Source organism: Rattus norvegicus, chromosome 11 (genome assembly GCF_021556685.1).
Source record: "Rattus norvegicus strain SHRSP/BbbUtx chromosome 11, alternate assembly SHRSP_T2T, whole genome shotgun sequence".
Classification (NCBI taxonomy): Eukaryota; Metazoa; Chordata; class Mammalia; order Rodentia; family Muridae; genus Rattus; species Rattus norvegicus.
Genome location: NC_141544.1, coordinates 41989571 through 42110381, shown reverse-complemented (window position 1 = coordinate 42110381; position 120811 = coordinate 41989571). Strand labels below are relative to the sequence as shown.

Here is a 120811-nt window from a genome sequence, read left to right as displayed (position 1 = left end):
AAGAACAAGATGAGATTGCAGTTTATAGCTGTTAGACAATTAATATTGGAATGAAGAGAGATTAATGACACAAACCTTGTGGAGAAAAGGGCACCCTTCTCCACTGTGAGAGGAAATGTGAGTTGGTACAGCCATGGCAGATACTAGCGTACCATGTATCATCCCCTGAAACACATATAATAGATATATATAAATTATATATAAGTACATATACTTATATGTAACATATTTTATATATACTAAGTATATAATATATACTTATAACAAAATATACATATTAATATATATACACATATATAATTGTGTGTGTGTGTGTGTGTGTGTGTGTGTGTGTGTGTGTATGCCTAGGTGTATGTGATAGGAAATAGAGGTCATGCTACTGCATTTACCTAAAGGAAATCCAATTCACCTCAAAGTATTGCTCACACTAAATAGTTTATAGTTCCATTGTTCACAATAGCAAAGGTATGGAGCTAATGTGTATCAGCAGATATGTTTTTCTTTATTTCTATCATTTCATTTCCCTCCCCCTCCTTTCTTTCCTCACCATTTTCCTCTTTTTATCAAGCTCTAAGTCCTTTTACCCATCCTTTTATGCCTCACCCTCTTTTCCTCTGTGAACATACAATGTGGCCCAACAGATACAAATGGACAGACATATGAAAACAGATGAAATACATTTAATAAAGTACAAGAAAGCAATATTCTCAGTGGAAAGTTTATTTTTTGGAAAGTTTATTTGATAATACTTATATTTTTATATCCAGGTTGAAAGTCATGTTTGATCATATGGAAAAGGTGTTTTAAAGATGATGCCAAACTGCAAGTGCTCAGGCAATCCAGTTGAAAGTGAGGGCATAAATTGAAGACACTACATTTCATGTTTTTTTTATCAGATATTATTTTATAAAGTTAGAATATTTGAAATTATTTAAGAGTTCCTGACGTGATGAAGTTTTTGAAATTATTTAAGAGTTCCTGATGTGATGAAGTTTGTAAGCACTTCAATAAGACCAACATTCTGGCCAGCTGCAGAAACTCCTCAGTAGAAACCATAGGACCAGTACCTTCTACAGCAGAGTGGGCGGCAGCAGCCAAAACCATAGGCACCGCAGCCACAGCCATAGCCACCATAGCTACAGCCACAGCCATAGCCGCAGCCATAGCCATAGCCACAGCAATAGCCCTGGCCTCCATAGTAGCTGCTGTAGTAACACATGATGTCAGGAGTGGTCAGTTCAACTGAGGATTAGTAGTGTGTTTCTTTAGTTTGGATGTCACCATCTGTCAAGGGTCTTTTATATGGCAGGGTTATTGTTGGGGAAATCACAGGCATTGCAGCTCCACATATCTCACTGCCATGCATCATAAAACATTGAGCGTTGTGAGGTGCTGGACACACAAGGCTGCATAACTGAGATAATTGTGCTCCTATGTGACTCCACAGTCAAATCGTGGGATCTGATTTATTTTTCAACTCTTCACACCATTCTTTATAGTAGATTAGTGAATACAAAATGTGATTCTGTCAGATGATATATGTCACCACAGTTTTCTCCATTTTACATTTTTTTAAAAATTTAATTGTACTAGAGAGAGAAGAAGATTGATTTTTTTCCTCCATTTTGTCTTGTTATTTCAGAATGAAATTTTACATTGAAGCGTAAGTTTCTTGAGCCTTCCTCAAGAACAATTGGTTAAGTTATTTGTTAACTTGGTGGGCATTTCATATCTTATATTGATATATTTGGCTTTTTTTCTTAAGCATTTTTGATTATACATTGCTTTAAAATCAGCAGAAAATAACATTTTACATACACATACAGAATTTGTTACATGCTATCTTTTGGGAGCACATGTGAAGGTCTTGTAGGTGAAACTGTAAAAGGCATCATGGGTGAACCAAGGTAAATATTTATAAACTTTTTTTAAATCATGGTCATGAAAGCTTCACAGAGAAATCATAGCCATGTAACTTTATGAGTTTATCCAACAGCTTGAGTGGATTAGTACTTGCTGCGCAAGCATAAAGGCTCAGCTAAATCCCCACAACCCATATAAAACATTGGGTGTATTCATATTCAATACCTAAGGGCTACACAGGTACAGAGACAATTTCATGGGAATAAAGTTGTTAGACAGAGCAGAGAACAAAACAGTGTTTTCATGTGGCAACTACACACATCCATTCATCTACACAAACACATCTGTACTTACACCATACACATACATGACACAAAATTCACAGACACACACAGACACACACAGACACACACACACACACACACACACACACACACACACACCACACACACATGAAGAAAGGGCCCATCTCTGAAATCATACATAAAAAAATTAAAGAAAAAGGACAGTTCTTAAAGTTAAATCTACAAAACTACTATAGCATTGCATGAGGTATTGCAAGCAGGATGCATATTTGAGAATTCAAATCTAACATCCAAAAATTATGTGGCATTTCACTTTTAGGTTTCATTTAGCTCATTCTTTGTCTCCATTCTTTCTGCTGCAATTTTAAAAATTTCATCCACCCTAAAAGTTACATTATGTTTCATTGCATAAAACAGCATAGATTTATTATACACTTATCTGTAGATGGACGTCAAAGCAGTCTGTTTTCTGGAAACATTGAATAGATCATTGACAGTGACTGATAACAAGATTAGAGACGTTTGTGTAAATTGTCAATCTTGATAAACCTGGATCAGGCAGTAGATCTATTTCTAGGATCATTTTTTTTTCTTTGAGGAATGTTCACATAGGTTTTCACAGTGGCTGTACAAATTTGAACTCCCAACAACTGAAAATAAATGTTTCCCCTTCTCTAAATCCACACCAGCATTTTGTAGCCAATTGTGCTTTTCTTTCATTGTTTTATTTATTTACATTTCAAATGTTTTACTTTTCATTCTGACTGAGGTAATGAGAAATCTCAAGGTAGTTTTGGGTGTTTGATGATATTCTTTATGTGAATGATGGTGTTCTTCACTGTACAGAGATTTTTAGTTTTATGACATCATATTCATATGTTGATGGCTTAAGTCTTGAATTACTGTTGTCCTTTAACTGAAATCCTTTTCTGTATCACTAAGGTCATGTGCTATACTTTCAGATTCCGTTTTCAGTGTGTCTATTTTAACATCAGCACATGCAGTTTAAATTACTATATCTCGTTAGAGGTCAAGATATCAATGGGTCAATGTATATATGTACATGGTAAGTGCTCTCCATGGGGTTGAGATAGAATGCAGTAGTATCAATGGTTAAACGTTATAATGGAACAAGAGGTTTAAGTAGTCTGGATGGGGAAATGCAGAAAAGCATCATAAATAACACTAGAACCTTACAAGAATGTTGTATGGAAATCTGCTGGTCACTGTAGAAACTTGCATTCCAAATTTATTTCAAATGAAGTAACACTATAATAGGGCAACAACACCTATACTGGATAGAGCAGGATGACAAGTAAAAATGCTAGAGACAGAAATATGACATCCATTTAGGAATTCTTGACTAGCGTAGGCCCATATACCTCTAAGAAATTGCAGGCTACAACCAATGCTATTTGTTTATTCTTGAGAATCTGCCCATGAGACCTTGTTGATGAAAACATAGTTGAGTCACAAAACATGGGGAACTCAAGCTGGACCTGGCCTCGAAGCTTCACCACCATTGTGAAGCTTTCACAGTACTGAATGGTAGTATGCTCACTGCTGGAAGATAAATTACATGATCATTTTTTTAACTACATCTGAATTCTGTGAGCTGGAAAAAAATGACTGGACATGTATACAGCTGTAATAGAAACATGAACAGCTTGGCAGTAACCTTGCCCTTTCTAATTGAATTTAAGTTTACCTGACAGATATGTAGTCAACCAGGAGCCATTATTTGGACAAGAACCTGCAAATTGACCCCAAGGAAAATCCTACTTGTAGTATTCTGATAAATAGACCCAGTTTTAGAAAATACTCCTAAGAATATTGTTATAGATGGTGATTATCACAGAGTTCCAAATGATAGAGGACACAGAATAAGAATGAGATATGCTACTGGAGGAAACAACTGGTAACTACAAGGAAACAGTGTTTTCCCAACACAATAGGTGGTTTTGTTTGAGAAGTCACACAGGATGTGACAGCACACAAAAACCCCTATTCAAGTTCAAGTCAGAAAAATTCCAACATGGTATGGGCAGTGGTCATGCATTCCTACTTGTAGTGAAGGAGCAGTAGTCATTTGGTATCTATTAGAATATTGAGAGACAGCTACTTTAGCAGTGTGGTCCTAGATAGGCCAACTATACTTCAATTGACCTCTACGCATCCTAGAAAATATAAGGATCATAAATTGGACCTGGTGTGTTTAAGGGGAACAAGAAGAGGATATAAAGTTTGGATATAATGGGTAAGTCTGAGAAGAGAAGGGAAAACATGAGTTTTATTCAAAAATGTTTCATGACATTCTCTAAGAAAAAATAGTGTAAAAGGCATTTTGTTTATTCTCTGATAACATTGATGTGGATTCAAAGGCTTGAGCAACTGAAAGAATATAGAAAACACCTGATTGTACTCATGTAAAAGGTTCTGGATAGTAGGACAAACAGACTATTCTATACAAAGAATAATGACTCAAAAACCAAAATTCATGTGAAATAGTCACAGATAAACAGCGTGAAGAAAAGTAATTGGTATTAGAATGAGTAGAGAGTCATCATATTAAGTTTCCTAAAAAAAAAGAACCCAGATGACCAATGGTGAATTTTCAAAATTTTAATTCAAAGTCACAATGATATGGTCCCATACAGTTATTAATAAACTGAATACTAGAAAGAAAACGTGTGTTAGAGATCATGTGAAGTAAAGTCTGTACACAGTGAGATTGTATATGGTGATGCTCATGGTAGAGGATACTGTGGAGATTTAGAGAACTAACTTATGTTAGTTTTTAACATTTAAGTTGTAGGCAAAAGGATTTGCTCTCAGAGAAATACCTGTACTCCCAAATTCATAATGACATCATAATAACAGAAATATAAAGATACTAAAACTGTCTACCGATAGAATGTTTAAAGTGCAAGTTCTCTGCCCCATCTTTCTCTCTTTCCTTCTCCATTTAATATTCACATTTGTTCACAAACAATCACACATTTACTACCAGATATAAATTCACAAACATACAACTCATGTTTAGTAAAACAATAAAAGCAAAGTATTTTCAAGGAAATAGTTTATTTTAAAGCATATGCATATAAGTACATGAGTAGATCACATTTTACAAGGCATTCTGCTGTCAGTAAAGAGCTTTGCTGTAACTATCATGCAATCAAATTAAAGAAGGGGAATTGGGTAGGCATGTTGTGTTTTATGTATTATTCTTCAGATAATATAAATTAAGATTGGAATTTATGAAGATATTTAAGAACATCTAAAGTGAAGAATGTTGAAGTGAGCAGCTGCTGAATCGCCTCAGTAGAAGCCACAGGACCAGTACCTTCTACAGCACAGTGGGCGGCAGCATCCATAACCATAGCCACCATAGCCACAGCCATAGCCACCATAGCCACAGCCATAGCCACAGCCATAGCCACAGCCTAGGCCACCATAGCCATAGCCCAGGCCTCCGTAGTAGCTGCCGTAGTAGCACATGGTGTCAGGAGTGGAATGTTCCGAGGAAGACAAGAAGTAATTTCCTTGAGTCTGGGTGTCACCATCTGCCAAGGGCCTTTTATACACCTGGGTTGTTGTTCAGGGAAACCACAGGCATCATAGGGTCACATGTCTCTGCACTGTACTACAGAATACTTCATGAGCATTGTGATTTACTGGGCACACAATGCTGCATAGCTGAGATTCTTGTGCTCCTACTTCAGGATCTCATGGTCAAAAAGGATCTGATAGCATTTTCAGATCTGTAGGTCATTCTTCATACAGTTTACAGAGTGCCAGGCATTAATCATTGCATAGTTATCTTCTTTTTACATATGTTACCAATGAAAGGTCAGTTTTTTCCTTCATTTTTTTATTTTGAGTGAATCTTATCTTGAGGTTTATGCTTTTTGAGTCTTTCTCATAATCAATAACTTAATTTTTAGTTATGTTATTTGTTTATTGTGTGCAGTTGGTCTCATAATAATCAGTAGAAAATATAAGACAATTTGTGTTCACCAGCTATATGTGTTATAATCCCTTTTAAAACCCATCTGAAGTTCTTATATGTGAAACTGTGATGGACATTATGGTTGAGTGAGTGAACCAGTGTAAGTATTGATGCACTTCACTTTAAATCATGGTCAAGCTAGCTCTGCAGAAAAATCATGGATATAAAACTTTTTGAGTTTAACTAATAGCCAGGCAGATGACTGCTTGCTATGCAAGCATGAGAATTAGTTAAAATTGGTTAAAAATGGATCTCAAGAATCCATTTTAAAATCTGTGTGTATTCAAATTCCTACACTGCACTGTGATTTGTGTTAGATACTAGAGGGTTGCAATAATTACTAATTGTCAATCTAGCTTCATGTTTCACGAAAGAGCCATTTCATTTTAACAAAATTAGTTCATAGAGCAAAGAACAAGGCACAATATATCTATTTGGCTTCTACACACATCTATCATCTACTATAATACATTTGTGTTTATTCTACACACATATATAACACTAAATACATGCATTCATACATACATATACACATACTGACATATATATTCACATATATTTTATTTTATACACATACACAAATTCCATGGAAAATTCCTAGGATATGCATATATAGCAATCACAAATGTTTACATGAGAGTCCCACTAAAGTCATATAGGAAAGAAAAACAGGGCCTAGGGAGATGGATCTGTGGATAAGAGCGTTGGCTGCTCTTCCAGAAGTCTTGACTTCAAGTCCCAGAAACTATATGGTCGGGCTTACCACCAGCTGTAATAGGATCTGATACCCTCTTCTGATGTACATGAAGATACAGCTAACATATACATAAAACAGAAATAAATTAATCTAATAAAACACAATTTAAGACATCCTTAAGAGAGACAAACATATATGTCAATCCATAAACTTCTACATTATATATGGTATTCTAAAGGGAATACAGATTTGAAGATTTCAAGTTCACATCCACATAATCTGTGACATTTGATTTTTAGGTCAATTAACTCACTGACCCAGCTCCATCCATTCAGCTGCAATTTACACAATTTCACTTTTCTTATAAATTATGTTCAATTGTGTAAATGGAACATGACTTTGATATACATTTATCTGTAGCTGCACATCAAGGCTATCTGCATGGCATAGCTGACCATATCTTTTTTTCTAATTCTTCTTCAGAAATCTGTGGTATGCCTGTCAGCTGTGGTATGTGTGTTGGAGATCAGCTGTGTTCTTTGTTCTCCATTTTCTTCCTCTTTGTACACCAGGCTGGAAGGATGAAGAGGAATAACGAATTGGTGGGGTTTGCAGGATCCCAGTCAGCCTGGGAATGAGTGCAGGAGCTAGTAGTCTTCTGTTGGAAATTGGTTCTACTGCTATGTCTTAATTTAGATCCCCAAAATCCATGCTTCTGGACTCGAGGGTCTCTGCCCCATTTGGCTTCGATTGGTAATGAAGAATTGCCATATAATCAATGGCTGGGCAGGGAGATGGAGGCGGGACTTTTAGATTGCTCAGGCAAGGGAGAGGGAGGTGGAGAGGAGGGAGGGTAATGGGGGAGAGGGAAATGGAGAGAAGGAGAGCGGGAAGAGGGGGGAGAGAGAATTATCATGATGATGGGAAAGCAGAAGTATGAAACGTAAAGGCTCACCAGCATATAAGAATTGTCTGAGATAGCAGAGATGAAAGATAGATTTTAAAAGATGTTAACTCAGAAATACTGGGGGGGGGGAGTGTTTGCTAGCTATGGGGAAATGTAAAAGCGCCCAGTCATCGAGCTATTCAAAGCATATCAAAATTAGCTGGTGTATGTCTTTCATTCTTGAATCCAGAGCTGTTGGGCAAGTACAGCCCATGTAACCTGCCTGGAGCTGAAGTGGATTAACTAATTCACAGCTATGGACTTCTCTGAGGATTTTCATGAAAGAACTCTCTAACAGGATCTTAGCTTGTGTGCATACCTTTATTTGGGGCAAACCAGGGCTATATTTAAACTATATATTTGGAGAGTGTGAAGGAGTTTTCAAGGTGCATGTAGAAATCATTGGCTGGAGTGCAAAGTACGGTGCATGCCTCATTTGTGTGGAGAGTTCTAGGAATCCCAGCTACAAAGAGTTCTTATGAGGAAAAGAGGTTGAATTTTATAGGTTATTCAACTGTCCAAGCATTTCCAGGGGGAAGGTGTTGGGGGTTGGGCCTCTATTCAAGGTTAGAGAATGGGAAGCCCTGCTGATAAAGAGATTCCTCTCTTCATTTTGCACTAAACTCAGAGGAGCTATACAGATATGGTAGATGGAGACCTTAATTACAGGAGTTTCCCTACAGGAATCTTGTCACCAATTTCTGCAGTGGTATACTAGTTTATAATCCAACAAACTATAAATAAATATTTCCCCTTCTGCAAGTCAAAAGCATCATTATAGTCAATTGTATTTTTCATTTTATCCATTATGACTAAAGTAAGAAGTTTTGAAGGCATTTAATTCATAAATTTTGAAGATACCCAGTCATACTGCACAATTTCAATGTGTTTCTCTATCATTTATATTTCCATCTTTGGGAGAATCCTGTTCTATATTCTATTTAATATTTAGGTAGTTTGTTTGCTTGGTCTTAGGTTTCTGAGTTCTTTGTGTGCTCTAGATACTATCGCTCTCTTTGATCTATAGATGTTAAAGCTTTACCATGTACTTCATAGCCCACTTTATTTGAATGATGGTGTTCTTTGCTGTACAGAGATATTGAGTTTCAGGAAGTCACATTTATAAGTTGTTGCTCTTAAGTCCTTAGTTATTTTTCTAAAGTTCATTCTCGTGGCAGGTAGGTAGTTAATATATTTCTTCAGAATTCATTGACCAATGCATCTATTTTTATTGTTAGGTATCATGCTGTTTACTACTGTGGCTTTGTAGATTTTAACATATTATTATGTGTGCCTGAGTGGACTGCTCTTGGAGGAGTTGAGGTGGAATGCAGTGATTTCAAAGGGTAAAAGTTATAATGGAACAGGAAGGATTAAGTAGGTTATTGGATGGAAATGCAGGAAATGAGGTATAATTAACACTAAGGCCCTTAGAAGAACGTTGCATGAAAATCTGCTTGCCATTGTAGAAGCTTCCATATATATTATATATTATATTTCTGTAATATGCACACGGCCTATTACTACTATCTTGATTTCTGTGAGTTAACAAATACCATAATATACCATCTATTGAAAATAGATGCATTGGTCAATTGAATTTTGTATATACAAAATAGAGTTACCCTCTATTGGACCAATAATACCCATAGAAGACACCACAGGCTAACACATAAAAGTCGTGTTTCAGGGATAGGTTACCTCTTTAGGAATTCTTGACCAGTGGGGTCCCATAGACCTACAAATATTATAGGCCACTGCCAATGCAATTGTTTACTTGCAGAATCTGACCACAAAACCCTGTCGACAAAGACTTAGTTGAGCTACAGGATATGGAAAACTCAAGCTTGTCCTGACCTCACAGCTTCACCTCTGTAGTATGACTTTCATCATGCTGAATGGCAGTATGCACGTTAATGGAAGATAAAATACATGATTATTTTCAACTACCTGCGAACTCTGTGAGGTAAATAGATGACCAGATCATAAATACACATGCATAGCTGGAATAGTAACACGAAGAATTTGGCAATGTTCTACCACTTTCTGACGGAATTTAAGCTCACCCGACACAAGTGACCCAACCTGGAGTCATAATTTGAATAAGATCCTGCACATAGACCTTAAGAGAGATCCTACTATGGCTACTATGATAAATAGAAGAGAAATAGTTTATCTTTGGATTGGAGAACCTCTTGACTTTGACCAGTGGTATGCTAATTACAAAATGACAAAGATGCATAGAATAAGACTTGTTGTGTTAGCTCTATTTGAGGAAAACAACAGATGACTAAAAGGAAGTAGTTTTCTGTACATGGCAGGGAGCTGCTCTTATGAAATCACAGAGATTGTGAAAGAATGTATAAGACCTGTGCAAGCTCAAGCCATAAAAATTTAACATGATGTCAATAGATAAGCCCACATTCCTAATTTTAGATGGGAAACTACTGGCACTTGAAAGCTGTTAAGATGTGGAGAGTCAGTATCTTTTGGGGTATAGCCTTAGGTAGGACAGCTCGACTTCAGGTGATAGCTACCCATTGCAGAAAATATAGGTATCTTAATTCGTCAGATGAGATTAAAGAAAAATAAACAGCACATAAAGCATGTTGGACATAAAATGTTTGAGTCATACAAAAGAAGGGGGAAAACTATGAAATTTATTCAAATATATTGTATGGAATTTTCTAAGAACTAATAAAAAAGAATGCACAATTAAAAGATGCTTTGCTAATTCCGATAAATGATTGGATGGTATTTCTAAAGCTCAAGAATCAGAAAGAAAGTAGAAAAGTCTGATTGCACCCATCTGTCAGGTTCTTTATAGCAGACTTTTTTTTTTACAAAGAAGTGGAAGCCCAACCTCAAAATTCATGTGAAATATCTACAAATAAACAGAATGAAGAAAGATGATTGATGCTAAGATAAAGAATTCTCATAAGTTTTCCTAAGTATAATCTTCAGATAACCAAAGTTAAAAAAGTCACAATGATATTATTCCATATAGTAATTAACAAAATGAATATTAGGAGAAAAATGGGTATTAGAGAACACATGTATTAAAGGAAACTACCACACTGTGAGAATATGTATGGTGACACTCATTATAAAAGGCTTTGTAGAGAGTGCAAAGCAAACTTTGTTATTGTGCCAAATGTAACTTGCAGACAAAAGGATTTGAAATGTCAAGAGCCATGTAGGAGAAGCTAAAATCTAGTAAGTAATCTTCCTGGGATTGTTCTGCATGGACTGTAAATCTATTGTGGATTTGCTCTTTTTGACAAGTCTGGGGAGATTATATTTGAAGAACAATTCCTGCTATTAATATGCTTTTCCTGTTATTATTAAATATATAATAATCACTAGGTATTGACCACCCTTTTGAGCAGATTTCTGCAGATCTATGAAGATGTACTGTTTTGTATTGATTTTATATAGACAAATAGATAATAATTCTATAGGATTTCTGATTTGATTAAAATAATTTCAGGAAAAGAGTTTTTAGAGATGATCTTAGTTGCTAGGAAGATTAATAAAGTTAGAATCAAGAATAAATGTGTCCACTCCCCAAAATAGTAAGTAAAGCCTGAATGACAAGAGATATGATGAGTTTTCATAATTACAATAACAGAGAAATTGACTTAGGGACAAATTTTTGTTCAAGGAAAAACATTTAGGTCCAAGGATAAAGTCACAGGCATGATAAGGTAACGCCATGAAAAAATGATTGCTTTGAACTTACAATGAGCATATAGAATGAAACACTGCTTTGAAAATAATATCAATATCCTTTTGTAACTCCATTTTACATAACATTTTACCTCTGATGTAATCTTCTAAAGAACTTCTTTTTGTCTAAGAAGTTATAAAAAGAAATAAAGAAGAAAGGAAATGAAAGAGAAATAAAGAAAAGAAATAAAGTTGTTTGTTGGGTGGCTTGCTTGGGGGGCTCTGCCCCATCCATCCATCCACCCACCCACCCACCCACCCATCCACCCACCCACCCATCCATCCATCCACCCATCCATCCATCCATCCATCCATCCATCCATCCATCCATCCACCCACCTATCCATCCATCCACCCATCCATCCACCCATCCATCCATCCACCCATCCATCCAAATGTATATGTCTGTTTGACTATATGTATGTGTGTAGGTATATGTATCTATGTAAGCATGCATGGATAATGGAGTTGATTGTGACAGGTGGTTGGACCGGCCAGAGTGTGTGTGTATGAATATATATGTGCCTGTATATATCTGCTTGTACAAAGCAGCTTAATTCTTTTCCTTTTCATCCTCTCTGATTCACAAAAAGTTAAACAGCTTAACTAGCCAGGCTTCTGGCTAACTAAACAAAAGAAGGAGCACTAGCAATAAATTCTTTTACTTAAACCTCTGCTGTTTTACTATGAGGTGCTAAAACACCAGAGACTATACTCTTTGACCTCAGAAACACTCAGATAGGTCAGCCACCACTGCAAAGTAAGAGACTTAAGACAGGAAAATGCTTTATTATAGAAAATGAAACCCTAAATATCTCTTAAGACCAAATCTTGCCCGGTCAACATTCTTTCCCCTTGGCTAACTTAAAGAGAAAATTTGAAAGAACCAACCACTGGAGTTGGCATCTAGCATGAAATATCTTCATTTGCAAATTCATAGTAATACCACAATAGCAGAAATATGAAGATATCAAAATTATCAACTAATAAAAAATGTTTAAATAGAATGTTTTCTTCTTTCTCCCACTTTCTCTCTTTCCTTCTCCCTTTAATATTGTTACATTTGTCCACAAAATTAAAAATCACATGTTTACAATCAAGTTGATATAACTTCAAAAATATACACCTCCCATTTAGGAAAAAATGAGAAAAGAGTATTTTCTACAAATTACTTTATTTGAAATGTATTTATGGAATGGGCAAAACCAGATCATATTCTAAAAGGCATAATGACAATGAAGAGTTTTGTTGTAAATATTTGTGCAATCAAAGTTGGAGAAGAGCAATAGGATGGACATGCTGTGTTTCACTTATTCATCACAGAGTTTAAATTAAGGTTGAAATTTATGAGTATATTTAAGGTCATCTGAAGTGAAGAAAGTTGGAGTTAGCAGCTGCTGAATCTCCTCAGTAGAAGCCACAGGACCAGTACCTTCTATAGCACAGGGGGCGGCAGCAGCCATAACCATAGCCACCATAGCCACAGCCATAGCCACAGCCATAGCCACAGCCTAGGCCACCATAGCCACAGCCTAGGCTACCATAGTAGCTGCCATAGTAACACATGTTGTCAGGAGTGGAGTGTTCAGAGGAAGACAGGCAATGGGTTCCTTGATTCTGGGTGTTGCCAAGGGTCTCTTATACACTTGGGTTGTTGTTGGAGAAACCACAGGCATTGTATTGTCACATGTCTCTGCCCTGTGCTGCAGAATACATCATGAGTGTTGTGAGTTGCTGGACAGGCAATGCTGCATAGCTGAGATACCTGTGCTTCTATCTCAGGATCTCATGGTCAAATAATGGATCTGACATAATTTTCAGGTCTCTGGGAAATTCTTCATGTAGTTTACTGAATACAGCTCATGATTATCTCAGATCATATAAATCACTACATCATTTTCTTCTTTTTATATATACTGTGTTTTCATTACCCCAATGAAAAAAGTCCAGTGTTTTTCCCTTCTTTTTACTTCTGATACTTTAAATGAATCTTATCTTGAGGATTATGTTTATTGAGTCTTTCTCGTGAAAAATAAGCTAATCATTCATTGTGTTATTTGTCCTTGGTGGATAATTGTTGTCTTAGGTTAATGTGTTTGTATTTGTTTCTAAGAACTGTGTTTTATTACACCTTGATTTTGAAATCAACTGAAAATATAAGACCATTTATATGTATAAAGTCTACATGCCATGTATTCCCCTTTGAAAGACCATTTGAATGTCTTGTAGGTGTAACTTTCAAAGGCATTATGGTTGTATGGTTGAATCAAATCAAGTATTTATAACCTGTTAAAATGGTGGCCAAGTTAGCTTTGCAGAGAAATGACAAACATGAAATTTTATGAGTTCATATAACAACAGGGGAAATAGGTCAGTGGACAAGATTACTTGCTGCACATGCATGTGGACATAGTTAAAAGTCACTAGAACCCAAGTAATATTTTGGTTGTATTTCCTTTATATATCCCAATACTATATGTTAGAATAGAAGAGGATCACTGTGACTTACTTAATGTCTTCCTAGCAGACTGTTCCCTGATATAGACAATCTCATGGAGATAAAATAAGTAGATCATGCAAAGAACATGACCCAAGGTGTTCATTCAGCAAGTGTACATATCCATTCATTTATTCAAACACATGTGTGCTTATACCATGCACATATATTACACAGAAATACATACATATATACACATACATATATACATATGCACATGCACATAAACATACAAAATACATGTACATATGTAATCACAGAAATTCTATAGACAATGGCCATAATATGCTTCAGTATATGCATACATAGAATGCACAAAACTTGGATGGAATCACCAGCATACTCCCCTAAAAAACAAAAACAAAAGCAAAATATAACCAAAACCAATTTTACAGACTCTTTATAAAGGACCAAGCCAAGCAAATGAACTGTTTCTCAGTGTGTGGCTGATGGATAGAGTATTACTATGGAAGGTGAAAAGCATCACTGACAAATTTAAACTTTGAGATTTTTGCCAATTTATCAAAATATATGTTGTATAACAAAATATTTGTAGTTCAGCATTTAGTTTGGAATTTTACAAAATGACAATTATATATAAATGAGGTGACATTATGGTAAAAACACATTTTGGACAACTCCATGAAAAGACTTCCTTCTGATTTTGCAGTGTCCATTCTGAAATTGTATGGGCCCACAAGTACTGTCAGTGGTTTGATTGTGATTATTAGCTAATAAACCAGTCACTTCTCTTTTCCTCTGTTTTTCTGACTGTCTATCCCAATTGATGTCCTCCTCCCAATCTCTCCTAACCCTTTAGCCCCTCCTCTTTTCCTCTGAAAAGTAGAGCTCCCCCTATACCACCCCAAACTCTGGCAAATCAAGTCTCTGTAGGGCTAGGTGCTTCTCCTAATTAGGCCATACAAGACAGCCAAGTTAGGGGAACAGATTCCACAGTCAGGCAACAGCTTTAGGGACAGCCCCTTCTCCAGGTTTTTGGAACCTACATGAAGACTGAGCTTCACTTCTGCTTCATATGTGTGGGGAGCCTAAGTCCAGTTTATATATGCACTTTGGTTGGTAGTTAAGTCTCTGAGAGCCCCCAAGGGTCGAGGTTAGTTGACTCTGTTGGTCTTTCTGTGGAGTTCCTTCCCCCTTCAGGGCTCTCATTTCTTTTCCCATAAGAGTCCCCAAGCTCCATCCAATGTTTGGCTGTGGGTCCTTGAATTTTTCTGATTCAGCTTCTGGGTAGAGTCTCCCAGAGGACAGCCACGCTAGGCTCCTGTATCATTAACAGCATATTATCATTAACAGAGTATCATTAACAGTTTCAGGGATTGATGCTTGCCCATATGATAAATCTCAAATTGTGCTGGCTATTGGTTAGCCATTTTTTCAGCCTCTGTTACATCTCCTGTTTCTTGTAGGCATGATAAATTTTAGGTCACAAATTTTGTGGGTGGATGAATATCCCTATTGATTCAAAGGGTTTCCTACAGGATGTGGCCTCTTCAGGTTGTATATCCCCAGTGCTATGAGCTAAGGTCAACCCCATTGATTCTTGTGAGTCTCTCACATCCCAGGTCTCTGTCATGTCCTCAAAATGTCTCCAAACCCACAGCCCCACCAGCTGTAGATTTCCATTCATTCTCATGACTCTCTAGCCATTTTCCCCGACTCTCCTAACACCTGATCCTGAGATGCCCCCATTCCCCTTCCCATCCCTTCTCATACTAATTAGCCCACTCCATCTGCATCCTATGACTATTTTTCTTTCTAAGTAAAATTCAAGCATCTTTGCTTGTGCCTTCCTTCTTGTTTAGCTTCTTTAGATCTGTGTGATGTAGCTTGGGTGTCCTGTATTTTATAGTTAATATCCTCTAGCTGCTTAGTATTCCATTTCTTGATCCATTCTTCAAATGAGGAACATCTTAGATTGTTTGCAGTTTCCAGCTTTTATGAAAAGAGCTCGTTGAGCTCTTTTGAAAAGACCATAGTTGAGCAAGCGTTTCTTTGGTATAGTATGACATGTTTTGGGAATACACCCAGAAGTGGTATAGCTGGGTCTTGAGGTAGAACTATCCCCAGTTTTCTGAGAAAACACCAAATTGATTTCCAAAGTGGTTATACAAGATTGCACTCTGACCAGCAATGGAGGAGTGTCCTTCTTGCTTGACATCCTCGCCAGCATGTGCTATTACTTGAGTTTTTGATCTTAGCTATTCTGACCAGTGTAAGATTGAATTTCATAGTGATTTTATTTGTATTTTCCTGATGACTAAGGATGTTGAACACTTCTTTGAGTGCTTTTCAGCCATTTGAGATTCCTCTGTTGAGAATTCTGTTAGCTCTGTACTCCATTTTTAGATTGGGTTATTTGGGTTATTGTCTAACTTCTTGAGTTCTTTATAAATTTAGATATTAGCTGTCTCAGGCTTTCCATTTCTGTGAAGAGACACCATGACCAAAGCCACTGTCAGAAAGAGGTTCCTGTTTGTTCTTGAACAGCGGTCCATAAACTTCTAAATATTACAGACTTTTGCCATACCATTGTGTAGTTCTGGAACAAGACTGCAAGATCCTGTTGATAAAGAATTAGTTGAGTCACAGAACAAGGAGAACTCAAGCTTGTCATAACCTAGAAGCTTCATTCCCATTGTGTAGCTTTCAAAGTACTGAATTGTAGTATGGGCAATACTGGAAGATAAAATGCCTGATTTTTAAGTATCTGTGAACTCTGTAAGCAAAAATGTTGACTGGACTGTTCATACACGTGCATAGCTATAATAGGCCCCTGAACACTTTTTAGTAGTCTACCCATTTCTTATTTAATTTCCATTCACAAGTCTGATGTAAACCAAGCTGGAGCCAAATTTGGACAAGAACATGCAAATAGACCCTAAGATAGATCTTACTACTGGTATTCTACTAAATAGACCCATTTTAGATGAATTCTTAAAAATATTGTCATATCCTTAGATTAGTCTTATTGTAGTAGATGGTAATTATTACAGAGAACCAAAACTGATCAAAATATAGAGAATTAAGAATATGGTATTCTCAGCTCTACTTCAGGAAAGAACCGATGATTCAGAGGAAACAATGTTTTCCCAATACAGCCAGCTGCCCTTATGAACTCACAGAGGTTGTGACAGCACATATAAGACCTGTGCAAGCTCATATCAGAAATTTTCCAGCATGGTGTCCAGAAGTGTGGGCACACATTCTTATTTTAAGCTAAGTAGCTATTGGCACTTGATAGCTATTCAGATGTGCAGAGTAGTTTCTTTAGGGGATTGGCTCTGGGTAGGTCAACTATATTTTAGATGATAACTGATCATTATAGAGAATGTAGGCATTATAAATTGCATGTTATGAGTTTCAGGACAAACAAAGGACATGGCTTATGGTGGGTGCATCTGAGAAAAAAAGGTAAAATATATTGATTTTATTTAAATACATCGCATGAGATTCTCTAATAAATAACAAGAAAAAGTATTACTAGTACAATTATTTTGCACATTCTCATAAATAATAGGATGTGAATTCAAAATCTCAAGCAACAGAATGAAAGTAGAAACGTCTGTTGTATCTATCTAAAGGGTTCTACATAGAGAGCAATATACATAGTATTTTATATAAAGAATAGGAAGTTAAAAGCCAGAGTTTATATGAAATATCTTCAAATAAACTGCATAAAAATTAACTGAATATGAAATAGAGATTCATCAAATATTACCCTAAAGAAAATCTGCAGATGACTAAAAGTGAATTTCCAAAATTGTAAGTCAATGAGACTGTCCTATGTATAAATAAAATGGATATTAGGAAGAAAATGGGTGTTAGAGAACACATAAAGTAAAGGGAAACCTGTACACAGTGAGATTGTGTATGGTGACACTCATTACAGGTGGTACTGTGGAGATTGCAAGATATTTAGAGAACTAACTTGTATTATTTCTCCTAAATTAAGTTTCAGTCAAAAAGATGTGATCTCCATGAAAAATTTGCACTTTGAAAGTTTTTATGACATCACAATAGCAAGCATATGAAGATAATAAAAATGTCTACCACCAGAAATTTAACAGAAAGTTTCCTTCTCTCCAACATCTTGCTCTTATTCCTTCCCCCTTTCATAATGCAACATTTGTTCACAAGCACACATTTGTACCCAAAAATATATAAAGTCAGACACATGCGTATCACATTTAGTAAAACAATAAGATAAAGTATATTTGAGGAAACACTTTATTTTAAAGCATACATATGTATTCACAATATGGGGATGAATGCAAGTAGATCATATTTTACAGTTCATTATAGTGACAATAAAGAGCTTTGCAGGAAGTAGTCATACAATTAAGTTAAAGAAGAGGAATTGGGTGGCCAGGTTGTGTTTCATGTATAAATATAAATTAAGATTGGAATTTATAAAGATGTTTAAGAGCATCTGAAGTGAAGGAAGTTGGAGTGAGCAGCTGCTGAATCTCCTCAGTAGAAGCCACAGGACCAGTACCTTCTACAGCACAGTGGGCGACAGCAGCCATAACCATAGCTACCATAGCCACAGCCATAGCCACAACCATAGCCACAGCCATAGCCACAGCCTAGGCCACCATAGCCATAGCCCAGGCCTCCGTAGTAGCTGCCGTAGTAGCACATGTTGTCAGGAGTGGAGTGTTCAGAGGAAGATAAGCAGTAGTTTACTTGAGTCTGGGTGTCACCATCTGCCAAAGGCCTTTTATACAGCTGGGTTGTTGTTGGGGAAACCACAGGCATCATAGGGTCACATGTCTCTGCGCTGTACTACAGAATATATCATGAGCATTGTGATTTCCTGGAAACACAATACTGCATAGCTGAGATACTTGTGCTACTACCTCAGGATCTCATGGTCAAATAATGGATCTCATATGATTTTAAGGTCTCTAGGTCATTCTTCATGTAGTTTATTGAATAAATCACATAACTTTTGTCAGATGATATAAATCATTGCATACTTTTCTTCCTTTTACATATTTGTGTTTTGATTACATCTGTGAAGGAAGGTCATTTTTTATCCTCTTTTTGTTGCTATTTTTAATGAGTCTTATCTTGAGTATTATGTTACTTTGGTCCTTCTCATGAAAATTAAATTAATTATTGGTTATGATATTTGTTCCTTGGTGTGTAGTAGGCATCTTACAGTAATGTATTTGTTTATTCCTAAGCACTTTTGTATTACGTCTTATTTTAAAAATTAGTAGAAAATAAAAAAAAAACTATTTATGTGCATAAACTATGTGTCATGTGTTTCCCTTTGAAAACTTATGTGAACATCTTGTAGATGATACTCTGGCATTATGGTTGAGTGGACAAAGCAAGGTAGATATTCACACATTTCCTTTTAAATGGTCTGTGGAAAAATGATAGATATATTACTTTGTGAGTTTAACTAAAAGTAGTGTTTATGACTACTTGCTGCGCAAGTATGTGGATTAGGAAAAATCTTAAGAAACTATTAAAAAGTGCGGGTGTTACCCTAGATGCATAGAACACATGAAACTCAAGACGGATGATCAAAATGTGAATGCTTCACTCCTTCTTTAAAAGGGGGAACAAGAATACCCTTGGCAGGGAAGAGAGAGGGAAAGATTAAAACAGACACAGAAGGAACACCCATTCAGAGCCTGCCCCACATGTGGCCCATACATATACAGCCATCCAATTAGACAAGATGGATGAAGCAAAGAAGTGCAGGCCGACAGGAGCCGGATGTAGATCGCTCCTGAGAGACACAGCCAGAATACAGCAAATACAGAGGCGAATGCCAGCAGCAAACCACTGAACTGAGAATAGGACCCCCGTTGAAGGAATCAGAGAAAGAACTGGAAGAGCTTGAAGGGGCTCGAGACCCCATATGTACAACAATGCCAAGCAACCAGAGCTTCCAGGGACTAAGCCACTACCTAAAGACTATACATGGACTGACCCTGGACTCTGACCCCATAGGTAGCAATGAATATCCTAGTAAGAGCACCAGTGGAAGGGGAAGCCCTGGGTCCTGCTAAGACTGAACCCCCAGTGAAGTAAATTGTTGGGGGGAGGGCGACAATGGGGGGAGGATGGGGAGGGGAACACCCATAAAGAAGGGGAGGGGGAGGGATTAGGGGGATGTTTGCCTGGAAACCAGGAAAGGGAATAGCATTCGAAATGTAAATAAGAAATACTCAAGTTAATTAAAAAAAAATGGGTACACCTCCTTGCCAAAAAAAAAAATTGCGGGTGTATTCAAATTCTTACACTCCATTGTTGTCAGAGCCTCCTGGGTCCCTTGCAATGTTTCACCCCTCCTTGTCAGACCCTTCTGGGTCTCTTGCAGGGTTCGACCCCTGCTGAGCCCTGCTGATGCATGTGGAAGCCTTTTGTTCCTAACAAAGGAGCAGTCTGGCCAGGAACCTACACACCTGGGTCACATCTGGGTGGTGGTCAATTTGTTCCTGGCTTTTGTCTTCTGGGCCTTTGTCCTGGAGATTTAGGCTGGTCTTCCTGGATTTCTCCCTAGTTAATTCAGGTCACATAGTCATAGTCAGTCTTTTGTTACTGAAGTCTCCAGCCAGAATTTCCCACTGTGCTTCCCAGATATATTCTACCTGGTGAACTTGGATATATAAGTGGTGAATAAAGCTACAGAAGCCTCTTCCTCTCCTGGCTTGACACGAATAACCTGTGTGTGTGTGTGTGTGTGTGTGTGTGTGTGTGTGTGTGTGTGTGTGTGTGTTTCTTTAATCCCGCAGGCTTTCACCCGTGTCGGTGCAGGCATGGGGCACCGACACATTGTAAATTTGACTCAGATACAAGGGAAGTACAATGACTTACTGATTGTCAGTCTATGTTCTATGAGATAACCAATCTAATAGGGACCTCATTGTGAAAGATCCCACGCAGAGAGACCCTTACTCAAGTCTTGGGAAATCGCGGACCCCAGACACAGAGAGACCATTTTGGATGTAATAAGCAAAGACGAGGTTTATTACGGAGACCTACTACAGAGATCTCAGGGCCGACACGTTTCTCATGCCGAAGACAGAGGTGTAGACCCCAAGAGGCTGGGAGAAAGAGTATTTAAAGGCAGAGGCTGTGAGCCCAGGGGATGGGGGATGTCAAAGGGGAAGGCACCATAAGTTACAGGATTGTTTTATGTCTCCAGGAGATAAGGGGATGGACGCCAAAAGGTTTTATGGCCCCCTGGTTCCTGGAACAGAGCTACTAAATCAGGAGAAGGGTAGGGTCTTCAGGTCCTCATTATTTTTAAAAGTTTGTCAGAATTGATGAAGCATCTGTATTTGAAACACCTCTGGTTAGGCTTGGCTCGCTGGTTTCTTGGGGTGCTCTCTGCAGGATGCAATGGCTGGAAAGCACAAGTAGGGGCTTAAATAAACATCACAGGGGCAGAACAGAGAACAGTTACTCACACCGGGTGATAAGCAAAGTAGTTCTCTTGTATTCCTTTTCTTTATCTTTATGGCCTGTTATTCCTGGCCACAGGGCTTAGCCCTGAGTCTGTGGCTTTTGGGGCTTACTCTTTTAGTTTTATATTTTTAAACCTTAAATTCGTGTAATTTTCCTTTTAATTGATTCACAGAAAAAAAAGGCATGATATAATGTGTTCATTTGGCGACTACACACATCCGTCATCTACTGAAATTTATTTATGCTTACACAACATATATCCATGACAACACACACACACACACACACACACACATAGATTTATATATACATACACAGCTGTGTATACATATTATCATATTAACACTCCAGTATTCTTTTTAGCCCAGAGACCTCTAAATATTACAGGGTATTGCCAATGCTATTGTGTATTTCAGTACATGACCACAAAACATTACTGATGAAAACTCGGCTGAGTCATGGAACATGGAGAACTCAAGCTTGCCCTGACTTCAAAGCTTTACCCCCATTGTGTAACTTTCATTGTGCTGAATGTTAGTATGCACACTATTGCAAGATAAAATACATGATCATTTTTAAGAACCTGTGAACTCTCTGAGCTAAAAAGATGACTGAAGTGTTAATAAATGTGCAGATCTGTAACAGGAACCTGAGTAGCTTAGGGGTAATCTACCTCTTTCTGATTGCGTTTAATTCCACAAGGCAGATGCAATCCAACATGGAGTCATTATTTGGACAAGAAACTGTAAATAGTCCTTCAGGGTGGTCCTACTACTAGTATTCTTATAAATAGACCAGGTTTTAGAGAAACTTTTAAGGATACTGCTATGCTCTTAGATCAGAGAACCTCTCAATTTTGTGCAGAGGCATGCCTTTTTGGAGTGTATTGTGATTGTTGCAGAGATCTCAAACTAGACAAAGTGCACAGAAAAAGACTGGTTACTCTCAGCTTTACTTGAGGAAACAACAGGTGATTACAAGGAAACTGTTTCCTAGAAGCAATGGGGGGCTGCTCTTATGAACTCACAGAGACTGTGGAAGTGGAAATATTCACTAGAACTGTGCAATCTCAAGGCAGGAAAATTCCATCATGGTATCAGGAGATGGGAACACATTCCTACTTTAGATAAGTGACTGTTGCCATTTGATGGCTGCTAGGAGATGGAGAGTCAGTTTGTTTAGGGGTGTGGACCCGGGTAACTAGATGTTTACGATGGTTATCCATCTTAGAGTATCTAGGTATATTAATTGGACTTGAGGAATTTGAAGAAAAATAAAGAGGACAGAAATTTGTTTGGAATACAGTAGGCAAATCTGAGAAGATAAGGGGAAAAAAAAACCTATGGAATTTCTTGGACTAAGAACTAACAAGAAAAAGAATACAAAATTAAAAGACTCTATGCTTATTCTCATATGTGATGTAATATGAATTCAAAGCGAGCATCAAAAAGAAAAAAGTCTAAACGCACCCATCTCATAGGTTCTCCAATATACACACTATATTTTTAACAAAGAAATAGACATCAAAAACATAAGTTCATTGAAATAATTAAAAATAAACAATACAAAGAAAATTAATGTTAAAATAGAGAATCTTCATAAAAATATTTTTAGAGGGAACCTAAAGATGACTAAAGGTGAATTTTAAAAAATTTAAGTCAAAGTCTCAATATTGATACAGTTATTAGTAAAATGGATATTATGCAGAAGTGGGTGTTAGAGAGCATGTGAAGGAAAGGAAAGCCTGAACAGGGTGAGGTTGTGTATGGTGACACTCATTGTAGAAGTTTTTGAAGAAATTTTAGATTGAAAAATATTTAGAGAACCTATACGTGTTAGTTCCCCAAATGTAAGTTGCAAACAAAAGAATGTGATGTCAGAGAAATAACTTCCCTCACAAATTCATTGTGATATCATAATAGCAGAAATATGAATATATTAAAATTGCCTACCAATTGAAGGAAATTTGAAGAGAAAATTTCCTTCTCTTTTTCATTTTGCTCCTATTCATTGCCTCTTTAATCCATTCATATTTGTCCACAAAAAATCACACATCTACAATTGAATTCACAATTTCAGAAACATACATCTCACATTTAGTAAAACAATGAGAATAAAATATTTTCCACAAAATTCTTTATTTAAAGCACATACATATGGGAAAGAATGCAAGCAGACCGCATTTTACAAGGCACTCATGAGAATGAAGAACTTTGCTGCAAATATTTCTGAAATCAAATTAGAGAAGAACAGGGTGGACATGTTGTGTTTCATGTATTATTCCTCAGGGGTTTTAAATTGATGAAGATATTTAAGAACATCTGAAGTGAACAAAGTTGGACTGAGCAGCTGCTGAATCTCCTCAGTAGAAGCCACAGGACCAGTACCTTCTACAGCACAGTGGATGGCAGCACCCATAACCATAGCTACCATAGCCACCATAGCCACAGCCATAGCCACAGCCATAGCCACAGCCTAGGCCACCATAGCCATAGCCCAGGCCTCCATAGTAGCTGCCGTAGTAGCACATGGTGTCAGGAGTGGAGTGTTCAGAGGAAGGCAGTCAGTAGGTTCCTTGAGTCTGGGTGTCTCCATCTGCCAAGGGCCTTTTATACAGCTGGGTTGTTGTTGGGGAAACCACAGGCATCATAGGGTCACATGTCTCTGCCGTGTGCTGCAAACAACATCACATGTGTTGCGATTTACTGGGCACACAATGCTGCATAACTGAGATACCTGTGCTTCTACCTCGGGATCTCATGGTCAAATAATGGTTCAGATACAGTTTTTAGGTCTCGAGGTCATTCTTTGTGTAGTTTATATAATACAAAACCGGATTCTCTCCCTTGATTTAAATCATTACATATTTGTTTGCTTTTAACACATGTTGATTTTATTAACCTACAAAAGAATGTCTTTATTTTTAACTTTCTTTTTGTTATTTTAAATGAGTCTTATCTTGAGGGTTATGCATTTTGAGTCTTTCTCATCAACAGTAAGGTAATTATGGTTATGTTATTTGTTACTTTGTGAGTAGTTGCTGTCTTATGTTTGGATTTATTCCTAATAACTTGTTTTATTACATCTTGCTTTTAAAATCAACAGGAAACCTAAGACCATTTATATGCATAAATGATATGTGTAATACATTTTCCTTTAGGAGCTCATGTGAAGATTTGTAGGTGAATCTATGAAGGGCATTCTGATTTGGTGGGTGATGAAAGGTAAGTCTTTACACACTTCCTTTTAAATCATGGTCAAATTAGCTCTTCAGAGGAAGTATAGATATAACTTTAGGAATTTAATTTAATTTTTATTTTATTTAATTTGGATGGATGACTTCTTGCTGTGTAAGCACGAGGATTAGTTAAAAATTCCCAGAATCCATGTAAAAATCTGGGTGTATTCACAGTCCTTTATTCAGAGCTACAGTAAGATATAGAGCATTAGTATGACTTACTGTCAGTCTAACTCCGTGTTCCATGAGAGACCTAACCTTATGGGCATCAAATTGGTAGATAAAGCAAAGACCATGAAAAATTATCTTGATTTTTAACCTACACACATCGACCATCTACTGAAACATATCTGTACTTACACTACACACATATATGACACAGAAATGGAAATGTACACACATATTTACATATATACATTCACATACGCATACCTACTCAGAGAATTGTTATGGACAATTGCCAGAATATTCTTCAGGCTATTCATACACAGCAATCACAAACATTAGATAACCAATGAAGTCCTATAAAAAAAAACAAAAAAACAAAAGCAAAAACAAAGAAAGAAACAAAAGAAACTCTATAGACTCCTTAAGAGAAACCAGAGAAGCCATAAGCACTTCATCTCAGTTTGTAGCTGACAGAGGGATCACTGTTTTGTTTATAGGATATTTTTTTATTTACATTTCAAATGTTATCCACTTTCCCTGTTTCTTGTCCCCTTATCCCGTCCTCCTTATTGTTTTGAAGGGCGAAGAAGCATGTTTGAAAGATTAAAATCCTTAACTTTTCATAAACTTACCAAAATATATCTTGTATCAAAAGATACATATAGTTAAGCATTTAGTCAGCTAGATTTGTCACAGAGAATAATCTATACGATTGAGATAACATCATGGTAAACAGCTATTGAACAGTTTTCTAAGATTTTCTTTTAATTTTACAGTGTTCAATGTGAAATTCTATTGAGGCTGCAAATACTTCCACTTCAGTTGTGATCATTATATAAGAAAAAACAATTGTATGTGTGGTGGTGCAAGGAAGGTACCTATATCTAAAACCATACATGAAATTTTCTATGAAAAGACTAAATGTGTTTGTCAGTCCAGGAAACTTCTTAACAGTATATAGGGTATTCTAAATGGAATACATATTTGAAGATTCTAAGCTTACATCAACAAAATCTGTGACATTTGTCTTTTAGGTCAACTATGTTCAATTATGTAAATGGAACATTTTTCTTTTAACTTTATTTTTCTTGGATATTTTATGTATTTACACTTAAAATGTTATCTCTTTTCTCCCTCCCCTAAATCCGCTCCTTTCTCCCCTTGCTTCTATGAGGATACTACCACTCCCACTTACCCACCCCTATCTTAACACTCTGGCATTCCCCCTACATTGGGAAAAGAAGACTTCATAGGACCAAGGGCTTTTCCTTTTGTTGATGCTGGGCAATGACATCTTCTGCTACATATGTGGCTGGAACCATGGGTCCCTTCATGCGTACTTATTGGTTGGTGGTTTAGTCCCTGGGTGCTCTGGTGGGGTCTGGTTGGTTGATATTGTTCTTCTTATGGGATTACAAACCCCTTCAGCTCCTTCAGTCTTTTCTCCAACTCCTCCACTGGCGTCCCTGTGCTCCATCCATTGGTTAGCTGCAAGTATCCTCATCTTTATCAGTAGAGCTCTGAATATACATTTATCTGTAATGAAAATCAAGGCTTTTTTGTTTCCTGAATATATTGAATCAAACAGCAATGATCATGGATAAACAGTTATAAGTATATGGCCAAGTATGGCATAGCTCGATCATTTAAGAGATGTATATTTTTAGATTTGTTCTTGTTGTACTTGGCTTTGTTATTTTCCATTCAGGAACCTGTGGTATACTTGTCAGGTGTGTGCATGCTGGGGAGGCTGTTTTTCTGTGTCTTACATTTCTTCCCTCATGGTGTACAAGAGCCTCTGCTCAGAGAAGGGAAGCCCTTCTGGTAAATGGAGTCCTCCACTCATTTTGCACAATGCTCAGATGAGCTATCTGAACTTGGTAGGCTGAGATCTTAATTGACAGGATTTACCCAGAGCAAGCTTCAAATCAAACCAATTTCTACAAGGCTGTACCACTTTGTCTACCCAACAACTGTAATACATATTACCAGTCCACTGTGTTTTCCATTTTAGCCATTATGACTGAAGTAAGAAGACATTTCAAGGTAGTTTGATATGTAATTCTCTGATGACCGATCATACTGAAAGAATTTTAATAGGTTCCTCTATCATTTATATTTCATTATTTGAGAGAAACATTTTCAGTGACAAACTATTTAATATTCTGAGTCCTATGTTTTCTTGATTTTAGATCTTTGAGTTCTAAATGCTAACTGTTATTTGATGTGTAGAAGCTAAAGCTTCCTGCTGTACTTTACCCCCTCCCTCCTTGAATGATGGGTGTGTATTACTCTGCAGAGATTTCTAGTATCATGAGGTCACATTTGCATGCTGTTGCTCTTTTTTTTTCAGTTTTTTTATTTATTTAATACTTAATAATAATTCTTTGGTTTCCGGGCAAACATCCCCCTCCCCCCTCCCCTTCCTTATAGGTGTTCCCCTCCCAACCCTCCCCCCATTGTCGCCCTCGCCCCAACAATTTACTTCACTGGGGGTTCAGTCTTAGCAGGACCCAGGGCTTCCCCTTCCACTGGTGCTCTTACTAGGATAGTCATTGCTACCTATGAGGTCAGAGTCCAGGGTCAGTCCATGTATAGTCTTTAGGTAGTGGCTTAGTTCCTGGAAGCTCTGGTTGCTTGGCATTGTTGTACATATGGGGTCTCGAGCCCCTTCAAGCTCTTCCAGTTCTTTCTCTGATTCCTTCAACGGGGGTCCTATTCTCAGTTCAGTGGTTTGCTGCTGGCATTCGCCTCTGTATTTGCTGTATTCTGGCTGTGTCTCTCAGGAGCGATCTACATCCGGCTCCTGTCGGTCTGCACTTCTTTGCTTCATCCATCTTGTCTAATTGGGTGGCTGTATATGTATGGGCCACATGTGGGGCAGGCTCTGAATGGGTGTTCCTTCAGTCTCTGTTTTAATCTTTGCCTCTCTCTTCCATGCCAAGGGTATTCTTGTTCCCCTTTTAGAGAAGGAGTGAAGCAATCACATTTTGATCATCCGTCTTGAGTTTCATTTGTTCTAGGCATCTAGGGTAATTCAAGCATTTGGGCTAATAGCCACTTATCAGTGAGTGCATACCATGTATGTCTTTCTGTGATTAGCTTAGCTCACTCAGGATGATATTTTCCATTCCAACCATTTGCTTACGAATTTCATAAAGCCGTTGTTTTTGATAACTGAGTAATATTCCATTGTGTAGATGTACCACATTTTCTGTATCCATTCCTCTGTTGAAGGGCATCTGGGTTCTTTCCAGCTTCTGGCTATTATAAATAAGGCTGCGATGAACATAGTGGAGCACGTGTCTTTTTTATATATTGGGGCATCTTTTGGGTATATGCCCAAGAGAGGTATAGCTGGATCCTCAGGCAGTTCAATGTCCAATTTTCTGAGGAACCTCCAGACTGATTTCCAGAATGGTTGTACCAGTATGCAATCCCACCAACAATGGAGGAGTGTTCCTCTTTCTCTGCATCCTCGCCAGCATCTGCTGTCACCTGAGTTTTTGATCTTAGCCATTCTCACTGGTGTGAGGTGAAATCTCAGGGTTGTTTTGATTTGCATTTCCCTTATGACTAAAGATGTTGAACATTTCTTTAGGTGTTTCTCAGCCATTCGGCATTCCTCAGCTGTGAATTCTTTGTTTAGCTCTGAACCCCATTTTTAATAGGGTTATTTGTCTCCCTGCAGTCTAACTTCTTGAGTTCTTTGTATATTTTGGATATAAGGCCTCTATCTGTTGTAGGATTGGTAAAGATCTTTTCCCAATCTGTTGGTTGCCGATTTGTCCTAACCACAGTGTCCTTTGCCTTACAGAAGCTTTGCAGTTTTATGAGATCCCATTTGTCGATTCTTAATCTTAGAGCATAAGCCATTGGTGTTTTGTTCAGGAAATTTTTTCCAGTGCCCATGTGTTCCAGATGCTTCCCTAGTTTTTCTTCTATTAGGTTGAGTGTATCAGGTTTGATGTGGAGGTCCTTGATCCACTTGGACTTAAGCTTTGTACAGGGTGATAAGCATGGATCGATCTGCATTCTTCTACATGTAGACCTCCAGTTGAACCAGCACCATTTGCTGAAAATGCTATCTTTTTTCCATTGGATGGTTTGGGCTCCTTTGTCAAAAATCAAGTGACCATAGGTATGTGGGTTCATTTCTGGGTCCTCAATTCTATTCCATTGGTCTATCTGTCTGTCTCTGTACCAATACCATGCAGTTTTTATCACTATTGCTCTGTAATACTGCTTGAGTTCAGGGATAGTGATTCCCCCTGAAGTCCTTTTATTGTTGAGGATAGTTTTAGCTATCCTGGGTTTTTTGTTATTCCAGATGAATTTGCAAATTGTTCTGTCTAACTCTTTGAAGAATTGGATTGGTATTTTGATGGGGATTGCATTGAATCTGTAGATCGCTTTTGGTAAAATGGCCATTTTTACTATATTAATCCTGCCAATCCATGAGCATGGGAGATCTTTCCATCTTCTGAGGTCTTCTTCAATTTCTTTCTTCAGTGTCTTGAAGTTCTTATTGTACAGAAATTTTACTTGCTTGGTTAAAGTCACACCGAGGTACTTTATATTATTTGGGTCTATTATGAAGGGTGTCGTTTCCCTAATTTCTTTCTCGGCTTGTTTCTCTTTTGTGTAGAGGAAGGCTACTGATTTATTTGAGTTAATTTTATACCCAGCCACTTTGCTGAAGTTGTTTATCAGCTTTAGTAGTTCTCTGGTGGAACTTTTGGGATCACTTAAATAAACTATCATATCATCTGCAAATAGTGATATTTTGACTTCTTTTCCAATCTGTATCCCCTTGACCTCCTTTGGTTGTCTGATTGCTCTGGCTAGAACTTCAAGAACTATATTGAATAAGTAGGGAGAGAGTAGGCAGCCTTGTCTAGTCCTGATTTTAGTGGGATTGCTTCAAGTTTCTCTCCATTTAGTTTAATGTTAGCAACTGGTTTGCTGTATATGGCTTTTACTATGTTTAGGTATGGGCCTTGAATTCCTATTCTTTCCAGGACTTTTATCATGAAGGGGTGTTGAATTTTGTCAAATGCTTTCTCAGCATCTAATGAAACGATCATGTGGTTTTGTTCTTTCAGTTTGTTTTTATAATGGATCACGTTGATGGTTTTCCGTATATTAAACCATCCCTGCATGCCTGGGATGAAGCCTACTTGATCATGGTGGATGATTCTTTTGATGTGCTCTTGGATTCGGTTTGCCAGAATTTTATTGAGTATTTTTGCGTCGATATTCAGAAGGGAAATTCGTCTGAAGTTCTCTTTCTTTGTTGTGTCTTTGTGTGGTTTAGGTATAAGAGTAATTGTGGCTTCATAGAAGGAATTCGGGAGTGATCCATCTGTTTCAATTTTGTGGAATAGTTTGGATAATATTGGTATGAGGTCTTCTATGAAGGTTTGATAGAATTCTGCACTAAACCCATCTGGACCTGGGCTCTTTTTGGTTGGGAGACCTTTAAGGACTGCTTCTATTTCCTTAGGAGTTATGGGGTTGTTTAACTGGTTTATCTGTTCCTGATTTAACTTCGGTACCTGATATTTGTCTAGGAAATTGTCCATTTCCTGTAGATTTTCAAGTTTTGTTGAATATAGGTTTTTATAGTAAGATCTGATGATTTTTTGAATTTCCTCTGAATCTGTAGTTATGTCTCCCTTTTCATTTCTGATTTTGTTAATTTGGACACACTCTCTGTGTCCTCTCGTTAGTCTGGCTAAGGGTTTATCTATCTTGTTGATTTTCTCAAAGAACCAACTTTTGGTTCTGCTGATTCTTTCTATGGTCCTTTTTGTTTCTACTTGGTTGATTTCAGCTCTGAGTTTGATTATTTCCTACCTTCTACTCCTCCTGGGTGTATTTGCTTCTTTTTGCTCTAGAGATTTTAGGTGTGCTGTCAAGCTGCTGACATATGCTCTTTCCTGTTTCTTTCTGCAGGCACACAGCGCTATGAGTTTTCCTCTTAGCACAGCTTTCATTGTGTCCCATAAGTTTGGGTATGTTGTACCTTCATTTTCATTAAATTCTAAAAAGTTTTTAATTTCTTTCTTTATTTCTTCCTTGACTAGGTTATCATTGAGTAGAGCATTGTTCAATTTCCACGTATATGTGGGCATTCTTCCCTTATTGTTATTGAAGACCAGTTTTAGGCCGTGGTGGTCTGATAGCACGCATGGGATTATTTCTATCTTTCTGTACCTGTTGAGGCCCGTTTTTTGACCAACTATATGGTCAATTTTGGAGAAAGTACCATGAGGAGCTGAGAAGAAGGTATATCCTTTTGCTTGGGATAGAATGTTCTATAAATATCTGTTAAGTCCATTTGGCTGATGACTTCTCTTAGTCTGTCTACGTCTCTGTGTAATTTCTGTTTCCATGATCTGTCCATTGATGAGAGTGGGGTGTTGAAATCTCCCACTATTATTGTGTGAGGTGCAATGTGTGTTTTGAGCTTTAGTAAGGTTTCTTTTACGTATGTAGGTGCCCTTGTATTTGGGGCATAGGTATTTAGGATTGAGAGTTCATCTTGGTGGATTTTTCCTTTGATGAATATGAAGTGTCCTTCCTTATCTTTTTTGATGAATTTTAGTTGAAAATTGATTTTATTTGATATTAGAATGGCTACTCCAGCTTGCTTCTTCTGACCATTTGCTTGGAAAATTGTTTTCCAGCCTTTCACTCTGAGGGAGTGTCTTTCTTTGTCTCTGAGGTGTGTTTCCTGTAGGCAGAAGAATGCAGGGTCCTCGTTGCGTATCCAGTTTGTTCATCTATGTCTTTTTATTGGGGAGTTGAGGCCATTGATGTTGAGAGATATTAAGGAATAGTGATTATTGCTTCCTGTTATATTCATATTTAGATGTGAGGTTATGTTTATGTGCTTTTCTTCTCTTTGTTTTGTTGCCAAGACGATTAGTTTCTTGCTTCTTCTAGGGTATAGCTTGCCTCCTTATGTTGGGCTTTACTCTTTATTATCCTTTGTAGTGCTGGATTTGTAGAAAGATATTGTGTAAATTTGGTTTTGTCATGGAATATCTTGGTTTCTCCATCTATGTTAATTGAGAGTTTTGCAGTATACAGTAACCTGGGCTGGCACTTGTGTTCTCTTAGGGTCTGTATGACATCTGTCCAGGATCTTCTGGCCTTCATAGTTTCTGGCGAAAAGTCTGGTGTGATTCTGATAGGTCTGCCTTTATATGTTACTTGACCTTTTTCCCTTACTGCTTTTAATATTCTTTCTTTATTTTGTGTGTTTGGTGTTTTGACAATTATGTGACGGGAGGTGTTTCTTTTCTGGTCCAATCTATTTGGAGTTCTGTAGGCTTCTTGTATGCCTATGGGTATCACTTTTTTTAGGTTAGGGAAGTTTTCTTCTATGATTTTGTTGAAGATATTTACTGGTCCTTTGAGCTGGGAGTCTTCACTCTCTTCTATACCTATTATCCTTAGGTTTGATCTTCTCATTGAGTCCTGGATTTCCTGTATGTTTTGGACCAGTAGCTTTTTCTGCTTTACATTATCTTTGACAGTTGAGTCAATGATTTCTAGGGAATCTTCTGCTCCCGAGATTCTCTCTTCCATCTCTTGTATTCTGTTGGTGAAGCTTCTATCTACAGCTCCTTGTCTCTTCTTTTGATTTTCTATATCCAGGGTTGTTTCCATGTGTTCTTTCTTGATTGCTTCTATTTCCATTTTTAATTCCTTCAACTGTTTGATTGTGTTTTCCTGGAATTCTTTCAGGGATTTTTGTGTCTCCTCTCTATGTGTTTCTACTTGTTTATTTATGTTTTCCTGGAATTCTTTCAGGCATTTTTGCGATTCCTCTCTGTAGGCTTCTACTTGTTCTCTAAGGGAGTTCTTCACGTCTTTCTTGAAGTCCTCCAGCATCATGATCAAATATGATTTTGAAACTAGATCTTGCTTTTCTGGTGTGTTTGGATATTCCATGTTTATTTTGGTGGGAGAATTGGGCTCCGATGATGCCATGTAGTCTTGGTTTCTGTTGCTTGGGTTACTGCGCTTGCCTCTCGCCATCAGATTATCCCTAGTGTTACTTTGTTCTGCTATTTCTGACAGTGGCTAGACTGTCCTATAAGCCTGTGTGTCAGGAGTGCTGTAGACCTGTTTTCCTGTTTTCTTTCAGCCAGTTATGGGGACGGAGTGTTCTGCTTTCAGGCGTGTATTTTTTCCTCTCTACAGGTCTTCAGCTGTTCCTGTGGGCCTGTGTCTTGAGTTCACCAGGCAGGTCACTTGCAGGGGAAAAGTTGGTCCTTTCTGAGGTTCCGAGGCTCAAGTGTGCTCGTTGGGTATTGCCTAAGTCCTCTCCGAGGCCGCAGCAACCGAGAAGATCTGCGCTGCTCTTTCAGGGAGCCTCCGTGCACCAGGGATCCAGATGGCGTTTGGTGTTTTCCTCTGGCATCTGGATGTGCGCAGAATGCAGAGGTCTCCCAGGCGTGTCTGCCTCTCTGTAGGTTTAGCTCTCCCTCCCACGGGATTTGGGTGCAGAGAACTGTTTATCCGGTCTGTTTCCTTCAGGTTCCGGCGGTGTCTCAGGCGCAGGGGTCCTGCCGCTCCTGGGCCCTCCCCTACGGGAACCCAGAGGCCTTATACAGTTTCCTCTTGGGCCAGGGATGTGGGCAGGTGTGGGCAGTGTTGGTGGTCTCCTCCGCTCTGCAGCCTCAGGAGTGCCCTCCTGACCAGGCGGTGAGGTCTCTCTCCCACGGGGTTTGGGGGCAGAGACCTGCTGCAGGCCGGGATCTGCGGGTCATGCTGTTGCTCTTAAGTCCGGAGTCATTTCTCTGTGGTACATTCCTATGGCAGATAGTTCATATATTTCATCAGATTCCATATGATCAGTGCACACATTTTTAATGTCAGTACCATGTTGCTTACTACTGTAGAGTTGTAGTTGTCAACATTATTAGTAAGGGGCCATTTGCATGTGCCCAAGAGAAACAGGCTCTGAGTGGGCTTGAGAAAGAATACAGTGGTGTCAAGGGGTTAAAGTTATGATGGAGCAGGAAGAGTTCAGTAGGTTGCTTAATGAGAATGAAGGAAAGGATGGATAATTAACACTAACAACCTTACATGAAAGTTGCATGGAAATCTTGCCCTTGTAGAAGTGCTCATATACATATTCTGTGCACATGCACATGGCCTTTTACTAATATATTGATTTTTATGAAGCTAGATTGACAAACACCATGGTATTGACATTAAAAATAGATGTACTGATCAGTGGAATTTGATATAAATATATTCATATTCCTATACATATTGAATATTTGTATTAAAATAGACATACCCTGTATTAGGCAATAACACCCACAGAAGACACCACAGGTTAAGAAATAAAAGTCACATTCCAGGAGTAGGTTACCTCTTTAGGAATTTTTGACCAATAAGGTCCCACAGACCTACAAATATTACAGCTATGATCAATACTAGTGTTTACTTCCATAATCAGACCAAAACACCCTCTTGATGAAGACTTAGTTGAGCCAGAGAATGTGGAAAGCTCAAGCCTGTCCTGACCTCATAGCTTCACCCTCATAGTGTAACTATCATTGTACTGAATGGTAGTATGCATACAAATAGAAGGTAAAATACATGTTCATTTTTAACTACCTGTGAATTCAGTGAGGTAAAAGGAATAACTAGACTGTTAATACATGTGCACAGCTATAATATGAACATGAGGAGTTTGGGAGTTAACTACCCCTTTGTGATTGAATCTAATAAGTTCATAAGACTGATGTAACCCAACATGGTACCATTTGCCCCCGCCAGCAGGGACCCAGTTATTCGTGGGGGTCGAGGGGGATGTCAGCGGCAGCACCGACACAGTACCGAGAATCGGGCGAAAGCCTACGGGATGAAAGAAACACACATACACACACACAGGTTATCGTGTCAAGCCAGGAGAGGAAGAGAGGAAGAGAGAGAGGGAGAGAGAGAGAGAGAGAGAGAGAGAGAGAGAGAGAGAGAGAGAGGGAGAGAGAGACAGAGGAAGAGTGGAAGAGTGGAAGAGTGGAAGAGTGGAAGGAAGAGTGAGAGTGAGGAAGAAGAGTGAGAGACTCCTGTAGCTTTATTCACCACTTATATACCCAAGTCTCCAGGAAGAAAATAACTGGGAAGCACAGTGGGAAGCCCTGGCTGGTGACTACCTGGCTTGTGACTTCAGTAACAAAAGACCGACTAGGAGACCTGAATTAATTAGGGAGAAATCCCAGAAGACCAGCCTAAATCTCCAGGATAAAGGCTGAGGAAGTAAAAGGCAGAAGTAAACTGACCACCACCCAGGTGTGGTCCAGGTGTGTCGGTTCCACATGCATCAGCCAGGCTCAGCAGAGGTCATGCAGTGGAGACACCGGGTGTTTACTACTTGGTCTTTTCTTCCTGTGCCGTAAATACATGGGAGAGGCCTCTGTCCAACAATCCCATGACTTCTTAACTGTGGCCATGCAGTTACAAAGCGGCCAGGCCCAAATCCAATATGGCACTACAGGGGGACACATACCTGCGGGAGAACGGGCGAGAAAGAGGAGAGAGACCAAGCAGTGTCCTTGTCAAGGTCTGTTTATTGAGAAGAATGTACAGCATTTAAAGCTCTGAAGCAGGAATTGAAGCAGGAACTGAAGCTTAGGGTGTGGGGGGGAGTACTGGCAAGTGCCCAAGGACACATAAGGTGAATCATTAAACCACAATATATTCTCCTTAGACAATGAGACAACAGTCTTCCGGGGACATGTTCTTTCTTTGAAAAGGTCAAGCCTTCCTCAGGAATCTGCTCAAGGAAGGGCTCTAGCCTTGTCCAGTCTGGCAGTCCGGTCCTGGTCCCCAACAACCATTGTTTGGACAAGATCCTGCAAAGAGACCCTAAGGGAGATCCTACTGTAGAACTAGAGTTTCATAAAGGTTACTCATTGTCAGAGCCCGAATGTGCAGAACTAGAGTTTCATAAAGGTTGCTCATTGTCAGAGTCCGGATGTGCAGGGCCGGACGTGCCTGAGGGAGAGCCAGAGATAGGACTTGCCAAACCAGCTATCAGCCCCAAGGACACTGACCATCCGTAGCCACCCCCTCCCCTTCCTTCATCCTCCTGAGTGAGATGAGTCACCCTACCTGCCTGCCGAGCTGCTAGATAACACATACTCCTTGCTGATGTCATTTCGCGCTGAAAGTAACCGTGCACCTTTTGAATTGACCAATCATGTGTAACCTCTCGAATGCCCCTTACCTCCCCTATATAAACCCCCGAGTTTGGAAGCTCGGGGTCGATTCCTCTGTCTCCTGTGTGAGATACGTGTCGACCCGGGATCCCGCTAAGACCCGGGATCTCATTAGTAAAAGCTACCTCTTGCTGTTACATCAAGAATGGCTACTCGTGATTCCTGGGGGCACCCCACCCCGCGATCGGAGCGAGAGACACGTTCCCCGTTTAGGGGTACGCTCTTTCACTACTACTAGTGTTCTGGTAAATAGCCCTGGACTTTTTTTAAAGAAAAACTTTTAAGGGTATTTTTTTTTTATATCTTTAGATTAGAGAGCCTTTCAACTTTGAGCAGAGGCATAACAATTTGGAGTGTATTGTGATCATCACGGAGATCACAAACTGGACAAAATGCACCAAAAAAGGGTATGGTATTCTCAACTCTACTTGAGGAAACAGCAGATGACTACAAGAAAACTGTTTTCCAGACACAGCAGGGAGCTGGCCTTATGAACTCACAGAGACTAGGCAAAATGCATAAGACCTGTGCAAGCACAAGGCAGGTAAATTCCAACACGATATCAGGAGATGGGACCACACACCTACCTTTTGATAAGGGTCTGTTGCCATTTGATACCTATTAGGAGATAGACCATCAATTTCTTTAAGGTATGGCCCTGGGTATTTAAACTAAACTTCAGGAGATAGCTACCCATTCTTGAGAATGTAGGTACCTTAACTGAACTTTTGTTCCCTTTTTTTCCTCCTTTAATATCTTTACATTTGTGCACAAAAATCTAACATGTACAATCAATCCAATATAAATTCAGAAACATACATCTCCATTGGGAACCCCAATGGAGGAGTTAAAGGGCAGAAGGAGCTGAAGGGGTTAGCAATCCATAGGAAGAACAACAATATCACCCAACCAGATATCCCCAGAGCTCCCAGGGACTAAAACACCAACCCAAAAGTACACATGGAGGGACCCATGGCTCCAGCCACATATGTAGCAGAGGATGGACTTGTCAGGCATCAATGGGAGGAGAAGCCATTGGTCCTATGAAGGCTTGATGCCCCAGTGTAGGGGAATGCCAGAGTAGAGAGGTGGGAGGGTGTGGGTGGGTGTGTGGAAGAGCACCCTCATAGAAACAGGGGGAGACAGGATAGATAGGGGTTTCCTAAGGGACATTGGGAAAGGGGGTAACATTTGAAATGTAAGTAAAGAAAATATCCAATAAAAAGAGAAACATACATCTCACATTTACTAAAAAAATGAGAAAAAAATGTTTTCAACAAATTTCTTTATTTAAAGCAAGTGCAGGAGGCATGGGAAAGAATCTAAGCAGACCACATTTTACAAGTCATTATGATGAGAATAAAGAGCATTGTTACAACTATTCATGTAATCAGAGTAAAGAGGAAGGAAGAATGCGTTGGGCATGTTATGTTTCTCCTATTATTCCTCAGAGATTTTAAATTAAGGCAGGAATTTATGAAGATATTTAAGAACATCTGGAATGAAGAAATTTGGAGTGAGCAGCTGCTGAATCTCCTCAGTAGAAGCCACAGGACCAGTACCTTCTACAGCACAGTGGATGGCAGCACCCATAACCATAGCTACCATAGCCACAGCCATAGCCACAGCCATAACCACAGCCATAGCCAGAGCCATAGCCACAGCCTAGGCCACCATAGCCATAGCCCAGGCCTCCATAGTAGCTGCTGTAGTAGCACATAGTGTCAGGAGTTGAGTGTTCAGAGGAAGACAGGCAGTAGTTTCCTTGAGTTTGGGTGTCACCACCTGCCAAGGGCCTTTTATACAGCTGGGTTGTTGTTCAGGGAAACCACAGGCATCATAGGGTCACATGTCTCTGCCCTGTGCTGCAGACAGCATCACAAGTGTTGTGATTTACTGGGCACACAATGCTACATAGCTGAGATTCTTGTGCTCTTCTCTCAGGATCTCATGGTCAAATAAAGGATCTGGTACAATTTTCATGTCTCCAGGTTATTCTTCATGTAGTTTATAGAGTACAGCTCATGGTTCTCTCAGATGATATTAATCATTACATAGTTACTTTACTTTTATATATGCTGAGTTTTACTCCAATGAAATGAACTTGTTTATTTTCCCCTTATTTTGTTGTTTCAAATGAATAAATGATGGTTTATTCTGGAGTAAACATGGAAGAGCATGGCTTAAGTACACAGACAGATGTTTCCTTAAATATCCTACTCTGACAAGGGAACAATTTCATAGTAATAAAACAAAGTAATAAGATGGCACATATTTAAAACACATTTCTGGTTACATCAAGTTGACGGGTTACAGCAAAGTGATCAAAACTTTGCTATAGGTATTAGATATTTTCTGACACCATTATCATACCTTAACTTTCTGGAAACTATGGGTATAGTAGCAAATTTCCAAGCATTTATTGTGACCATACAAAATGGCAGAGCATTACAAAGGGAGCAGTCAGTCATTTGGGAGTCAATTCAGTCAGTTTAGTTGAGTGGAGTTGAGTTCTGTGTAGTCAGTTGGGAGTCAGTGCAGGGAGTACAGTGCAATGGAGTTGAGTTCATGTAGTGCAGTGCAGGTCATTAGAAGCAGCTGAAGCCAGAGAATAAGAAGGTGCCAGAAGATGAGAAGAAATTGCCAGAATTAGTTTGAGGCCGAGCAGTTCAGCGAGAACCAGAGAGAAACCAGTTTGAGCCAGTGATCATGGAGAGGAGTTTGATCCAGAACAGCTGAGTTGAACCAGCCAGCCTGTGTTCAGAAAGAACTAAAAAGGGTGAGCCTATTCAGTAGTAAGACAACATTTACATCAGGTGAATAAAAGTTACTTTTACCATGTACTTTCTCAAGACTAAAGGGTTGTCTATGATCAAACTGATGGCTTGCCTTACTTTTGGGTATTTTCATTTTGAACAAAGAACTGTTGAAAAGGAGCTGATTTGTCCAAGGGTGATTGACTAAATATAACTTCAGTGATATGATGTGTAATTAATGAAATACTGCAAGACCTGGGTCAGATTATTTTGTAATTTTAAGTGAATTATATCTTGAGTGTTGATGCTTGAATCATTCTCATGAACAATATGCTGATTACTGGTTGTGTTATTTGTTCCTTGGTGGGTAGTTGCCATCTTGTGTTAATGTATTTTAATTTATTCCTAAGCACTTTGTTTTATTGCATCTTGCTTTTAAAAATCAACAGTAAATATAAGACCATTTCTATGCATAAACTGTATGTGCTATGTGATTACCTTTGTGAAGGTCTTATAGGTGTCACTGTTAAAGGCATTGTGGTTGAGTGGTTGAACTAAAGTAAGTATTAATAATCTTCTGGTTCAACTCTGGTCAAGTTAGCTTTGCAGAGAAAGGATGAACATAAAACTTTACAAGTTTGTCCAACACCCCTGCTGGAAATGGGTCAGTGAATAAGAGTACTTGTGGTAGAAGCAGGCAGACATAGTTTAAAAAATCACTGGAACCCAAGTAAAATATTGTGTGCGTTTACATTGTACATGTCTGTGCTACATGGTAGAATACAGAGGATTACTATGACTTACTTACTGTCAACCTAGCAAACTGTTCCCTGTTATAGATAATATCATGAGGATAAAGTAAGTAGATCATGAAAAGAACATGACCCATACATACATACATATGCCCATGCACATACACATATGAAACACATGCACATACACACACCTATTTCCAGAAATCCTATGGACAATTGCCAAAATATGCTCCAGTATATGCATATATAACATGCAAAACTTTAGATGGCATCCCCAGTATATTGCCCTCAAAAACAAAAACAAAACAGAAACAAACAAACCAACGAAGAACTAATTTTATGTACTCTCTGAAAAATATCACACCAGGCACATAAACTGTTTTTTGTTGTTTAGCAGATGGAGAGAGTATTGGTATGAAAGGTGAAAAACTTCAATGAAAGATTTTCAACTTTGAAATTTTGACAAGTTTGCCAAAAAATGACTTGCACGAAGTAAAGCATTTTGTGGCTTAGCATTTTAAGTTGGAGTCTGTAATAGAGTTATGTCTATGGAAATAAGATGACTCCATTGTAAATATAGATTTTGGACAATTTCATTAAATGATTTCCTTCTGATTTTAGTGTCCTATCTGAAATTCTTTGGGTTCATAGATACACAAATGATATCAGTGATCATTATCTAAATAACACTGGTCCTTTCCTTTTTCTTTTTTTCTCTCTACATGTCTATCTTATTTTTCTTTTTTTGAGACAGGGTTTCTCTGTGTAATACAGCCCCAAATGTCTTGTAACTAGCCCTGTAGAATAGGCTGGCCTCAAACTCACAGAACTCCTCCTACTTCTACCTCCTTAGTGTTGGAATTAAAGATGTGCACCATTATGTCTGGCACAAACACAGTTTTATTTATAGAAATGTGAAGAAAGATAAAATTGGGAGCATATATTGTGGTATGGAAGTCTGCTTGTCACTGCAGAAGCTTCCATGTATATTTAATATAGAGTAACAATATTACACGGGAGCAGCCATACTCAAAATAGACACAGCAGGCTAACAAACAAAAATTCCAGCGCCAAGAATGTGTTACCTCTTTTGGAAATTTAAGCAAGTGACCTCTAAATATTACATGCTATTGCCAAAGCTATTGTTTATTCTCTGAGATTTGACTTCAAGTCTCTATTAATAAAGATGTTGACAGACGAAGTCACAGTTGAGTCACAGAACATGGGGAACTCAAGGTTGTTCTAACCCCAAAGCTTCACCCCCATTGTGTAGCTTTCATAGTGCTGAATTGTAGTATGTTCACTATTGGAAGATAAAAAATACATGATCAGTTTTAACTACCTATGAACTCTGTGAAATAAAATATATGACTGTACCATTAATACATGTTCAGAGCACTAACTGAAACATGGACAGCTTAGAGTGTTGTACCCTTTCTGATCAAATTTAAGTTCACAAGACAGATGTAACCAGCCTGGAGACAAATTTGAACAGGGACGTGCAAATAGACTTAAGTGAAAGCCTATTACTTGTATTCTGATAAATAGACAGATTTTAGAAAACCTTTAAGGATATTGTTATCAGTTGAAGTTAGGATGCAGTTCTGTTCCCCAGTCCCATGTGCTGTCAGAAATAAGGCTAAGGTGCAAATTATATTGACAAATACTTTAGCCATATAGTTAGGATTTAAAATGACTAGATCATAACTAAAATACCCACTTTTTATTTTTATTGGATATTTTATATATTTACATTTCAAATGTTATCCCCTTCACTAGTATCCCCTCCCATTCATCCTCCACCTGCTTCTGTAAGGATGCTCCCCACCCACCTATCGACTCCCACCTCAACACCCTGGCATTCTTCTACACTGGGTAAATGAGCTTTCACAGGGCCAACGGCTTCTCCTCCTATTGATGCCAGACAATGTCTTCCTCTGCTACCCTTTTAGCTCTTTCTGTTCTTTCTGTATTTCTTCCATTGGGGTCCCCATGATCAGTCTGATGGTTGGCTGAAAGCATCCTCAACTGTATCTGTAAGGCTCTGGCAGAGTTTCTTAGGAGACATCCATATCATCCACCTGTCAGCAAGCACTTCTTGGCATCAGCAATAGTGACTGGGTTTGGTGGATGCGTATGGGATGGATCCCCAGGTAGGGCAGTCTCTGACTAGCCTTTCCTTCAGTCTCTGCCCCACTTTTTGTTCCAGTATTTCCTCAAAGATACCCATTTGTTTTAACCTACATTTTGCCATGTGGCTTATTTCCTGTGTTCAGGCACCATGTGTCCATGTGTCTGTATCCTCGCCTCTTTTCTGGCTCCTCTCCCCTCCTCCTTCTCTCCCAGAATTCTTTCTCCTCCGCATGTTCCACCTGTATGTCCTACCTAATTTGTAAATTCTATGCTTTTTAATTGACAGGTGAGGCATCAATACAATATACAAAATGGTCTCTCTAAAGTTATAACTTATCCTTAGATTAGTGAACCATTCAACTTTGAGTGCAGGCATGCTTTGTTGCAGTAGGTGGAGGTTATCACAGAGGTTGAAGTACCCAAATTAAGGGTGTTGTACTCTACTTGAGAGAACAACTGATGAGTACAGGACACAGTGTTGTTCAGACACAGTGGGCAGCTGCATATATGAACTCACAGAGTGGTGTCAGCTCACACAAGGTTTATGCAAGCTTAAGCCAGAAATTATTCTTCATGGTTTCAAGAGGTGGGCATAAATTCTTACTCTTAGCTAAAGAGCTGTTAGCATTTGGTAGCTGTTAGGAGTGAAGAGTCAGTTTTCTTAGGTGTGTGGTTCTGTGTAGGTCAAATATGCTCTTAGGAGATGGCTACCCCTTGTAGAGAACATAGCCATTGGAAATTGGACTGGATGAGTTTCAGGGACAAAAAAAGGATGGAAATAACACAGGGCATATAGTGGGTGCTTTTGAGAAGATAAGGGAAAATATATAAATTTTATCTAAATATATTACATGAAATTTTCTAATAACTAAGAAAAATATATAATATAAAAGTTTTCTCACATTTTTATAAATAATTGGATTTAAATTAAAAACTCAAATAATAATAAAAAAAGAACGGTTGGATTTTGCTCATCTAAATGATTCTGCCTAGCCACATAATACATAAACTATTCTATCAAAAGAACAGAAAGTTAAATAAAGTTCATGTGAAATATTTATAAAAATCATGAAGAAAATTGACATTAAAATATTTATAGAACCATCATTTTTCTAAAGAAAATCTACAGATGGCCAAAGATGAATTTTCAAAACCGTAAGTTAAAGTCACAGTGATATTGTTCCTTACAGCTATTAATGAAATGGTTATTAGAAGGAAAAAGGGTGTGAGAGAACATGTTAAATAAAGTAAAGCCTTTACAGAGGAGATTGTGTATAATGGCATTCATAGGTGGAACTGTGAGATTACAAAGTCCTTAAAGACCTCTCTTGTATTTGTTCTCCAAATTTAAGTTGCAGACAAAAAGATTTGGTTCTCAAGAAGATCTGAATTGCTAAATTCATTGTGATGTCAGAGTAGTAGAAATATAAAAACAATAAAAATGTCTACCAGTGGAAGAAAATTTAAATAGAACATTTTCTCTCTACTCTCTTGCTCCCTTTCCTTCTCCATTTTTGTATTGTCATGTTTGTCCTAAAACCAACACACATTTATAACCAAACAGCTATAAATTCAGAAATATACCTCTTTAAATTTAGTAAAACAATTAGAAAAAGTTATTTTTAAATGAATACTTTATTTTAAAGCATATGCATATATTCACAGAGTGGGAAAGAATGCAAACAGATCATTATATAAGGCACTATGATGAGGATGAAGAGTTTTGCTGAAGATATTCCTGCAGTCAGATTAAAAGAAGAGAAATTGGGTGGGTATGTTGTGTTTCAGGCATTCTTCCTCAGAGATTATAAATTAAGGTTAGGATTTATGAAGATATTTAATGACATCTGAAATGAAGAAAGTTGGGGTGAGCAGCTGCTGAATCTTCTCAGTAGAAGCCACAGGACCAGTACCTTCTACAGCACAGTGGGCGACAACAGCCATAACCATAGTTACCATAGCTACCATAGCCACCATAGCCACCATAGCCACAGCCATAGCCACAGCCATAGCCACAGCCTAGGCCACCATAGCCATAGCCCAGGCCTCCGTAGTAGCTGCCGTAGTAGCACATGGTGTCAGGAGTGGAGTGTTCCGAGGAAGACAAGAAGTAGGTTCCTTGAGTCTGGGTGTCACCATCTGCCAAGAGCCTTTTATACAGCTGGGTTGTTGTTCAGGGAAACCACAGGCATCATAGTGTCACATGTCTCTGCCCTGTGCTGCAGAATACATCACCAGTCTTGTGAGTTACAGGACAGGCCATGTTGCATAGCTGAGATTCTTGTGCTCTTCTCTCAGGATCTCATGGTCAATAAAGGATCTGGTATAATTTTCAGGTCTCCAGGTCATGGAGTATGTAGAACACAGCACATAATTCCCTCAGGTGATATAGATCATTATGTAGTGTTCTTTTTTACATATGTTGAATTTCATCACCCAACAAAACAAGTTGTGTTATTTTAAATGCATCATCTTGTAAGGATTTAACTTTTTGAGTCTTTCTCATGAATGATAAGCTAATTATTGGTTATGTTTATTTTCTTTTCTTTTGGGTATTTGTCATTTTATGTTGATGAGATTGGATTTGTTCCTAAGTATTTTGTTGTATTACATCTTTCTTTTAAAAATCATCAGAACATTTAAGACCATTTATAGACAATCTATATGTATTATGTGTTTCCTTTTGAATGTCATGTGAAGGGCTTGTACGTGAAACTTTGGAGGGTATTATGCTTGAGTGGGAAAATCAAGTTAAGGGTTGTATACTTCCTATTTAATTGTGGACAAGTTAGATCGTCAGAGAAACCTTAGACACATAACTTTATGAGTTTAAATAATGGCCAGGTAGATGAGATGATGGCTTACTTTGCAAGCCTGAAGATTAGCTAAAAAAATCCCCAGACCCATATGAAAAAAATCTGAGCATATTCATATTCCTTCACCCCAATTTTATGAGGGTAGGATAGAAAAGGATTACAATAACTTACTGATTGTCAGTCTAGCTCCACATTCCGTGACAGAGCCAATCTCTTGGGAACAAAATTGATTCATAGAAGAAAGGACATGACACAATATACTCACTTGGCATCTACACACATCCATCATCCACTAAAATACATTTGTGTTTACACCATAAACAGACATGAAACAAAATTGCATACCTACCTACATACCTACTTCCCTACCTATCCATATATATGGAGACAGCCATATACACATTCTATTGTATACACACATACAAATCCTATGGAATATTGCTAGAATATGCTACAGAATATAAATACTCCAATCATGAATGTTGACATGAAATTTCCAGCATTGCCTTTTAAAAAAGAAATGCAAAGATAAATGTGTAGACTCCTTAAGAGAGTCCAAAGAAGTCACCTGCACCTCGTCTCAGTTTGTAGCTGATTGAAGTAGTTTTGGTATGAAAGGTGAACAAACATATTTGAAAGATTTAATCTTTGAGCTTTCAACTGAACACAGACTCAAAGAGCCCAAATAACAAGGAGTGCCCAAGGCAGGGTGCTTGACTCTCACTCAGAAGGAAAAATGAAATAGACATCATAGGTTGAGGGAGGGACTGGACTGGGTGAAAGAGGGGATGGGGAAGGGAGCAAACCAGGAGGATCAGGTGTAAGGAGAGCAGGAGAGAAAAATAAATCAGAGGGAAGTGGTGAGTGGGGGAGGGGATGGGCTGAGATCTGTGTTGGGGGTGGTGCTCCAGAGAGCCTTTGGTGATGACTGTAGCTGACACTCATAGCAGTGGGAAATATGGATCCTGAAGAAGACACCTCCTGTAGCCAGGCAGGACTCCCAGTTGAGGGATAGGACATCGATCCACCCTCAACCTTTGATACGAAATGTGTCCCAGTATAAGATATTCGGGGACAAAGATGGAATAGAGATTGAGGGAATGCTCAACCAATGACTGACCCAACTTGAGACTATGGGCACGGACAAGAATCAATCCCTGATACTACTAATGATACTGTTATGCTTGCAGACAGGAGCCTAGCATAACTGTCCTTTGAGAGGATCCACTCAGTAGCTACAGCAAACAGACAAATTTAGGGATTCTTGTGGAAGAGTTGGGGGAAGGATTGAGAGACCCAAAGGTGAATGGGACTCTATAGGAAGACCAACACTGTCAACTAACCTGGACCTTTGGGGCCTACCAGAGATTGATCCACCAACAAAAGAACAAGCATGGACTGGATTAGATACCCCCACATATGTAGCAGATATGCAGCTTGGTCTTCATATGGATCCCCCAACAACTGGAATGAGGACTCTCCCTGAGTCTGTCGCCTGCATGAGAATCTTGTTCCTCAAACTGGACCACCTTGTTTGGCCTCAGTGGGAGAAGATGTCCCAACTCCTGCAGTGACTTGATGTGCCAGGGTGGTTTATATCAATGGGAGGCCTCTTCTCAGAGGAGAAGAGGAGAGGGATATGGGAAAAGGGAGAAGGCATGTGACAAGGGGGATCTGGGGGATAGGTGAGAGATGCAATTGGAATATTAAGTGAATAAAAATAATTAATGAAAAATAGAAATAAAATTAGTGTGAAGTTAGAAAAATGAAAGAGAAAAGATTTACACTTTGAACTTTTCATAAATTTACCAAAATATATGTTACATGCAATAAACTACTTGTAGTTAAGCATTTAGTCAGGAAAATTGACCCAGAGAATAATCTATGTAAATGAGGTGACCTCATGATAAACATACCTATTGGACAACTTTATAAGGATATTTTGCTCTGATTTTAGAATGTCCAACTTGAAATTCTTTTGAACCACAAATATTGTCAATGGTATAGTTGTGATCATTATATAGCAGATTAGTTGCATGTATAGCTACAGGAAAATGCTTCTATTTGAAATCAAACATAAAATGTTAAATAAAAAATATAAACATAAATTACAATCCACAAAACTTCTATTAATGTTATATAGGGTATTCTGAAGGGACCACATATGTGAAGATTCCTAGCTCGCAGCCACGAAATCGGTGACACATGACTTTTTGTTCTCAATTAAAGCACTGTTTTAAATTCATTCACAATTTCACTTTTTCTATTAGTTACGCTATGCTCAATTTTGTAAACGTAACACAGTTTTAATGTGCATTTATTTGTAGGAGGACACATAGGCTGTCTCTGCTTAAAGGATCTCTTGAATAGAGCAGCAATGATCATGGATAAGCAGGTACAGTAGGATTTAGAGACATTCGTGTATATAGGCAAGCATATATACTGATGGTACTGACATCAAAGCAAATATTCAAAATTAACTTATCCTATAGTGGGCAAACGATACAGTTCTTGACCAGTGGGCCAATAAACCTCTAACTATTACAGGTTCTTGCCATGCCATTGTTTACTTCTAGAAAAAGACTATAAGACTTTTTTGATGAAGATATAGAACATGGGGAACTCTCAAGCTTATCCTGACCTCAAAGCTTTACCTCGTTGCATAGTTTTTGTAGTGCTGAATAGTAGTGTGCACACTCTTAGAGGATCATTTTTAACACATATGAACTCTGTGAGCTAAAAAATATTTAAACTGTTAATATATGTGATACCTTAAAAAGAAACAGTAATGAATTGGGAAGAACCTTTGTGATTGAATTTGAGCTTGGATGACAGATGTAACTCAGTCCCATTACTGGAACAAGAACCTGTTAATAGACCTTAAGGGGAAATCCTACTACAAGTATTCTTTTAAGTAGACCAGTTTTCAAAGCTACTGACTGGTATTGTTATATCAAAGAGGATACAAAGTTGGCATACACTAGGTGAGTCTGAGAAGAGAATATGAAACATATGAATTTTATCCAAATGTATTCTGTAAGGTTCTATAAGAACAAATAAGTAAAAGAATACACAGTGGAAATGATTCTTAGCTTACTCTCGTCAATGATGTTATTTGGATTAAAAAGCTCAAACATTAGAAAGGAAATACGTGTATGTTAGTACCCATCTAAATAGTTCTACAAAATAAGACAATGCAAACAATATTTTAAACAAGGAATACAAAGTCAAAAACCAATATTTATGGGAAATATCTACAACTGTACACCACAAAGAGAATTGTTACTAAAATAAAGAATTTTCACCAAAATATATAAAGAACTCAAGAAGTTAGACCCCCAAAAACCAAAAACCCAATTACAAATAGGCTATAGAACTATACAGGGAATTCTCAACAGAGGAATGGCAGAGAAGCAAGTAAAGAAATATACAACATCCTTAGTCATCAGGGAAATGCCAATTAAAACGGCACTGAGATTCCACCTTACAGCAATCAGATTGTCTAAGCTCAAAAACTCAAGTGACAGCACAAGCTGGCCAGGACATGGAGAAAGAAGAATACTCTTCCATTGCTGATAGGACTGCAATCTTGTGCGACCACTCTAGAAATCAATGGTGGTTTTTTCAGAAAACTGGAAATAGTTCTACCTGAAGATTCAGCTATGCCACTCCTGGGCATGTACTCAAAAGTTGCTCCATTATACCACAAAAACACATGTTGCACTACAGTCATAGCAGCCTTATCCGTAATACCCAGAAACGAAGCTACACAGACATCCTCTCCTGAAGAATGGATACAGAAAATATGGTTCATTTACACAATGGAATACTATTTAGCTATTAAATATAAGGACATCATGAATTTGCAGGCAAATGGATGAAACTATAAAATATCCTGAGCTAGGTAACCCAGAAACAAAAGGACATGCATTGTATGTACTCACTGATAAATGAATATTAGCCAAGAACTATAGAATACTTATGATACAACCCCCAGACTGTAAGAATTTTAACAAGAGGAAAGGCCCAAGTGAGGGTGCTTCAATCTCACTTAGAGGGAGGAAAAAATATAATCACAGGAGGCAGAGAGAGGAAGGGACCTGGGTAAGAGGAGATGAAGAGGGGAAAGGGGGACAGGATGAGGTATGGGGGGAGCCATGAGAAAATCTCAGATGGCCACAAGAATGGATGGAAATATGCAGCTTTCAGTGTTGGGGGATGGGGAGGTAAGGAGTAGGGGACCCTTTAGAAAGTCCCAGAGACCTGGGATGTGAGAGTCTTTAGGGCTCAATGTAGGTAACCTTAGCCAAAATGCACAAAAATGGGAGATGGAGCCTAAACAGTTCACCTCCAGTAGTTGGGCAGGGTCCCCAGTGGAGGAATGGGGCCACCAACCCACCTTCAAATTTTTTGACCCAGAATTGTTCCTGTCTAAAAGAAATGCAGGGACAAAATGGAGCATAGACGGAAGGAATGGCTGACCAGCCTGACTTGGGATCATCCTATGGTCGAGCACCAAAGCCTGCCTTTATTACCATTGTTATATTGTGCTTGCAGACAGGAGCCTAGCATGGCTGTCATCTGAGAGGTTCTACCAGCAGCTGACTGAAACAGATGGAGATAATTAGAGCTAACCATTGGACAGAGGTCAGAGAGCTAACCATTGGATGGATGGAGGTCAGAGACCCATTTAAGAGAAGGATTGATGGAACTAAATGGGATAGCAATCCCATAGGAAGACCAACAGTGTGAACTAACCTGGACCCCTGGGAGTTATCAGACTAAACCACCAACCAAAGACCATACCTTGGCTGGTCGGTGGCCCCAGGCACATTTGTAGCAGAGGGCAGACTGGATTGTCTGGGCCCAGTGGGAGAGGATGTGCCTAGTCCTGTAGAGACCTGATGCCCTAGGGAAGGGGAATACCAGGGGCTGTACATTTTCAGGGGTGAAGAGGAGGGGGATGGGGTGAGGAACTCTGGGAAGGGAGACCAGGAAGGGGAAAATTTCGAATGTAAATAAATACAATGATTAATTAAAAAGGAAGGGAATCTACATATTACCAATGGTTAACTTTCAAAATTATAAGTCAAAGTCACAATGAGATTTTTCTGTATAGTTATTAATAAAATCAACATTAGATGGAGTTGGTGTTAGAGAGCATGTGAAGTAAAAGGATGTCTGTACACAGTGATAATGTGTATGGTAACTCTCTTTATAGAAGGTACTGAGTATCGGAAGATATTCAGAGAACTGCTTCTGTTAGTTCTCTACATTAGAGTTGAGACAAAAGGATTTGACCTCTGATAAATGTCTGCAACCCCAAATTCATAGTGACATCACAATGGCAGAAATATAAAGACAATGAAAATGTCTACCAATAAGAGAATATTTAAGAGAAAATTTCCCTTTCTCCCCTCTTTTGCTCTCCATCCTTATCATTTAATGCTATCACATCTGTCCTCAAACCACCACACATTTACAACCAAGCAGCTATAAATTCATAAACATGTATCACAAACTTAGAAAAACAATAAAATTATATTTAAGGAAATACTTTATTTAAAGCATATGTATATATTCACAGAATGAGGAAGAATACAAGTAGGTCACATTTTACAAGGTATTAATGATGACAATAAAGAGCTTTTTGCTGTAAATATCATGCAGTCAAATGAAAGAAGAGGAATTGGCTGGGCATGTTGTGTTTCATGTATTATTCTTCAGATAATATAAATTAAGATTGGAATTGATGAAGATGTTTAAGAGCATCTGAAATGAAGAATGTTGGAGTGAGCAGCTGCTGAATCTCCTCAGTAGAAGCCACAGGACCAGTACCTTCTACAGCACAGTGGGCGGCAGCAGCCATAACCATAGCCACCATAGCCACAGCCATAGCCACCATAGCCACAGCCATAGCCACAGCGTAGGCCACCATAGCCATAGCCCAGGCCATAGCCCAGGCCTCCGTAGTAGCTGCCGTAGTAGCACATGGTGTCAGGAGTGGAGTGTTCTGAGGAAGGCAGGCAGTAGGCTCCTTGAGTCTGGGTGTCACCACCTGCCAAGGGCCTTTTATACACCTGGATTGTTGTTCAGGGAAACCACAGGCATCATAGGGTCACACGTCTCTGCCCTGTGCTGCAGACATCACCACCAGTCTTGTGAATTACAGGACAGGCAATGCTGCATAGCTGAGATTCTTGTGCTCCTACCTCAGGATCTCATGATCAATAATGGATCAGATACAATTTTCAGGTTTTCAGGTTTAAACTTCATGTAGTTTAAAGAGTATAGCACATGATTCCTTCAGGTGACATAGATTATTTTATAGTTTTCTTTTTAATGTATGATGACTTGTATTATCTGACAATTGAAGGTTTTTTCCCTTCTTTTTGTTATTTTATTTATTTTTATTTATTTACATTATATCCCAATCTCTGCTCTTCCTCCTGGTCACCTTCTTGTAGTAGTAGCCAATTAAATACTTAATTTGATCCTGGCGGCAGCGGCAAGAGGATACAAGAGGATCAACATGATTATCAGCCTAGTCTCATGTTTCCTGAGATAACCAATCTCATGGGAATAGCATTGGTAGGGGGAGCAAAGAACATGAAACACTGTGCTCATTTTGCATCTATACACAACTGTCATCTACCGAAATGCATTTGTTCTTATGCCACACATGGATATAACACAAAGTTGCATAATACATGCATGCATACCTTCTTATAGACAGACAGACATATAGGCATTCATATACCCATACCTACTCACAGAAATTCTCTGAAAAGTTACCTGAATATGCTTCAGAATATGCATACACAGCAATCCAAATGAACAGATGAGATTCCCAGTATAGACCTATAAAAACATAAACCAAGAAAGAAACAAACACAACTGTATAGGCACATTAACGAAGACAAAGAAGCCATGTGCACTGTTTCATTTCATTAGCTGATAGAGGAAATATTGGTATAAAACATGAGAAAACATTATTGAAAGACAACACCTTTGAAAATAACAAAAAGAAGGGAAGGATACACACACACACACACATATATATATATATATATATATATATATATATTACATGTAGTTAGGCAATTTAGTCAGGGATTTCTAAAACAGGGAATAATCTTAGTTGACAAGATTGTTTAGCATAGCTATTGGACAATTGTCTGAGGAGATTTTCCTTTGATTTTACAGTGTCCAAACTACTATGGGTATTTCTTCTTTACATTTCAAATGTTATTCTCTTTTCCGCTTTCCAGGCCAACAACCCCTTAACCCCTCCTCCTCCTGTTCTATATGGCTGTTCCCCTCCCAATCCTCCCCCCATTACAGCCCTCCCCCTAACAATTCCGTTCACTGGGGTTCCAGCCTTGGCAGGACCAAGGGCTTCCCCTTCCACTGGTTCCCTTACTAGGCTATTCATTGCTACCTATGCAGTTGGAGCCCAGGGTCAGTCCATGTATAGACTTTGGGTAGTGGCTCAGTCCCTGGAAGCTCTGGTTGGTTGACATTGTTGTTCATATGGGGTCTAAAACCCCTTCAGCTCTTTCAATCCTTTCTCTGATTCCTTCAACAGGTGTCCCGTTCTCAGGTCAGTGGTTTGCTGCTGTCATTCGCCTATGTATTCGCCATATTCTGACTGTCTCTCAGGAGAGATCTACATCCGGTTCTTGTCAGCCTGCAGTTCTTTGTTTCATCCATCTTATCTAGTTTGGTGGCTGTATGTGTATGGGCCACATGTGGGGCAGGCTCTGAATGGGTGTTCCTTCTGCCTCTGTTCTAAACTTTGCCTCTCTATCCCCTCCTAAGGGTATTCTTGTTCCCCTATTAAAGAAGGAGTGAAGCATCCGCATTTTGGTCATCCTTCTTGAGTTTCATGTGTTCTGTGCATATAGAGTAATTCGAGCTTTGGGCTAATATCCACTTATCAATGAGTGCATACCATGTGTGTTTTTCTGTGATTGGGTTACCTCACTCAGGATGATATTTTCCAGTTCCATCCATTTGCCTATGAATTTCATAAAGTCATTGTTTTTGATAGCTGAGTAGTATTCAATTGTGTAGATGTATCCATTTTCTGTACACATTTTCTGTATCCATTCCTCTTTTGAAGGACATCTTGGTTGTTTCCAGATTCTGGGTATTATAAATAAGGCTGCTATGTACATAATGGAGCACGTGTCTTTGTTATATGTTGGAGCATCTTTTGGGTATATACCCAAGAGAGGTATAGCTGGGTCCTCAGGTAGTTCAATGTCCAATTTTCTGAGGAACCTCCAGACTGATTTCCAGAATGGTTGTACCAGTCTGCAATCCCACCAACAGTGGAGGAGTATTCCTCTTTTTTCACATTCTCGCCAGCATCTGCTGTTGCTGGAGTTTTTGATCTTAGCCATTCTAACTGGTGTGAGGTGAAAATCAGGGTTGTTTTTATTTGCATTTCCCTTATGACTAAAGATGCTTAACATTTCTTTAGGACTAAGAGTCTTTTGAACCACAAATACTGTGGCTCAGAAAATATCATTGTGATCATGATATAACGAAACAGTTGCTGTATGGAGATACAAGGAAACTCACTGTATCTGAAACCATACCTAAATTATTAAATAAAAGGTGTAAGCATAGTATCAATCCACAGCTCTTCTGTAACCTTATGTAGGGTGATCTAAAGGGAACACGCATAGGAAGATTCCAAGCTCACACCCACATCTGTGCTATTTGGCTTTTAGGACTCATATACTCATCCATTCAGTTGCAATCTTCACAGTTTCTCTTTTCCTAACAGTTGTGCTATGTTCAATTGTGTAAGTTTCATGCAGGTTTAAGGCACGTTTACATGTAGTGGACCTCAGTGCTGTCTCTGTTTCCTTGATATACGGAGTAGAGCAGCAATGATCACAGATGAGCAATGCTATTAGGATAGAGAGAACTTTGTGTATATGGGAAAGCACTGCAGAGTGGGGTCATGTGGTAGATCTATTTCTAGTTATTTTTGTTTCTTTTTAAGTTTATTTTTTCAGGAACCTTCACACCAATTTCCCCAGTGGCAGTGTTGTTTTATCTTCTGACCAAATGCAAACAAATGTTGCCCCTTCTTCAAGTCCACCCCCAGAATTTTCTTTTTTCTATTTTTTCAAAGTCACATTTTATATTTTTATTTAAGTGCTGGTAAGAAGGGGCTGTTTACAGTTACCAAAATTTGTCAGTTGATTAGATTTGTGTATAGTTAAGATCTGTGTGTTGGTAACTTTTTAATGAAAGATTTATTTAGTTCTATTTTTATGTATATTAGTATTTATTTGCAAGTATGTATGTGCACAATGTGTGTGCAGTGCCCAAGAAGGCCAGAAGAGTGTATCATATCCACAAATGGTTGTGACAGGGGTGCTGGGATCTAAACCCAGGTACTTTGCAGGGACAACCAGTGCTCTTAACTGCTGAGCCATCTCCCACCCTGTATCAGTATATATTTTTAATGAGAAAAAACTTCAAATTATCTTTAAAAATGTGTAACTTATAGGACTTGCACAACTGTTCTTTGGTAAAACAATAACAACAATGACAATAATAATAATAAGTCATTGCTAACACACGCAATACCATTTTAAAGAATTTATGTATATTAAATTCACTTAATCTTCATAGTAACTCCCTAGTGAGTTAGTAGCATCCATGTCTAGTATAATGAAGAAAAAAACTGAAATAAAGAAAGTAACTTACCAAGATCACATAGCTAGGCAGCAGAGCTAGACCTGAAGTCAGGCAGTCTCCAGTGCTTTGCCTAGTTATACTCTGCTCTCCAACAAAACAGAACACCAAGGCCACGCTTTGCTCCTTGTCCATAGAGGACTCACAACATGTGACCTCAGGGGCTTTTACAAGCTATGGAGGTACTCAGCATGAACTAATATACCCCAGGAACAACCAGGAGCAAGATTATTGTCAACATGATCATTCTTGTGGGCACTTAATATGAAATTGTTTTGTCTCTGAACCGTCCATACTCTCCAATAACAAATATATCCAGCACTTTTCTGAAATATGAACAGAACTGAAAGAAACAGTTACATAACATCATTCCTGAAAACTTGAATTTTTTAGTTCCTCTCTGACACTAAGCTTAGAGGGTAAAGATGTTTGTTTTGTATTTTGTGGGGCTCTGCATCAATGCCAGGGCCTTGCACATACTAACAGGTGCTCCATCCCTCCATGACTTTTTCCATTGCTGCAACAGAATACCCAACCCATGTTGGAAGGTTTATTTCTAGCCTACAGTTTGAGGGGTACAATCCATCATGATGAGGAAATCACGGGGACAGGAACATGAGGCAGCCGCCCATATTGTATCTCTAGTTGAGCAGTAGAGAAGAGAGACGAATGCTGGAGCTCAGCTGGCTTCTTCTTTTTGTTTAGTTGGTGACCCCAGTTGAGGGAACGGTGTTCCCAACATTTAGTTCTAGGTGACACTAGATCCAATCAAGTTGATGATCAGGACTGAGTACCACAATCACTGAGCTGCCTCTCCAGCCTGTTAAAGACTGTAACACCTTCTGTGTACAGGTGGCCTGGGTATGTCTTCTAGAAGCGTCTTTGCTACTATGTTGGCAGTTTCCACTTTTGTAGAATAGGCTTCTTCCCATCCCAAAAAAAGCCAGTTCAGGTTATGGAGTGAAGCCCAGTCTTTAAAAACAAAGGAGTAGACAAGAAAAGAAATACAAACTCCCAAATAAAGCAGTAACAGGAACTTCGAAAACCAAGAAGCCTATTAAGAACACAATTAACAAACAAAAAATAAAAGGCAGTGGGGGTGAAGATGTAGAGCTCAGACCCTCATATGTTGCTGGTAGGGTAAATTATAAAAGTAAGGTGTAAGTAAGTGGTGTGCTGGCAGTTGAGATGGTTGGCAGTATATTTAAAAGCTAAACTTAGAAGTCTAAACTTCCTGTTCCATGGTAGGTGTATGCTAAAGGAATTGCAAACAGGAAATGTGCTGCAGGATATTTTGTACATTAAGGTCCACTACAATATTCACAAGGATCATCAAATATATGTTGTGTTTTTCTAAAAAGCCAAGGATATGTTTTATAGAGTGCACTATGGTAAAGTGGGAGGCATGCTGAGGCATCCCTTCCCTCTGAGGTACCAGCCATAGGATGGGTCTAGTAAAGAATACAGTTAATTTAGGGCATGGGAAGGGGAGTCGAGAAGGGAGAAGGGGCAGAGAGAAGGGGGGAAAGAAAAGGAGAGGTCCCCCAGGAACACATGGAGAGAAGGGGGGTAGGAAGGGGAGAGAGGAAGAAAAGGGTCAGGGAGAGAAGAGAGTCAGAGAGAGAGAGAGAGAGAGAGAGAGAGAGAGAGAGAGAGAGAGAGAGAGAGAGAGAGAAGCCCACCGCAGCATTTGCAACCAGCTTCATTATTCCCTACTAGCGAGTTTTCTTAGTGTTGCAAATTTTAGGCACACTGCTGTAAGATAAAATATTTGTCAGTTTTAAATCTCTGAAAACTCTGTTCTACAAAAATGGGTATTCTGTCAACACATGTGCCCCGCTGTATAGGGGTGTGAATAATGTTGGTGTCATCAGCTCTGTTCTAATTGAACTTAGGTTCAATTTTAGAAGATGCAACCCATACGGGCCATCATTACTGGATAAAGCACCTGTGGTCCTACCATAGGCCCTATGTGTAGAACCTACGAACAGAGTTCTGTTAAATGGGCCTAGTTTTAAATGATATTGTTATACACATAGATTGGTATACCCCTCAACTTTGATCAGAGCCATGCATATTTGCAATAGATAATGATTATCACACGGATCCAAACTGGTTAAATGTGCAGAATTGACTATGGAATCCTCAGCCCCTAACAGGGTACACACGTGATTCTCTCTCTCTCTCTCTCTCTCTCTCTCTCTCACACACACACACACACACACACACACACACACACACACACACACACACACAGAGAGAGAGAGAGAGAGAGAGAGAGAGAGAGAGAGAGAGAGAGAGAGAGAGGATAGAGTATATTAAGAATATTTGAAAGGGTCATGTTTTTTCAGACATAGCAGGCTAGTTTAATGTATGAATTCACCAAAATTATAATAGCAAGCTAAAGTAAAACAAAATCCCAATATGAAGTGGGAAGTTGGTAATGAATTCCTGCTTTTAACTAAGGAGCTGTTTGTCTTTGATAGATGCTAGTATGTGTTGGTCAGCTTCTTTATTGGTGTGGTCCTAGGTAGGTCTACCACACTCCAGGTGATAGCTACCCATCCTAGAAGATTTAGCCAATATAAGTTGGACTTGACAAGTTTAAGGAAAAAATTAGAAAAACAAAAATCTTTGGTCAAGCCTAAAGGGGGTTATTCTTAGAAGAGGAAGGCAAAACCATTAATTCAATCAAATTACAAGTGTACAAAGTTTACCAAGAACTTAAAACAACAAAAACTGAATACAAATGATTCTTTGCTAATTCTCATTAAATGTTTGGATGTGAGTTCAAAATCACAAGCAATAAAACAAAACAGTAGAGTTCCTTGTGCCCATCTAAAAAAGTTCTGCACAGCAGGAAAATCTACACACTATTCTATACAAAGAATAGGAATTCAGTAACCAAAATATATTGGGATACCTGAAAATAAAAGGTATAAAGAAAATAAATTGATTTTATATTTGTTAGAGAGTTATCATAACCATGTTAAAGGAAAATCTGTAGCTGACCAAGACCGAATATTCAAATCCTATCTGATAGTCACAGTGAGGTTGTTCTCTACAGTTGACAGTAAAATGGATGTTAGAAAGAAGATGGGGGTTAGGGGATATGTAAAGTTAAGAGAACCCAGTTCACAGGGACAAGTGCATGGTGACACCCACTACAGAAGGCACCTTGGATATTTTCCCCCAGATATTTAGAGAATTAACTTGTAATAGCTCTCAGCATTTTCCTAGCAGATGAAAGGATTTGATCTCAGAGAAATGACTGCACTTGTGAATTTATTGTGACATAACAATAGCAGCGATATGAAGATAGTAAAAATGTATACCAATGGAGGAATATTTGAAAAGGACCCCCCTCTTTCTCCTTAAACCCTCTTCCATGTTCTATACACAATCACACATGTGCACCAAACAGGTATGAATACGTAAACATCCATTCCACATGTAGGAAAACTATAGGAAAATATTTTAAAGACATAGTTTATTTTATTACGGTTTTTTTTTTCGGAGCTGGGGACCGAACCCAGGGCCTTGCGCTTGCTAGGCAAGCGCCCTACCACTGAGCTAAATCCCCAACGACATAGTTTATTTTAAAACATATATGTTCATAGAAAAGTTAAGAATGGAAGTGGATCACATTTTTTATGTCATCATGATGTAAGTGGCTTCTCTGCAAATATTCATGCAGTGAAACTGAAGATGGGGAATCAGGTGAGCATGTTGTACTTTATTTATTCCTCTTCAAATAGTTTCGTGCAAGGTTGGAATTTATGAAGTTATTTAAGAACTTCTGATGTGAAGAAAGTTGGTGTGAGCAGCTGAAGAAATTCTTCAATAGAAGCCACAGGACCAGTATCTTCTACAGCACAGTGGGCGGCAACAGCCATAACCATAGCCACCATAGCCACAGCCATAGCCACAGCCACAGCCACAACCATAGCCACAGCCTAGGCCACCATAGCCATAGCCCAGGCCTCCATAGTAGCTGCCGTAGTAGCACATGATGTTCAGATATAGACAGTCAGTAGGTTCTTTGAGTCTGGGTGTCACCATCTGTCAAAGGCCTTTTATACACCTGCGTTGTTGTTGGGGAAACCACAGGCATTGAAGCATGACAAGTATCAGCACTGTGCTTCAGAGGACGTAATGGGTTTCATGATTTACTGGAAAGATGAGGCTGCATAACTGAGATTATTATGCTCTTCTGTCAGGCTCCCAAAGTCAAATTATAGAGCTCCAACGTGAAATTCCGACTCAATTTTCAAGCTTGTCTCAATCTATATTTAACTTAAGTATTTATAAATGCAGTCTGTGGTACAATACAAATCAAAAAAATATTTTTCTGCTTTTAGTATTTGTTTGCTTTTCAATATTCTATGGGACGGAGGCCCTTGTGTACTATTGTGCTGATTTAGGATAAATCACACAGTTTAAATTTTTTGAGTCTCCAATAAAATTCTGGCAAACCGAATCCAAGAGCACATCAAAACAATCATCCACCATGATCAAGTAGGCTTCATCCCAGGCATGCAGGGATGGTTTAATATACGGAAAACCATCAACGTGATCCATTATATAAACAAACTGAAAGAACAAAACCACATGATCATTTCATTAGATGCTGAGAAAGCATTTGACAAAATTCAACACCCCTTCATGATAAAAGTCCTGGAAAGAATAGGAATTCAAGGCCCATACCTAAACATAGTAAAAGCCATATACAGCAAACCAGTTGCTAACATTAAACTAAATGGAAAGAAACTTGAAGCAATCCCACTAAAATCAGGGACTAGATAAGACTGCCCACTCTCTCCCTACTTATTCAATATAGTTCTTGAAGTTCTAGCCAGAGCAATCAGACAACAAAAGGAGGTCAAAGGGATACAGATCGGAAAAGAAGAAGTCAAAATATCACTATTTGCAGAAGATATGATAGTATATTTAAGTGATCCCAAAAGTTCCACCAGAGAACTACTAAAGCTGATAAACAACTTCAGCAAAGTGCCTGGGTATAAAATTAACTCAAATAAATCAGTAGCCTTCCTCTACACAAAAGAGAAAGAAGCCGAGAAAGAAATTAGGGAAACGACACCCTTCATAATAGACCCAAATAATATAAAGTACCTTGGTGTGACTTTAACCAAGCAAGTAAAAGATTTGTACAATAAGAACCTCAAGACTCTGAAGAAAGAAATTGAAGACCTCAGAAGATGGAAAGATCTCCCATGCTCATGGATTGGCAGGATTAATATAGTAAAAATGGCCATTTTACAAAAAGCGATCTACAGATTCAATGCAATCCCCATCAAAATACCAATCCAGTTCTTCAAAGAGTTAGACAGAACAATTTGCAGATTCATCTGGAATAACAAAAAACCCAGGATAGCTAAAACTATCCTCAACAATAAAAGGACTTCAGAGGGAATCACTATCCCTGAACTCAAGCAGTATTACAGAGCAATAGTGATAAAAACTGCATGGTATTGGTACAGAGACAGACAGATAGACCAATGAAATAGAATTGAAGACCCAGAAATGAACCCACACACCTATGGTCACTTGATTTTTGACAAAGGAGCCAAAACCATCAAATGGAAAAAAGATAGCCTTTTCAGCAAATGGTGCTGGTTCAACTGGAGGTCAGCACGGAGAATGAAGAGTGACACAAGCTTATCACCCTGTACAAAGCTTAAGTCCAAGTGGATCAAGGACCTCCACATCAAACCAGATACACTCAAACTAATAGAAGAAAAACTAGGGAAGCATCTGGAACACATGGGCACTGGAGAAAATTTCCTGAACAAAACACCAATGGCTTATGCTCTAAGATCAAGAATCGACAAATGGGATCTCATAAAACTGCAAAGCTTCTGTAAGGCAAAGGACATTGTGGTTAGGACAAAACATCAACCAATAGATTGGGAAAAGATCTTTACCAATCCTACAACAGATAGAGGCCTTATATCCAAAATATACAAAGAACTCAAGAAGTTAGACCGCAGGGAGACAAATAACCCTATTAAAAAATGGGGTTCAGAGCTAAACAAAGAATTCACAGCTGAGGAATGCCGAATGGCTGAGAAACACCTAAAGAAATGTTCAACATCTTTAGTCATAAGGGAAATGCAAATCAAAACAACCCTGAGATTTCACCTCACACCAGTCAGAATGGCTAAGATCAAAAACTCAGGTGACAGCAGATGCTGGCAAGGATGCGGAGAAAGAGGAACACTCCTCCATTGTTGGTGGGATTGCAGACTGGTACAACCATTCTGGAAATCAGTCTGGAGGTTCCTCAGAAAATTGGACATTGAACTACCTGAGGATCCAACTATACCTCTCTTGGGCATATACCCAAAAGATGCCTCAACATATAAAAAAGACACGTGCTCCACTATGTTCATCGCAGCCTTATTTATAAAAGCCAGAAGCTGGAAAGAACCCAGATGCCCTTCAACAGAGGAATGGATACAGAAAATGTGGTACATCTACACAATGGAATATTACTCAGCTATCAAAAAAAATGACTTTATGAAATTTGTAGGCAAATGGTCGGAACTGGAAAATATCATCCTGAGTGCTAACCCAATCACAGAAAAGCACACATGGTATGCACTCATTGATAAGTGGCTATTATCCCAAATGCTTGAATTGCCTTAGAAGCCTAGAACCAATGAAACTCAAGACGGATGATCAAAATGTGAATGCTTCACTCCTTCTTTAAAAGGGGAACAAGAATACCCTTGGCAGGGAATAGAGAAGCAAAGATTAAAACAGACACAAAAGGAACACCCATTCAGAGCCTGCCCCACATGTGGCCCATGCATATACAGCCATCCAATTAGACAAGATGGATGAAGCAAAGAAGGGCAGACTGACAGGAGCTGGATGTAGATCTCTCCTGAGAGACACAGCCAGAATACAGCAAATACAGAGGCGAATGCCAGCAGCAAACCACTGAACTGAGAATAGGTCCCCTATTGAAGGAATCAGAGAAAGAACTGGAAGAGCTTGAAGGGGCTCGAGACCCCAAAAGTACAACAATGCCAAGCAACCAGAGCTTCCAGGGACTAAGCCACTACCTAAAGACTATACATGGACTGACCCTGGACTCTGACTTCATAGGTAGCAATGAATATCCTAGTAAGAGCACCAGTGGAAGGGGAAGCCCTGGGTCCTGCTAAGACTGAACCCCCAGTGAACTAGACTGGTGGGGGGAGGGCGGCAATGGGGGGAGGGTTGGGAGGGGAACACCCATAAGGAAGGGGAGGGGGGAGGGGGATGTTTGCCCGGAAACTGGGAAAGGGAATAACACTCAAAATGTATATAAGAAATACTCAAGTTATTAAAAAAAATTTTTTTCTGAGTCTTGTTTATGTTCTCAACTCAGTGGCTGTTTACGTCTTCCACAAGCATAGTTAGACGTATACTGACCTCAAGGAATACATGAATTATTTATTTTATGTCCAGAAATTCGATGGCCATTTTATAATTTAAACATAGATATGTCATTTCACACTTTTGTTTGTGCTCTCACATTGAAGTGATAAGGATGTATCTTTGAAAGAAACTATGGTTTTAATTGCCTGTTCCATCCCTTTTTATTCCACCGGAGGTCATTTTTTTCTGCAAACATTGATGCATGATTATTTTGAAGTTTCTGGAAATTTTCTGGTTCCATACCCAAGTTCCAGGGCACTTTGTAGTATCTACACAGCCCTGGGTTCTATTTCCACTTTCCCCCCAAAGCCTCTATGCAAGTGTACACACTCTAAAATGGATTCAAGAGTATAGGGATTTTTCTGTACTTCAGTTTGAATCTGATCCATACCGTATTCAATGTAAACAGAAATAACAGACAATAGGAAGATACCGTTTCATTTAGTTTAGAAGTTCCATAAAGATATTTGAAATGTTCTATAAAGCAAATTAGATTCAGTGAAGAGCAAAGCTCAGTGGCCTAAATATGGTATCTCACACTTGGAATCTTAGCCTTTGGGAGGCTGAGGCTGGAGCTGCTGCCAGGAAATTTGAGGCTATCCTAGGCTACATAGTGAATTCTTGGCCAACCAATACACACACAGAGGTGAGGTACAATCTACATCAAGGCAGCCATCAGAAGACTTCTTAAGCAGCACCTCCTGCTCTTACTTTACAGCAGCTGAGGACCAAGTCTCTCCAGATGCCACAGTCTCTGTTAGTGGTTAACCTTCTCATCTTTGAATAAGAAATCAGTCATAGATGTGTAGACACTATGAAGCATGTTTCCCTTCTTATTTCCTCTTACTCTAATATATACTGTTAAGTACCTAGCTAGGGTAATGAGTGAAATGGGTGTTTAATTCTCTATCTCTCCATCTATCCATCTATCTATCCATCCATCTATCTATCTATCTATCTATCTATCTATCTATCTATCTATCTATCTATCTATCATCATCTATCTATCATCTATCATCTATCTATCTATCTATCATCTATCTTATCATCTTTCTTTGTGTCACTCATCTATCTTCTATCATATACATCTGTCTATCCATTCTATCATCTATCTATCCATTTACCTACTTTCCATCTATCATTGATATCATATATATATGTATATATAAGGTGGAGATCATTATTAGATATTAACTTTAGTCTTTTACTTTAATGTTTTGTTTCATCTTATATTGATATATATCAGTGAAGAAAAATTTAAATCTAAAAAATTTCTATGTCCTCTTCATCTATTGCTCATTTTATTGTGCTTCTACCACTTGCATCATTTGACTGATGTCACCTTGCATCACAAACCTGTAAATGCTACTGTCCCTCATATGGCTTTCATAGAGGCATCACAGTTCACTTTCTAATTGTGTGATTGGGGACATCTCCAACACAGACTTATTCTGAGGAGTTTCTCTTACTTCCAGTTGCCTTCACACTGCTGAAACTTTACTTTTCTTTTCTTTGTTTCTTTTTCTTTCTTTGTTTTTTTCTCTAATATATTATATCCTAACTGCAGTTTCCCCTCCTGCCTCTTCTTTCAGTTCCTCCCCCACCAGCTTCCTCTTTCCCAGATTCACTCCTCCTCCATTTCCTTTCAGAAAAGGTTAGGCCTCTCAGGAGTATCAACCAAACATAGTATACCAAGATGCCATAAGACTAGGCATCAATGAATCAATGGGAGGCCAGGCCCTTGGTCCTGTGGAGGTTTGATGGCCCAGGTTAGGGCAATGCTAGCGTGGTGAGGTATGAGTGGATGGGTGGAGGTAGAACCCTTATAGAAGCAAGGGGAAGGGGATGGGCTGGGGTCTGTGGATGGGAAATGTAGAAGGGGGACAATATTTGAAATGTAAATAAACAAAATAACCAATTAAAAATTAAAAATAAATAAATTAAAAAATGAAGGGCAAAATAAACAATTAATTAGAAGCTCTAAAAAAATAAGTAGGTACATCGCTTTAAAAATTAAGTAGGTGCATCCCCTTACACTAAACCTGGATTGGGCTACCCAGTAGGAGGTATATTGGATCCCAGAAACAGACAAAAGAGTCAGAGAGATCCCTTGTTCACACTGCTAGGATTTCCACAAGAAGACCAAACTACACATTCATGACATACATGCAGAGTTCCTAGATCAGATCTGTACAAACTCCTTGATTGTCAATTCAGTCTCTGTGAGCCCCTGTGAGCCCTGGTTAGTTGATTATGTAGTTTTATGTGGTATCCTTGACTATTATTGCTCCAATTCTTTCTTCCTTTCTTCTATAAGATTCTCAGATTACTGGGACCATTATTTCATTTTTCTTCTCTCATTTGAGAAGAGAGCTACATGATGCAGTCACTGAAAGATATTTGCTCATATAAAATTGAAACCAGCAATGAGAGAAAGTTTCAAGGGTTTTTAAAGAGCAACTATAATTTTTTATGCCTGGCTAAGGGTCAGGTGGGCAGAGGAGAGATGGTTGGCAATATAAAGGACATAATGAGTAAGGTTTAACTCTCATGAAGGCACACACAAAATATTCTGCAGGTAATCTTTTGTATGTAATCTAGTGAAAAATCACTTTTTTCATATTTGACTCAGGATAAGTTATTGACTAATCTACTTCTAACTGAAGGAAGCTATCTAAATAGAGTGATGTATATAAATCAAATGTTGCTTTTCTTAGAGTGACAGGAAGGTTGCATGAAAGACAGCCTGTGCTCTGTGGTGATTAATTGGGTTCACCTCAATACACACCATCCAGGCTAATTCCACACATAAGAACAAAAGATGTATTCTATAAATATGTGCATTTGCCTCTATAATGTCTACTTTTAACTGCTTAACTGCTGTGCCTTGTATGGCTTAGGGATTGTCTTACCTGAGAAGATGAAAATGTAGACATGAGAGGCATATTAGGCACATGTACGGAAAAGCTGGGATCATTTTGACACTGTTCTCTGACTAAGATACAACAACAGCAACAAAGACAGCATGTAAGAGGAGGAGGGAGAATAGTTCATCATGGTGTGGAGCAGTCTCCAGCTGCACGCATCAGAAATGCAGCTGATACTTTCAGCACGCATTGTCAACATCCGTTCTTGTACCAGGGTACAATTACCATTCCTCTGAGCCTGAGCCAGGGAAGCTTTACTGTGTCTATCAGTCTGTGGCACTGGACAGAGGTGTGCTCATGTCCAAAACACACAACAACTCAGGACTTAACCACTCCAGTATCTAATCCTGGAAAACACATGATGGCGAAATATACAGTAAACAGAAAAGAAATTGAACACACAGGACAAACATTTTCAGTATAAATTTCTCCTTGAACCTACTTAGCCTCAACAAAGGCAAAACTAAGAACTCCCCCACATGAAGCATTTTATGAATGCTGAAATCTTATATGAAAGATAAGCATAAGTATGAAGCTTTCAGTATGAACAGGGCACTGCAATGGTTTATTTTGGTTTGTCTTTACTGTTCAGCAAGACAAGTAAGTTATGTCTCTAATGGACATTTGAGAAGCGTAAGAAGACATAGAAGAAATAGTTCTATAGGCTGAGCAGCTCCACATGTTTCTCAATAGAGTACTTAAGACCAATATCCCCCACAGCAACTCGGAGGACAGCAGACATACTATACTCTCCATAGCCATAGCGCAGGCCTCTAGAGTAGCTATCATAACTCAGTTTTGAGAGTGAAAGGATTCAGTTAGCATTTTGCCAGCATCCTCTTTGTGAATGTCACTGGCTGTTTTTGGCTATCAACACTTTACATGGCTGAAGGGACAAACCCCAGGCTGGTGTTAGCCTCATTTTTAGGATTAACTCACATTTAAAGAATGTACAGTTTATTAGGGACACGGATGCTCGCATAGTCGGGCATCCTTTAGACATGGTGCCAGGATCCTGAGAATACAAATGGGTACCTTTAACCAGAAGACTTGTGAAATATAAATGGTCAATCATGAAGCACCGTGTTTTTCTTAGTCTCAAGTCTCTGACAAGTTGCACTGGAGGCACATTCATCTCATGCTATTTACTCCATTTTGGCTATACACATCCACATGACAGCAGGATGAGCATGTAGGATTTATTATTGTCTCTCTGTGGAGTTCATGACTAGGGACATTTTGGTAGCTACGAAGCTAACAATATACTTATTCATCTTGTATAAATAAGTATGTCCTTTAGATAAGGGCTAGCCATGAAGTTTTATGGAGAATGTCTATAAGTGCCCTTTTTCTTCTAGTGCCAGCTCTTACTTTACCTTGAGATTTGTTAGGCAATATCTTTCTAGTTTGTATGTAAGTTACTGTACTAATGAAATAAGAAGACTTCCAAATATGTATTTGTTAATGCTCCTCAAAGAGTGTAAGTTTCCTCCCTTGGGTAAATAAATATCATTGTAAATCTGAGGACCACCTTTTCTGTGCTCTGTTCAAAACTGAATTATTGGTCATGATACAATTCCAGTCCAAGTACAGGTTTGTGATCTTCCACATCTCTCTGCATGGGTCTAGTATCTTTACTAGTCTTTTCAGATGCTCTTGGGCAGTTACATGTCAAAGGCAAAGAACAGCAGTCTAGATATAGCCTAGTGGTGAAGTTGATAGACTGTCATTTATAGGAACTGTTTCTGTCCAGTAGAGAAGTAATTTTCCTCTTACATAAAGTCAGGTGTCTTTTTAAATAATATTGTTTTCCATGTTCTGCTTTTGGTGGATATTACTCTTTTTCAGGATAAACATAAAAGTATCTATTTTATGTACATGTTATCTATAACCTGAGCAATTAAGGAAGAAATATCTCAAAGAATAGGTCTACATTTAATTAAACTTTTTTTTTTTTTACAAATTGAAGTAACAGAAATGCCCCTCCCCCGCCATCATAAAAGCCATAAAAAGGCTTTACTATCTTAATGATTTGTATCACCTAATAGAATTGGGTCATATAAATTAACCAAAAATAAATACAGAATCAACTAGAATGTTGAAAATAAAACAAGAGTTTATTTCTTTAAAATAAATTTAAATTACTTATCTTTTGAGTATTTCATAAGCAATTACGATATTTATGTCATACCTATCTCTCCTTCTCCCCTCCCTGATTCCCCCAGACTCATAGAACCTACTACCAGTCCATAACTGGCATTCACTCCTTATACCATGCGTTGCTATGGTGGATACTATGGAGGCCTGGGCTATGGCTATGGTTGCCTAGGCTGTGGCTATGGCTGTGGCTATGGTGGCTATGGTTATGGCTGTGGCTATGGTTATGGTTGCTGCCGCCCACTGTGTTGTAGAAGGTACTGGTCCTGTGGCTTCTACTGAGGAGTTTTTGCAGCTGCTGACACGAACTTGCATCACATCACAAGTTCTTTGATATCATCTAAAATTACAATCATGTACTAAACTATCTGAAGAAAAATATATAAAACACAACATGCTCAACTTGCAGAGAAGTTCATTGTCTTTATAATGCCATTGACAATGAAATTCAGTTAGATTACCCCATGTTAAAATAATTTGTTTTAAATAAACTATTTCATTGAAAACATTGATTTCTTTGATCTAATTTAATAGTTTCAATCTATATGAAATGTATGTCTTTATATTCCTGCCTTCTTGGTCATAAAAGTGTGGGTTATTTTGCAGGTAAATAGAGATAAAATATGGAGGACTAAGAAGGAAAAAGAGAGAAGTGTGAACATTCATTTGCTGATAGACACTTTGGGTTGTTTACATCTTTGATTTTGTGAGTAATGTCACAAGGAATTTGGTAGTAGAGATAATTTTTGAAGGTCACATCTTTCTGCCTTCTACATTTCAGAAGTGTCACACAGTGGGTCTATGAATATTTGATGAAGGGGCTACACTGTATTTTCTTTAATAGTTGTCTCCATATACATTCTTGGAGAGGAGAACATTTCAATTTCTTTCACAGGTTCTTTGTTACTTATTTTCTTCCGTTCTTCTTTTTAAAGAAATTATTTATGTATTCACATCACAAACATTTTCTCCCTCACAGAGTCCCTTCCCCCACTCCCTGCTCCACTCCTCTGAAAGGGTGGGGCCCCACCTGGGTATCCCCCTACCCTGGCACATTAACTCTCTAAAGGATCAGGCACATTCTCTCCCACTGTGGCCAGACAAGACCGCCCTGTTGGGGAATGGATTCCACAGTCAGCCTACAGTTTTAAGGACAGTCTCCACTCCAGCTGTTGGAGAATCCACATAGAGCTGCACAACTGCCTAGCCCCTAAGGGTCTCGCTTAGTTGACTGTGTTGGTCTTCCTGTGCAGTTTCTATCTTCTTAAGAGCCTTCAGTCCTTCCCCCATCTCTTCTATAAGAGTACCCAACCTTCATCCATTACTTGGCTCTGTGTCTCTGCATGTGTTTCAATCAGCTATTGGGTAGAGGACAAAGATGCTAGGCTCCTGTCAGCAAGCATAACAGAGTATCATTCATAGTGTCAGGTATTTGTTCTTGCCCATGGGATAAATCTGAAGTTGGGTCCATTATTGGTTGGTCATTTCTTTAGTCTCTACTCCATTCTTATTTCTGCATTTTTTTAGACAGGACAAATTTGAGGTTGGAAGTCTTGTGGATGGCTTCGTGTCTTTATCCATTTACAGAAGGTGGCCTCTTATGGTTCCATGTCCCAAGTGTTAGGCATCTCAGCTAAGAAAACATGCATTGGCTCTTGGAAGGTTTCTCATCCCAGGTCTGTGGGACTTCCTAGAGATTGACACCCCAACCGCTGGCAGCTGCAGACTTCCATTCATTCTCTTGTCCTTCTGGCCTTCTCACCTGTCTCTCCCCACACATCATCCTGACCCCCGCCTTTCCCCTCTCAGTATCCTCTTCCACCTATTTCCCTCCCTTTTCCCCTCTGCCTCCTATGACAATAGAGAAAGTGGGAATTAGCTTTGAACACATTTTCTTTCTAATAACTATTTTTTTTAACAGCTGCTTGCCAGTCTCACTGTCACTTTGATTTTTAGTTTTGAGATATTAGTGAAATGAGATCTTATTTCACCCTTGAGTCACCTGTAGATTTTCTTTTGAAAACTGTCTATTCTAATCTCAGATCTTATTAACGTTAGCTCACTTTCTTCCTGCTGCTGAGTTGTAGATATTATATAGAAGTTTTGGTTATTAATCTCATATTTATTGTATATATTATATTCTTTTGCAGTTTTGGATTCTTCTGTTGTGTAAAAGATTCTTAGTCGGATACAATAAGACTTCTTTCCATTTCTAATCTGTTCCTGAAGTCATAACCAGTTGATCCTGAGGCTAAATATTAGTTACTGGAGAATTTCAGATGTTCTGTTTTGGTCATATCACCTTTCTCCACAATTCTTGCACAGATCCACCATATTTTCTATCCTTGCCTATACAACTTTGACTCTTTTTTTAAATTTATTCACATCCAGCTTTGAAATAACTGAAAAAAGTTGAAAAGAAACTTTGAAAAACTATTTTTTGAGCTAATAATATAATTAAAATAAGAATAAATCCTTGTTTGAGTTGTGCTGTCTACATACTCTGGAATGTGTGGTCCTCTGCGGGGGCGTGATTGATCTACCCAGGGCGTCATGTCTAAAGAAATCTTACTGTCCAACTTTTAAGATTTATCAAAGACTAACATTTCCTTACTGAGTAGGGAGTCCTTGTGCCCACCTCCTTTCTCCATGTTGGGATTTTGTCTGATTTGAGCTGGCACAGATCTTGTGCATGCTGTCACAACTGTTGTAGCTTATGAAAATGTCCTGCTATGTCTGGAAAGCACTGTCTACTTTCATTTATTCACTGCCGCTTGCTTTTGCAGTCTTCTAGTCCATCTTCTCCAAACAATGACACCCGATCTCTGAGAAGATGAGTGTGACACAGAGCTTCCATTTGTGGCTGAGTAGTTTGCAGACTTACACTATGAACATTGATCAGTTGTTCTTTGTGAGAATTACCATCTATTTCAGAAAGAAGCTTCTCTGAAGAGGATTTGGAGATACAGCAGGCAATGGGCATAATGACAAGACATTGGCACTCTTTAATATTGTCGCGTCCATTTAGCAGCATACTAATAGCCGTTGTCCCCTAAGTCCAAACACATCTTGGCCTGACAACAGTGCCAGATGTGTATTTCATCTTACTAATTGTGCTCTGAACACACTCAGAAACTGGCAGCTTACTCCAGTGCTCTTCTTTTGCCAGGCCAGGTTGCTGGTGTTTGCAAGGTTTAAAATTGCATAAGACCCATAGTAATCTCCCTTACAGAGAATACATAAAAGCTTTTAGAACCGAGGAGGCTAACTAGCAGGAGTAAAACATCCATACAATTACCTGACTGATTTTCCTTTGTTCTGTGACCCATTAACTTGAGCAATAAAGTCTTATCAAGTCTTAGAAACTAAACCAGAGGATTGGCAGAAATCTGTAATTTGTGGCCTATGAAATCTCTATAGTCAACTATTTTAGGAGTAACCTATTCATGACAATGACTTATTTCATAGCCTGTAGTATCTTACTTTTAGATTCTCCTCTTTCCTGCCTCCCTACTCCATTCCTGTTCTATATTTTTGGCTTTATACACTTTATACAACTTCACTCTATCTTTACTCTCTATAAAGCTCTGCACTGCTCCCCCCAATCCATGTGGCTCCTTGGTAATTTCCTCACCTCTTGTTGTTAAGACCAACAACTGACAAATGAGAACTCACAAAACTGGAGCTTCAGTACAGTAAAGAATTCCATCATTTGACTGATCAGACATCCTATATAATGGAGAAAAGTCTTCAATGGCTATACTTCCAATAGAGGCTTAGTATTTAAAATACATAAAGAACTCAAGAAACTAAACATCAAGAAAACAAGCTACTCAATCATAAAGTAGAACATGGAATTAAACAGACATATTTTAAATGCTGAACTCTAAATGATTCATGAAAAAAGTTTTAAAAATATTCATCATTGTTAGACATCAAGGCAAATGAGAAGGAAAATTACTTTAAAATTTCTTCTCACTTCTGTTAGACTGGTAAGATGAAAAACACAATTGGCTACAAATGCTGGTGTGGATTTGGAGAAAGTAAACTTATTTCTGATAGATAGGAATGCAAATTGGCTTGGCCACTGTAGCAATCAGCATGGAGCTTCCTCAAAAATCTAGAAAAAGATTATTTTATTCAGTTGTAGTAGGCTTGGCTATATAGACACAAGATTCTACATCCTACTACAGAAATACTGGCTTACCCATATTTAGTATTGCTCTATTCCCAGTATCCAGGACATGGGAGCAGCCTAGATGACCATCTACAAATGAATGGGTAATGAAATGTGCTATATTTATTTAGTGTGATAATATTAGGTGTTAAGAAAAATGAAAATGTTCAATTTTCATATAAATGGATAGAGTTAAAAATAAACATTCTGAGTGAAATAACCCAGACTCACAAAGTCAAATGCCAACCTTTTTTCATAATTTGTGAATATTATCTTTGAATTTTCATATATGTGAGTTTATTTGTAATGTACCTTATTTGACTTCAGATACAGACTCTATCTATCTATCTATCTATCTATCTATCTATCTATCTATCTCTCTCTCTCTCTCTCTCTATCTATCTATCTCTATCTATCTATCTATCTATCTATCTACAGACTCTAACTATATGCAAGAATGTTTTTGTTGAATAATGATTATTATTTTTTCACTTGAAATATTTTTAGGAACAAAAGTTTTCAGGTTAGGAGATGTAAATTCAGAGGGAAATTTCCTTCTCATCTAATACATATAGTTACCCTGATATGCTCTCACATATATTTGTTTGTATAACAGAGAGGTTATACCTCCTGAACTAAATATATTTACTAGCTTGTTTTATTATATATGATGTATATTTTTATAAATTTATTAAAAGTTCAATCCAAACAGTCCCTTGTCTTCCAATGAAGGCTTTGTACTATTCATATGATTATGCCACCCTTCACCTACAGGCTGAGACAAAGCACATGCCTTATTTGTTCATTTTTAAGGAGTCTGTACAATTGTTCTTTAGAGGGAACAATACGCAGGTTCACATCTAATTTTTTTTACATATGAAAAGACAAAGGTCCCATTGCTGGAAATGGCAATGGAAATTGATGTTTAGGTTTTTATTGTTGTTGTTTTAGGTGTGTGTGTAGCAGCAGAAGCAACAGCATCAGCAGTAGTAGTAGAGGTGGTGACAGTGGTGGTGATGGTAATAGTAAGCACAGATATGTAAGTGGTGACTGGGGGAATATTTGTAGAAATTGTCTGTCCTGTTTTTGCTCTACAAACTTCATTCCCCTGAGTCTGGTTCTTTCACTGCCCAGCAACCAGTGAGACCTAGGCATCCTCCTACTTGTTAACCCTATAGCACCATTTGAAGATACGAAGCATTTAAACTAAAGTTCTTATACTTTCACAGCAGCTACTCCTATCTGCTCAGATATCACTCCAGCTGTCTGGCAAACTGATAAGGTGGTGCCACTGCTCTCCTGCTAAGCCATGTGAGAGGGCTCTTGTATGCCTTGGTTACAAAACAATAAAATGCTAATCAAAGTTGACTTTGGGTTACTCAAACACAATTTCAATACATTGCACAGTAACATCTGCGGTACCATTACATGGGCTCACAAAGAGAAACTTGGAGAATATGTAGTTTCTGCACATAAAATGGTATCTTCTTTTCTGATGATTTTAAACAACATTCAGGAAAACAATGCTCTCAGGAAAATATACAGCTATGATAATGCTGGCCGCCAAATTGCAAATAATGTAACCAATAATTAACTTACTGTTCATGGAAAAAAATAGCAGAAATCTTACCTCCAGGTAAGACTGATTACAAATAACAAAATAAACAACAGGAAAGAAAATGCCTTCTTTGGGATAATGAATCAAAAAAGAAGTAAAAAGGATAGAACAGAAAACTGATGGTTTATGTTATCTGACAAAATTATGTCATGCATTCTCTCACCTAAATAAAGAATGGCTTCAAGTTTTGACAACAGAATCAGGATGCACAATTTGACCATGGATCCTGATTTAGGAGGATAATTATGTTGGTTATGTCAGTCACTTGTGCACCAATAAATCGTGACACTTGTGTTTCTGAAGCACAGTGGACACATGTGTGTTGCTGAAATTCCTGTGGTTTTGCCAACAACTACCCAGGTGTATAAAAGGCTGTGGACGAATGGTGACATCCAGACTCAAGAAACTTACTTCTATCTTCAACCGAGCTCCAGCAGTCTATTTCCACTTACTGACACCATGTGCTACTATGGTGGATACTATGGAGGCCTGGGCTATGGCTATGGTGGCCTAGGCTGTGGCTATGGCTGTGGCTATGGTAGCTATGGTTATGGCTGCTGTCGCCCACTGTGTTGTGGAAGATATTGGTCTTATGGCTTCTACTGATGGATTTCTACATCTGTTGGCTGTAACCCATTGTCTTATTGGAAACACCTACAAGATTTCCCACATCAGAAATGCCTACCTTCAAATTTTCCACTCTACTAAACTGCCTGAGTTCAACAGTGTCGTCGTCTTCTCACCTTCAGCTAGATTGGAAGAGCTTGCAGAGACATTCTTCATTGTCTATATGATGCCTTGCAAAATGTGAAATAGTTGGACTCTCAACTTTTATGTGAAAACAAATGCTGTTGAATAAACTATCTCATTGAGAATATTCATCTGTACTTGTGTTTAAAACTCTCCATCATTCTTGAATATGTGTTATGTATCTGTGTCTAATTTGCTACATATGTGAGGTTGCTTGTGGATAAATGCCAGAAGACCTGGAGAGGGATATGAAGGAAACAAAGTAAGAGAAGGAGAGGGAGATATTTCTTTTAAATACTCATCTATTGATGCACATATGGACTGTTCTCATATTCTTCATTATTAAACAAGACCAAACTGGCTTCTATTTATAATCAATCAAGTTGGATTTTGCTATTAAATAGAAATGAGGTTGATGAAGTGTCATTTCCCCCATTTTTTTTGAAAATTTAGTTTTGTTTTTGTTTTCATTACTTTTTTACCCCAGAATTCCAAACAATATAATTTGACCATACTCACCTTGGTTCCAACTCCTCCCAAGTCCATATCCCCTCCCCTGCTCATCCAATTTTGTATACTCTTTTGAAGCAGACAGACTCCTCCCCTCAAAAGAACCCCAAAATCAAATAGTTTGTACTGCCGTGTAATCTCGGTTAGATGCCCATCCATTGAAGCCTGGACTACGCACAAAGGAGTGTATTCTTAAAGAAATCTGACTCTCCCTCTCGAGAAACAATGAACTACCAATAGATCTTTATCAGAGATAGGTAGGGGGAGGGTGAGACTTCAGGACCATTTCTATCCCTCTGTTGGAACTTTGTCAAGCCTCAGCCTATGGAGGCCTTGGGAATCAGCTGCTGTAAATTCACACTTACGTACAACTGCCTGACATGTCCATTAAACACTATTTTCCAACACTCATGCACCACCTTACGATTTTTACAATTTTTCTATTACCCTTCTTCCTCAACGATCTTTGATACCTGGTAGGATAGGCTGTGATATACATGTCTTATTCAGGGAGAGATATCTCTAGTCCCTTATTTTCTGTACTTTGATCATTTGTGGGTCTCTCTGTATCAAGTAACATCTTCTGCACTCAATCCATCTGTGGAGCTGTTGGGCATATTCCCAAGGGACTCTATATCATAGGAGTGACAACTACCCATGTTTTCATTGCTATCCCACTCTCAATACCTAGGAAATAGAAATAATTTAGGCATCCATTAACTGATTATTATACTGGAAAAATGTGTTACATTTACAGAATTCAATACTTTTAGATACTAATCATTGTGAAATTCTCAGGTAAATGGACAAAGCAGAAGCTACGATTCTAAGTTAGGTGGGAACACAGCTCTTCTGGGGTTCTCTCTCATTTGCAGATGTTAGCCCTGTATCTCAGATATGTGTGTCCTGTTTTCTCTTTTCTTTGATGAGTAACTATTCTAATTCTCTGTTCACTTTAATTCGGGCTATTTTCATTTCACCTTTTACTTACATTGTTCTGCATAAACGTAATTGATAATTGTGCATCAGATTATGTATATTTTTCTTTGTATAAATTTTCTTCTCATTCTGAATTATTTTACAGAGTTGTTTGTATAATAGTTTTTAATAAAGTTTATTATTATCCTAGTAATTGAAAAAGTGATATTTTTCTTTTTTCTATGTCTTTAATTTTCTTTATTGGTATCTCATAATTTCAAATATACTGTTTCAGTAAATAGTCCTTAAAATGTGATTTTATGTAATAGTATACATTATCATATATTGTTGTGCATTCATAGGTTCAATTGGAGCTTTATGTTTCTTATGATGTAAACATATGCATATCTTTAAAATATTATTCTATAACAAGACAAAATTTTATCTAACTCTAAGCAATACGTACAAAATGACACCTGAGATATGTGTCTGAAAGTGTTACACTACTTGTTGCTCCCTGAGAAACTTACTACAGGACCTTTTCTCAAAACAACTTTATAATATTTTCTCTGTTTCTACTTTCTTCATTTACCACAGGAACTAGAAATTACTTTTCTTAGGGTCTTTTCTTAGAAGCATTTCATGATAAATATTCCGATAAAAGGCTCTTGGCCAAAATTGAACAAGATTGGCTTAAAGGGGAGAAAGCTGCATTATCTCAGAAGAGCAGAGAGACCATGTGGGACTTTGGAATATGTTAGCTTTTACCTAAATCACTGCTTACTTCTGAAGATCCCTGAAGTGTCTCTGTCTCTAACTTCTTGAGTTAGGATTTCTGACCAGTGAAGGAGACACATTCTCTTTGTTTTTGGTTTTTTACCCCTACAGAATTTCTTGTAATTGAAACAATTCTTTCCTGAATTACTGAAAATGTTCTCCTATTTTCTTCTAAGTTCAATTACCAACATCTTGGCGTGCACACACTAGTACTTTATAAAACTGTGCAAACTAATGCCAGGATTTAATTATGTTGGAAGGCTAAATTTATTTGATTTGTTTTTAGACATTGCATTTTAAAATGCTTAGTTAAATAGTTTTATTGAAAATATTCATGTAGTCAAAGGAACTAATAATCATTCCAGGCATACAAACACAACAATATATCTTGACATCAGATATATTAAAAGATACACTAAAAGGAATGTGTCACATGGAAAGAAAATTATTTCCTTTAAAAGCAAAATTTCCATTGAGAAATAAGAGAGCAATGACTATCACAGTAAATATGATTAGTATTTCCATATAAAGCATCGTCATCCTCTTTGATCTTTTTGGAGTACCAAACTACATATATATATATATATATATATATATATATATATATATATATATATATACATACATACATATATATACATACATACATACATATATATATATGTATATATATATATATATATATATATATATATATATATATATACAAGAACCTAAATAATAGAACAAAAGATAAATATTTATAGTGGCAGTTAAGTACTTTAAGAATTACATGAAGATACAGTGCTAATTTATATCTTAAGATATAATCTAAAAGAACTGCATTTTATTCTTTATTGAATGACAATTTCAATAATAAGACAACATATAATTTTAAATTGAAGGGGCAGAAAAACAGAGCCAGGATGATGGCTGTGGATATCAAGGTCTTCACTACCAAGCAGGAAAACCTGAGTTTGATCCCTGGGACTCAAACACTGGAAACAGGTAATTGATTTCTTCATGTTTTCTTCTGATCTCTGTGTGTGTACATGTGTGTGTGTACGTGTGTGTGTGTGTGTGTGTGTGTGTGTGCGCTTTATACTGGCATTCATTTACAAACACATAATAATAAATGTGATAAAAATTCATTTACCAAATAAATAAATGTTATAAAAAATCTTTTAATACATATATAAATTTAATAAAAACAGGTTTTAAAGAGAAAAATAGGATATAAACTCTGATAAAATGGAAAACAGGAAATAAAAATATTGAGAAAAGATAAAACAGTAATGCTATGATATATATAGTAATATATATATATGTAGTATAAATAGTGTGAATAAACTAAATACAGCAGAGAAAATTGAGAAAATTAGAGTGGGTAAACACAGTATTAAGTACATGTTGCTAAAAGAGACGATTTCCTAATATTCCAAAAGATATTTGAAGGTTAAGGGTTGTTATAACCTGTTAACATTAAATAGAAAGTATCATCATATTAATAACAGATGAGGTAGACTTAAAGGCAATAAAGCTCTACAAGTAAAGAATTCAATATAATCATAAAGAGACCAAACTATTAGAAAATCTGTAACTTCAAAATTATGTAACTAACATAGTTATCAGTCATGTAATAGCTCTTACCACAACTATAATAAGTGCATTAAATAATATGAATATTAATAGCTCTATGAATAGGTAATATATGTATAGATAAAGATATAGAGTTTCAAAATGTTACAATTATTAAATTTGACAGAAACTTAAAAATAAATGAATTCAAATTCTGTAGATAGCATTATTATTTTGCATTTTTTTAAATTGTTTTATTTATTTACATTTCAAATGTCCCTTTTCCCAGCACACCCCTTCATAACTCCCCATCCCATTCCCCAATTTCCCTTCATCTATAACAGGGTGCTCCCTCCCCCACCCATCCACTTCTACCTCATTCCTCTAGCATTCCCCTTCTCTGGGGATCAATCCTCTACAGGACCAAGCACGTCCCCTCCCACTGTGTCGTCTCCATCTCCGTCCCGCAGAAAGGAGCGACACCACGATGTTCGTCTCAAAACAGTTTATTCAGGAACCTTTCTTTCTACATGCAAGCAGCAATCTCCTACCCCCAAGCACACTCCCTACTAAAAAACCCGTAACCACGCCCCATCAGTCCAGTCTATGTAGTCTCAGTTCATAGGTTCACGCCAAATAGCCTGATCTTGTTTCATGGTGCGCCTGCGCAGCTCTCACGATGGGCGTGGCTTACCTTTGGGTGTATGAGGAAGTCAGGTGCTAGTCATAAGACTTGACAGCAGTCCCAGGCACCATCTCGGGACTGCTGCCACACCCACTCCCCACATCTCCCCCTTCTTTATGTTTTTGCAGTGAGAATGCCTGTCTTAGGTTGCCCCCTGCATCAATGCCCCTTACCTGTCATCAGGAGACAAACAGCTTAGGTTTGATCCCTGTCTTAGGTTGGTGACATGCCCAGGGAGTCTTTTTTTTTTTTTTTATTAACTTGAGTATTTCTTATATACATTTCGAGTGTTATTCCCTTTCCCGGTTTCCGGGCAAACATCCCCCTCCCCCCTCCCCTTCCTTATGGGTGTTCCCCTCCCAACCCTCCCCCCATTGCCGCCCTCCCCCCATAGACTAGTTCACTGTGGGTTCAGTCTTAGCAGGACCCAGGGCTTCCCCTTCCACTGGTGCTCTTACTAGGATATTCATTGCTACCTATGGGGTCAGAGTCCAGGGTCAGTCCATGTATAGTCTTTAGGTAGTGGCTTAGTCCCTGGAAGCTCTGGTTGCTTGGCATTGTTGTACTTTTGGGGTCTCGAGCCCCTTCAGGCTCTTCCAGTTCTTTCTCTGATTCCTTCAATAGGGGACCTATTCTCAGTTCAGTGGTTTGCTGCTGGCATTCGCCTCTATATTTGCTGTATTCTGGCTGTGTCTCTCAGGAGCGATCTACATCCGGCTCCTGTCGGTCTGCACTTCTTTGCTTCATCCATCTTGTCTAATTGGGTGGCTGTATATGTATGGGCCACATGTGGGGCAGGCTCTGAATGGGTGTTCCTTCAGTCTCTGTTTTAATCTTTGCCTCTCCCTTCCCTGTCAAGGGTATTCTTTTTCCTCATTTAAAGAAGGAGTGAAGCATTCACATTTTGATCATCCGTCTTGAGTTTCATTTGTTCTAGGGATCTAGGGTAATTCAAGCATTTGGGCTAATAGCCACTTATCAATGAGTGCATACCATGTATGTCTTTCTGTGATTGGGTTAGCTCACTCAGGATGATATTTTCCAGTTCCAACCATTTGCCTACGAATTTCATAAACTCGTTGTTTTTGATAGCTGAGTAATATTCCATTGTGTAGATGTACCACATTTTCTGTATCCATTCCTCTGTTGAAGGGCATCTGGGTTCTTTCCAGCTTCTGGCTATTATAAATAAGGCTGCGATGAACATAGTGGAGCACGTGTCTCTTTTATATGTTGAGGCATCTTTTGGGTATATGCCCAAGAGAGGTATAGCTGGATCATCAGGCAGTTCAATGTCCAATTTTCTGAGGAACCTCCAGACTGATTTCCAGAATGGTTTTACCAGTCTGCAATCCCACCAACAATGGAGGAGTGTTCCTCTTTCTCCACATCCTCGCCAGCATCTGCTGTCACCTGAGTTTTTGATCTTAGCCAATCGCACTGGTGTGAGGTGAAATCTCAGGGTTGTTTTGATTTGCATTTCCCTTATGACTAAAGATGTTGAACATTTCTTTAGGTGTTTCTCAGCCATTCGGCATTCCTCAGCTGTGAATTCTTTGTTTAGCTCTGAACCCCATTTTTTAATAGGGTTATTTGTTTCCCTGCGGTCTAACTTCTTGAGTTCTTTGTATATTTTGGAAATAAGGCCTCTATCTGTTGTAGGATTGGTAAAGATCTTTTCCCAATCTGTTGGTTGCCGTTTTGTCCTAACCACAGTGTCCTTTGCCTTACAGAAGCTTTGCAGTTTTATGAGATCCCATTTGTCGATTCTTGATCTTAGAGCATAAGCCATTGGTGTTTTGTTCAGGAAATTTTTTCCAGTGCCCATGTGTTCCAGATGCTTCCCGAGTTTTTCTTCTATTAGTTTGAGTGTGTCTGGTTTGATGTGGAGGTCCTTGATCCACTTGGACTTAAGCTTTGTACAGGGTGATAAGGATGGATCGATCTGCATTCTTCTACATGTTGCCCTCCAGTTGAACCAGCACCATTTGCTGAAAATACTATCTTTTTTCCATTGGATGGTTTTGGCTCCTTTGTCAAAAATCAAGTGCCCATAGGTGTGTGGATTCATTTCTGGGTCTTCAATTCTATTCCATTGGTGTATCTGTCTGTCTCTGTACCAATACCATGCAGTTTTTATCACTATTGCTCTGTAATACTGCTTGAGTTCAGGGATAGTGATTCCCCCTGAAGTCCTTTTATTGTTGAGGATAGCTTTAGCTATCCTGGGTTTTTTGTTATTCCAGATGAATTTGCAAATTGTTCTGTCTAACTCTTTGAAGAATTGGATTGGTATTTTGATGGGGATTGCATTGAATCTGTAGATTGCTTTTGGTAAAATGGCCATTTTTACTATATTAATCCTGCCAATCCATGAGCATGGGAGATCTTTCCATCTTCTGAGGTCTTCTTCAATTTCTTTCCTCAGTGTCTTGAAGTTCTTATTGTACAGATCTTTTACTTGCTTGGTTAAAGTCACACCGAGGTACTTTATATTATTTGGGTCTATTATGAAGGGTGTCGTTTCCCTAATTTCTTTCTCGGCTTGTTTCTCTTTTGTATAGAGGAAGGCAACTGATTTATTTGAGTTGATTTTATACCCAGCCACTTTGCTGAAGTTGTTTATCAGCTTTAGTAGTTCTCTGGTGGAACTTTTGGGATCACTTAAATATACTATCATGTCATCTGCAAATAGTGATATTTTGACCTCTTCTTTTCCGATCTGTATCCCTTTGATCTCCTTTTGTTGTCTGATTGCTCTGGCTAGAACTTCAAGAACTATATTGAATAAGTAGGGAGAGAGTGGGCAGCCTTGTCTAGTCCCTGATTTTAGTGGGATTGCTTCAAGTTTCTCTCCATTTAGTTTAATGTTAGCAACTGGTTTGCTGTATATGGCTTTTACTATGTTTAGGTATGGGCCTTGAATTCCTATTCTTTCCAGGACTTTTATCATGAAGGGGTGTTGAATTTTGTCAAATGCTTTCTCAGCATCTAATGAAATGATCATGTGGTTCTGTTCTTTCAGTTTGTTTATATAATGGATCACGTTGATGGTTTTCCGTATATTAAACCATCCCTGCATGCCTGGGATGAAGCCTACTTGATCATGGTGGATGATTGTTTTGATGTGCTCTTGAATTCGGTTTGCCAGAATTTTATTGAGTATTTTTGCGTCGATATTCATAAGGGAAATTGGTCTGAAGTTCTCTTTCTTTGTTGTGTCTTTGTGTGGTTTAGGTATAAGAGTAATTGTGGCTTCATAGAAGGAATTCGGTAGGGCTCCATCTGTTTCAATTTTGTGGAATAGTTTGGATAATATTGGTATGAGGTCTTCTATGAAGGTTTGATAGAATTCTGCACTAAACCCGTCTGGACCTGGGCTCTTTTTGGTTGGGAGACCTTTAATGACTGCTTCTATTTCCTTAGGAGTTATGGGGTTGTTTAACTGGTTTATCTGTTCCTGATTTAACTTCGATACCTGGTATCTGTCTAGGAAATTGTCCATTTCCTGAAGATTTTCAAATTTTGTTGAATATAGGTTTTTATAGTAAGATCTGATGATTTTTTGAATTTCCTCCGAATCTGTAGTTATGTCTCCCTTTTCATTTCTGATTTTGTTAATTTGGACACACTCTCTGTGTCCTCTCGTTAGTCTGGCTAAGGGTTTATCTATCTTGTTGATTTTCTCAAAGAACCAACTTTTGGTTCTGTTGATTCTTTCTATGGTCCTTTTTGTTTCTACTTGGTTGATTTCAGCTCTGAGTTTGATTATTTCCTGCCTTCTACTCCTCCTGGGTGTATTTGCTTCTTTTTGTTCTAGAGCTTTTAGGTGTGCTGTCAAGCTGCTGACATATGCTCTTTCCTGTTTCTTTCTGCAGGCACTCAGCGCTATGAGTTTTCCTCTTAGCACAGCTTTCATTGTGTCCCATAAGTTTGAGTATGTTGTATCTTCATTTTCATTAAATTCTAAAAAGTTTTTAATTTCTTTCTTTATTTCTTCCTTGACCAGGTTATCATTGAGTAGAGCATTGTTCAATTTCCACGTATATGTGGGCATTCTTCCCTTATTGTTATTGAAGACCAGTTTTAGGCCGTGGTGGTCCGATAGCACGCATGGGATTATTTCTATCTTTCTGTACCTGTTGAGGCCCGTTTTTTGACCAATTATATGGTCAATTTTGGAGAAAGTACCATGAGGAGCTGAGAAGAAGGTATATCCTTTTGCTTTAGGATAGAATGTTCTATAAATATCCGTTAAGTCCATTTGGCTCATGACTTCTCTTAGTCTGTCGACATCACTGTTTAATTTCTGTTTCCATGATCTGTCCATTGATGAGAGTGGGGTGTTGAAATCTCCCACTATTATTGTGTGAGGTGCAATGTGTGTTTTGAGCTTTAGTAAGGTTTCTTTTACATATGTAGGTGCCCTTGTATTTGGGGCATAGATATTTAGGATTGAGAGTTCATCTTGGTTGATTTTTCCTTTGATGAATATGAAGTGTCCTTCCTTATCTTTTTTGATGACTTTTAGTTGGAAGTTGATTTTATTTGATATTAGAATGGCTACTCCAGCTTGCTTCTTCTGACCATTTGCTTGGAAAGTTGTTTTCCAGCCTTTCACTCTGAGGTAGTGTCTGTCTTTGTCTCTGAGGTGTGTTTCCTGTAGGCAGCAGAATGCAGGGTCCTCGTTGCGTATCCAGTTTGTTAATCTATGTCTTTTTATTGGGGAGTTGAGGCCATTGATATTGAGAGATATTAAGGAATAGTGCTTATTGCTTCCCGTTATATTCATATTTGATGTGAGGTTATGTTTGTGTGCTTTCATTCTCTTTGTTTTGTTGCCAAGACGATTAGTTTCTTGCTTCTTCTAGGGTATAGCTTGCCTCCTTATGTTGGGCTTTACCATTTATTATCCTTTGTAGTGCTGGATTTGTAGAAAGATATTGTGTAAATTTGGTTTTGTCATGGAATATCTTGGTTTCTCCATCAATGTTAATTGAGAGTTTTGCTGGATACAGTAATCTGGGCTGGCATTTGTGTTCTCTTAGGGTCTGTATAACATCAGTCCAGGATCTTCTGGCCTTCATAGTTTCTGGCGAGAAGTCTGGTGTGATTCTGATAGGTCTCCCTTTATATGTTACTTGACCTTTTTCCCTTACTGCTTTTAATATTCTTTCTTTATTTTGTGCGTTTGGTGTTTTGACAATTATGTGACGGGAGGTGTTTCTTTTCTGGTCCAATCTATTTGGAGTTCTGTAGGCTTCCTGTATGTCTATGGGTATCTCTTTTTTTAGGTTAGGGAAGTTTTCTTCTATGATTTTGTTGAAGATATTTACTGGTCCTTTGAGCTGGGAGTCTTCACTCTCTTCTATACCTATTATCCTTAGGTTTGATCTTCTCATTGAGTCCTGGATTTCCTGTATGTTTTGGACCAGTAGCTTTTTCCACTTTACATTATCTTTGACAGTTGAGTCAATGATTTCTATGGAATCTTCTGCTCCTGAGATTCTCTCTTCCATCTCTTGTATTCTGTTGGTGAAGCTTGTATCTACAGCTCCTTGTCTCTTCTTTTGGTTTTCTATATCCAGGGTTGTTTCCATGTGTTCTTTCTTGATTGCTTCTATTTCCATTTTTAATTCCTTCAACTGTTTGATTGTGTTTTCCTGGAATTCTTTCAGGGATTTTTGCGATTCCTCTCTGTAGGCTTTTACTTGTTTATTAATGTTTTCCTGTGCTTCCCTAAGTGTGTTCAGGTCTTTCCTGAAGTCCTCCAGCATCATGATCAAATATGATTTTGAAACTAGATCTTGCTTTTCTGGTGTGTTTGGATATTCCATGTTTGTTTTGGTGGGAGAATTGGGCTCCGATGATGGCATGTAGTCTTGGTTTCTGTTGCTTGGGTTCCTGCGCTTGCCTCTCGCCATCAGATTATCTCTAGTGTTACTTTGTTCTGCTATTTCTGACAGTGGCTAGACTGTCCTATAAGCCTGTGTGTCAGGAGTGCTGTAGACCTGTTTTCCTCTCTTTCAGTCAGTTATGGGGACAGAGTGTTCTGCTTTCGGGCGTGTAGTTTTTCCTCTCTACAGGTCTTCAGCTGTTCCTGTGGGCCTGTGTCTTGAGTTCACCAGGCAGCTTTCTTGCAGCAGAAAATTTGGTCTTACCTGTGGTCCCGAGGCTCAGGTTTGCTCATGGGGTGCTGTCCAGGGGCTCTCTGCAGCGGCAGCAACCAGGAAGACCTGTGCCGCCCCTTCCGGGAGCTTCAGTGCACCAGGGTTCCAGATGGTCTTTGGCTTTTTCCTCTGGCGTCCGAGATGTGTGTGCAGGGAGCAGTCTCTTCTGGTTTCCCAGGCCTGTCTGCCTCTCTGAAGGTTTAGCTCTCCCTCCCACGGGATTTGGGTGCAGAGAACTGTTTATCCGGTCTGTTTCCTTCAGGGTCCGGCGGTGTCTGTGGCAGGGGTCCTGCCGCTCCTGGGCCCTCCCCCACGGGAGCCCAGAGGCCTTATACAGTTTCCTCTTGGGCCAGGGATGTGGGCAGGGGTGAGCAGTGTTGGTGGTCTCTTCCGCTCTGCAGCCTCAGGAGTGCCCACCTGACCAGGCGGTTGGGTCTCTCTCTCACCGGGTCTCGCCCAGGGAGTCTTACCCATCATTGACTACTTCTTTAGCATGCCAAGCCACATTTGAGGAGACTGTCCCGTCTCCACCGCTGCAAAAGCCTGTATTGTTAAGGCTTGAGTTCTGCGCTGACGAAACTGTATACAGCTCATGCACCAAAAGGCCAGGACGCTAATAAAAATCAGGCATAGGGCAAGTCCAGCAAGTCCAGCCCATTCTTTCAGTCATGAGGCAACGGCAGCAATCTAATCGTTCAGTCCTCCAGCTAAGGACATGCTCTGTGGTGGCCTGAATCATCCTTTGTGGTGTGCTGCTATGGTTCTGGTCCACTGCCTTCCTGACTGTGAGTCTGGAAGCTTCAGCTGTTAGGAACCAGAAGCTGGTTAGCTTTGAGGCTGTGGAGGGCTCTTCGTGCTGCAGCAGACTTTGCGATCTGGTAGCTCCGGCCGACACTTTTAAACTTCCCCTTTCCCACCACTTCCACTGTGACCATCCACTCGAGTGGAGTTGATATGGATGATGGATTGTCTCAATTCCTGAACTAGTCCATCAAAGTGTTGAGTCCAAATTCCTGTAAGATACTGAGATATATTATGGGATATCTGAGCAGCATGACTGACCTTCACAAATGGTATGGAGGTGACATACAGTCCTGGATATTTCCACTTACAACCCATTAACTCCATCATAATATGCTTGTTCCTGGAGCAAATCAACCCTTTGATACAGCAGCAAAATTCCTGCTTTCAACTGACTATTAATATTACCCTGAACATCTAAAGCTTCTGCAACACCTGCAGATAAATTACTTACAGCTACCATAGTCTGTACTATGGAGGTAAGAGATATGGCCGCAGAAATGGCTGTGGCAGCAGAAACTGCTATAGGAATAACAATGGCTGCAGCAATGCCAAAAACTCTCCAGGTTTCCGGGTGTAAGATACGTCCCTCTGCCCTGCCCGAAGCGTAAGGGGGCAGATGAGGCAGCTCCAGAGCCGATGGTTCTACCTTTAATTTCACTTTCTCTAAGCTGTCGGCGATGCTTTCCAGATCGTCTTCTGACATTTCCCCCTCGCTAGAATTTCCTTCAGTCTCTAATTTTTGAGAACATTCCTCCCTAACCTGATTTAGTGCCTCATTTCCCTTTTGGAGCTCTGCACCACACCTTTCCTCATCCCCTATGCGATTTTTCATGAATTTCCACACTGGCAGCACTCCTTTTGGTAAAACCCCCTGCTCCTCAGCAAACCTCAAATCTTTCCCTAATTTCTTCCAACTGGGCATTGTAAGATGTCCTGTCACGGGAAACCATGGAGCAACCTGGTCCACTGCTTTTAAAAAATTCTCTACTATTTCTTTCTTTAGCCCAATTCGTTTTGCTTTTAACAAATCCTTGAGGGCTTGGCGAACTGTCTGAGCTGATGTTGAGTTTCCCATTGTGCTTGATGGAACTTGTCCCAAAACCGGGAACCTTATAGTCTCAATCTGAGAGCTTTGCGACTTGTCCTAAAACCAGGAACATTATAGTCTCAATCCGAGAGTTTTGCGACTTGTCCCAAAACCGGGAACCTTAGAGTCTCAATCCGAGAGCTTTGCAACTTGTCCCACTTACCTGGGAACTTACCGGCTAGCCACACTGACCGCAATGAGTTCCGAATGAAGGAGGAGGGTCCGTACCACCACTTGTTGTCTCCGTCTCCGTCCTGAAGAAAGGAGCGACACCACGATGTTCGTCTCAAAACAGTTTATTCAGGAACCTTTCTTTCTACATGCAAGCAGCAATCACCTACCCCCAAGCACACTCCCTACTAAAAAACCCGTAACCATGCCCCATCAGTCCAGTCTATGTAGTCTCAGTTCATAGGTTCACGCCAAATAGCCTGATCTTGTTTCATGGTGCGCCTGCGCAGCTCTCACGATGGGCGTGGCTTACAATTGGGTGTATGAAGAAGTCAGGTGCTAGTCATAAGACTTGGCAGCAGTCCCAGGCACCATCTTGGGACTCTGCCACACCCACTCCCCACACCACTGAAGCCAGACAAGGCAGCCTTCTGCTACATATGTAGTGGGGGCCATAGACTAGCTCATGTATGCCCTTTGGTTGGTGGCTTAGTCTCTGGGAAATCTGAGGGGTCCTGTTAGTTAATACTGTTTTTCTTTCTATGGGTTTGCAATCCTTTCAACTCCTTCAGTCCTTCCCTAACTCTTCCATAGGAGCCCTGAACTCAGTCCAATGCTAGTCTGTAAGTAGCTGCATCTTTCTCAGTAATCTGCTGGTAGAGCCTCTCAAAGAACAGCCTAGCATCAGTAATTAGTGTCTGGGTTTGGTGCCTGATTATGGAATGCATCCCAAGTTGGTCTCTGGATAACCTTTCCTTCAGTCTTTGCTTCATTTTTGTCCATGCATTTCCTTTAGACAAGTACAATTCTGGGTCAAAATTTTGAAGGTGGGTGGGTGGCCCCATCCCTCAGCTTTGGACCATGTCTATATACTAGAGGTAGTCTCTTCCGGTTCTATTTTCTTACTGCTGGGCATTCTTGTTAATGTCATCTCCACTGGGTCTTGGGAACCTCTCACCTCCCTGGTGTCTGGGACTTTCTAGAGATTCCCACTGTTCCTCACCCTACTGCTGCACATTTCTGTTTATTCTTCTGGACCCCTGGGATTCCCTCCACTTTCCCCCCATACCTGATTCTAACTCTCCTTTTTTTCATCCCCAACCCTGCTGACAAGGTTTTGCCCTCCCTCTGCTTCACATGATTATTTTGTTCCCCTTCTTAGTGGGATTGAAGCATCCAATCCAATTGGGCTTTCCTTCTTGTTTAGCTTCATATGATCTGTGAATTCATATCGGTATTCATAACTTTTTGACCCCTCAGAAGATGGAAAGATGGATAGGAATAGCACAGTAAAAATGGCTATCTTATCAAAAAGCAAACTACAGATTCAATGCAATGCCCATCAAACTTCCAACTCAATTCTTCACAGAGATAGAAAGAGAAATTCTCAAATTAATCTGGAATAGCAAAAAACCCAGGATAGGGAACACTATTCTCAACAATAAGAGAACTTCTGGGGGAATGACCATACCTGACCTCAAACTGTACTGCAGAGCAATAGTGATAAAAACTACATGGTATTTTGACAGAAACAGACAGGTTGATCAATGGAATAGAATTGAAGACCCAGATAAACCCACATACCTATAGACATTTGACCTTTGACAACGAGTCAAAAAGAGTAAGTGGGAAAAGATAGCATCTTTGCTAGTCAAACTGGTGGGCTGCAAATTGATCCATATTTATCACCTTGAATAAAGTTAAAGTTCAAGCAGATTGAGGACCTCCACATAAAACCAGATAAGCTGAATCTAATAGAAGAGAAAGTGGCAAATAACTTTGAACACATTGGCAAAGGAGAAAATTTCCTGAACTGATCACCAGTGGCTGAGGCTCTAAGGTCAACAATTGACAAATGGGACTTCATGAAACTGAAATGCTTCTGTAAGGCAAAGGACACTTTCAATAAGACAAAATGGCAGCCTACAGATTGGGAAAAGATCTTCACTAACCGCACATCCAATAGATGGCTAATATACAAAGAACTCAAGATGTTAGACACCAAAAACAAAACAAAACAAAACTAGACAACAGCACCACCAACAACAACCACCACCACCACCACCACCACCACAAAAACAACAACCAGATAATCCAATTTAAAAATGGGCTACAGAGCTAAACAGAGAATTCTCAACAGAGGAATCTCAAAAGCCTGAGAAGTACTTAAAGAAGTGTTCAACATCCTTAATCATCAGGGAAACGCAAATCAAAATGAGCCCAAGAGGGGTTGGGGATTTAGCTCAGTGGTAGAGCGCTTGCCTAGCAAGCACAAGACCCTGGGTTCGGTCCCCAGCTCTGAAAAAAAGAAAAAAAAGAAAAAAGAAAAAAAATGAGCCCAAGATTCTAGCACATGACAATCATGGCTAAGGTCAAAAACTCAAGTGACAACTCATGCTAGCAAGGATGTGAAGAGAGAGGAACACTCCTCCATTGCTGGTGGAATTGCAAACTGGTACAACCACTCTGGAAATCAATCTGGAAGTTTCTTAGAAAATTGGAAATTTTTCTACCTGAAGACCACTATACCACTCCTGGGCATGTACCCAAAAGATACTCTACCATATCCCAAGGACATGTCCTCCACTATGTTCATAGTAGCCTTATTTGTAATAGCTAGAAGCTGGAAATAACCCAAATGTCCCTCAGTGGAAGAATTTTTATGGAAATGTGGCTCATTTACACATCAAAATACTTCTCAGCTATTAAAAACAAGGACATTATGATTTTTGCAGGCAAATGGATGGAACTAGAAAATATCCTGAGTGAGGTAACCAAGACACCCCCCAAATGCACTTGGTGTACTCACCAATATATGATATTAGACATACTTTTTAAGTGAGCAAGTAGTTCCAAAGCTAAGGAAGATCTGCAATAAGCAAGTTTCTAACATAATCACATAACTAATTTTAGAAATATATAGAAAGAATAAACAAGAAAATAGTAATATCTTCCAAGTTGAAAGAGTTGTCCTCATACAGATGAAATACAAAGTCACAATGCAACATACGATTTAAAACTAAATAATGCTAAAGAAGATACATGTATGCTAACGTGTGTAGGGTTAAAATTGTGCATGTGTGTATGTATGATTGTATGTGAGTGTGTGTGTGAGTGATATGTACTACAGAGGATCCCAGAGGACTTTGTTGAGTGCCTAGTTCTGAGTATCCACCTTATTCCTTTGAGGCATTGTCCCTCACTGAATCTAGAAATAGGATAACAAATGTCAATGATCCTTCTGCTTCTTTCCTTCCATTCTGGGGCTAGAGACCACTCACATCTTTGTATGTGGGTTGTGGCATCTAAACTGAGTTCCTCATGGGAGCAGAGAATTTGGTCTTACTCAATCATCTGTCTAGTCACCAAAAGAAATGCTTTTAGAGACATATAAGACACTTAATTTTGTATATTGGATAAAATAAGTAATATGTGTTTACATAGGTGTAGGATTGTCTTGTGACTAAATAGCACTAGATAGATTAATAATTTACAAGAAGTTCCTTTTACACTAAATCACAAAAAATAATGTAAACACAAATTAAAAATAAAACGATAGAACTTTAAAAAGAGATTATAAGAATAGTGTGAAATGTATGCTATCCTCACATCTTCTAATTCAAGAGAGTTGATATAGTGAGAATATTAGTTTCTTAAAATCCCAGCTATGTTACATGAATATGCATTTGTCTTATTCCCAGGTGTGGGATGAGAGACTGCTTCACAGCAGGTGGTTATAATTTTCCTCATGCCTTAGCAGGGACATGATCTTTGCCAGCTGGAAATTGTTTAGTTCTGGAGACTAAGGAGAGGGTCCCCCAGAGCTCTGAGAGGGCTGGGAGGATTTTAAGGCTGCTGCCCTTATTGATGCTGTTGCAATTTGACAAGGAGAAGGAGTTGGAGGTAACCCGAATATGAAGAAGAATCTCAACACTCTTAATCACCAGGAAGAAGTCAAAAGGGGTCTATGTACCTTCCACTTTGAACCTTCTTTCTCTCCTACTTAGTGTTGAGAGCTGGAAGAGTGAGAGCTATAAGAACTGAATAAAATATAAAAACCAACACACTGACAAGTCAAGGTGACCAGAAGAACAAGGCTCACAAAGTAACTCACCAGGGCTCACAGGGACTGAGAGAATGAAGCAACAGTCAGGGAGCCTGTCTGGATCTAAGCTAGGCTCTCTACAAGTATGTTATGGTATTTAGCTTGGTCTTCTTGTGGGACTTCCAATAGTGGGAGTGATCTCTCTGTCTCCTTTGCCTACTTTTGGGACCCTTTTTCTCCTACTGGGTTGTCTTGTCCATCTTTGACATAAGGTTATGTGCCTAATCTTACTGTGACTTGTTATGCTGTGTTCAGTTGATATGCCTGGGAAATATTGCTTTTTTATGACAGGAATATGAGGAGGAGGAGGAGGAGGAGGAGGAGGAGGAAGAGGAGGAGGAGGAGGAGGAAGAGGAGGAGGAGGAGGAATGGATCTGAATGAGATGAGTGGTGGGAGACTGGGAGCAATGGAAGAAGGTGAAACTGTGCTAGCATATTATATGTGAGAAAAGAGTAAAAATGTAAGAAGGGATTCTAAATAAGTCTACTAAATACATGAGCAACAGCTAGACAAAAAGTCACTCAAGGACACAAAACAACCACTTTCTAAGTTTTAACTCTTAATGGACAATGAAGATAAGAAATGTTTTATCCTGATTCCTCAGCAGAGAAATGTGAGGTCAATACACATGAAGATGACTAACCCCAACATGAGAGAAAATGAACCATTTTTTACCGAGTCAATAGCTACAGTGTAGAACAACTGAAGTTTTCACAGGAGGAAAAATCATTCTCTAAGCTTAATTCTATGGCAATGAGACTGTCTCCCCAATTACAGGAGGGGTAAAACATAAACAAGTATATTTACAAAAAACAAGGACAGAAATATTTACAACCACATTGGTGATGACAACCGAAATGCAGCAGTTACAAATGTCTGGATATTAGACCAATGCCTTGTGCAAAATTCACATAAGACAATAATAAGCTGCATGCTTCTGAATAGAACCTTTCCCAAAAGTAGTTTTTAATATAATTTTTACTAATCTCTGCCTGACATGGTATTTGTGTTACTTATATTAAATCTAAGAAATCATTTTTCCTTATTGAGTTATGTATAAATTGCATATAGTTGGATGATAGATTTTTTTCCAGTCTGCTTATTGCTGTCACCCTCTAATTGGTGAACTTAGAGCATTTATATTTTAAGTAATTTTGGTATCTGAGAACTTTAATATGTCAGTTTGTTATCTGACTTCTACTTGTTTTATCTTTGTTTTTATTTTCTGCTTCAGTTTCACCGGTTATTAATATAATTGTTTCACTAATCTAGATCACAGAGACCTGGATATTAAACAGGATAATAGAAAATAACTGGGATTTTAGAGAAAATGAGATAGTTATTTTACTGTGTTAATAAAGTTATAACACAGAACTTTTCATAATTTCAGGTAAACTGGGGTCTTTACTCTCATTGATGGTATTTTTTTAATGAATGTAAATTTAATGTAGCTAAGATTTCATTTGGAAAAAGATGTTCTCATAATAAAGAACTCCACATGACGTTATTGATATTCTTATTTTATGCAAAACATATTAAAAGTCAAATAGAAATGGATTAATCCTTTTTAATAAAAATAGAATGAATTATCTGAAATATCATCAAGTTGAATAGTTCCCCAGGATTGAAGATGTAGCCTCAATAGAAATATGTTTAAAGCACACCAAAATAAATTAGGCTGTGCAGAAACAAAGAAATGAGTTTCAGTGTGAATGTTCAGAGTCTACAGATCTGATAAAACCATCAGCTGGATATGGTAAGAGGTCATGTTCAGCTAGAGGGATCCTGCCTAAACCAGCCTGTTATCAAAGAAAAAAGACATAAAGACAGAAAAATAAGAGCATGGAAAATAAGATTCACAGTGTGGAAGGTACTGCAATCAGAAAAATTAATGTAATTATTGATTATGATATTAGAATATTAGGATAGCATTTTTCTTTACTTGAATGTCTACATTTACATTAGTGCTACCTAGGAATATAATTGCTCCTTACCTGACTTTGGGAGGCAACTAGGTGGCATTTCATAATTACTAATTAAAATTCACAAAAAACAGAAAGTTTCCTTCTCTCCAACATCTTGCTCTTATTCCTTCCCCCTTTAATAATGTAATATTTGTTCACAAGCACACATTTGTACCCAAACATATATAAAGTCAGACACATGCGTATCACATTTAGTAAAACAATAAGATAAAGTATATTTGAGGAAACACTTTATTTTAAAGCATATATATGTATTCACAATATGGGGATGAATGCAAGTAGATCATATTTTACGGTTCATTATAGTGACAATAAAGAGCTTTGCAGGAAGTAGTCATGCAATTAAGTTAAAGAAGAGGAATTGGGTGGCCAGGTTGTGTTTCATGTATAAATATAAATTAAGATTGGAATTTATAAAGATGTTTAAGAGCATCTGAAGTGAAGGAAGTTGGAGTGAGCAGCTGCTGAATCTCCTCAGTAGAAGCCACAGGACCAGTACCTTCTACAGCACAGTGGGCGACAGCAGCCATAACCATAGCTACCATAGCCACAGCCATAGCCACCATAGCCATAGCCACAGCCACAACCATAGCCACAGCCTAGGCCACCATAGCCATAGCCCAGGCCTCCATAGTAGCTGCCGTAGTAGCACATTGTGTCAGGAGTGGAGTGTTCAGAGGAAGATAAGCAGTAGGTTCCTTGAGTCTGGATGTCACCATCTGCCAAGGGCCTTTTATACACCTGGGTTGTTGTTTGGAAAATCACAGGCATTATAGTGTCACACATCTCTCTGCTATGCTTTAGAAAACATCACGAGTGTCATGCTTTACTGGACAGACAAGGATGCATAACTGAGATAATTGTGCTCCTACCTCAGGATTTCAAATCATGGAAATCCTTCAGTTTTTCAAGACTAGACCATTATTATTCTAGCTTAGTGAATACATCACATGATTAGGTCATATAAATCATTAAATAATTTTCTCCTGGAAACATTTGTAGTCTAAGCCACAGAAGGTCTTTGTGCTTTCTTTCATATTGTTATTATTGTTACTTTGTAATGAACTTATTTGTAGACAACATTTCTGTTTATTCAAGACTTTTTTTTATGTATGTGAGTGCACTGTCGTTCTCTTGAGACACACCTGAAGAGGGTATCAGATCCCTTCACAGATGGTTGTGAGCCACCACTTGGTTGCTGGGAATTGAACTCAGGACCTCTGGAAGAGCAATCAGTGTTCTTAACTGCTGAGCCCTCTCTCCAGCCCCAATAGGACAACATTTTTAAAGTCTTGCTCCTGAAGAATTATCTATTTGTTACTTACATTATCTGTAATTAGTAACAAGTTTTTATCTTACATGAATTTATCTAGGTTTATTGTTTTTTCCTGCATGTTGTTTTAAAACAATTGGAAGATAAAATGTCATTTTATGTGCAGAAACTATGTACAGGTAATCCTACATTCAACTTTGATAAAGCTTAATTAAAAAATAATTTCATTATTTTTATGTGTGAAGGTTTTGATTGAGTGTATGTCAAGTATGGACTGTAGATATCCTGGAACTGGAGTAACAGAGGGTTGTGTTTTGTCCTGTGGGTGCTGGGAATCTGAGTCCTTTAGTAATAGCAGTAATAGTCTTAATCAGTGAACAATGTTTCCAACTCCAACTTTACTATTTTTAAAAATCAGGATCTGCATGTAGATTTTAAGACCTGAAAATCAATCAGTGGCATCTGACTTTAAACATCTGGTGAGATGACTTTTTTTGTACAAGTACTTGGTATGTAAGTGTGGGGACCTTAGTTATAATCTCCCACACAATGAAAGAAGCCATGAAGCCACATGTCTATACCCTAGTGCTCTGTGGATTAGAGGCGGGATGATTCTGGAGCTTGCTGGTTGCTAGGCTAAGTCCATCTTTAGTCCTGTGTTAAAAGAACTATGTGGGTAAATAGAATATAGAGTAAGTTATTCTGTGTTTTACTCTGGTCTTCACATGAGTTCATTCGATCCCCTCCCTTCTGTGCGCCTACACCACAAACATACTACATTCAAATTTCATACACATACATAAATATACACAAAGTCTAGGGTCCATTTCCAGAAATGTGCTTTGTGGTAGAATCTTTGTTGATAATGCACAAAACATTAGACACAGTCTTGAATATAGTCTCTTACTTTTTAAAAGAGACCAAATAAATCATGTTTGCCATTTCCTCTCATTTTGTAGTTGATGGATATAGCATTGGTACAAATACAATTCTACCATTGAACTATATGCTTTTTTTGCTTTAATTTTAATAAAATTTCAGATTCAAGACAGACAAATTTATACCAATGAGGTCCTATAATTGTAAATACGGATATTGCATAATTTCATAAGAAAAAGTGCTCGGGTTTTACTGTATCTGTCTTAAAATTCTTTGGACTCACAAATACTGCCAGTGATGGCCATTATGTAACAAAACCAGTGCCTGCCTGGCTGCCAGCTGTCTATCTGTCTGTTGGTCTATCTATCTATATCTATCTATCTATCTATCTATCTATCTATCTATCTATCTATCTATCTATCTATCTACCTACCTATCTATTATTTGACCATAATATGTCAATATAAAAGAAGAGTGTATGCCCTTGAGGCTCTCAGAGATTGACCCATCAACAAAAGAACATACATAGATTGGACCTAGGCCTTCCCGCACATATGTAGCAGATGTGTCTTGGTCTTCGTGTGTGTCCTGAACAACTGGAGCAGGAGCTAGCCCCCAAACTGTTGCCTGTAGGTGGGATATGTTCTTTTAGTTGGGCTGCCTTGTCTGACATCAATATGAGAGGAAGCACTTAGCCTGGCAGGGACTTGAAGTGCCAGTGTGAGGGATAATTAGGAGGCCCCACCAACTTTGAGGAAAAGGGAAGGAGGGGTAAGTGAAAACTGTGGGAGGAGCTGACTGGGACAGTGGCAATGCACAGGATGTAAAGTAAATAAGTAAAAAATTATAAATAAATAAATAAATAAATAAATAAAATAAATAGCATATGGCTTAAACTATATTTGAAAGCATCATTGAAAACAAAATTCATATGAACTAAACATAAACTTCAAGTCATAAAACTCATATAAGACCACATAGGTAAGAGTTTTGTTGCTTGGTTTTAGACATGAGTAGATGCAAGTTCAACCACTTAAGAATAAAAAATTGAAAACAAACAAGTTGTCTTTTAGCCAATTAAGAAGATTCTGTATAGCAGGTCAATCCACACAGTGGAAAACATCAACAAAAAACCTACAAGAAGATTTTAGGTGCAGAAGGCAACTTCCTGAACAGATGCCAATGGCTCAAGCACTAAGGCCAACAATTAATAAATGGGATCAAAAAACTCATGAAACTCAAAAGGCTTCTGTAAGGCAAAGGACACTGTCAATAGAACACAATGTTAGCCTACTGATTGGAAGAAAATCTTCACCAAGTCTGCAGAGGGCTAATATCCAAACTATACAAAGAACTCAAGAAGCTAGACACAAAGAATTCAAATAATCCAATTAAAAATGGGCTACCAGGCTAAACAGAATTCTCAACAAAGGAATCTCAAATGGCCAAAGTGCATCAAATGTTCAATTCCTTATGTTTCAGGGAACTGAAAATCAAAACAACCCCAAGATTCTAACTTACCTTCACCAGAATAGTTAAGATAAAAACTCAAGGTTCAGCAAATGCTGGTGAGGATGTGAAGAAAGGGGAACATTTCTCCATAGATGGTGGGAGTGCAAACTGGCACAACCACTCTGGAAACCAATCTGGCAGTTTCTCAGAAAATTGGGAATAGCTCTGCATCAAGACCTGTCTGTATCATTCCTGGACATATACCCAGAGATGCTCCACCATCCCACAAAGGTACCTGATCAACTGTGTTTATAGTAGCTTTATTTGTAATAGCCAGAAACTGGAAACAACGTAGATGCCCTTCAACTGAAGAACAAATACAGAAAATGTGGTTCATTTACAAAATGGAATACTACTCAGCTATTAAAAACAAGGATATCATGAGTTTTCAAGGCAAATGAATGGAACTAGAAAATATCATCCTGAGTGAGGTAACCCAGACTGAAACCCATATGCATGGCATATACTCATTTATAAGTGGATAATAGCTGAAAAGTACAGGATATAGACTATACACTCCACAGACACAAAGAAGTTAAATAGGAAGGAAACCTCAAACAAGGATGCTAGAATCGCCTTAGAAGGGGGAATTAGATAGTCATAGTTGACAGATGGAATGATGGAATAGGGTTGGAGAGGGTATGGGGAGGAAATGTGTGGTATTCAGGATCGGGTGTGTCGAGAGACAGGAGACACAACCAGGGGCCCAGGAAAATGAATGGAAATTGGTGGATGATGGGGGTTATGGGGCATTTCTAGGAGGTGCCAGAGACACCTGTGGGGGAAGACTTTAGTTGAGATTCCTAGTAGTACGAATGTGGAATCTGAAGTGGTCATCTCCTGTAGCCAGTCAAGACTCCAGTGGAGGGATAAGAACGGACATCTTACTACAAAACTTTGAACCCCAAATTTTCCCTGTCTACAAGAAATGTAGGGACAAAAATGGAGCAAAGACTGAGAAAATGTCCACCAATTACTGTCCCAACCTGAGACCCATGCTGAGGGCAAGCACCCATCCCAAGAGCAAGCACAATCACTGAGATTATTAATGATATGCTGTTATGCTTGCAGACAGAAGGCTAGTGTAACTGTCATCTTAGAGGCTCTACCCAGCATCTGACTGAAACAGATGCAGAGGCCTACAGCAGAATATTGGATGGAGCTTGGGGTGTCTTATAGAAGAATAGGGGAAGGACATAGAGCCTGAGAAACTCCACAGGAAGACCAACAGAACCAACAAACTGGACCATTGGAGGCTCAGAGACTGAACCTGCAACCAAAGAATATATACAGTCTGGATCTAGGCCCCCTGGACAAATGTAGCAGATGTACATCTTGCTTGGTTTTCATATGAGTCCCCCAGGAACTGGAGCAGGAATTGTCCCTAACCTGTTTCCTACCTGGGGGTCTCTTTCCCCTCACTAGTCTGTCTTGTTTGGCTTCAGTGGGAGAGGATGTACCTAGCCCTGTAGAGACTTGATATGTCATGGTCAGGAGAGTCTCAGGATGGGGGGGCTCAACCCTCTCAAAGGAGAAGTGGAAGGGGGTATGGGGAGTAACTGTGTAAAGGGAGGACTAGGAGGAGAGATGGGCAGCAATCAAGATATAAAGCAAAGAAATAAATAAACGAAAAAACCCACAAAACTTCTATCAGTATATAAATCCTAAGTCAAAATGTTTGCCCTTCATTCTCCCCTTCTTTCTTAATCTCTCTTCTTTATTCTTCTCTCATTTATTCACTATTTTATATGAGTGATGAAATAGAAACATACAAATAGCATCTATGCCAAATCAATGGGCATTAAAGTAATAGCAAGTCAGGAGTATTTCCAAAGAAATAGTTTATTCATAATCATATGTCTTCCTTCACACAAGAGTTAATTTCCCCACAGAATCTTGGCCTAGTCAGTATTATAAAGATTCTAAAGCACTCTGCAAGCTGTCACACAGTCCACCTGGAGATGAGGATTGAGATGGAAATGTTGCTTTTCATTCATTTTTCCTCAGAGTTGAGTATAATGTTCGAATTTTGGAAGATATTTAAGAATTCCTGATATGAACTGATGTGTCTTCCAGTAAGACAGCAGGTTATACCCAGTAGACTGAGCAGATGTTGAAACTCCTCAGTAGAAGCCATAGGACCAGTACCTTCTACAACATAGTGGGCGACAACAGCCATAGCCATAGCCTCCATAGCCACAGCCATAGCCACAGCCATAGCCACAGCCTAGGCCTCCATAGCCATAGCCCAGGCCTCCGTAGAATCTTCCGTAGTAGCACATGGTGTCAGAAGAGGTTGTTCAGTTATGGACTGGTAGTATGTTCCTTGAGTTGAGTCTTGTGTAACCGTATGCTAAGAGCCTTTTATACACTGAGATGTTTAGTAGGGAAAACCACAGGTATTATCACACACCTCTTCACTATGCTTCAGAAAACACCACAAGTTATGTGAATTACTGGATATATAAGCTGCAACTACAACATAACTGAAGTAATTATGTTTCTGTGTCACAATTCTATGGTCAAATAATCAGATGTCTGGCATAAAATTCTGGCTCCCTTTTCAACAGCTTGTCTAGTATATTAATCTATTTTTAGTTTACTGAAGACATATGACCTGGTTTACTCATATAGTACAATTGTTAAAATAGTATATTCCTAGTTATATTATTTTGCTTCTAATATTTCTGATACTCCATCAAATATGTTTCCATTTCTCTTCTCTTCTCTTTATCTTGCTTCTCTTTCCTTTTATTCTTTTATTTCCTTGTTTTCTTTTTCTAATTTTTTATATTTTCTGTTTTTGATTTGTGTTGTCTTTGTAAAATGAGTTCTTTTATTAAATCATTTTATTTATTTACATTTCAAATGTTGTCCCATCCTGGTTCTCCCTCCTCAAGTTTTTCACCCCATCCCACATACCCACTATGCCTCTGAAGTGGTGCTCTCCCACCTGTACATCCATTCCCACCTCACCCCCACTAGCATCCCTCTTGCCTGAGGCATCAAGTTTCCACAGGATTGTGTGCATCCTTTCCCACTAAGGCAATACAAGTCAGTCTTCTGCTACACATGTCCCCAGGGCCATGAAGCAGACCATGTATGCTTGGTTTTTGGCTTAGATTCTGGGAGCTCTGAGCTGTCCATATTAGTTGACACTGCTTTTCTTCCTATCGGGTTTCAATCCCTTTAGCTCCTTCAGTCCTTCCTCTAACTGTTGCATATTGGTCCCTGACATCAATCCAAGGGTTGGCTGTATGTATATGCATTTGTCTCAGTCAGTTGTGATACAGCCTCTCAGAGGACAGCCATGCCAGGCTCTTGTCTTCAAATATAATATTGCTTTGGTAATAGCGTCAGGATTTGGTATATGCACATAGGATTCATCCCAAGTTGGGCCTGTCACTGGGTGACCTTTCTTTCACTTTCCGACCCATATTTTTGTCCCCGTATTTCCTTTAGACAAGAACAATTCTGTGTTACAAATTTTGAAGATGGGTGGGTGGTCATGTCTATCTGCTGGAGGTGGTCTCTTCTGGTTCCATATCCCCACTGTTGGGCATTTTGGCTAATGCCATCCCAATTGAGTCCTGGTAGACTCTGACTTCCTATGTCTCTGTGACTTTCTAGAGGTTCCTCCTGCTTCCTAATCCTGGCTGATGCCTATTTTGATTCATTCTCCTGGCCATTTGGGTGTCTCTCCTGTCTCTCCCCAAGACAAGACTGCACACTCTTTCCTTATCTATTCAATATAGTATTCAGAGTTCTAGCTAGAGCAATGAGACAACAAAAAGAGATTAAGGTGAGAAAAATTGGAATGGACAAAGTCAAGGTATCACTACTTGAAGATAATATAATAGTATATGTTAGCAACCACAAAAATTCTACCAGAGAACTTTAACAGTTGACAAACAAAAGGATATAAAATTAGTAGTCTTCCTATATACAAATTATAAATAGACTGAGAAAAAATAGAGATACAACATCCTTCACAATAGTCACAAATAATATAAAATATCTTGGTATAACTTTAACCAAACAAGTGAAAGATTTGTATGACAAGACCTTCAAGTTTCTGAAGAAAGAAATTGACAAAGACGTCAGAAGATGGAAAGATCTCCCATGCTCATGGATTAGTAGAATTAACATAGTAAAAATGGCCCTCCTACCAAAATCAATCTACAGATTCAATGCAATCCCCAGCAAACTTCCACCACAATTCTTCACAGACATGGGAAAAACATTTCTCAACTTCATATGGAAAAACAAAAAATGTAGGATTGAGAAAACAATTTTCAATAACAAAAGAAAATCTGGGGGAATCACCATTCCTGACATAAATCAAGCTGTACTACAGAGCAATAATGATAAAATACCCACATGGTATTGTACAGAGACAGACAGATAAATCCATGGAATATAATTGAAGACCAAAAATAAACCCATGAACCTGTGGAAACTTGATCTTTGACAAAGCAGCTAAAACCATAAGGTGGAAAAATGAAACCATCTTCAGCAAATGGTGTTGGTCTAACTGGCAGCCTGCATGTAGAAGAATGCAAATTGATCTATATTATCTCCTTGTACAAAGCTCAAGTTGAAGTAGATCAAGAACCTCCACATAAAACATGATATACTGAATCTAATATAAGAGAAAGTGGGAAATAGCCTTGAACACATTGGTACAGGGAAAAGTTCCTGAACAAAACATCAATGGCTCAGACTCTAAGGTCAACAATTGACAAATGGGAACTCATAAAACTGAAAAGCTTCTGTAAGGCAAAGATTTTGTCAATAGATTAAAATAGTAACCTACAGATTGGGAAAAGATCTTCACTAACCCTACATCTGATAGAGGGCTAATATCCAAAATATACAAAGAACTCAAGTTAGACTCCAAAAAAATCTAAATAACCCAATTAAATAATGGGGTACAGAGTTAAACAGAATTCTCAACAGAGTAATCTTGAATGACTGAGAAGCACCTAAAGAAATGTTCAACATCCTTAATCATCAGGGAAATGGAAATCAAAAAGACTCCAAGATTCTACCTTACACCAATCAGAATGGCTAAGATCAAAAATTCAAGTGAGAGTACATGGTGGTGAGGATATGGAGAAAGAGGAACATTGCTCCATTGCTGGTGGGATTGCAAGATTGTACAACCACTCTGGAAATCAATCTGGTGATTCCTCAGAATATTGGAAATTGTTTTACCTGAAGACTCAGCTATACCACTCCTAGGAATATACCCCAAAGTTGCTCCAACATGTAATAAGGACATATGTCCACTACATTCATAGACTTGTTTATAATAGCCAGAAGCTGGGAACAACCTAGATGTCCCTCAATCGAAGAATGGATACAGAAAATGTGGTTCATTTACACAGTGGAATACTATTCACATATTAAAAATGAGGACACCATGGATTTTGCAGGCAAATGGGTGGAATTAGAAAATATCATCCTGAGTGGGGTAACCCAGACCTAAAAGGAATCCATGGTATATGTACTTACTGATAAGTGAACATTAGCCAAAATTTCAGAATACCCATGATGCAACTCACAGTCTGCAGGAAGCTTAACAAAAAGGAAGTCCCAAGTGTGCATACCCGAAACACACTTTAAAGGGGAACAAAAGAATCATGGGAAGTAGAGGGAGGGAGGAAACTGGGCAGGAGACAGGAGGGAGAAGGATTAGATATGGTGAGAGACAGGTGAAATGAGTTTTATGTGGAGGAATGTCTCCTGAGTCTTTAATACAGAAGACTCAGGTGTTGGGTGTTAATTAGTCTTTTTTTTAAAAAAAATAATAGTAATTACTGTTGTAAATGTCTCCTTCAAATCAGTAGTCCCTGGAAATATTGTATTGTATTTTTCATGTACATAAGGATGCAATTGGCATTTTCAGAGAACATCTAAATGTCTGATTCCAATATTCATGTGAATTTAGATAAGATGCTGAGGAAAAAATTGGAGAACCTGCTGAATCAGAATTTTTTCAAAAATGAGAAGGCCATGATGAGAGATTTGGAATCACAGAGGTGCCAGAGCAGCCCACAGGTTCAGAAGCGAGCATCAGTCATCAAGAAAGCTTCCTCCTCAGACTGAATGAGAGCCTGATGTAGGACCTGGAAAATGCACTGGTACTTGTTGCACATGTATGAGCTGTAAGGACCTTAAAGTTCAGACTAGTCTAACAATGCCATCACAAAGATGCAGGAGAATTATTCCATTTTTATTGTAAGTTATTAATGAATTTCTGTTTGTATTAAAATATAATTTCAATTAAGTATATTTAAAGATATATTGCTAACCCCCAATTTAGTAATCATATGTTACTGCCCAAAATCCAATTCTCTATCACTCATTAATACAGCTTTGTCAAAGTGGTAATATTTGACAGTGAGTCTTGTCTGATAGGTGAGTGTAAAAAGGTGCATAGCTCTAATAATTCAAGTGTTCCCAAATAATGCAAATAATTAACACTACATACTTCCCTATGCACCATAACCATAAAACATCATTTTCTCCTGAAAGTTTTTACACTAACAAAACGTGAAATATAACCCATTCACCTTTAAGATTGCTAGTTCCTGTTTATCACTATGATTTTACTTTCTTTTGTAACATTGTGGGCTAGGGGTTATCACTAAGTCACAGAGACATTTAAAAGTCTTGTTATTGTCAGAGTAGCTTGTTAAAGTGATTAAATTACAAACATCTAATGCTAAGGTATTGGATGAATGCCTCTATGTATTTGCATTAGAGTATGGAATATTAATCCTCATAGCAGCTGAAATACACAATAGGTGTAGAAACCACACAAAAGGCTTGTGTTATTTACTAGGTGTTTAAAGCAACTTAATTTTCTTGTTTCTGTTTTTGTCTCTTTTTTTTCCTGTGACCAAATTCATAACAGAACAAGTTAATGAAAGTAACTGCTTGCTTTGAGTATGATTTTTTTACAATATATTTTATTCATGTGTACGAATGAATGGTCGTGTGAGCTTCTACTACTTGTGTGCCTGGGATTCTGTGAAGTTGACATTGCAGGCATTTGTGAGTTGCCCAATGTGGGTGGTGGGAACTGAACTCCCAGTTGCTCCCCACTGCAGAGCCAACTCTCTAGCTCCAGAATTGTGTATTCTGGCTGATGAGTTCAGAGGATTCCATGTGAGATTAGGTAGAATGGTAGGGAAGCACAACCACGCATAGCTTTTAATCTCATTGTAGGCAGAGAGCAGAAAGAGGAATGGACCTGGAGTCTCTTATGACCTTTAAAGGCATGCCTCTGGTGACTTTATTCTAGCTAGATCATGCCTCCAAACTTCCCAATATACTTAAATGTCACCAGAAAGAAAAGGGTAGGCAAATGTTCAAAACTATGATAGGCACTTTATAATTAAAACCTAGTACATATTAAGACAATAGGTTATGAATTAAATGATAAGTTGTATGCAAATGAGAAACTAAAACCTGATCAAGTTCTCACAGTAAAACTAAAAGTAAGTATAAAAAAGGTTGTTATGGGGGGGAACAAAACACAAATATATACAAAATTGGAGAAATGTAAACTACCCCTAAGAAACCTCATATACATAACTAGTCTTACTACAGTAAAAGAAAATGAAAATGAATTTCTTCAGGTCAGTCACTTTAAATTACATGGCCTGTTTTCTTTCCTCTGTATTTGTGTCAGTATCTAAGTCTCAAATATCAAGACAAATTGAAGTTGATGTGAAGTCATAGATATTGCCACTCGGCTATATTTTCTGGAATTATCTTGATTTCGACAGCAGCTATGCCAACTGGACTTTAGCACGTCTGTTCATGTGTATGATGAACCATGGTGGCACAGGATGAGATTGTGCTTGTTTGATTGATCTCAATATTGTTTCACAATACTGCTTCCTGTGAAGACAAATATTCACTCCAGCGAAGCTGTGCTCCAGACCCTGTTTAAGATGAATGAAGTACACAGAAGCTTTCCTGAATTGTTCTAGATCCTCATGTCAAAGACAAGGCATGTAATAAAGAAAGAGAGCACACCAAAGTGTTTTTGTGAGATCTTGTATCAGATGAAAATAACCACTAAAACAACACACACACACACACACACACACACACACACACACACACACACACACATACACACACATGCCATTGAATGGATAAATGTCATTGTGTATTAACATGAAATTTTGTTCTATTTCATTTAAAGTTTATAAAGAAAGTTTATACCAATGAAGTCTAATTTTCCTATCACTTAGAACTAAAATGTTTCATTGTAGTTCACCATAATTTATTCAGTAAGTCCTTGTCTACAAGAATACAGCTAGTTTTTAGATTTATTATTAATATTTTCATGTGAGCACATGATATTCTTAGTATTAGATTGTAGAACTTTGAAAGAAACCTTTTCCAGAAAGTTAAAAGGGCCTTGAGGTAAAAAAATGTAATTGCTATAATGTACATTAGTTTTAGTTTCTTATTGCATTAGATCTGTATGTATGTATAAATATACACATATACGTCTACACTGCAAACTTTCTGTATGTAACCATTTACTTTATTAAGGACTCCTTTATGCATGCATGAGACTGTATTAAATCATGGAGCTTCATAAACATAGATTCAAGGTTTAATAAGTGCCAATATTCTGCCAGTGGCTCTCCCTACTCCTGTGTAACTTTTAAGATCAACCGTTTCTGTGACACAATTTTCTTATCAGTATTTTATTACAAAAGAAGTTTCATACACACACACACACACACACACACACACACACACACACACACACACATATATATATATATATATATATATATATATATATATATATGAGTCTATTTCCACCCCAATGATGTTTAACAAATCTTGGCACCCTCTATAATTTAATTCATGTTAAACTTTTCATAAATTCTTCAAAACATCTTGTAGGGTTTTTGTTTTGTTTTGCTTTGTTTTTTGTTTGTTTTTTTTTTTTGGATAGGACTCATCTTACATTAAGATACATCTTTCAATCTTTTAAGAGTCTGTGGGACGCTTGTTTACTGATGGACTTGTTGGCTATTAATGGATCATAGAAGAGTGATGGCCATTGTCTTCATTTATGTATCTAACACAGAGTCCACTTGGTTCAAATAGATGGTCCTCAAATCCTGGTAACATTGATGAACCTCTTTAAAATCAAACGAGGGGGGAAGAGAGAGAGAGAGAGAGAGAGAGAGAGAGAGAGAGAGAGAGAGAGAGAGAGAGAGAGAGGCAGAGAGAGAGAGGCAGAGAGAGACATAGAGGTTGAGCATTTTGAAAAATATTCCTTGGTCATTTGTATTTCTTCTTTTGATAACTCACTACTTACTTCCACACATTTTTTTTAAAAAATCATATTATCAGTAAGGTTAACTCAGACCCACAGACCTCTTTCATATGTGTATTTTATCTTTGGATCTTTAGGTATGTGTATTTAAATAAGGGTAATCATAGATGTCAAGAGGAAGTGGTTTGATAACATGATCTTTGTGTAAAATAATAATCGTATGTCATTGTTCAGTGCCGTGATCTTTCCAGGTCTGATCTCACTATCAGGTTGTATGGAAGTAGGCATCACTTCCTTTTTGGAGAAAGGGTCTCAAATCCAATTCAAAATAGGGGTTCCCACTCTAAATGCTAATTACTATTGCACTACACGGCACATCTTTGGCGGGTAATTAGCTCTCAGTTGCCACACCTGACTGTTTTGATGACTTTTCATTTCCCACAATGTAAAAACTCCTTTTTTCTTTTTCTTTTTCTTTTTCTTTTTTCTTTTTTTTTTTTGGTTTGGTACTGTGAGGGCAGTCAGTAGAAGAAAACCTAAACCAGCTCAAGATTCTGCCTTTAAGACCTTGTTACTATTTCACATTTATGGGTGTAGATAAATGGGTCTCATCAAGAGAAAGAGACCAATGGTAGAATTAATCAGAAATAGGGATGCTGGTGGAAAACAGTTATGAATGCCAAGGTTTGGCTCTTGTCTTACTTGACATTACCCTGGATGTGCAAGAGAAACCCCCTGGAGACAAAAAGGAGAATGTCTCACTCCCAGGAATTACAGATCATTATTAAGGAGAGAACAATATAAGTAGTAATAAACATTAATTTAATCAATTTAATATTTGAGACATGCAACAGATATTTTGTGTTAAAAATGGGGAATGAGATGTCTGTTTAACTGAATAAAGCTGAATTGGGTCGTGTATTTGACAGCTCAGCACAGTTTCTTCCCTTTCTAAAGCATTTTCCAGGAAGGAATTACTTAGAATATCTTTGCCTTTGGGTAATGTGCTCATCGTCAACTAGCGAGAGGTGATCATAAAAGATTCATTGGCAGAACTGGCTAAATGCATTGCAAAAGTCTACGGGAATCATGATTTTTTAGAAGTCGTAAGGTTTTACAGCATGTTTGGGATATTTTTCTAAAACCACTCACCACAGACAGTTGCATATAAACAAAAGGAAATCGGGATTAATCCTGATTCCTACAAATTCTTGATTGTAAAGTATAGCGAAAGCATAAAGAAGAGTGGGTATTTTAACACCATTTTTATTTCTGTTGCAATGGGTGTGAATCACCATTTAATGCTCACCATGCAGGGCAGTAGAGTTTACTGATGAAACATGGTAGTAGGATATTGTGGAGTGCACTGCCTCTCCTAGGATGACTGTGCAAACAATGTGGAAATTGATGAATTTGTTTTTTGTGTCGAGTTATGTAATTTGCAAGTGTAGTTAGTAAAATTCTTTACTATCAAAGCAGACAGTGGGAAAAGTTGCTGAATTTTCCCTTTCTTTTAGCCATAGGTTATATTACACTGCTAATCAACAAGATCTCTCTGAAGTTCTTGTGGGTTATTCCCAATGTTACTTGAAGAATTATGTGTACCACTTTGGAAGATTGCTTATTTAAATTGGATAGATTCATTCTCGTTTTTAGCAGCACGGCTTTGCAGATTTTCCTGACCAAATGATAAGTTCTTTTTTCATTGCCTTTATTGGTCTAAAATATATTTGTTCAGCATAAAGTAGCCATGAGATACCTATTTCCTGAAGTTTGAATCCCCAAAGTGTAAATCCCCGAAAATACTGTTCTGAAAGCATTAAATTAGCGAGTTCTGTCATCCTAACAGTGGGAATTTCAATGCCCATGCCATGACCATTGGCTTCCAAGAGGGAATATAAAAAAGTGAATGAAGCTCAATATTGGGTCAGGAAGCATCCACATAGCAAAACAAAACTGGAGTTTAGTCACATCTCATTCGGAGCACTAACATTACTTTGACTTATTGGCTCATTCAACAGTAATTCCTTCATTGTAGGATGGGAAAGCTTACAATAGTATTGGAGGTGTCACTTTATTATTCAAAGTCATTTTTGTGGTATGAATATGAATGTATGAGAAATGTGATTCCACATACGCTAAGGGATGCAGAAATATGGGGGGGGGGGAAGTCCTCAGATTCTTTGTAGAATAGGCTAGAGAAATCACAGGAGAATTTTTAAAAGGAACAATGCTCTGTAGACAATGAATGTGAAAATGTTTTAAGATGTGAGTCACGTCTGAGAGGAGGAAAAGTGTGAATAAATAAATAATAAGTAATCAGCGATTCATCCCACCGCAAGGCTTCAAAATAAAACGAGTGCTCTGTAGTGCTGGCTGGTTCCCTCGATGTACCTTTATGCAATTGCACATGGTTTAGCCCTGAGGTAGCATCTTCCTATGTCAATTTTTCATCTTCCATCTTCTCCAAATTGTAGTCCTAAGTCATATACAGACTGTCAGAGGGCTTTCATTTCTCTCATGCATTTTGTACTACTCAAACCCCAAGAGTATATAATCACAGACTAAAAGGAGCTGTGTGTAAGGACTGTGTGTATGGGAAACTATTGGGGATTTATCAACAAATAAATCCATGTCTGTATTTGAGACGTATAAAATCCCTACTTCCTTTTCTCAAGTGACTTCAAGTGTGTTTTTGGTGTCATTCAATAACATTCATTATTCATTGTGTCAAAAGTTTCAGGCTGTATTACAGTCCTTCATCTGACCACAATTATGAATTACAGTGAGCACAGTTATCACCCACCCATGATGTATGTGGTTATATAGTTTGCTTTTTGAGATATTTCTTTATGACTATGCTCTAATGGTTATAGCATGCACACCCTTTCAATCACCAGCATATCAAGCGTGATGCTTGGGACACATGTATTTAATTCTATTATACAAGCTAACACATGAGTAACTAAATAATAGCTTTTTTCATTTTTGTTTCTGATATTAATATAATTATATCATTTTCCTTTTTTAAACCTCCCTTCAAACTGTTCCATACAGCCCCCTTGCTCTCTTTCAACTTCACAGAATCATCTTTCATTGTTGTTAGATGTACGAGTCTGTATGTGTTTAAGTAGATATTTCTAAATATGACCTTCTCAGTCTGTGCGAGGTTACTTGTGGGCATGTTTTCAGGGGAGACCATTTGTTAATGGATAACTCATTGCAGTGTTCTTCCAGGAGAAGTCTACACCTGCTCCCAGCATCCCTGAATTATATTTCTTTGTGTAGAGTTGAGGCCTCCTGAACTTTCCTCCATCCACCTTGGCATATTCCTTAATATTTTAGTGGTCTGTTAAGTAAATCTCCTTTCTTTAAATATGTAAATGTAAGTTTAAATAATTATCTTTAAATGTTTTAAAAATACATGTGTGCAGCAAACCATGGAACTGAGAATAGGACCCCCGTTGAAGGAATCACAGAAAGGACTGAAGGAGCTTGAAGGGGCTTGAGACCCCATATGAACAACAATGCCAACCAACCAGAGCTTCCAGGGACTAAGTCATTACCCAAAGACTATACATGGACTGACCCTGGACTCTGACCTCATAGGTAGCAATGAATAGCCTAGTAAGGGCACCAGTGGAAGGGGAAGCCCTTGGTCCTGCTAAGACTGAACCCCCAGTGAATGGGATTCTTGGGGAAGGGCAGTAATGGGGGGAGGATGGGGAGGGGAGCACCCATATAGAAAGGGAGGGGGAAGGGTTAGGGGGATGTTGGCCTGGAAACCGGGAAAGGGAATAACAATTGAAATGTAAATAAGAAATACTCAAGTGAATAAACATGGAGAATAAATAAATAAATAAATAAATAAATAAATACACGTGTGAATTATATTTTAGGGGAATTTTACTAAAACGTAAATTTCCAATGAAATTAACAATCTCAGTCCTTTTGACCTATTTGATCTTTAAAACTGTGTATTACCACACACTAATGAAACTTGACTAAAATCCAAGTTCAACATTTTGAAACACCAGATCCAAAAATACTATACACATTTCTCATGTCGATATTTTTCTTTTACGGTTTTGCTATAAAACACCATTCCAAAGTTGTACCTTGCAACCAAAGAAATGATGGAAATAAAACGTGTCACTTTATTTAAAAATTGCATTTTCATGGAAGCTATAAATCAATACCTCCAAGAAAGACCTTGCAGAGGAACATCGGAGGGATTCAATGATGTTTTTCAAACTGTGTTCAAAAAGCAACTTTATTTTGTTTCAAATAGTAAACAGCAGTCATTTTGTTCATCTTGGAATTAGTCACAGAGAACTGAGAGTCTTTATGGCATTGCTCAACGTAGTTTGTTCTTATGCTTCTGCTTTCCACTTCGCTTCCTGCCTCCCTCCTCTCTCATTCATCTCCTTTCTCTTCAAAGCCATCAGCCATCTTTCCACTTTCATGCTTCCTGTATGACAGTTTTTTCTTCATTTCTCCCATGTTAAAATATCTTTTTATTTTTTATTATTTTTCTAATTTTAAAAACTCTTGCTGTCCCCTATACAAAGTTTTATAAACACATACATATAATACACATGCATAAACACATATACATATATACACATGTATATAGCTATATATTTTTTCTATGATCCATGTATGAGAGAAAACTCACAGCACTTGTTTTTTTAAATCTTGTCTTATTTATTTCAATATCATTTTCAGTTAAATGTATATGATTCTTTCATTGCAACCATAATACATCCTTAGCATACATCCTTAGTCCTAAGGATATAGGATGAAGAGAAGTGGGGCCCTACATTTTCCTATGAAATTGATACATCATATACTGTCCAATGTTTCATTAATTTATTTTCTCCTCCATGCCTGGTATTGCAAATATCTTCGAGCAGATATTTTGGGCAAAATCATCAAGGCCCCAGGGAGAGATAATGCAAAAACATTTTAATAGGAGTATTAACCACGTGCTTCTAATTTGAAAGCATGAAAATCACATAAATATGCCCTGCACTAGTTAGTTAACTGGTTTATTTTCCTCTGTTTCCTCTAGAAAAACACAAACATACTTCGTGGCTTTCGGGAACTGTCCTTGGTGCTGAACCAGGGACACTTCATGGAGAATGACTTTATATTCTTAGATTATTGTCTCTATCATGTTTGATGGACTGTGTTGTCTTTGTAGACGGGCATTTAAAATAATAATATTGTTACACATGCATATAGTATTGAAATGGTTCATATGATAAGAAAGTGAGACACAACTTCAAATATTTTATTGAAATCCAAAAATATTTTTATTGACTCATAATTTATATTTAAAATTAGTATAAATTTGACATTTTCACTGATTATGCCTATCTTTCTCTATTAATAGTTTGAAATATGCAGTACATTTGTATGCCAAAATTGGAAGTTCTCTATCAAGCATTTGGAGAAATTTCACAATTTCATTTTAAGATCATCAAATGTTAACATGTTAATTCAAAGTAGTCCTAAACAAGTTGATGGTAAGGTTGTGCTAAATGTATAGTTTTTAGTCCACAAGAAAGTTATATTCAATGTAATAAAGCTTTTGTACCTCCAAAAGAACAGCTTTGAACATAAAATGCAAAATCACTGTGAGATGGAAATAGAGATGTGACATTTTATTTCTGACACTTACTTCCATGTGTTAATGGGGTGCCAATTTCTCGAGACTGTCAAAGACAAAACTATTGGGGTGACTGACTTTACATTGTACATTACAAAATATGGTTTTGTTATCTGTGCTAGACTATGAGGAAGATTGCAAACTGGAAAAATCAAGGGGGATCATAGTGAAGCATGGCCTTCAGTTCTCTTTTTTTTTTTTCCGGAGCTGGGGACCGAACCCAGGGCCTTGCGCTTCCTAGGCAAGCGCTCTACCACTGAGCTAAATCCCCAATGGCCTTCAGTTCTCAAATGGACATGTTCAATAAAACAAATACCCAAGCTCTAAAATGCATGGGTGTGGTCCTGTGTACAGAGTGTGTTGTAGAACTTTGCTCATTAATTAAGAGTTTACCTTCTGGTATATTTTAATATGACCAGTGTAAATCACTGAAGCAATTACAGGTTTATTAAAAACAAATTTCCAGATCAACATATTCTCCCAAGTAAGCTTTTGGGTCTCTCTTCATCTGGAGAGTGTTCTGTCGTAGGTTTACACATAAGAAATGTTATAAGCATAATGTTACAGCACAAGGACAATAATTGACAACCTAAAATTTTTTTATTGAAAATAATTAGCTATCCTCATTAGAGGAATGTTGAGCATACTCTGTGTAGAATAACAATAGTAACATAATAATAGCAAGAGAAAAATTATTTTTTAAAAACTAGACTTTCTGCATGATTATAGTCAATTAACATGATGGATGAAGTATTTAAAATGCTCTTTTTCTCCCCAAGTAAGTCAAAGTGGATAACTGTTATTTAAAATAAACTAAGAGAAGGGCCTAACCATGGAATCAGGAAACAGATATGTTCTAGAGTATTATGAGGTTTTTCAAAGTAAAATCATAATGTCTAATATCTCCTATACCAGCATAGACTACAATAGCTGTATCCATATTTGTTAGAGCCATAGACATAGCCCAGGCCACAAAAACTTGGGCCACTATAGCACAGGGCACCATATTACCACAATAACACATGTTCTCAAAGTAGACTCTTTTGTTAAGAATTTAGGGTAACCGTGTTCTCTATCTGAGCACTGTATCTGTCTATTATTATAATGCCCTGTCAGTTGTGGGTGAGATAAACCACAGTAAGAGGCATCTCTCATAATTTATTCTATTTATATCAAGAAACAGCTTTACTATCATGATTGTTTAAACAAGGAATTCTCATAGGCTGCATGCTCCTTCTTTCTTTCAGGTAGTTGTCTCATGGTCAATTTATATGACTTGAGTTATTAGTCATTATATTTAAAAATCTGCACCAAGTTACCGAAAATTATTTGACACAATTTTAGGAATTTAAGAAGAAAATAAAACAAGCTACTTATGTAAGCACTTGGTGTCTAGACATTTTAACCACACATATTTTATTTTTATGAGATACTAAAAGATTGATGTTTCCTCATCAAATCAGTAGATTCTGCTAAATGTTTTTGTGTTTTTAACCTTGTGTTGTTTCTTTGTAAAAATTAATTTTAAAAGAGTTGTAGCACTGTTCACAGTAGGATCTGCATAGATGCCTATCAACAAGCAGAAGGGTGAAGAAATTGTGGCATATGCATGCAATTAAAATTCCTTTCAGCTACCAAGAATGTTGAAATCATAGCATTTTCTAGAACAGAATGGAACTCGACATCTTGATGTTAAGTGACTTGATTTCTGCTCTTGTTTCTCATACTATATCAACTTCATATGCATGAGGTTGCTCTAAATTTTCACTTATCTCCTGGATCTGGATTGCTGGGATGATCTCCTGCCACACCCTTTGGCTCTCTCTCTGTTTTGTAAAAATTGAGTCTGGGGTCTGGAATAGTTCATTACCTAAAGAGACACATAAGCACCACAGAGTGTGCTGTATTTACCTCCCTATGTAAGGTTCATTTTCTTGATTCAAGCTCATTGTTTACTTTGTTCTGTTTAGCCCGTTTGGCAGTACCTTGGCTTTCATTGTTTTGGATTCCTTAGAGAAAGGGAAGGCATTGTTGTGTTGAAACACTGGTGATATGTCTGTGATGATATTTGTTAACCTCCCAGGAGGCACAGTTTTCTGCTGCTGTAATCATTCCACATGGGGTGAGCTGTGCTCACAAAATTGTCTAGAATTATCACATAGAGCCCATGATTACATGCAAGAGTTATGAATTCTGCTCAGAAGACTACAATGAAACAGGTATCTTACAGGAAAAAAAGTGTTTCTTCTCTCAGAGGACAGACTGTGAATCAGTTCAGAGACAACATGATCATTTTAATTAGATTCTTAAAAATGCTTGCTATTGACAGCAGCTGGAAAGATGAAAAACAAGCACAAAAGTTTAGCTTAAAGAAAGCTTTCAAAAAAGAATATGTGTACTTTGGAGGAAATCTACTACCTGTGGGGAGAAAATCTTTTTGGCAGAAACATCTTTAATCAGTTGTGGGATAATAAAATAGGATTTCTTCCAAGTGGGAGGTAAACCTATTTTCTAACTTGTCTTGTTGCTTATTTCTAAAATTAATTAATGCATTCTTGAAATACTTAGGTGCTCCAAAACATGTGCTATTTACATCTGAGGTATTGTTAGCGATATGTATGGGATAGTCAGAAACATCTCCCTAGTTTCCTTGGCCAGGTCCAGAATGCTATAGTGAGATAATAAAGCAGCCATGTTTTCCTCACAAAAGAACTCGGAAGAATCTGAAGATCTTTAAAGTTGGCTGAAATATTGTTACCAATAGGAGAACTAGGTGGCTATGACCGAGCCTCACTAAATATGCAGGTGCCTATGCTGTGCAATGAGTTCCTTTGCTAGAGAAAGAGAGAAATGGAAAAAATAAGGTAGAATAAGCTACTTACTTCTCTCTGCAGGTTGAAATTCCAGTGATTATTGTGATGATGGATACAACTGAGAAAGTGCTAGCCTAGCTTAATGGTTATATCCTTGTCTCTGCAGTATCACCATTTCTGAATATCAACACACATATCATAGTGTATAAAGCACAAGTCAATGGTGTAGAATGAGCCGAGGTTCTTGCTGGTGACTAACCAGTCATGGATGGGTTGATTGAGGGTGTTATGTAAAAAATAAATAACTTAATATTTCCTTTCAAATAAAGTCTACTTGTGACCAATTCACTGATATAAGAAATAAAGGACTAAAAGTTTTCTAAAAAGATAAATTTTGGACTGTAATTTAGCTTCTAAGTGAAGTAGAGCAATAAATAACAGAAAGGCTGTAGGCTGGAATGTTACTTTGTAGAGAGTGTCAGTTACTCTAAAGAGAACTATTAAAGTAGGATGTGAATTCTAATCGGGTTTAGTTACTGTGCTTTTTACATTCAGTGTCCACAAGTCATAATTATATTTCTTGGACATTGAAAAAGAGTTTATGGAAAAATTGTAAGAAAGAGAGGGTCAGGATATTTGCTGTGAGATTTTGTCTCCTAGCAATGTCGGAAGCTCTACACATGAACTATTACTGGGTTGGTTGCCTAAACATTAGCTGGACAAAGACAACAGGAAACCTTCACCTTACATGAAGAACCACAGGCAGCTAAAGTATTCTGAGAGCTTGAGAAATAGTTCTTCCTGGGACAGACATATCAATTAGCTATCCAATACCCAGTAATCATCCCTGAAAACATATATAAAATGTCAAGATAATGCTACATAGACTGAGAAAGTTTATTTATTTAGAAACACATGCATGCGCATGTGTGTGCACATGTGCACACACACACACACACACAGAGAGAGAGAGAGAGAGAGAGAGAGAGAGAGAGAGAGAGAGAGAGAGAGAGAGACGCACACTCAAAACAAAAATGTTTTAAAAAATGAGGCCATGAATTTAAAAGACAATTGGGGCACGGCACATGGGATTTTTTTTTGGAGGAAAACAAAAAGGAAAATGGTGTAAGTACATTTTAATGTCAAAACTAAATAATAATTAAAGTACTATTATTATTTAGAGGCTGAGGAGATGGCTCAGTGGTGGTTAAGAAACAAGTATTGTTCTCATCGTGTACCAGAATTTAGTTTCTGCCAGCCATGTTGGGTGTCTTCCAGCTCTGGCTCAGTCCATTTCATTTTCATGGAAGTGCCCTCCCTCCCTCACACGAACCCAGATACGATGGATATATGATTGGACAGCTAAAAATAAGAAGAGTCTGTGTAAGACGAACAAGACAGATTCATGTTCATAATACTCAAATGCAGCAAATTCAGGGCTCTCAATTTGGTTTATCAGTGGAATCCATAGGAAAAGCACCTGACACCATAGGAAGAACTGTATCTACTGCCTCCATGGCCTCTGTGGTCACAGCCATAGTCACAGTCAAGCCCATCATACCACAGTCCCCATAGTATTTGGCATAGATCCTGGTGCCAAGGGAAGATGACTCTGGTGTAGAGAGGATGGTATTTCCCTGGGTCTGAACATCGTTTCCACACAAACATTTGTGTTCTTTTACAAGAAGGTGGGGTCAGTCACGAGTCAGGCTGACTCTATAGAATTTATTTGCATAAACCACAAGGAACATTGGCAACAATATTCTTATAAATCTCATATTTCATAAGACACTGTGAAGCTTTTATGGTCAAGATTCCTGTACAGTCAAATTATATGTATTAAGCACCAGGTTTTGAAATAGTTTTAAGACCTTCCTCATTAAAAGGTCAAATATAAATTCCATAATGAGATTTTATGATGTCATAGTAACTATGCAAATTATCTTCAGCTTGTTAATACTCTCAAATTCTTGTGTCAGACATGGGTAGGAATGCATGACTTTATCTGTCATATGTCATCTAATATTGTCCAGTATCTCTTTACAGATGAATTAACCTTACATTTATTATACAAAGGTTGTAACATCTTTGTAATGTACAACTGTATAAATGAGTAAATGGTTTCTTGTTGTGATGAACCAAATTACGTCTCATGTTGTCATTTCTATTAGAAAATGAAACAACTACTTTGTATTTCAAGATAATGTCAACACATGCTAGAACCTTATCTGTACATTAAGCATTTCCTCAAGGCCAGTCCTTCTGCTGTGGACTGCGATATGCAGTGCTATGCTGAGGTCTGAATGGAACACCTACATCTGCCTTGTAATGACATATGTTGAAGCTGAACAAAGGATTTTTTCTCCTGTCATGGTCAAGGAACTGGTAAACTTTATCTAGTATTTGAGTCTAAGTCTTCTGTGTCTGACATTATAAAACACACACACACATTTTTTGATAAAATAATATTTTGTTTGATGAAAATGTAGCTCTGCTAGTATTATTGTTTTAGATCAAGAAATGCCTGTATTTACCTTTGAGATGCAACATGGAAATAAGCTCTTAAATTTTAAAGAAGCAGATTCAATAAAAACTAAACTTAGAAAATAAAATGCAATCCAAACATTTCTTTTATGGATTCAGATGATAAATTCAAAATAGGCTGAAAAATCTGGTGTTTCAAAAACAGGTCAAAAATTAACTATTGATAAAGATACAAAATTATCAAGATTCTCCTGCTTGTTTCTCAGGGATTAACTATTGCCTTGGGATTTCATGTATGCTAATGATAAAGCTTTTCTGACTCCCCAAGAGTATGTAAGAGGGTTTGAGATACTGGGAAATGATAGATCAAAGAGCTCAAGTTGACCCATTGTGTAATCTTTTATTGTCTGAAACAGGTCACAGTTGGGTATTTGGAAACATCCATTTCCTGCCAAAAGACCTTGATACAAAACAATAATCTACAGATTGACCTGAATAGTATTTAGATGATGATACATTGATTCACATTAAGGACTCATGGGTGGTTCAACTGTGTCTAAACCACAGGAAATAGCTTCAATGCTAGATTTAAAATAAACTCAAGTAATTATTCAAATTGCTTTGGAAATATGGCCAATGACACAAGACCATGGTCGGTTCCACCCACAATGAAGACTATAAAAGAGCCTCTCTTCAGGCAGAAGTATACAGACTCAAGTCACTTACACTCTTCTCTACCCAAGAACAACCTCAACAACCAACACCATGTGTGGCTACTACGGAAACTACTATGGCGGCAGAGGCTATGGCTGCTGTGGCTATGGAGGCCTGGGCTGTGGCTATGGCTCCTACTATGGCTGTGGCTACCGTGGACTGGGCTGTGGCTATGGCTATGGCTGTGGTTATGGCTCTGGCTGTGGCTATGGCTCCCGCTATCTCTATGGCTGTGGCTATGGATGTGGCTCTGGCTATGGATCTGGATTTGGCTATTACTATTGAAGAAACCACGAGATACTCTTACCTGCTCCAACTGTGATTCCAGCACTGCCCAATTATCAATCGCTTTCTGAACCTTAGCCTTGGATGAAGATTATCCTACAGCAAAAGAAAATCCATCACAGACTGATCCTCAGCTGTATGAAGTTGATCCATCCCTTAAACATTCTTTCTCAAGAGAAATGTAGTGAAATTCAAGTGCAAACTCGTAGCTCTGCCATCATCTCAATGATGGTAATAGAGCAAAAGCCTTATTGATCTTCATGTTGGAATTTGTTTCTCTGTTATTCTAATAAACTTGTTCAATCTACAAAGTTTTTTTAGTCATTTATTGTGAAATATTACTTAAAAATTTCAACTGAATTTGCATGAATGAATGATCATGTGTTGAGTATGGGTTTTCAGAGAAACAGAGTCCATTTACTGTAAGAATGTTATTGCATGGTTGTCCCAGAGATAACCAACCATGTTCTTGGTTGGATTTTAGGTCTGTATTATTTATTACAGTACATGCATGGTTTGCAAATTTGGTCAAAAGATCATAGGTGATTCTACTACTGATGTTTTGCTAAATACACATGCTGACAAACTAATGTGTAAGTATTTATGTTTATAACAGCTAATTGGTGCTGCTTTGAGTCTCTTCTTCCAATGATCAGTGGTCGAAACAGGGATATATCAAAGTACCAAGATGATAAAAGTGTTGAACAGTCAATTCTAAATGAGACATACATAGGACCCACTCTGAGGCCTGAGAGACATCACCTGTATGGGGTTAGACAGATATAAGATCTGGAATCTGTGGATACATACTGGAAACTTCTGTCTTCTGAATATATTGCTATGGGAGTCATAAACAGAGGGGAGCTGTGAACACTTGTACACACATCTATAAGAAGACATGGGGGTAGGAGAAGCTAGGATAGGAAGAAGAAGGGAGCAGAGCCAGAACCTTGTTTAGGTCATATCTAGATGACAATTTTTAGTAAAATTAGGAATAAATAGATGTCATAAACATAAAACACAGTATTTAGAAATGAATAACTTCCTTCCTCAAACTTGGTTAAAACTGCAATTAAGACTATTTAGAAACACAGTGTAACAAAAACACTGCAAAAAAAAAAGCAATGAAATACTGACAGGCATATCTGCATTTAGAATACAAATTTTTATTCTCCAATGTGTCCATTTTAACTCAGAAAAGATGAAATTTAAATGAAGTTACTTAGCATCTAATTCTAGGAGGAAAGAAAGGATACTAGATAGACCTCCATGGTAACAAGAAGGAAGGACAAGACCTTCATTTGCCTGTGAATTCAGTCATGACTCCCTCTTGCCCTCCTGTGCCTACAAGTGACCTTGGAAAGTGCTAGAGTATATGCTACATGGAAGTGTGACTGAATGAGTAAGACCATGGAGAGGCCCTTTGTCTTGTGAAGGTTCTATGCCCCAGTGTAGGGAAATGCAGGGGCAGGGAGGCAGGAGGGAGTGGGTTGATGGGTGGGAGAGCACCTTCATGGAGGAAGGAATGAGATAGGGGTTTCCAGAGGGGAAAGTGGGAGGAAGAATAACATTTAAAATGTAGGCAAAGAAAATATCCAATTAAGTAAATGAAAAAAAAATTAAAAAGAATAAAGAGATTTTCAACATTCTTTCTTTGTTCTGTATACTTGGTGTTTAGACTTTTATATGACATGAGGAGTTAATTTTCTGGCTTCATCTATTCAATATTCTCTGATTCTTCTGCACTTTGATTGGTATCTTTTTCTTTATATATAGGAATTTTTTCTCCTCCATATGTTGAATATATTTTCTTTGCCTTCAACCTTGTAGAGGGTAACTGGGAAGGGGGATATCATTTGAGATGTAAACAAACAGAATGATTTATAAAAAAGAAAAAGAAAAAAATCCCAACTATCATTAATCTAATAACCCTGACCCAGAAGGACAAGACAAATATGATATGTGTTTGATTATATGTGCATATTAACTGGCAAGTCAATAATAACCAAGCAACAATCCATAGAACCACAGAAGTTTGGTAGAGTAAGGAACTAGGGGGTAACAGATCTCCCTAGGAATGGTAAATAAAACAGATAGTTACAGGCGCTTGTGTGTGTGTGTGTGTGTGTGTGTGTGTGTGTTTGTGTGTGGGGGTGTGTTTGTGTGTCTGTGTGTGTGCGTACGTGAGCACATGTGTGCATGCATGCATATGCATGTGTCTGGGTACATGTATGTGTATACATCTTGAACTGGGAGATCAAGTCAATAGAGGTAGGAAAAGATGTATGAGGAAGGGAATATAGGGATAGTCAGCTAAAATTAAGGGTCATGTAAGGTATAATATAAGGACAGTACAATAGGAGGTTTATAAAATATATGCATATATTAATGGGATCTAAATGAAACCACCAAGTACTGGGGGAGACAGAACTCCAACTAGACATCTTTTGTCACCAATGAAGCTTTTAGCACCAGGATTGTGTTATATTTAATTGAGTTGTCTAAAAGGGTCCCATGGGAACTCCCCAACAACCCAGGTTGTTGGTAAGACTATAACTCGTTCTCCACAAACTGATGGCAAGGTCCCATTGCTAACAACACTTTTATTTTCAGCCATTCATAAGACTTTCAGGTAAATATTCAAAGAAGTAGAGTTTGTGATATGAAGAGTATTACAGACTAACTCCTTTATTTTTATCATTAAAACATATTGCTATTACAAATGATCCAGGAAAGTAGAGCTTCTCATGAGAAAATGATTTAAGGAGCTAAGGAGTCTTTTGTTTCTCAGGAGAAGCCAGGAGATCAGAGTCCTCCATAGCAGCTTGTGCTGCAGCAGTTATATCTGTATCTATCACAGTTACTACCATAGCCAAAGCCCACATCTCCAGCCACAACCCTGCTAGAGAGAGGAGTAGAGGGTCAGATTCCTGTTCATATTTTTATATGGATTTGTGTATCAACTGAGTGGTTTGAGGGGCAAACCATGAACAGTACTAAACTTATACAATAAGGGTTGGTATTGAAGCTGTCCGAAGTCTTTTTTCAACCAACATACCTAAGACAACTTTGTTATGTGTCAGGATGCCCTGAGTAGATATCATGTGCCTTTAATGAGAGACTCTTCTCCTATTTTATTAGCTTTCTTGTTCCAGATGCTTAACAAAAGCAATCTCCAGCTTACAGTAGGCTATTTAACCTGGAAAGATACTTCCTATTAAATTTTTATCTTTTCTTTTCTTTTTAAAATTATTATTTTGTTTATTTATAGCCCAAATGTTGCCCTCCCTCTTGCTCACCATGGCAGAGTTGTCCCCCTTCCCCCTCCCCTCTGCCTCTGAGAGGTTGCACCGCCTCTCCAGGCATCCTCTCTTCCTGGGACATCAAGTCTCTTCTAGATTAGGTACATCCTCTCCTGCTGAGACCAGACAAGGCAGTCAGTCCTCTGCTACATATGTGCCTGGGGCCTCATATGTGCCTCATATCCATTTTGGCTGGTGGGTCAGTCTCTGGGAGCTCCCTAGAGTCCAGGTTAGTTGACACTGTTGTCTTCCTATGGGGATGCCATCCCCTTCAATTCATTCAATCCTTCCCCTAACTCTTTCATAGGGGTCCCTGACCTCTGTCCAGTGCTTGACTGTGAGTATCTGTCTCAGAGAGCTGCTGGTAGAGCC

At 38.3% G+C, this 120811-nt stretch overlaps 10 protein-coding genes across 11 annotated transcripts; 2 read left to right on the top strand and 8 right to left on the bottom strand.

The window, feature by feature from the left end:
• Positions 1 to 5264: 5264 nt before the first annotated feature.
• Positions 5265 to 5696, bottom strand: LOC102551679 (keratin-associated protein 20-2-like). Its single transcript, XM_087577424.1, has one exon. It carries the CDS (start codon positions 5664 to 5666, stop codon positions 5487 to 5489), a length of 180 nt encoding a protein of 59 aa, XP_087433550.1. The 5' UTR covers positions 5667 to 5696; the 3' UTR covers positions 5265 to 5486.
• A 7260-nt stretch (positions 5697 to 12956) lies between these two features.
• Positions 12957 to 18735, bottom strand: LOC148002506 (keratin-associated protein 20-2-like). Of its 2 annotated transcripts, none has more exons than XM_087577421.1 (2): positions 18606 to 18735; positions 12957 to 13060 (listed from the first exon to the last, which is right to left on the bottom strand). In XM_087577421.1, the coding sequence occupies exons 1-2, from the start codon at positions 18706 to 18708 to the stop codon at positions 12957 to 12959; spliced, it is 207 nt and encodes a 68-aa protein (XP_087433547.1). In that variant the 5' UTR covers positions 18709 to 18735. The 2 variants fall into 2 exon arrangements, with proteins under 2 accessions (XP_087433547.1, XP_087433549.1); XM_087577423.1 differs by having other exon boundaries at positions 12957 to 13081; positions 18654 to 18735.
• Positions 18736 to 23681: 4946 nt separating this feature from the next.
• Positions 23682 to 24043, bottom strand: LOC102551497 (keratin-associated protein 20-2-like). Its single transcript, XM_087577420.1, has one exon. The coding sequence runs from the start codon at positions 24026 to 24028 to the stop codon at positions 23861 to 23863; it is 168 nt and encodes a 55-aa protein (XP_087433546.1). The 5' UTR covers positions 24029 to 24043; the 3' UTR covers positions 23682 to 23860.
• A 13628-nt stretch (positions 24044 to 37671) lies between these two features.
• On the bottom strand, positions 37672 to 37873 carry LOC102551406 (keratin-associated protein 20-2-like). The gene has a single exon (XM_087577419.1). The coding sequence runs from the start codon at positions 37871 to 37873 to the stop codon at positions 37691 to 37693; it is 183 nt and encodes a 60-aa protein (XP_087433545.1). The 3' UTR covers positions 37672 to 37690.
• A 5812-nt stretch (positions 37874 to 43685) lies between these two features.
• Positions 43686 to 43871, bottom strand: LOC102551304 (keratin-associated protein 20-2-like). The gene has a single exon (XM_087577418.1). The coding sequence runs from the start codon at positions 43869 to 43871 to the stop codon at positions 43686 to 43688; it is 186 nt and encodes a 61-aa protein (XP_087433544.1).
• Positions 43872 to 57997: 14126 nt separating this feature from the next.
• Positions 57998 to 58344, bottom strand: LOC102551168 (keratin-associated protein 20-2-like). Its single transcript, XM_087577417.1, has one exon. It carries the CDS (start codon positions 58342 to 58344, stop codon positions 58174 to 58176), a length of 171 nt encoding a protein of 56 aa, XP_087433543.1. The 3' UTR covers positions 57998 to 58173.
• Positions 58345 to 66983: 8639 nt separating this feature from the next.
• LOC102551105 (keratin-associated protein 20-2-like) lies at positions 66984 to 67148 on the top strand. Its single transcript, XM_087577414.1, has one exon. The coding sequence runs from the start codon at positions 66984 to 66986 to the stop codon at positions 67146 to 67148; it is 165 nt and encodes a 54-aa protein (XP_087433540.1).
• A 5942-nt stretch (positions 67149 to 73090) lies between these two features.
• LOC102551003 (keratin-associated protein 20-2-like) lies at positions 73091 to 73410 on the top strand. Its single transcript, XM_087577416.1, has one exon. It carries the CDS (start codon positions 73121 to 73123, stop codon positions 73265 to 73267), a length of 147 nt encoding a protein of 48 aa, XP_087433542.1. The 5' UTR covers positions 73091 to 73120; the 3' UTR covers positions 73268 to 73410.
• Positions 73411 to 92467: 19057 nt separating this feature from the next.
• Positions 92468 to 92835, bottom strand: Krtap20-2l1 (keratin associated protein 20-2-like 1). The gene has a single exon (XM_087577413.1). It carries the CDS (start codon positions 92833 to 92835, stop codon positions 92656 to 92658), a length of 180 nt encoding a protein of 59 aa, XP_087433539.1. The 3' UTR covers positions 92468 to 92655.
• A 4880-nt stretch (positions 92836 to 97715) lies between these two features.
• Krtap20-1 (keratin associated protein 20-1) lies at positions 97716 to 98127 on the bottom strand. The gene has a single exon (XM_087577412.1). The coding sequence runs from the start codon at positions 98125 to 98127 to the stop codon at positions 97969 to 97971; it is 159 nt and encodes a 52-aa protein (XP_087433538.1). The 3' UTR covers positions 97716 to 97968.
• Positions 98128 to 120811: the final 22684 nt, after the last annotated feature.

Coding starts and splice junctions, on each gene's coding strand:
- LOC102551679 (XM_087577424.1), bottom strand. CDS start 5,666: ATGTGCTACTACGGCAGCTACTACGGAGGCCTGGGCTATGGCTATGGT.
- LOC148002506 (XM_087577421.1), bottom strand. CDS start 18,708: ATGTGCTACTACGGCAGCTACTACGGAGGCCTGGGCTATGGCTATGGT. Junction 13,061..18,605: donor TGGCTATGGCTGTGGCTATG/GTAGCTATGGTT, acceptor ATGGTGGCCTAG/GCTGTGGCTATGGCTGTGGC.
- LOC102551497 (XM_087577420.1), bottom strand. CDS start 24,028: ATGTGCTACTACGGCAGCTACTATGGAGGCCTGGGCTATGGCTATGGT.
- LOC102551406 (XM_087577419.1), bottom strand. CDS start 37,873: ATGTGCTACTACAGCAGCTACTATGGAGGCCTGGGCTATGGCTATGGT.
- LOC102551304 (XM_087577418.1), bottom strand. CDS start 43,871: ATGTGCTACTACGGCAGCTACTACGGAGGCCTGGGCTATGGCTATGGT.
- LOC102551168 (XM_087577417.1), bottom strand. CDS start 58,344: ATGTGCTACTACGGCAGCTACTATGGAGGCCTGGGCTATGGCTATGGT.
- LOC102551105 (XM_087577414.1), top strand. CDS start 66,984: ATGCGTTGCTATGGTGGATACTATGGAGGCCTGGGCTATGGCTATGGT.
- LOC102551003 (XM_087577416.1), top strand. CDS start 73,121: ATGTGCTACTATGGTGGATACTATGGAGGCCTGGGCTATGGCTATGGT.
- Krtap20-2l1 (XM_087577413.1), bottom strand. CDS start 92,835: ATGTGCTACTACGGCAGCTACTATGGAGGCCTGGGCTATGGCTATGGT.
- Krtap20-1 (XM_087577412.1), bottom strand. CDS start 98,127: ATGTGCTACTACGGAAGATTCTACGGAGGCCTGGGCTATGGCTATGGA.